Source organism: Rhipicephalus sanguineus, chromosome 4 (assembly GCF_013339695.2).
Source record: "Rhipicephalus sanguineus isolate Rsan-2018 chromosome 4, BIME_Rsan_1.4, whole genome shotgun sequence".
NCBI classification, from domain to species: Eukaryota; Metazoa; Arthropoda; class Arachnida; order Ixodida; family Ixodidae; genus Rhipicephalus; species Rhipicephalus sanguineus.
Genome location: NC_051179.1, coordinates 53,721,369 through 53,865,073, shown reverse-complemented (window position 1 = coordinate 53,865,073; position 143,705 = coordinate 53,721,369). Strand labels below are relative to the sequence as shown.

At 47.8% G+C, this 143,705-nt stretch overlaps 3 protein-coding genes and 1 non-coding gene across 5 annotated transcripts; 2 read left to right on the top strand and 2 right to left on the bottom strand.

Moving 5' to 3' along the window:
* Positions 1-39,286: 39,286 nt before the first annotated feature.
* Positions 39,287-39,360, bottom strand: Trnat-cgu (transfer RNA threonine (anticodon CGU)). The gene has a single exon. It is a non-coding gene; the product is annotated as a tRNA-Thr (tRNA).
* Positions 39,361-40,762: 1,402 nt separating this feature from the next.
* Positions 40,763-68,165, top strand: LOC119390004 (ankyrin repeat domain-containing protein 27). The gene is made up of 17 exons (XM_037657505.2): positions 40,763-41,202; positions 41,488-41,593; positions 41,932-41,968; positions 42,080-42,153; positions 43,442-43,497; positions 44,707-44,775; positions 44,887-44,942; positions 46,652-46,808; positions 49,556-49,632; positions 54,535-54,700; positions 54,947-55,018; positions 57,519-57,585; positions 59,404-59,542; positions 62,326-62,419; positions 63,600-63,807; positions 65,070-65,115; positions 65,560-68,165. The coding sequence occupies exons 1-17, from the start codon at positions 41,155-41,157 to the stop codon at positions 65,612-65,614; spliced, it is 1,527 nt and encodes a 508-aa protein (XP_037513433.1). The 5' UTR covers positions 40,763-41,154; the 3' UTR covers positions 65,615-68,165.
* Positions 68,166-69,110: 945 nt separating this feature from the next.
* On the bottom strand, positions 69,111-72,980 carry LOC119390003 (nuclear speckle splicing regulatory protein 1). The gene is made up of 6 exons (XM_037657504.2): positions 72,946-72,980; positions 72,486-72,567; positions 72,185-72,250; positions 71,657-71,779; positions 70,963-71,170; positions 69,111-70,251 (listed from the first exon to the last, which is right to left on the bottom strand). The coding sequence occupies exons 1-6, from the start codon at positions 72,960-72,962 to the stop codon at positions 69,536-69,538; spliced, it is 1,212 nt and encodes a 403-aa protein (XP_037513432.1). The 5' UTR covers positions 72,963-72,980; the 3' UTR covers positions 69,111-69,535.
* A 196-nt stretch (positions 72,981-73,176) lies between these two features.
* On the top strand, positions 73,177-142,153 carry LOC119390002 (telomerase-binding protein EST1A). Of its 2 annotated transcripts, none has more exons than XM_037657502.2 (19): positions 73,177-73,301; positions 74,745-76,632; positions 77,957-78,076; positions 79,327-79,516; positions 81,440-81,702; positions 82,086-82,164; positions 82,631-82,741; positions 88,230-88,421; positions 97,391-97,452; positions 98,955-99,100; positions 99,997-100,288; positions 100,889-100,986; positions 101,616-101,719; positions 102,452-102,622; positions 105,344-105,556; positions 125,407-125,560; positions 140,249-140,460; positions 140,993-141,074; positions 141,998-142,153. In XM_037657502.2, exons 1-19 carry the CDS (start codon positions 73,199-73,201, stop codon positions 142,126-142,128), a joined length of 4,611 nt encoding a protein of 1,536 aa, XP_037513430.1. In that variant the 5' UTR covers positions 73,177-73,198; the 3' UTR covers positions 142,129-142,153. The 2 variants fall into 2 exon arrangements, with proteins under 2 accessions (XP_037513430.1, XP_037513431.1); XM_037657503.2 differs by having other exon boundaries at positions 73,181-73,301; positions 105,401-105,556.
* Positions 142,154-143,705: the final 1,552 nt, after the last annotated feature.

Below are 143,705 nucleotides of genomic sequence, written 5' to 3'. Positions count from 1 at the left end.
CGTGCACAGAAGCGACTCGTGTCTGTATATAGCGTACGCTGCAGCCAAACCGGTCGCAAAGGTCGTGTTTTGTGCTGTAATAAGGGCTTGCGCGATGCCTCGCCTTCTTATTTCTTTCTTGGCCCACCATCCGTATGATACAAGGAAGTTCTCGACATTTTCTGTACGTGGTGCCAGACAGGCGTGTTTACCTCGACCGTCCTTCAATAACGGTGGAAAGGCGGTGAGCGTCCCCTGGCCGCCGTACACGTTGGATAAAACATGTGGCAATTAAGATGATTTCTATTAATATACCATTATTGTTGATGTACTCTTGTTCGTGTGCGCGTGCAGACGCGTCAGTGATCGTAGAGTTGATGTGTATGCAATTGCCACTGTTGAAATCGCTACAACAAGCTCCTTAGGGCGACGCCGTGATTGTTGTTCGGAACACAGCAGCACTTACAGTGAAGTTTTTCATGGGCAGATTTCAGCAACACCTACACTACTGTGACGGCTACAGAAAAACAACAAAAGATGCGGAAAGTTTGCACTAAGTTGCGCAGAGCTTGGCACAGAGAATCTGGTTGATCCTCAGCTCGTCCTGCTGCAGCACGGAAATCACAACTCCGGCGGCGGCGGCTTGGCTATTTTTAGCACAGGTGGCACGCCGCTCTGGCGGTTGCTATGGCAAAGGCACAGCAGGGATTTTTTGTTAACGGACGTCTTAGTGCCAGCTTTAACAGCTTCGCTGGTAAAATCGTAAGACCTGCGATGAACACGCAACACAGTCACGGCAGCGTCACCGCAGATCAAGCCCCGATAGGACGAGTCCGACAGCAAACAAGCTTCGCAATGGACGCAAAAATAAACACGAAGCAATGATGAGGCGCTACCCACAACGGCCTGTCTTTGGTACCCGACTTTACGAATGTAAAGGTGGAAAGTAAAGCGTTCTTGGAATGCAACATGACGGGTCTTGGGCCACCGTTATATATCGTCAAAAACCTGCATGGCCATAACGTTGCACATTAAATAATGAAATGGTAGGTCCGACTGAGCGAAGATATGCGGCTGACTTGGCGCCCTCCTTAGATGATTAGAAGAGGCGGCCGCCCTCTTCGCATCCCCTCCCCCTATACACACACCTATGCTCGCGCACTCTAAAAGTGTTAATAACAGCAAACCGGATGGTATAAATTGGTTTATCTTCACATACATTACCTTTCTTTTAACTCTATCTGAAGCCCTTAGCAGCGCTGTTGCAAAGCGCAAGTTTGTTGTTGAACTTACGCCTTCAACAAAACACTGCACGTGGCCTATCACTATTAGTTCACGGACTCGCCAACATGGCGACGCAGTTGCAGGTCAGGGACGGACCCGAGCGTGATGTTTCGAAGTGCAACTTGATTCCACGTGCTTGCTTGGGGCAACATTCCCGCAGATTAGAGCGCTTCTTGCCAGCACGCTATGTCGATAATATGTACGCCGAGCGGTAATTATTGTCAATTGCTTATACTACGGTTTTCTAATAGACTCGCCGGTAAATCGGCAGGGTCCACGTGTTCGCCAAGACCTATGGCTTCTGTAAGCGAGAAAGTCATTAATTATATGCACTTGTAAAGGCAAAGGAAAACTAACTTCGGATGAATTGACAGCGTAACTTTTCTTTTCTCACGTTATACATAATTGCAAATGTGCACCTATAAATTCCACAATGTAAAAATTGAGAACTCTTAGGCGGTTTAATCATAACAATCCTTCTTATAACTTATAACTGTATACTGTTAACTTCCTCATGCTTCCTCAGTTATGCTGTTGAGACTAGTATCCGAAACTGCGGCACAATAGATATCTGTGGGCCAACACGAGCAATAGTGGTTGTATGACGAAAGCATATTACACAATTCTTCGCCACTTAGCGTCTTTTATATTAGCTTAGATCTCTTTTTTTTATTCTGCGCCCTTTATCATGTGTATAAATGTAGTCCTGTAGTAGAGGCGTTGTATCGCAGCACTTATTCGCCTTCCTACAACAGTGCGCCGAATTAACAGCTGTGCTGTAAAATGTGCAATGGTCTTGAGCGTAATTGCACTGGTGAGAACTCTGCTCAACAGTTAAAACTTTGATAAGTAATCGTGTCTCGGTCAGCGCTTTTTTGTCTTTTAGCCTAGCTAGTACAATGCATGCTTCATTATTTGTACGAGAAGCACGCTGACATGTGTATTGTACTGAAATTTACGTCGTTGTCAAAAACTGACGGGGTCCCTTATGCATTCACCTAAGACGACTCGAAGGCGAAAGCGATCTTCTTTTGCTTCTCAGTCGATGTATTAATCCTGCCCCGCGAGCCTTCGAAAGCTTTGTGCACCTAGCCTGGTTTTGTACTGCCTCCTTAATCGGCCCAACTTTGACCTAGCTACGATATCATGTGTTGACGGCATGACCGCATCATCTGACGTTAAGTCATGTGACGGCACGCCATAGCTCGTGACGTCACGATGACGTCACACGTTTTCGCGATCTGTGGCGCCACATGGTGACGTCATCGTGCGATTATTTTTTTGCATCATTCGGGCTGTACCCGACGCCGCGGGACGCCGACGGTCAATTCTCGCGTTTACTGAAGCATTTAAGGCTTTCGCCTTAATAATTTCACAGCGCCGAAGAACAAGGACACGGAAGAAGAGCAGACAATACGAGCGCTGAAGAAGTTATTCCACCGCATCTTACAAACTCGCCCAAGCTTCCGTGCTTCTAAATAAATGTAATGCTTAAATCAACAAATTGGGTCACATTATATACGCTCTGAAGGAGCCCGTCTTGACTTCCTGCCTTTGTGACATTGAGACGGTTCAGTCGTAGAGCGCCTCGCAAACCTAACTAGGACGTACAGGGCGCCTTGGTGCTTATCTTACTGCGCAAATGTATGTGGGAAACAGGCGGATGTTATGACAGCGTAATCTGTACCGAGAAGTCCCGTAATTGGAGTCTTGTGCAGACTGGATATCCGGTCCTGTTACGATATGCTGAAGCGAAGAGGAGCCGAATGAAAGAAAGAAAGAAAGAAAGAAAGAAAGAAAGAAAGAAAGAAAGAAAGAAAGAAAGAAAGAAAGAAAGAAAGAAAGAAAGAAAGAAAGAAAGAAAGAAAGAAAGAAAGAAAGAAAGAAAGAAAGAAAGAAAGAAATGTAATATTTTTATTACGTGTTGCAAGCGTCCATGAGCTCCAAGAAGGAAAAGCACGCATAAAAAATGCATTCGTCTACAAGATGCTGTGATAAACATGACGCTAAGACCAAAACAAAAAACAAAAAAACGGGGTTGCAATCTATATCTGCTTGGTAAAGCTAAGCTTGACGGTTCCGCTTTTATATTCTTATCATTAATATTACTTATTGTGCGTGGAAAAAAGCTGAAAAATGAAAAGGGCTAGTTCTAGCAAAATACGGAATTCGAATTGTGGCGCTGTATGTTCCTTAGCGAGTGGGTGGGTGGATGGATGGATGGATGGATGGATGGACGGACGGACGGACGGACGGATAGACTTTATTTTGGTCTCTCGGAACGCACTCTAGCACGTTGCGGGCCGCTCCCACGTCGGAATAGAAAGACCAAGTCTCTCTGCTGCGTCGCGGGCCCGTTGGACTCCCCATCAACTGTTCTTCAAGACCGGAGCCAGGGGCGTAGACAAGGGGGGGGGTTCAACCCCCCCCCCGAAATTTTTCAGTTTTGCTTGCGTATATATATACGCACACATACAAACGCACGCACGAACATACATAAAGTATGGTTTAACCCCCCTCCCCCCCTCCCCGAAAAAATTTCTGGCTACGCCCCTGACCGGAGCTGGTAATAACAGCATCCCATTTGGACGGCGTGATGACTTCGCCGCCGCGTAACGCGGGGCACTGTCAGAGCATGTTCTAGGTTGGTTATATCCTCGCATAATGAACATGCATTACTTGGCTTTATTTCTGGATAAACCTTCTGCTATAGCGCGGTGTTAGGGTGCGCCCCGATCTCAACTAGCCTGAGTGTCAGAGCCTATGGTCTGCTTAATTTTCTGTGTGGTGGAAGGTACCGTCTCCGCCACAAGTAAAAATGTTTCGTGAGTTCGTTATACGAGGTGGGAGGGTCCCGATTCTCCAAAACCTCAGCGCCGCGCCCCCCGGTAGCTACGCGGTCTACTAGACCTCGCGCAGCTATGTAGGCCGACTCATTGAGATTGGGCGGAGTTCCCTCGATCCTTCTCATGTGAGCTGGGAACCAAACGAGCGTGTGTGACTGGATGTTCTTGTCCCGAAGGATCCGCAAGGCCGGTTCCGAGATTGTGCCCTTGGCAAATGCTCAGACCGCCGACCTGTAGTCGCTGTAAATCGTGGGCATCCTGTTGTCCAGCAAGGCCAACGCAATCGCCGCTTGCTCCGCTATTTCGGTCGCTGTTGTCCGGACCGTCGTCGAGTTTGTGATTCTCCCCTCGTGGCTAATGCTGACTGCCGCGTACGCCTGCCCCTCGGGATACCGGGCCGTGTAGACGAAGCACTAGTCCCACGCCTGATCGTGAGCCCTTTCTAAAAGAACCTTTGCTCTGGCCCGTCTCCTACCCTCGTTATGCTCGGGGTGGACGTTTCGCGGGATGGGAACAAAGGTGACTCGTCCTCGCTGTTCACGAGGAATTCTGCAGAAGCGAGACTCGATTTCCGTCGGTGGAATCTCCAACGCCCGCAGGATGCTCGTACCGGAACGCGTAATGGACAGCATGGCGAATTGCGCCCTCTGCTCTGCCTCCGCAATTTCTTCCAGCGTGTTGTTCATGCCGAGACGAAATAGTCTCTCCGAGCTTGTGTACATGGGGAGCCCGAGAGCTCTCTTGACGACCTTCCTGATTAACGTGTTGAGCTTGTCACGCTCCGACTTCTGCCAGTTGTGCTGCAGCGTAAGTAAAGTGGCACATCACAAAGGCGTGCACCAGCCTTGCGAGGTTGTCCTCCACAAGTCCCTGTTGCCGGTTGGCAACCCTCCTTATAAGTCTGATGGCATTGTCCGTTTTCCTGGCGAATCTCGTTACCGTCAGGTTATTGGAGCCGTTCGATTCGATCGTCATACCCAGAACCCGGAGGGAGTCCACCCTGGGGATGAAGCAGCCCTCATATATCCTAATAACGATGCTGAAGTCCTCTACTGGCTTCCAACCTTTCGGTTTGGGGCCCCTGCGCTCGGGCCTGTACAGCAGGAGTTCTGATTTCCGCGACGAGCATCGAAGGCAAGTCGGTTTTAGCGAGTGGACTCGATAGAAAATTAGAGAATGGTCTCAATGACGTCACGTGCGTCACCTGGAAATAAGAGACAAATATATTTCGGAGTCTATGGCTATAGCGTAAGTCTAACAAAGAAAATTTAATGATTTCTTCGCTGACCACAGTTCGAGTGTTTTTTTAGCAGTAATAAGCTCAGTCAGCGGGTCAGTAAACTTAAACTTAGAGTGAATAAATCTGGCTAGCTTTGTTTGGATTGCTTCGATATTTAAAAAATATATATTTTTTGAAGTCTTCGTAAGAGGAGCACACATGACACAAAAAATATATTTGGCATCTTGCATATCGTGAAATAACTTTGAAATTCAAGGGTTTACGGGGAACTCATAAGTTCTTGATTTCGAATACTAAACTTACATATTGAGAAAAAACAAATATTGGCGTTATGCAGCTCCTAAGAAAGATCCCCATCCGTCCTTATGCCGATATATTTGTAGTTGCTGACACGTTTTGGTACTCTCGAAAGCAGTTTATACATAAAATCGAATGATGCTTGTGTGACATATAACGCGGTAAACAGATATTTCCGTGTATGCAAATGAGCTGAATGCATTACCTCATTTCAATCAATTTAATATCAAAACCCGAGCTCCAGTTGTTCTTTATCACGAAACAGCACATCCACATATTCACGAAACAGTAAACCACCGTGAATAGTTTCGCTTGTTTTTCGGATTTACTACCGTAAAATACCGAGCTAGCGCACCCCCCCCCCCCTGCCTCTTACGATGAAAGATAACCCGGCAAAATTTGGAGGGGAGGCCCTTGCTCGGTCGCGGACCAAAATTCAAGATGACGGTGAAGGATCCTCTAAGAAGAATGCACGCCTGTGCTTCTAATGAAATGCTTTATTGAATACGCATGCATTTACTGTTTTTACTGAAGCAGAGGGAATCCTCGTGTGAAATTTCATGTGTTATGACAAGGGGAAAGACGCTCTCCAAATCTTCCGACAATCTGTAAGAACTCAGAATGCAACCCCGAGGCACTACACCGTAAATGACCGCTTGCGCCATTGCTCGGTCATTGGCGCATATTTCAAATCTCCTGAAAAGGGGAAGGGGGCGCTTGCTCGGGATTTTACGTAGGTTATAAGTATCCTTTATATACCGGGTGTACCAGCTACCTTTAGCCAAGGGCTAAAAAATACAATATTAGAGGCAGGCGAGTGAAATTAGTTGCGAATTGCCCACAGTCACCTTGCGCTCTACGGACAATTTTTTGTTAAGTAATTAATTAATTTGTTAATTAGGATTATTTAACTAAATTGCTAAATATTGACCTTAGGTAAGAAATGCGACTTGCAAAGTTCGAGAGCGTCTTCAGAAACCCCCCATTGCAATATATGCGATAAAGAAAGTCTCACGTATACCATTTTTTCTAAGCTGTAAAGAAATCCCACGAAATAAAAAAAACGACGTAGCGCATTCGCGCGCAGCGAACCTGCTGCTCTCAGCCGTGGTTTGAGCGAATGAAATCAGCTGCGGCAGCGACTCGCCGGCTACGTTGCAGCGGTAGGCCGATAATAAGGTGACGGTGGTTTCTTGGCCCGCGCTCGCTACAACTTGCACCTTCACGCGCGCCAACTTGCTGGCAACGGTCCAAGAAACCACCACCATTTTGCGACTTATCCGCCTTCCGCTGCCGGCGAGTCGTGGCCGCAGCTAATTCCGTTCGCTCAAACCTCGCCTGAGAGCAGCGTGATCGTAGCGCACGAATGCGCTCTAGTCGAGTACAACTTTAGAAGACAGAAGAGGCCCCGCCAAGATGACCGAATCGCAGCAGCCAATTGCCTCCGCGACTAAAGAAATAGTCCCGCTGCATGTTAGGCATGATCTCCGTCGGCGGGGTCATCGGCCGTCCGGCTCATGACGTCACCTGAAGTGCGCGCCTATTGGTGGAGGCTCGTGTGCATCCGCCTTTGAGGGGAAAATGCCGCTGCCTTCTAAAGTTGTACCCGACTATAGTCACGTGTTTTTTTTTTTTTATTTCGCGGGCTTTCCTTACAGCTTGGAAAAATGGTATACGTGAGACTTTCTTTATCGCAAATAATGCAATGTTGGTTTCTGAAGAAGCTCTCGAACTTTGCAAGTCCCATTTCTTGCCTAAAGTCAATATTCTGCAATTTAGTAAAATAATCCTAATTAACAACTTAATTAATTAATTACAAAACAAGGACTTTTCGGTAGTGCGCAAGGTGACTGTCAGCAATTTGCAACTCATTTCACTCACCTGCCTCTAATATTGCATTTTTTAACCCTCAGCTAAAAACAGCTGGGACACATATATAGTCAGAAAAGCATGCCCAAGAACTCTGCCCCGGAGCGCGCCTTATGTGACAGGAAGACAGCGCGAACTTTTCTCATTCACTCCTATGCAATCGGATCCATGCAATCTTATCCACACGCCCCTGATCTGTGTTATTAGTAAGTTAACCAGATTAATTTCTTCGAGCTTTAGAATGGGCTTTTCTTGAAAAACGCGTAGTCGGATGCCTTGCTAAGTCTAATTAAGCAGCATCGATTTAACCTCTATTATCCAGAATTTCCGCAAATGTGTGAGTTAAAGGTTTATCTTATTGCGTTAAGGTTCACTAACATCTCCTAATACCCCTGTCACACGGCAAATCTGACGTCATTTACAACGAATGACATTAGGTGAACTTAACGTCATTTTACTTGCCTGCTCTCACACGACGAAAACAAATCTCATTTTAAAATGGCGACCATGAGCTTAGCCAGGGCCTCCTGAGCCGTGACTTTGGAAAAAACAATATATCAAAACTTGCATGTAACAGGCGTGTATCCTCGAAACTAATTTTTGTCACTAAAAAACTGCTTCAAGAATACAGCTAGGGGCAGCCGTTTTACACAATTTGCCAAAGCTGCGCGACACAAGCGAAGTCAAGCTCCTAGTCAAGCCAAGAGCCAATCGAAAATCAACATGGCCGACGACATGATGGAGCGTCCGCTGCGTAAATGAGGCGGTGGCAGCTACTTCGTGTAGTCACCACCTTGAGCACCAAAACGCGTGCAATCGGACGATCGACACCCGCGATCCAGGCAACAACGACAACAGAGCTCAAACGAAACATGGCCGGCATCAAGCCCGTCCAGCCGCTGTAGTTGAGACTACCTTTTTTAGAAACATTAGCGCGTATTATTACGTCATCATAACCAACAGTTATAGTCTAGATAGTAAAAAATAAGCTATTTACTAATTACAAAAGTTACATATACACAGGTCAATAGCGATCTCCTTGAAAGGTCCCTGGCGTTCAGACTACGCATGCGGTCCGAAGTCGAATGCGAATGCGTTTCTTGAACTCATACGCTGGAAAATGTCATTTTCATCGAATGACACTACTTTCCAAACCGTGTGACAGCAAACAAATGACATTGCAAACCAATGACATTCACTGTAAATTACATTAGATTTGCCGTGTGACAGGGGTATAAATTGATGCCGAGAGTTAGATGATACAATTTTGCTGAAGAAATTCTACAGTATACGATTAGCGATTAAATGATCACGTTCTCTTCAAGTTGGCAATGTCAGTGTAGTACGATGGCTATTGTCGAACAATGACTGGTTGCCTTTCCAGTCATTGTTCGACTCCTTGCTCCCTCTATGGGCAGTTCTGCAGCTAACAGGCAATATACACTTCAAACAAAGCTATAAAAAATTAGCAGCAACTTCTGCACAGCAGCGAAGAAATACACTATACCTGGCGACAACTTTCTGTGGCAGCACAGCCAAAGCTACGTGGGCGGAGCTTCTGCACATGTGTTACTACGCCAAGTAGTTCGTTCGCTGGCGATTTCGGTTTCGGTTTCGCAAGCGCATCCAACATGCGCGTTTTCATATGAATACGCACGGCTTATGATGTTATTTGGGAATTTATGCAGATAGTTTATAAACAGATGTAACCGAAATCGACCACAAGCCTTGATATACTTATGGATGCAGCACAAATACCTGGAATCATTGCTCAGCTTTTCTGCAAATCAAATTATATATCGCTAATGTGCTAGCGGTTGAAGTCCGCGTGTAAAGCGAGTACCATTTAGTATTGTTTACATTTCTTTTTTGGGAAAGCGATAAAATATGTCGTATTGGGAATGAACGCAGGAATAAGCTTTATTGAAGCGGTCGGTTTTACTTTTCAAAGAAAAAAAAAGGGCATGGCCCAGCAGTAACTGCGCAATTGTAAATCTTACGCAAAGGCCACAGGTCATTTCCTGAATTTCGCTGCATACAGGGTCGATATCGTCGTTTTCCTACATTTGGAGACGCAATAACTTTCTGGAGACGCTCCGGTTATTTTGTCAGGGGACGCGAAGGCATCGAGAGGCAGCAGATACCTTGGCCACCACCGGTCAGGAGCGGGCGTCTCACGTTTGTAATTACGAGCGGGTGAAACGCGTTCCTTGCTCCCGTAGTCAAGAATGCTTTTCTGCAGATTGAAAATCGCGCTTTCAGTCGCATAATAGACGTGAACGCGTCTTTTGTCGAGGCGAAGCTGTGCACGGGTGATTTGATCACCGTAAATCGCTCTCATCGCAAAGCGCCGAAAACACCTCCCGCAGTAGACGCTGACGGTCACGGTGTTACTGTACGCAATGTACAGCGTTATTGTATCAGCAATAGCAGGCAACCGAAATATCGACCATGTATGCAACGCAATTTGTGAAATGGGCCACTTATTTTACGTACTGTTTCCACTCGCAGTTTTGCTTTCAAGCGGCTGTTCTTGCTGAAGACTTGCAGGTCGCCGGCGTCACCGTAAAGGTAGCTATCGCGATCAGAGACCCACTTGCGCTGGTGGTATCACTTGCACACTTCTTTCTCGGTGATTGTATGGGTAAATCAACAAAATATTTCACAACGCACCGCTGTCTTCGTTTCTTTTCGGTCGATGAACACAGTTCACCTAACGAACAGGCGCTTATGCTGACTTACAAGCTTCGATGTGCACCTGTTGCAACCAGGCGACGCCATCCTTGTTTAGTGGAGTCCGAAAACGTGAAATCGACGCCAGAAAACCTGAAAACTCGAAAGAGCAAAAATCGCAAATCCTTTACGGGATAATCATTCTTGCTCTCAGTGCAAGCAATCTTGAACGTAATACCTATTTCTTTTGTTTTTATGTTTTCTTATGTGCTACGTACTCTGTAAAAGCTAGCGTTCGCGGACTACATGCAGAATCGTAGTAAAAAGGTGCGTGATTCGGTTGCGTAGCCGTGGCTGTGCTGCCACAGAAAGTTGTCGCCGGGTATAGGGACTACGATGTGATTTTTTTTATTTAATAACATCATAAAACAGCACCACGGAGAGTCATAAAAAACAAAAATAAGACGTTGAAATATAGCAGCAATAATTTTTGACATTATTGACATTGTTTCCATTAACTCAAACCTGTGACACATGAGTTTTGCTGTCACCTGGGCAGCTCCACGAATCATTATGTGCTCATGCTGAGAGAGCGGTACTTCTCAGCAAAAATGTTCCGATTAGCGTAATTCCCACAAAGAGCGGTCAGAATAAAAATTGTATCAAAATGTTCACGTGATTTCTAGCTATGGAAAGTACGTCTGTATTAAGAAAAAAAAAAGGGTGAAGTTGTTTGAGCTATAGCAAATTAGTATAGAAATTATGTAATCGGTAAATACACTGTTGGAATATCTACCCCTGGGACTTCATCTCGGCGTATCAAAAATGCAACGGCAGGCTCTCCGTGAAGTTTTACACGTTTTAATCGGTGCTTTGAGGCACTTATATACCGCGTAACAAATGGGATACCGTGAGCGTTACAGGGTTGGAATTGAAATTCTTTCATAACAGCGCACATAATAACCACCTAGTGACGCAAGCTGGGGATAGTGAAATGAGACGAACATGATGCGATTGATTAATAAATGCGCAAGGTTTATTTTATTGCGCTTGTAGCGGCGTGTGCATGCGCGTGAGCAACCGTGTTACCGTATCGTATTTGCTGTCTGTGTCTTTACATCGTTTTATATTTCCATGTGGCTTAATAAGCAATACTTGTGTCTTCGTTTTAGCGACTTGTAGGTTACGAAGAAAGAAAGCGTTAAGAACTGCTGTGCGCATAACAACTGAAACACTAAATGGCACCTTTTAATTCTTGGGGCAGCTTCACTGCAAAGTAAGTGTGCACGCAGCAATGCCCTCGATACAGGGGGGGGGGGGGATATGAAAACACCGCATAAAACACGTGTGTGTGATTAGGAATGAAATCGGGTATGATCTACTGAGGGGTCAAAAGAAATATACGTATACATTGCGACTTGATTTATTGGCTCGTCGAAGCTCTGACACAATGAAACGAGTGCCGTGATCGTGGTGGGGTTTTTCGCGAGCGGCATCTGAAAAGCGTCGTCCTCGATGCCCTTCAGGATGCGCTTGATTTTATTCTTCTCAGTCAAGACGGAGTTGACATGGTTGCAGATCCTCAATGTATATGGTTGTCGATCCATCGTGGCTGCACATCCTCGATGTATTCCGCGAAGTTTTCGTCTGGTTGCTTCGCACGATGACGCAGGCGCTGCTCTGCACGAAGCCTGCGAGCCGTATAACAATTATAAGTCTGGCGCGATTAGGGTTGCTGGAAAAACGTTTTTTCGGTGACTGTGAAGCTGGTGGTATTGGCGGTGATCTTACAAAAAAAAAAAAACCACCGCCATGGAAAAAACACGCGACGCGCTCACCCAAAAAACCATTCTCGTCCACAGTTGGGGCGCACCGAAGAAATGATAAATAGAACGAAATAAATTTCAATTCCGCAGCTGGGGTTTGAACACAGGTCCCCGCCACCCGAAAGCGAGTGCCTTGAACACTAGGCCACGCGCCCATGCTTGCCCACTGTGAACTGAACTGAAGCACACCAATGCGTTCTACCGACGATGCAAAAAATGCAATTGGGAAGCAGTACACTTGCTATGGGCGCTTCGTTGAAATATTATGCGTTGGCACGCAAAAAAAGCTGTCTGCTGGACAACGCGCAAGGTCGATATCAGGAATTGCACATTTTAGGAAAATTCCCACTTCGAAAAAATTCAATTCCTAACAAGCGCTCCCATGATCGCGTGATGATCCCTCCGTTGTGCCGTTCTAGAGGCTGACGAACGCTGGAAAGAACATAAAAGACGCCATGCCGTTTCAGCCGGAAAACAGCGTTCCAGGGACGACCGATATACCTAGAAAGAAAGAAAGAAAGAAAGAAAGAAAGAAAGAAAGAAAGAAAGAAAGAAAGAAAGAAAGAAAGAAAGAAAGAAAGAAAGAAAGAAAGAAAGAAAGAAAGAAAGAAAGAAAGAAAGAAAGAACAGTAGAAGGTCAGGCACGCCCACGCCAAGCTTCGCTTGCCCCCGTTTGCCCAATAGGGGAAGGGCTCCTGGATTTTGCAGCTACTCTAGGCGCGCTTAATTTTGCTCGCTATGGTTGACTCTGGCATAACCACCGCAATGGCTTAGCGACTTGGATGTTCAAGCACTGGTTACGGCCCTGACTAAGCCCTGACTACACTCCTCAATATAGGATATCGGGACTTCTACACGCGCATTTGCCTTCGACTGCCTTTTTTTTTTCCCTCGTAGCGAATGAACAATGCGAATGAAGTGCTCTATTTCCATGTGCAGAAGTTCGAGTCATATACAGGTGCACGTAAGGCGCAATCGCGCGGCTGCAATCCGTATCTTGCTTTAAAGGGGCCCTGCAACCCTTTTCCAAGTAGCCATGGAATGGCTTCTCTAAAGGAACTTATTGCCTCACGAATCGACCGCCGCAAAAATTTTTTAAATCCGTCAAGTACGAGAGGAGTTAGAGAGATTTGGCGCACGCTGTAATTGCTTCCTCCCTTCTCTCGTCCCGACGAACGCGCTGGAAGCTAAGCAGGGAGGGATGCCACGGGGGAAAGAAGTTACGCCACGCGCGCGTCATGACCTTGAGTACTTTTAAGTGCGAATGCACTTTATAAGCGACCCTGAATCCGCCGTCCCATAGCAACGGCGCGAGGAAAGGAGAGGAGCGTCTGTAGCAACGGCGCAGCGACGTCACAGCCCACGTGACTGCGCGCGCTCCGCCTCCTCACCGCGGTTTGCGCGGGCGCGCGCCGGCTCCGCACCGCTCTTCTAGGTGCCATTGGGTGCAGTGCTTCGCCGCTCCTTCTCTCGCCGTTCGCTCTCTCTCCTCCCTGCGCCCCACTCTCCCGTCCGCTGGCTGGGCGCCTCTCGAAATGTGTGCTCGAGACGCCGCTGTGAAACGCCAACGGCGACCACAAGGCTGAGATTATGGCCGTCAGGTACAATGACAACACAAACAGGTGCTGATGAATGTGTAAATAAATGGTTACGGTACAAATCCTCGTCTCGTCATTAATTTACGCCATTAAAATTACTGCGCCGTGTACTCTCGGCGCAAGAAATGCATTCGCATTTCCCCACGATTCCCTTCGGGGAGGTGGCGGCATTTTTTCTTTTCTTTTTCTTTTACTTCGTTCAGTGTGATCTCGAGCGTGCGCGCGGGCACGTGACGGCCTCCCGCTGCGGCCACAGTAACTATGCGCACGGTGCTCATATCAGCCAATGGCCTGAAGTTGGGGTATGTAGCGCAGTAATTTGGCTATACGGCATCATTTGTAGAGAGAATAGTGAGCGATTTCTCGCTGAGCTTGAGAAATAATTGCAAATTCCAGGCCGCGTGCTGTACTATAATGTTTGGCTCGCGTGTTCTCAGTAGCCTCGACTACCGATCGGCAGCGTTTTCAGACTATGCCGAAAAAGTTTTGAAGGGCCCCTTTATGGGCCCTATGGTTGAGACTATCACCAATGGGAGATATAGCAATGATATTCTTTTCTGTGCGCTGATTGGCTGGTTGAGGAAAGGTGGGTAAGCAGTCGCTTCAGTAATTGAGCAGGCGGGATTCTACGTCGCGCTAAGCGACACTGTCGCCGAAAGTTTCGGAATACGGCCCCAGAGCATGTCTGTGCCATCGGCAGTACAGGCGCAGCCGAACCTTCTTTAGCGCGGTGTTCAAAGACGTGCGCAAGCATAGGCGCGCACAGCCGAGCAGCTTCGGTCGGCAAACAAAAGCGCGCCATTGCTGTCGGAGGTGAAAATCTGGACTACTGAACGGCGAAAGTAAATAAGAGAAAATCATCGGTGGCCAAGAGGCCGCGAAATAAATGCTTTAGAAAGCATCGACGTACACGACGATATCTTATTTTATTTCGCCTTCATGAGTAATTATCGGTACTACAATGGTGCAGCAGGTAAAACAAAATCGGGCTTAATGCGGTGTCGAGGGTTTGTTTTACCCGCGACGCGGGTAGCATTGGTTTTTGCAGAATAACTTGAGAGTTGCCCGCTTTGCGGGCTGGGGCGCATCCCATAGGACCTCAATAAAGCTGCTTCAGTCACTCACTCAACCAATCAATCACTCGCACAGTACACTGTGCATGAGGTCCCAAATACAGTGCTAGCTCTAGCCAGGAAACTAGACGTAAAAGGTCTAGTTTCCTGTCTATAGGTAGCACTTTAATCAGGACGTTAACTGTGTACAAATGGCCCTCTTAATCGTTCACCTTTTGTTCTAAACACGTGGACGACTACTGCTTCTTATTACCGTGTTTAAAAGGGACCTTAGCGTTTTTTAGATCGGCGCACCCCCTTGAGGCGCGAGGCGGAAGCACCGTCTCGATTACCGCTGGAAGCGGACGCCATAGCTCGCGTGCGGCGTTTCTCGAGCCTGGTCGCTGTTCTCGTCATTCTGTGGTACCGTTTCATAATGATGAGTCGGTTTAAGCTGCACGCAAATAACTGCACCGCAATTTCGACTCGGGCAATGAGCACAGCTTCGCCTTCTTTCAGACGCCGCTTTCCGTCGCCGACATAGAAGAAGACAGTTGTGATAGATAAGGGGTTCAGTGCTGTAATCGTGTCGCGAAGTGGCTGCTACGGGTTACAAAAATAATAATAATAAATGTGCCAGCGGCAGCGAGCTTTCAGCTAAGCGCAGAAGAACGGCTCGGTGCGATAATCTAGTTGGGCGCCAGGTTGTAAGTTGCGTAGCGCCCCCTATAGACACAGTCCTATGACCAGAGGGAGCTGCGTTGCTCGCAGTGGCCCGTCTCAAATTAGCTGACATTGGCCGCTAGGGGCACGCTGAAAGACGCGCGCGCGTGTCCCCCTCTAGCCCGGCCACACATGCAGAGAGGAGACGCGCGCATCGCGTTTCATTTTGTCCGGGCCCGTCTCAATATTGCTCTTTTTTTATCCGCTAGGCTGTGCGTTCTGGCGCTGCAGTCACACTGGAAAACTCCACTTCATGGTGCACGAGAATAGAGACAGCTTCATACAGCCACAGCCGCTATAAAGAAAAGGCTGTACGTTGTATGTACCGGCCGTGGTAGTACTCGGAATTATTTACCATTTACACCCCCCAACGGGTTCGTCTCCATGGGCAATAAACGCGTGGGCAAAAAAAAAAAAACAGCGTCGTGCTCGGACGCTCCGTTTCAAGGGTACAAATTCGAAATTTAATAGACGTTCAACAACATTCGCATTCACACACCGACTTTCGAACGTCTCCTGGACGAAGGGGAGATGTATACGAAGACGAGGTCGAGAGGCTGATAAACGTCGACGACTTGGATGAGCAATGCGTCATGGCTGTGGACGCGGCCGAGTCAAGACGGATGTAACATACGATGTAACATGCATGGCCGGTCTGCAAAATCAGACGCACTTCTTGGCCATCGCTCCCGGTGAAGGTCATACACCAATCTCACTTTTGTACGATACTAATGCGGAAGACCATTCAAGCGACGTTGCAATGAGTAATCGTTCTGGGTGTCGTTTACAGCCTCGCTGCCCAACCACCTTCACAGCGTGGATTGGAGCCATGATTTCTTTACAGTGATGCTGTACGTGGTGACCCGTCCGTGCATATTTTCGTGTCCGTAAGAATCGACAGTAACCCGTCTCACGAATACAAGCGCAGGGCGCCTCTCTCCACCCAATTTACGCATGCAAGACGAAATGGTTCTGCTCAGTTCTTGTAAATGCTTGGATATATATATATATATATATATATATATATATATATATATATATATATATATATATATATATATATATATATAATATATATATGTACAGGTGTGCATCGGCGCCAGCGAGAGTGAAGACGATGACGTTCGTGTGTTGCGCGCTCGGTCTGTCTCTGTGCTGAAGCTGTCTTGTATTCGTGACCCTTTTGCCAGGCGCTGTGCCGAAACTCTTCAGAAGAACGCGCCTGTTGCATTTGGTGGAGGTGCTGGGTAGTTCTCCCCCTCGTCCTAGTGTCCGTGTATAGAGTAACTCTACCTGGTCCTCGAGCTTCTCAACCGCATTTTACCATTGGCCCCCGCAATGACCGAGGACGCCGTTCCCTCTCCATCCCCACCGACACCGACGTCGGTCGAGTTAGTAGTCGAGTGCTGGGGTGTTTCGTCAACGTGACCCTCCGATCTTCAGCGGCACTGACGAAATGGACGTCGAAGACTGGCTGGTAGAGTATGAGCGCGTTAGCGGTCCCAACAAATGGGATGACTGTGGAAAGTTGACGCACGTCAGCTTTTACCTGACTGATGTAGCCAAGATATGGTACTGCAACCATGAAGCCGATTTCACGAGCTGGTCGGCTTTTAAAGAAACACTCACTTCGGTCTTCGGTCGGCCAGGCGTGCAAGAGCTTAGCACCGAACACCGCCTGCGTGGCAGAGCCCCTCAAAAATGGTGTGACCTTCACAAGCTATATTGAGGATTTCATTGACCTCTGTAAGCGGGTGAATGCGTCCATGGCGGAGTCTGACAAAATAGGGCACACGCTGATAGGCATACATGACGATGCATTCCATATTCTGGTAGCCAAGTGCCCTCAGGCAGTAACACAAGTCACTGAACTATATGCCAAAGCTTTCATGAGCTGCGTAAAGAGCGCCTTTCTACCCGTCTCGCTGGCATTCCCACAGCGGTACTCTCAGGCTTGGAAGCCATAGCACTGGCGTTGAATATTCCGCCTTGCTGCCTCAAATTAAGTGGTACGTTCCTGAGGAAGGGGCTCGCCAGCTTCCCTTGTGGCATCTGTCACCGAGAGCCCCACGGCACTGGGTCACTCGCTCCGCCGTGTCATTCAGACTCAAGTTCCTGAAGCTCTCCCACCTCCTGTTCCATCAACGCCAGTTTCGGCGCCTCTCACTTATGCTGAAGCCGTTACCCGTTCATATGCTTGACCGACACCAGCACCATCCGGCTCAGTCACCAACTTTTACTCGTCGCCAAGCCCTGTTCGCCCGGTACGCCCGGTACGCCCTGTTCACGCACCACCCTTCTCGCCTCCCGGACCTTCTCACAACCCCTGGCGTACTCCAGACAACAGGCCCATCTGCTATGCCTGCGGTGTTCCTTGCCATGTTGCGCGCCACTGTCGTCGCCGCGGTTTGTATTCGCATGATGAAGCCCCCAACCTCGGCTATATGCCACAACAACCAGCACACCGTTTCCCTGCCGACTCACCGGACACACTTATTCACACCGTGCCCCTTTCACCTCACGTCGATCTCCTTCTCCTCAGCGCCGCTCCATTTCTCCCATGCTCCGCCGTTCCAACTCTGCTCAGGAGGAAAACTAAGAGCCACAGTTCCTGCAGAGGCAATAGAACTGCGCCTTCGTCGAAAACTTCAAGGCCTCATCTTTCTCCCCCTAACGAAATCGTAGTTTTTATAGACGGTGTCGTGACCAACGCTCATGTCGACACAGGAGCTGCCGTTTGTGTTATAAGTGAACTACTGTGCCGCGAACTGAAGAAATTGACGATACCGGTTTCCGACCTCCTATTACGGACGGTGAGCTCACAAGCATGTTGAGCCTTCGCCCGCATGCACAGCACCTGTCTTCATCAACGACGCATTTTATATTGCAGAATTTGTTGTCTACTCGCATGCGTCACATGACGTCATCCTCGGCTGGGACTTCCTTTCTATCCCCTTTCGGTACCGCTGTCGTAGATGCTTCATGCCCGTCGCCTATATTGGTTGTCGCGTCTGACGTCGTCATTTCTCCGTTTTCTGCCGCTTTAGTGTCCGTTTCCTGTGACTCTGTCTGTGATTCCAGTGCCCTGTTTACAGCGTCTGAAGACTGCGCGTTGACGAAACCTTGTACTCCTTTTTGCAGTCGTTACACTTGCAGATGGTGCCGGTGCAGTCTACGCGTGCAATCCATTCCCCTGCTCACCAACTCTGTTACACGGCGAATGTATCGGGCATCTGGACACTTTTGATGTCATCTTCCCGTTGGACGCACCCTACGACATGTCACCATTGACGATAAATGCCGTCACTTCCACCGCCGCACCCGCCTCTGACCAAGATGCCTTCTTGCGTAGCATCGATAACGCGCTTATGCAAGCCCAGCGCACAAAGGTTGTTCAACTGCTTGAACGCTTTCGTGGTTCATTCGACGTCGGCCAATCATCTTTGGGGCACACGTCTGCGGTTACTCGTCGTATCGACACTGGTCACCACGCTCCACTGCGACAGCGTCCCTTCCGAGTATATCGCAGGCCGAACGTCGCGTTATTAGCCATCACGTAGATGATATGCTGCAACGCGGAGTGATTCATTTAACAGTCCCTGGGCTTCTCCTGTCGTGCTGGTGCGAAAGAAGGATGGTTCGAACAGATTTTGCGTTGACTACCACCGGCTAAACAACATTACGCGAAAGGATGTTTATCCCCTACCACGAATCGATGATGCCCTGGATTGCCTTCAAGGAGTAGAATATTTCACTTCCCTGGATCTGCGCTCAGGCTACTGGCAAGGGCCGATGGCTGAAGCTGACCGTCCAAAAACAGCTGTTGTCACCCCTGACGGTTTATAATTCAATGTAATGCCTTTCGGCCACCATATATCATGTGAAATATACATATACTTATTTCACATGTGTTGTGAAAGCGCAATGGGAAGGAGACGAATAGTTAGGACTCCCGATGAGCAACGTGAATACGAAGGTATAGTGCATTTAATCGTCTTACTCTCATTTCACGTAGTGTATTGCTCAGTTTCGTGTAGGTGCCTGCGCGGGCGTGCGTGTGTGTGCGCGTGCGTGCGTGCCTGCGTGTGCATGCGACGGCCCACCGCAAGCTGTGTCGTCCAACCATCCGAAATCCATCGTGCTTGCTAAACAAACGCTATTCGCATTTAAAAAGTCGAAGGTCATCGACAGACAAAGCTGTCTCGCGGCGAGCTATTGGTATACCGTTTCATTGAAAATACAAAAACCAAAACGCGCAGCAAGCTTCCGACAGTGCTAAACCCAACGAAACTCTGTCCTTTAACAAAAAAAAAATTGACAGTCTCGCTGTTAGAGACACCCTTGCGCAACCTGCGCGTATCCAGGCGACCGTGTTTACTACCAGCCTAGTTAGTGGGAGCGTGTTCCCCTTGGCTAACGTCCAAAAGTTGTTACTGGTAGTTCGTTAGCGCATATATGCAGGCTTGGCTGCTGTGTGTTCTTGCTTGCTAATTGCACGCGCGCTGCCGTCACGCAGTGCGCGCGGTTTCATTGTTTAGAAACCGCGGAAGCGAGACGCGCGTTGGTTGCTGCACCGTTGCAGGCAGGCGCGCAAGCGTGCGTCTCACGGCACGGTCTGTTTCAGACGTTTTCTCCCCAAGCACGTGCTCGTTGACGCGTAGGCCCACACGAAGTGCGTGCACGTAGTAGAGCATTCCATTGTTTTGTTTTCATGATGGAAAGGAAGAAAGGGAATTTCTTTTGACCGTACTTCGTACATGTGACTTGGGCTGCTGACATCGGTACGGCGGCAAGCAGGGTGAGCGAGAGCGAGAGAGAGGCAGGAAACAAATACGTGGAAAAGGAACATCAGAAAAGAAAAATGAAATGAAGAAATTGGAGCCATTCAACTCTGTGGAGGTGGTGGGTGACCAGCGGAGGTGAAGGGCGCACTGGCGGTCTTCATCAGCGCGCTGTTCCTCGGGCGTTCTCAGAATGCGCGGTCGACCCGTACATGCCACGCAAGACCGCGCCAACGCAGTGCCTATATAGACTCGACTGGCGTGGCTAAACACGGTGTAGCGCTCCACTGAATCTTTCTGCACCTCACGTGGTGTTGCACTGCTTCCGAGATCGGCCCAACTCTGACCGATCGACGACGTCTATTGATGACGTCATCACGTGAAGTCATCTAGAGAATCGTTGCGTGACGTCACGATGACGCCATAAGTTTTGATGACCTGTGGCGTCGTAACGACGTCACACGGTGGAGTCCTCGTGTGAAGTCATCGCTCGCTCGAAGGAGGTCTGGTGGGTTTTCATGTTGTGGACGGACGCCGCAAAATGAAGCAGGTGTGCCATTTACAGCTCCGCTATAACAACATTCGGTATTGATATCTCAGAATGCGTCAACGTTTCGCCTGTATATAGTTTCCAACAATGCAGAAGTTGCAATGCACTGTCCATGCTCAACCACGTCACTTGATTGTGCCAGCAAACCTGCGTGGACCATACACAACACTACTACACAACAGGGAAAAGAGACTCGCTGTCTTGCGCCCACCAACGAAACCAACTGAGCTCGTTCCGGCAAGTAGAACTCGCAGGTCAGCCGAAGCCCGTCGAAGGACCCTGTGGAATTTATTTTAATAAAGCAATTTTCTTTTTCTGTGTCGCTCTTGTTTGCAATGTCGGTATTTCAACCGTTTCAATTACGGAATGGACAATGCACTGTTAGATTCGGGAAGATCGGAAAGTCACTGTTCACCAACTCGGATATTACATTTATCATAGTTTTCAAACATATTACATCATTTGGCTGATTGCACCATGCAGGCTGCGCCGATCTGGAGCTCGGTCATGACAATACGCATGTGTGTTTTGAGGAGCCCTCGGTTCGTGAAAAAAAAAAAAAAAAAAACGTGCTCACTCATATGTGATCCTACAGCACTCTATTTTTTGCGTAACGGCTGATGTCGTGCCCAGCAACAGCAATACGTCGCTCATGTTATGGATACACTTATATGATCATGCATTTACACATAACTGTGCAGAGGCCAGTTCGTTATTTTAATGAACATATACAATGTAAATATACATCTAGCTACGAAAGAAGAGACATTGTTCGAGTGGCTCGTTTCTTTGTTAGACACAACTAATGAAACCAACAAACAATTAAGCTAAGGAAAGCATACGGGCCATTATTTGTTGTTTTTTAACTGTAGTGTATATGCTTTTTACCTAAATCGAAAGGATTTAAATTGGACTAAAAATCGCCCTTTTCGTCGGTGGGATCCAGATAGAAATTTAAACGCCCTTATTTTGTTCGATTCACTCCCGCAGCTTTCGTTGCCGAACTATTTCGTAATATTCCAATACTTCTGGGAACAAACAAACTCAGAATCCTTTTTTCGTAATATGGATGCATTCTAAGTAAAAAGAAAAAAAAAAGGATATCGATCGAACTAACGCTGCAGATTGCGCACCGATGACCTCCAACGCTGCACACAGCATTCCGACGCTTTCCGCCGCATGTGAAGCCTACATGCAGAGCCCAGCTGTCACAGGACGCCCTGATCTTCGTCTGTGAGGCTTATCTAAAGAAATAAAGCGATGGAAAGGTTTAAAATTGAAAGTAAACAAAACGCGGGGCTGCAGTTTGGTTTCGCAGGCGTCATTTAGTTGCGCTGCCTCAGAACAGAGGCTGCATTACCGGAGTCAGCATAGCATACCTGAACAGACTCGTGCGCGTGAGGAATCGTTCCACTATATCGGGTATAATGTCACGATTCTATTCCTCCTGAGTATAATTTCTTTCTTATCATCCGCATGTTTGTGTTAGCGTAGGCCGATTGTCGTTCGAACCACCGACGAAGCACAGAAAGCGGGAAAAAAGTTGGACGGGAATTGTTACATTGTCATTAGAGTGGTCCTGCCTAAGCAATATTGAGTGCTTGGGGATACGCTTCAGTTTATTAAATGCGAAGCATTTCTTCGCGAACCTCTGGCACTTTGAGCGTTTCTATCTACGTATCTATCTATCTATCTATCTATCTAGCCGCCTGCGTCTAGGTGCTCTCATGGTGGCCTCCTTAACTTGGTGTAGACCAAAATTTGCATGGGAGGGTAAGAGGAGCTGACGAATATGACTGCCGCGTCATGACATGAATAACGTTACAATCTTGTTGCGTACGTCGTCAAACCCTTTCCACTAGACACGTGTGGCACATACCCGTTTAGCACGGGCCGCGGTGTACGGGTATGCGCCACAGGTGATTGACAGTTTATATCTACCCAGGAACGGCGAGAACAGACATTGATAACTTAAATGCAAGAGCGTTAAGGAAAACCAACGTCGGCAGCGTTGACTCAACGAATGGAAAGAATGAAAATTAGGATCTCGGCAGGAATCGAACCCAAGCATTCTGCGTGGCAATCAGGTATTCTACCACTGAGCCACGCCAGGTCTATAAACTGGTTTCAAAAAACAGCCTACGCAGGCGAAATGTCGGTGCAACGTCAATTGCGGTTGTGGTGCTGGCTATCTAATTTTACGAAAAAGCAATGAACACTACATGATACTCCTACGATGTGTACTACTACGATACAGGCGTCATATGAGATTAACGTCTGTAGTTCCAGTGTTGGCTCCGCTTTTATAGCAGTCTAATAAATAATACGTTTGTATTCCTATGATTGAGCAAGCTATATTGAAGCATTGCTCGACCCCGGAGGAATACTGTAACGAAAGTTACATATGATATCCACATCACCGCACCGTAAAGTCACTTCGTCCACCAGAACGACGCAGTGTCCTCTTAGTTTCTTACGAGGTTGCGCGATGGCCTCATGCTGACCGAGGATGATGCCAGATTGATTGACAGCCGCTTTGTAGGCTAGGCTACGTAAGCCACATACACCCAGGTAGTCTACGAATACGACAAGCGCCATCCAGTGATGTTGGTCTACGTAGCACTATCCAGGCCTACCAGCCTCGACGGCCAATACCTCACCAACGCGACGGGTGGCTTCAGCTTCTGACATGTCGCCGGCTCTGTCGACAGACAAGTCTTGACGAAATGATCGAGGCATCCACGAATTCCAACAGCTCTACTATACGACATACTTCGCTACACATGGGCCCCCCGTCACCACGATCACGACCGGATCCTATAATAAGTCATGACCAGCTGCTGGTACTCACTGATCACGGTGGTGATGTCCTTGTTCAAGAACTGTCAAGAACTTCTTGCACACATGCACACGGGTTCGTGGAACGTGCGTGCGTTCTCGAGACACGTATAAACACTACATATCAGCTTACCGCTTCTGGTGTTGGCAATACCAACATTGCCATTGCATCATTACCCAACCGTAAACAACTGGTTATATAACACATATGCGGCTCTTCAACATATATATGTGTGCGTATAAAATATATACAAATCTTTAGCGTCATTTTGTAACGTGGCGCTCAGTAAAAAAAGTTACGCCACAGTCACCTACCCGCCGCATGCTTCGCATAACATCGACTCCAAAGGTACGTGGAATCGCCGATTTTTTTTTTTTTCAGAAGAAGTGTAAGCAAACGGAAAATAATAGGCCTCATGCGGTGCTACCATGAGAAAAACTCGTCTGTGTGTATTATCGCGCAAACAAAATTATGATCGTGGTAGTTCCATTTAGAGTTCAATACGTACTGTAGTAATCAGTAATTTATTTGAGGAAACGGAAAAGTATACAAAATGAGGTAAGGAAAATGAAAACCACTGCTGATGGCCGCACAGTATTGTAACCGTCTAGCGAGGTTCCTGTCCCCGGTGCGGAGGGAGTCCTACATTATACCACATTACCTGGGGCTGCTTAAGGCATCCCCCACACCTGACACTCACAGAAATGACACCAACACACACGTTGGAGCAGTGGGAGGCGCGACTGTCCAGCTCTGACCTGGCCGACCAGCAAGCGCTGATCGACCAGGTTGAACGGGCGGCCCCTGAGGCCAGTGAGGCCCTCAACTAAGGCTCCTTCCATTCAAATAACTCATGTTTCATTAAAGCTTTTCTGTTATGTTATGTTATGTTATGTTATGTTATGTTATGTTATGTTATGTTATGTTATGTTATGTTATGTTATGTTATGTTATGTTATGTTATGTTATGTTATGTTATGTTATGTGGCTCGAGCAGTTGACGCCTGAACGGCGGTCATCAGTGAATGAGGGAGGAGTAAATGACAGGGAGAGAGGGAGAGAGTATAGAGTAGGACTGTTTGCGTATATGTACTCAAGATTTAAATACGAACACGCGCGCCTTTATTATTGCTCTCTTTTTCCTTCTAAGGGATGGTTGGGAGGACGGAGACGACTAGGCTTTAGCAGATGGCGTGAACGTAAGGACTCACTTTCAGCATACGTCGTATCCTTTATAATCATCATTGTCATCACTGGCATAGCCAAGGTCCAGAAATTTTTCAATTTTGCTTGTGTATACATACACGCACACTTACAAACACACACACCTCTGAACATGCATAACAATAGCGCAGCCAGAAAGTTTTCGGGGGGGGGGGCGGTTTTTAACCAACCATACTTTATGTATGTTCTTGCGCACGTTTGTTTGTGTGCGTATATATATGCGCACGCAAAATTATAAAATTTCAGGAAGGAGCCCCCCCCTCCCTCCTGGCTACGCCAGTGATGCATAAATAGCGGCTGAATCCCCTCCCCCCCCGCATTCTGTCCAACCCCGGTGATGTATAATCGCTTTAATCCAGAACAATATTCGGCAAAATGTAAATTTTGTCAAGAGCAACATCACATTATTTGGGCATGCCCACAGGCGCCCCGACAGGGCCGAAAAATCCAGAAGGACCTTGCTGCTCAGCACGGCCCATGGAGACCAACTCATGGCCGTCCAGCAGGCCGAAGATGCCGCCAGAGCCCAAGGTCTCCTGGCCGCCATGTAGGCGGGGTTGCCCCCCCCCCCCCGCAAATCTGCCGGCAACAAAAATGAAAGTTATCTCTCTCTTTCTCTCTCTCTCTCTATATGCCCTGATTGTCATCATCATCAGTCTATTTCTACGTCCACTGCAGTACGAAGACATCACTCTCCCAATGACCTCCAATTCATTTTGCAATGCGCAAGCCGAGTCCTTCTTATGCCTGCGATCACCCCACCTTGCTATTCGCCGTCCTCGGCGGCGCTTCCCATCCCTTGGTATCCGTTCCTCTAACTTTCCATCGTAAGCGTCCATCGTAGCTCAGTGCGTCTCGCGTATAACTGATAACAAACGTGCACGTGAACGCAGACGCAAGGAAACCGTCCGAATTCGTGATCGCAAACTAATTTGTATCAGACGCTAATTTGTGTGCGATGTTCGATATATATACCTCAGACAAAACATCGTGAATGCGTATCACAATGTCGCTTTTCTTCCGCCATTTCGCCTCAGATTTGACTGTGGCACGAAGCCCACAAGCTTATTTTTTGTCACCTCGACTGAAGTGCTCAAGTTTGCCAATCAAGCTCTATCGAATTTACCATTCGGAAAAGGAGAAACGACTCGAGTGCTTCAGCGGAAAATGATTCCTTTATTCCTTTTGCCTCAGATGTTCAAATCTTCCGAATTACAGTAAGATTTGCGTCTTCATATCAAATATGGTCACATCACACACTTTTAACGCATGAGAAAGGGGGCTGCCAGAGACTTCCTACACATATACTTCCATATCACGACAGTCATTGGACGTGTTCGTATATGTATAGTGCAGCGAGCACGTCTTGCTCGCACATCGCGCCATTCGTTTTCGTGCCACTGCAGCGCATATAAATCGAATCAAAAGTGACCGTGTAGTCTGCGCGCGAGGTCGAAGGTGCGCGGGCAGTTTTCGGCGGCTGCCCGCTCAACGAACGACCCGTGCTCGGCCGGGATGTTGCGGGTGCGACTGTGGAACGTGTGCACCAGGTAGCTACGGGCGAACGACGCGCTGACGTTCGGACCCGCGGCTGCGTCGAAGAGCAGGTGTGCCGTGGTGTGGTTCAGGGGCAGCAGGCGGCTGCGAGGCAACAGAGTCACTCCGCGACAGCGCCGCGTGTTGTCCAGCGCCTGCTCCACCGCGGTTGCGTTGCACCATCGTAGCAGGACACTGCGCACAGCCCTGAAATAGATAGATAGATAGATAGATAGATAGATAGATAGATAGATAGATAGATAGATAGATAGATAGATAGATAGATAGATAGATAGATAGATAGATAGATAGATAGATAGATAGATAGATAGATAGATAGATAGATAGATAGACAGACAGACAGACAGACAGACAGACAGACAGACAGACAGACAGACAGACAGACAGACAGACAGACAGACAGACAGACAGATAGATAGATAGATAGATAGATAGATAGATAGATAGATAGATAGATAGATAGATAGATAGATAGATAGATAGATAGATAGATAGATAGATAGATAGATAGATAGATAGATAGATAGATAGATAGATAGATAGATGCTTTTACCGCCCTTTTCGCTCGTATTGAGGTTTCTCATGCCCACGTATTAAAAGAAAATGCGGAGGGACATGCCGGCACGTGCACGGCGAATTGTACAACAAACGTCAAATCTGTTACACGCATAAGAAAGGAAATCCACAACAAGCATAACAATCCATAACAATTAAATCCGCGCATTCTACGCGCTCAGCTAGACAAAAACGATAGTTAACACGGCTGGGTATGAAGGCCTCCTTCACTATAGTCGGTTACAAGCTAAGATAAAATGTAAGCTCCGCCCAAAACCGCGGTGCTCCTGTCAGTCACCTGTGAAAAACAGTCGCCCTAGCTCGATTCCGCTCGAGCCGTATGTACCTTTTCTCGGCTAATGTAAATACGACGCATATTGAGAGTTAAAGGTTCGTCGTTACTACCAAAAACATTACGTTTGGCTGAGCAGCGATGTAATAATCCGTGACTAAAGTTACTAGGACGTTCAAGTTTGCTATCTGAAACCATGGCAGCTACACAAACGTGCGTTTGTATGGAGAAAGTTAACTATCTGAAACTCCCGAGAAGTGCTTGACGTCACGAAAATGAGCACGCGCTATAGGATATTCACGTTTTATATGTGCCTTTTGTTTGCCATGCAACGTAAATATGTATATCCATCTTTTTGGGACAAATTTGTGTGTGTGTGTGTATGTCTGTGAAACATCGCTTGTACGTGTTGCCTCCTCGTCATTTCATGTTTTGTTTCCATGTAACTGAAGTTTATTTTGTAATTCTCGTAAACGTAATGTTACGTTGAATTGTTATTGATGTTAACCGTCTGTGACAATAAATTTTTCTAAACACACATGCAAATTCTCTGTGCGATGGGTGGCAATGGATGTGGGCGTAGCTGACATTTTTTCTTGCGTCGTAACCGATTGTAGAGATCATGCATGGACCAGGGACACAGCTATCGGTAGACAAGCCGATTGATCTTCAAACGGGGGATCTCAACAAGTGTGTCGCCGAGGCTCGAAATGCGACGCCTCCTCCGAGCCGGACTAAAACGAGCGTCGCGGTGATAAGTGGCCGCACCAAGCCTTGAGCCACGCGCGAGATTATAAGGCTGCGACCGACAACAGCTCGCGATCGTGTAAACAACGCCGTTCATGCCTGCAGCCGCGGCAATAAATTGCGAGGACGGTGCGAACAGGATCAGGATTTCTTTCCCGTCGTCGAACTTATATCTAGACATTCTCATTCCTGAATCACCTAACATTGCGGCGACTCATAAATAACTACTCGCGCCATCCAGAACGTTTCAGAAACCAGCCTAGTCGACTGCTGCTCACTGTCACTGCAGGCATAGGCGTGCGCACGGGGAGTCGCAAAGTCTGCCCAATACATTGAATTAATAGGGTGGGGGGCGCCGCGATACCCCCTTCCCCCCCGAAGGGAAACCCTGCGCACGCCTATGACTGCAGGGGCAAAGAAAAAAATGCGGCTTAACTATACCGCGAAATCCGAGGAAGTGCTTAGAACGGGCAACACAGCGATTCCTTTGGCAATTTCGCGCTTGCCGAGGCGGTGGCACCCTCTCTTGTGCGTCGCGGGTATCAGCCGAATCTTTCAGAAGCGTTTTTCGCGATGTTAGGTATTGGCCGCGAGGTCGAGCAGAGTCGGCACCTAGCGGCGAGTGGACGAAACCCCGTGGTGTGGATGGCTCCTTGCGTCATCTGCTAGCCACATCGTGCTTGCATGGGTGCGTACGTCTTGCACGTACTCAGATTACAACTTATTCCGTTGTGCAGCGCAGTATCAAATGCTTGTACATATGCCTACACGATATACATAAGCATTTAGCCTAACGAGACTTGTATGCACTCTAATAAGTGAGTGCATGCACGTGTCGGTATGGCGCTAGGTCTAACCACGTACCGTCCATTCGTCAAAATCATTTCAATGTGGGTACCACTTTGTTTTTCAAGCAAATCCCATAGTGCATTTGTCGTCGTCTTAAACGAAAAAAAGTACTAAATGTCGAGGTGTTAATGCAGAATTTTAACGACACCATCTCGTGAAGTGTTGGCGATTTGGAAATCCTTGTGATACCGCAAAGCATGAAATAGCGTCTGCAGAGGCCGGTTAGCGGCAAAAAAGACATGAAGCCATGCATTTCTATAGCAGTACGCGCATTCATGCGAACAGAAAAGCAGAGCGCACAAAGTTCTACTTCATCTAATTAAACAGAAATACAGGCTCTTTTTTTTTTTTGCAGCCGCTAGAGCAAGAAGTAAATACTTAATTGACTCAGTCGCGCAACACAGTTTATATTGTGTTATAGGCAAAATACAATTTAAACACGTGCAAATAAAGCAAGATAAAACATCGAGCACAGTGCAAAACACAAATGTGACCGAAGGCCAGTACCCCATCGATCGGCAGATTGCGCGTCTCTCACACGTAATAGGAACGTTAGGCGGGTTTCGTGCATTAATGTGGCAATGGAGAGCACATACATCACCATTAGGCTGCAGTCAACACGCTTTATTCGGCGACAATCGACTCAAACCGCATACGGCGAAGCGCCGCTGCGTAAATTTGTATACGCGCCGCCGACCGCATATCCACACAAATGCGGCGACGGTGCTTCCACCTATAGCCCGATCTCGCGGCGAATACTATTACGATTCTTCTTGGTTATTTCTGTAACTTACATTATTTTAGACCTTGTTAGTTTGTTTTGCACTGGTTTTTGAGGATTGCTAGGCTTGTTTTGGACCTGTATTGACCCCTGCGTGACTATGCGACATGAGACAGTGGATGGACGACAAGCTGGGCCTCTAAATGACTACGCACTTAAAACGAAGCTGCCATAATCAGATCTGAACAGCGTTGATGCATGGATTACGATTCACCATGTTAATATGCACCGAGTATACAGTATGCATCCTATATGGCCTCAGGCCTGAGGCTATGTGTCTTTAGGCACTACGCGGTCATCCCCAAAGTAATCTGAGCATTCCGTATCACATTTCTCAAGGGGATACTTCCTGCGAGTCTAAGTGTCTTTCTGATATTTTCACCCGCCTTGTAAGCCTTTCGAAACCAGATATGGTACTACGAAAGAGATTAATGTTGCAGAGCTTTTTCGCGTAGCGTTATCTTGAGAGCACCGCGCGGAAACATTGTTTTGAGCCTGTAGATTCCGCGTCTTCGACAGATGATTGCAACATACGTCCCAGCAGCCTTATGCATTGTTGCCCGCTATTTGTGGGCCTATTCTGTTCACCACACAGTTCGTCCTTTTGTTGCAGACAAAAGTCATTGGGAATTAAGGAACGAAGTTCAGTCAGTGGGAACAAAGGAACAAAGTAAGAACTAACAGCGTCCCTTATGCATTCGCCTAAGACGACTCGAAGGCGAAAGCCATCTTGTTGTTTGTCTTATCTGTCGATTGTATTGATCCCCCCCCCCCCGCCATTCCGAAAGCTTTCTCTGCCTCTAGCGTGGTGCAGGCCTCCAGAATCGGAGGCATTGCAAGTTCTCTGCACTTCACGTTGTTTTGCACTACCCGCGTGATCGGCCCATATGTCATGTGACGACTATGTCATGTGACGACATCATCATGGGACGTAATAGTCACGTCACGGTGACGTCACAAATTCGGGTGATCTGTGACGTCATGATGACGTCATCACCTGATGATGATTTTTTGCATCACTCTGTTGATGCCGACGGTGAATTTTCACGTTTTACGAGGCGTCTAAGGCTTTTGCCTTAATAACGCGCTTGCCTGGGTCCGTTGTAACCCCAGTCCTTCGGATAGTAGTTCCAGACGAAGCTCTCGAGGCACTCTTGGATGAACGGGTGGCGCGCAGTGAAGGCGAAGAAGTTGTTAGTGACCGTGTCGTCCGCGGAACAGGCCACTACGGCGTTGCCTAGGTCTTCCAGGCTCCTCAGGAAGATGACGTCGAAGTCGACGTACACGCCGCCGTGCTTGAGTAGCAGACCCAGCCTGAGGCCATCGGACAAATGCACCGTCTCGTACGGGCTGCGCTTGTAGGCACCCTCGCGAAGCCACAGGTCAAGGATGGTGTCCTGCGGTAGCGAAGTTTGAAGCTGAAGCAGTGCTGCCTTGAATAAGGATTGCAGGATTAAGGCCTCTGTCAGTAATCTCCAATTTGCCCTATCTTGCGCGAATTCATTCTAAGTAAGAAGTAAACAAGCAAACGTATACAGTAACACAATGCTAAAAAAGAACAAGAGCGAATGCAAGCACCAAGCCTCACAGTGCGATCTCATAAACTGTGCACCCCACTTGCGCCATTTACGTAACATTTAGCAGTCGTTAATCGACTGAGTTCGAGCCAGCACTGTAGCGTGAAACACCGTTAGAGCGATCAACGAATGCTTTCACTTACGAGAACTTCTTGTTGGGCACGTTGGCAACTCTTCATATTATATAAGTTCTTTATGCGTCTTCTCTTGTGGTGTATGCGTATAGCGCCTAAAGCAGCTATAATTTGAATGCTGTCAAGGGCGTCCGCAGAACTTTTTCCAGGGGGGTGCATCAGCAGAGGGTGGGGGAGGGGGAGGGGGCATACAGCATAGCTAGCTTTTGTTTCATTGCCGTGACATGACCGGCAAGATTAGTCCATAGCAGTATGTAACGTGCAAAGCTGGCTGGTAATCCTGAATGATGTTTCACGCGGATATGCGGGACTGGAGTGTGCTAATCAAGCTGTGTAGCTTACTGCTACTGCATAGAAAATTATTATCCAGAATTCCAAGGGGGGGCAGCTGCCCCCCCTTGCACCCCCCTCCGGACGCCCATGAATGCTGTCACACAGACTGAATATGTGTCCTCTAGATACTCGCCTTAAAATGGCTCTTGTAGTCCAGGTAGGCCAAGCGCACGTTACCGAAGGTACGAAGAAGCCTCGCGAACGGGCAGAAAGGCGACAGGAATCTCGTAGAGGCTTGCATGTAGTGGACCGACCAGAGAGGATGCAGCCGAGACGCGGACTCAATGGCACACGCTGTCCGTGCTCCGACACTTCGGACCTTGGCCGTTTCCAGAAAGAACATCCGTCGTCGAGCGCCGTCGCCTCCTTCAGTAAGGAAGGTCGCGTCTTCCAAGACTGCTCGCGAAGGAGGCATGTCCCATTTCATTACAGCATTTATTAAGGTGAAAGCTCCATATTTCTCATGAGTTAAACAATCTGGCGTCTGGCGGTGGCGTTATGAGCACGAATGGGACCATGTGATGACGTCATCATATGACGTCACCACAATGCAATCGTCTGAGAACGTCAAAGCAATTTAATGAGTGTATCGATCGTGAGAGCATACGCTTTTCTGCGTATTCTACTTCGCGTTGGTGCAAGGAACTGTCAACTTTCTTTCAAGCGAAACTTGTTATGAGTTGAGGCCTGACCACACCTGGACCACACGTACGCGTTGCAGCGTGTGAGCGCGTGTATTTTTGACGCGTCGCCGCGCCCTCTGCCTATGGAGAGAGAGGGCGCGCAGCTTCGCATTGCGCGTATGCCGCGCCCTTTCTTCCCATAGGGAGAGGGCACGGCGCCGCGTCAAAATGTCACGCGCTGACACGCTGCAACGCGTACGTGTGGCCAGGCCTTTACAGATTTCGGCGGCGGCGGCGTCGTACGCGAAAAACCCGGCGCCATGGCGAGTGTACACAAATGCGGCCCTCGAAGTTGCGCCGGTCGCATGCGTATCTGTATACGTGCCGTTTTCCAATTATTGATGCTTTCTCGATCGTGGGCTTTTCGGCGATCAACCGTTTCTCATACTATATAGAAATCTGAACATTTATTGAGGTGGCTTGTCATTTCGCGTTGTCACATTTCATTGTTGCCTGGATACCAACGCATGACCGTCGTTTGTTGCCTGTAGAAATTGAAGCGTTGCTCTGCTAAGCACGTGGACGACGGCCCAATTCCAAGCATGGAGGAAAGTAACAGTTAGGAGGAAGCATTGCGCAATGCGAAAGAAAAAAAGAAACAGAAAGAAAGAAAGAAAGAAAGAAAGAAAGAAAGAAAGAAAGAAAGAAAGAAAGAAAGAAAGAAAGAAAGAAAGAAAGAAAGAAAGAAAGAAAGAAAGAAAGAAAGAAAGAAAGAAAGAAAGAAAGAAAGAAAGAAAGGCAGTATGTTAGGCATGCACACCCCAAGCGTCGCTTGCCTCGATTTTAGATTTTCCCGATAGGGCAAGGGCGCCTGCTTTTTTTTCTTTTTTGTCGTGCAGCACGTAACGACGCAGATTAACTCGTATATTTATTAAGTGTCAATGACTCGCGAGCAACCGTTATTACACGTATTTATGTTTTTGTCTAGGCGAGTGCTTTCATGCCTGCCGGTAATTATTTGCCTGACAAGAGATGCTCATAAATGCGACACAGTAGCATGTCCGGTGGACGTTGTTATCATAAGGCCAGGAGATTGACCGATTCTGAAGGCAGCGGCGCCCGGCGTGATTGGTGAAGAACGCTTGAATATATCCTCTGACACTCGATGCTTCATCCACAACCAGACGTAAACAGTGTAAAGTGCGACCAAAATACATTAGAGTCCTCTCCAGCAGTGTTTCTGAGCATTTTGCTGCCACAGGTAAAATCAAATTACATTACCCGTCCGCATTTGGTCTGCTACCAAATTTAGGTGCACCGTCTCAAAGCCCTTTAATACGTTGGTATTATATAGAGTCCTTTGATAGTTTGGTAAAACGGTCTAACGCTTTGGTATTTTCAGTCTGATCAAAGTCATTTAATACTGCGGTATTAAGTGATGGTCAAAAAATTATAGTCGTATAATTGTAATGGGTTGAAGCTATGTATATCACATATGTTTTCGGTTTTGTTCGTTGTTTGTTGGACAATCTGCGGGGAAAACCGTGTGAAAAATCCTTGTGAACCCCGTGTTTATGTGGGAATCGGTGTAGAAAGCATTCTGGGGCGTTTGGGAAATATTAACCAAAAAGTTACGCAAGCTCAACGCAGATCGATGTCATACATGTTTGCACAAATAGATGCAACTGCAACATAACGTTCATTCAAGTTAACGTGATCGCGGAAATGGTACATAACAATGGCAAAACAGAATCCTCAATCTGCTTGAAATCGCTGCAAAGAAAGCGCTCTTCGCATTAGCAGTACGTTTTTTTTTCTGCGTCAATCAAGTAATCAACGTTGTTTGTGTCCCGTTGGCTAAACGTGTCCCTTGAGTAAGGTTATAAGTGAATAACCTTGAAAAAAGTCAGGAGCCCTTGCCCTATGGAAAAAATGGGGTAGGCGAGGCTTGGCGTGTGCGTTCCTGTCGTACCCCTTCTTGTCACAATGTTGGTAGCTAACACGCAGCGCCCTCGCGCGGCGCTGTTGCTTTGCGTGTTGGGGCGTCACGCCTGGAGACTGGAAGATGGGGACGCGGGAAAAATAAAGAGTCAGTTCGTTTTGGGCTCCCGTAGTGCCATGTCTCATTCTGCTATCGAGGTCCTGATGGCCTCCTATTATAGCTAGTCTCCGGCTGTCTTCCGGCCATCTGTACTTGTATCAACTCTTTCTTTCTTTCTTTCTTTCTTTCTTTCTTTCTTTCTTTCTTTCTTTCTCATTGTGCAGTGCTCCTTCCCAACCGTTTTCTTCTTCTATGCCGAGAATTGGACCTTCATCCACGTGCTTAAGCACAACACTTCAGTTGCTACAATACAACAACGACGGTCATGCGTTCGTTTCTAGGCAACAATGAACTGTGGCAACGTGAAATGGCAAGTGACCACGACAAAAGATCAGATTGCCAAATCAGAAACGTCTGATCGCCGACAAGCGCATGATCGAGAGAGCATCAGTTGTGGGGAAACGGCGCATGCAAGTGTGCACGTGACCGCCTCGCCCTCGATCGAGGGCCACGCATTTCTGTGCACTCGCCGTTTTTCGCGTACAGCGCCGCCACCGCCACTGAAAAAACTGAAAAGTTGGTCGAGTATGTTTCATTCCACGATGTAATATGGTAATGAAAGCGCAAAGACTCGTCCTGTCTGGCTGTGTCTGCTTTACCTTCATTTTGTGTGTGTGTGTGTGTGTGTGTGTGTGTGTGTGTGTGTGTGTGTGTGTGTGTGTGTGTGTGTGTGTGTGTGTGTGTGTGTGTGTGTGTGTGTGTGTGCGTGCGTGCGTGCGTGCGTGCGTGCGTGCGTGCGCGCATGGGCGTCGGCAGGATTTTGTCTTGGGGAGTGCAAACCCGCGTTGCATCGCGGCTGGGGGAGGGGGGGGGGGCGCTGGTGTAGCTTGGGTCGGGGGGCAAGTATGCTGGTGTGGCTCGAGTGGGGCAAGTGCCTCTTTTGCAGCCCCCTGCCGACGCCCATGTGTGTGCGTGCGCGTTTGTGTTTGTGTGTGCCTCAATGCCGTCATGTGAGGCTACAGCCAGCAATTTAAAAACAAACAAACAAAAGAACCCCTCTGCCTTTCTATGGCAGAAATGGGTACTCCCGATAGGGCACGGAAACGTTTGAAACTACACCTGTCAAACCGTACCCGACTGAAAAACAATAGGTCATTTTCTATGCAAAGATCCGGTATACGAAAGAGATGCTGTACGTGAACGCAAGCTGTAGCACGGAAAACTTACGCATGCTGCTCCAGTTCACGTTGACTAGAATAACCATGAAAGACGTGCACACGCAACAAAGAGCAAACAAGGCACGCCTCGACAGCGCTGCAGCTGCCTTCATCGTTTTCTTCGTTGTTCAGACGCAGAGAGGAAAACTATTTGCGTTCAAGATGACCGCAACAACGTTAGCTCTTAAAAACGTATATATGTTTTTTTTTTCTTCGTAGGTAAGCCTGCTGCAAAATGAAATAGAAAGATATTTGCGGCATTAGCATTCAGGCGACGACACCACAATACATTGTGGACACAGTAAGAAAGCGTGTGCAGTCTTTAGTCTTTATGTAACGCTGTCATGAACGCGTGCATCAAGCATTATCCCGCTGCACCAAGGAGGATGCTCCGCACAATAGGCACTTTTAGAATAGCGTACGCTAAGCTATGCGTTAGCGTTTGTCGCCACCGCAACGAACGCTATCAAGAGATGGCACGAGGACACAGCGCTAACGGCTAAATATCTATTGCACGTGGTCACAGCATACATACCAATGTCCAAGAAGGAATTTTCGTGGGCTTGTTTCTTTTGCTTGACACAACCTTAAAGGGCCCCTCACCAGGCCACATAGCAAATTCTAGTTAGACGCTGGAAGTTGTTGTGTGCCGAATGAAGAGCAGTATTCCGCAAGAATTTTTCAAATCGGTTCATTACGAGCTGAGAAAAATAATAATTTGTAGCGGCGCGAAACCATGATGCGAGGAGGCGAGTTTCAAACCCTTGCCACTCGCCGCGTGTAGCTTTAGCAAGCCAAATCCCTTCCCTGCCCTCGTCACTTGACACATACGCATGAACACGTCATGCGCATGCATGGTCACGTGCGCATGACGTGCCCGAGCCAGCCCGAGCACGCGAGCGGCGTTGCACGGCCGCTACCATTGTTTTTATGTAGCGGCCGTGGGCGTTTTGTCGGCGTTCTTTGTGGTGCACTGCCTGTTTCTGCGGGACGGGCATGAAAGTTGAGACATTTGTACGGGCACGAGAGTGGCGGTATCACGATCCAGCAGGGCCGTACCCAGGAATTTTTTTCGGGGGGGGTTCGCGTGTAGAACGGCTGCCATTTTTTAAGATTTATACTGGCTTATTTTCGTGAATAAAACAAGTACATCGCTTACTTGTAATAATTCGATGGTACTTTTCAATTATTTGTACCCAAATAAAGAAATTGGTATGTCAACCTCAAATTCTGGTTAAAGCAAGAAATAAGTTTGGACAATAGCACCACCAAAGCTGGGGACACCGCGACCAACGGCTCCTGATGAAGTAACACAATGTAACCGCGGTACAAAAACGGTATGTATGTGTTACAAGCTGCCACTCTAGCGTCACCAGCGCAAAGTCGGCGACGGGAATGGCAGCAGGTTAGGTCGTTCCGTACGTTAGCAGAGACAGTAAAGAGATCAGAGACGTGTGAGGGGAGGCGAACCAGAATGTGTAGGTGCCATGCCACTCACCTTCCTTGGGCATTGCCCAGTGGTAAAGGCGTCACTTTGCCCAGCGTTGAACGTAGAACAAAGGTCACTTGGAGTTGCACTGCGGCCACCATCATTTCCCGGCGGCGCATGGGTGTCCTGCTTGTGTTCGTTCTCAGGTGATTCATATAAACCGGTGCATTCTCCTGAGTCGCTACAGAAGTTCGGACGCGCTTGGCTTTCCACCAGTGCTGAGGAGGGCGAAGTTTTATCCTTCGAAGGAGGCGGTTCTTCTCCGTCCGCTTCATCGGTTCGAACTTTCTTGAAGTAAGACGCAAGACTCCTTTGCTTCGTTGTTGCAGAGTGTCTTTTCATTTTGCTGCCGCAATCCTGTGCACGCACACAGAAGTGGCCAGTGGCTCCAAAAAGACGTTTGCGACTGCTTCGACTGCCTGGCGTGAACGGCGGGCGATGTTTTCTTCCTCTCTTATCCACTTTGCAGTGGCTAGAATGTAGAAGTGTGATGAACGCGCCGGCTCCCGCGTGGCGCATGTGTTTTCTGAACGCCGCTACAGCTGGTGTGCATGCAGGCCCATTATTGTACTCCAGCTGCAGCAAACTGGGTTAACGCTACTTAAAGACCTTTTCACAGAAGACTCCACGGGCACTGCATACTCCCCTTAATATACGTGAACCCCCAAGAATGCACTGCCGAAACATTTGCACTCCCCTGGTACAGTCCAGAAAGGAGGTGTTGCTCCGTTCCTGTGAAAAAGTCACCTTTTCACAGACGGCTCCCTGGGCGCCTGCATAATTCTCTCTGGGCTGCGCTAATTAAATAGCCGTGACCCCCCAAAAATGCACTTTGTAGGCTGTGACGTCAGCCTCTCTACTCCCGCGCGCAGCCCAGCTTGGCGGCGTTTTTTCTCTCCTGTGAAAGTTGACCGCTGGTGCCGGATTGTGTGCCGGCTGTATCCTCGCTTTGTGCGCTTTGTAGGGAGGCGCATATACCTTCTGTGTACAGAAGAGGTAGATGTCCTTGCGTGTGGTTAAAGTTGTTCGAAGTTGCTCGGATATGCCAGTCTTTCAGTAGATGTCATCTTCGATGATTCGTTTCGGTGGCGAGGACTACAGTTTGAGAAAAGTTTACCCTGCAGCCTGCGTCCTCGGAATGCGCCGCTGAGTTTTTCCGCTTAGGGGTTTCGTTCCCTGGCAAATTTGCGCACGTCGTGTTGGTGTTGCCGTTGCTGTCGAACTGTTTACCTTCACAGAAGGAGACGCGCTTTTCGTAGGAACCCAAAGCCGACACGTGCGGTCCACACAGACGGATAACTTCTCCAGCGGCAATGCACAAGGAAAGCATCTGGAATCAATAAAGGAGCTGCTACGGGGTGAAAGACGAAAAAAAAAAAAAAAAAGACTCGAAGGAACGCGAGGGCGAAGTGCAAAGCTGTACAAATAGGGCAGGTGCGCGTGCGGGGGAGGGAGCGCTGAGGTGTTCTGGTAAAAGGGTAGGTTTGAAGAAAGGAAGAAGAGGGAAGCAATGCCAGGAAAGTTGCAGTGTAACTTTGGCAGCTGGTGGTCGCTGTGAAGGCGTGTAAATATTTTAGTATCACCCGAAAAGTTAAAGCATCAAAAAAATTTCGGGGGGGGGTCAGAACCCCCTCAACCCCCCCCCCCTAGTTACGGGCCTGCGATCCAGTGCCGCATTAACGTTTACTTGGACGCGGTAGAATAAATGAGCATAATGAGTGCTCGAGCGCGCCGGAACATTACTTTCGTTTCCAGGGCTGGCGTCTGCTCGATGCGCTCCGCGGGGACACGAACGCATGGGAAAGGGAGGCACATTAGCCCCGCATCTCGCTGCAATGCACGAAAAAAAAAAATGATAAAGACGCACACATTCCCTTTGTGTGTCTCATTATTTCTCTCAAGTTTTATTAATCTATTCAAGCAACAAATTACACAAACTACACATGTCGTGTCAAATAATTATCGCAGTGTCATGTGCTACTGTTGGCGACGTCAGAGCACAGTAGTCTACGTAGAGGAGCGACGTCACAGCACTACTATCTACGTAGGGCCATTTTCTCATGTACGTTATCCCCTCATTCTCTAAAGCGCGCGCCCGCGAGAGGAAGGGCAAGCAGCGTTCACCTTAAATTTGACCCATTTCCGCGGCGCGTAGCGTTGCAAATTTTGGAAGACGTGATCGTGAACGCCCAGTGTATACAGCTGTACAGGATCTACATCTACATAAGGAACGTTAATTGTACTGTTTTTAATGTATCGCAATAATTGTGATATAGATGTGAAGAAAGTAAAGTGGACGAAAAGACAACTTGCCGCTGGCAGGGACCGAACCTGCGACCTTCGGATTACGCACCCGATGCTCTTACCAACTGAGCTACAGCGGCGGTCGTCCCCTCGTTCACTTATCGGGTATTCATGTGCATGCAAACCCTGGGAGTGTGACAGTGAAGAAACGATAGACCACGTTCTTTGTCGCTGCCCTCGCTACAGCTCGCACAGACTGTCGCTAGCTGCTGTGTTGGCCCGCCTTGACGACAGACCCCTGTCGGAACAGTCAGTGCTGGAATGCCGACCCGAACTGTCTGCACAGCGAAAATCATTTAAGGCTTTACTGAACTTTTTGCGTGCCAGTGGCCTATTGAATAGGCTTTAGTACTGCCGATCTACAGCTTCCTTTTGTTTATATCTTTTTTTTTATCGCGCGCCTGCTCTTCTCTCCGCTGTCCTTTCCATCTTTCTTTCCCTTTCCCCCTCCCCTTAGTGTAGGGTAGCAAACCGGATGCTACAATTCTGGTTAACCTCCCTGCCTTTCTCTCGTTTTATTATCTCTCTCTCTCTTGTTAGCGCCGCTCTTAGCCATGACGGCGAGTGTGGAACACTCTTTTTTGCCACATGGCGTAACGTAGTACGTGAACCTTTTAACGAGTGGACAGCTGACCAATAAGCCCCCGTTAAAAGGTTCACGTGACACGACCAAAATAAGACATCTAATTCAAGAACCGTGTTTTCTTCGAAAGAACGTTCGGGTTTAATTTCGCATTACATGACTGAAAGAGTGATTCGTTCGGCAGTCGGTGAATTCTCAGGACTCAGCGCAGCACCAAGGCAAGAATAAAGAAGCAAACACTTTCATATTTCGGCAAGGTCCATGATACCCACCCCTCAATAACCACAGAAAAAGCTGGTCCACCCACATTCTTCTCTAGTGCTATTTTAGAGCTTCCACCTCTGCCTGTCTGTCTATATTGCGCTGCCTTTGTTCGTTATTAAGTCGAAAGCCTTAGGTGCCCTAATCAAACGCGAAAATTGACCGTCGGCGCCCGCGTCGCGGCAACACGAGTGATGCAAAAAATCATCATCACGCGTGAAGTCATGATGACGTCACAGATCGCGAAAACATTTGTGGCGTCATTATGGCGTCATCAAGTCGTCGCACCACGTGATGTCACATGATGAATACAATTGACTTAGAAGGAAAACAAGACGGCTTTCGCCTTCGAGTCGTCTTAGGCGAATGCAAAAGGGGCCCTGTAAGTTCTTTGCTCGTCAAGGTGGCAGCACTCGTGTAAACTTTTCTCCGTAAACGTGAAGCTGCGCTACTTTTTATTTTTACATAATGCGCATAAATGCGGGATTTAGTGTACCATTCTGATGTGGTTTTGGCAGGTTTTGGTAGTTGTTAGGTCTTCGTATGAGATCTAAAAACGTTGGTATAAGGTGCTTTGATTCGGAATGTTTACTAGCGCCGCCTGCAGGCAAACAGCGGCGACAGGACGCTCGTTGACGTCAACTGGTCCACATGCTCCGCTAGCGATGCGATCCGGAACAGATGTTTGCGCTCACGGAATGTCTGTAGTTTCGTCCGTTTCGTCCGCTCACTGGCTTTGTTGTACGTGCACCGCGTTCCTGGCTATTCGAGGAGACGGAAGGAGCGCGCCTGCTCTGCGAGTCGATCCATCAAATAAGCCCTGTGTCACCTGCGTTCATCGAGCCGGGCGGGTGAATGTGTAACGTTATCAACGCGCGTCGCCCAACGCCTTGAGTCACGCCGCTTCCGACGTCAGACCACGGGCTTTCGTTTTACGAGCAGCTGACGTAGAGTATCGTTACGGCGGGATCTAACTCACTTTGAAGAGCTTCGAACTCTCCAGAAAGCCGTACCAACGCCACAAAGAAGGATGTCCGGGGACGAACTGGAGTGCAACCCCTTTTACAAGCTGTTGCAGGTAAATGTGTTCCCGTTTGTTTTCGGGTTGTGAAAGCTTTGTTCTTCGCTAATGACGTCGGTCACTCGTAACTTTGTGTCAATTTGTTGTCATTTTATCTCGCGTTGGCGGCCGATGCCGCGATCCTGTTTTGAAACGTTGTTCCGTGTTTGGGTCAATGCGCCTTACGCATTTTCCCGTATTAGGTCTTTGCCAGTGTGATACTATCAATAAAGGTTGGGGATTTCACTTGCTTATGCAACCCGTCACCTACGTGTATGTTTTTTTCGTTTGTTTTCTTCCTAGACGACGTACCGATCTAAATACGAAGAGGCTCAAGCGAATTGTTGGCTCGTATGCGTACCCCACTCTTCGTCGCTAAAAGGAGTGAAAATAAACTCAAGATTCGTTGGTGAGTTGTATTAAGAACATAGAAATCAAATCGCACATCACCTGCATGTTACGGTAACAGTCGTGAGTTTAGCTATCTGTGTTCTTGTTCAGTGCTTATGTAGAGCGAAGTGAAATATCTATGCAGAACATGTATTGTTTTTATTCGGGTGGATAATAGTGTTATGCGCAATTTTCATGTGTTGAATTGAGTAAACAGCTTCTTACTCTCATGATAATGGATACTTGTTGACATATGCGCCCAGTAAAGCTTTCAAACTATAAGGTAATTCACATAAACCTCTTTCCAGTCACTTTGATCGGTTTGTAATTCTTTCTGGCATTACATATTCTCACTAGATGCCCACATCCTGAGGCCGTCACCACTTTTCAAGGGGTGAGGAGAAATTCACGTTCTTTTTACATTTTGTCTCATCTAAGACGCAGCAACAAATGCATCAATATATTTATCAGCTGGCAAGCTACATCAGCTGTTGTCCAATTGCAGGCAGTACACATCCTCTGGAAACAATTTGCAAAAGAGTGTTGAAGTCGATGGGGCAGAAATCAAAGCCGTTTCAGGTACGTATGCATCTTTGACGTTTGCCGTCTTGCAAATCAGAACCGTGAAACTGCAGAATTTTTGTGAAAAGCAAAAATGATTGCCAACCATCTGTCAGTAAAATGAATCTACAAATGAAGACCATAGGGGTTTCGTAAAAAGTAAAGTTTTTTAGCTTAAAAGAAAGAGCTCTGATGTTCTGTGCCGAAACCATGATGTGATTATGAGACCCATTATAAGTGGGAGGGCTCTGGATTAATTTTGACCGTGTGGGATTCCTTAACGTGCACCTAAATCTAAGACAGGTGTCCTTGCATTTTGCCCCCATTGAAATGCAGCCGATGTGGCCAGGAATCGAACCCGCACCCTTATGTTTAGCAGCGCAACTTAGCTGTTCATCCTCAACGGCGAGTTCACGGTTAAAAAGAATTCCCTGTAACCAGGGTAAATTTTTCATCAACTCCAATGCTTTATTTATGAGAAATCCGTATGGCATCTTGAGTTTTGCGCAACTGTGAGGTGGGCTACAATGTTTTGACATCGTATCTGTGGTATCACACGATGGCTTAATTACTTGAAGTGTGACAGTAAAGTACTTTCAGTCTGACAGTGATTCTACCTAGGTTGAATAGCTCTCATACTCATTAGAAATTGTTGTACAAAGTTCTGTAACTCCTACATGTTTTAGAAAAGTTGCATTATATTTGGTTTTTTTTCTTACAAGAGATGTACTGGCATAAACGTTAGCTGTAGGTGAATGACAATTGGGCTTGAGGTTGTCTTGCTAGCTCCTCGCGGCGTTATGAGATTTGGACAGCATCTTCTCGGTAACAGCTAATAATTTATTGATAAACATAGAATTATGGTGCCTTCCTAAGGAAGAAGACAGTTGTTACAGTGATTTTTTCAGAACTACTGCATGAAAAACTTCTGCAGCGAAACTGTTTCAATATCTACAACATCATATTAATGCTCTGGTGTGCCAGTTCCAGTGCGAAATTCGAGAGGACAAATATTATCTTTTACAACATCTACTAACCACTATCCTTTATCTGTCATGTAAATGACCCTTGAAAAAAAGGTATTTTGCCATATTAAGTATGCTTTTCGTTGTTTAGCAGCCTTTTAATGAAGCCAGTGTGTTTTTCAGCAGTTAACAACACAATACAAGTTATGAATATTTGCCTTGAATGTGTAACGCAGATTCATTGCACATGGCACGAACGCAGTGAATCTCAATATGCTCATGCAAGTAAATTTACTTTTTTTTGCACCTACACCCAAAAGTTGTGTTTTCTTGCCCTCTAGGTTTTCCTAATGAATTCACGGTGAAGATTCTTGGCGAAGAGCTTTGCTACAACAGGGTATGGAATATTTCATTAGAGCGTGTTCAGCACATTGCAATGTTCACAGTACATTCAAGCTTTACCTGAAGCCCTTGTTTTTCTTAGCGCATAACATTTTAAGGGCTCTTGTGACTAGATTACTAGCACATGTTGTGATAAGGGTGCCTAGTTTCTACTTGCTATAGGAAGATGTGTGCTTGCAGCTTTTGCTGAGTTGTTTGCGAAGTGGTTTAGTTGTTTCATATGTTCAAGCTCTTAAGGTAAAGTCATGTTTTAATGTATATTCTTTCACATGGTCATTATTATTTGTGTGTATACTTAAAAGAATCAGAATAGTTAAATTATATGCTCAGTATTCGATCTTTAACCTTCATTTTTTTTTTTACCATTGAACGATAACATGTGCATGCATGTATATCGAGTCACAAGTTCGTTGGTTTTGGTATTTGGGCACGGTGTGCTTATTGCAACTGCAGTAGAAAGAACATTCCACATAAGGCAAAACAGTTCATAGTTAAGATTGATGACCTTGTTGTCCTGTCAGCGGACAAGACAATGCTTCCACAAAAGCATGTTTCTTCGGTGAGTCAACCTTGCCACTATGTTCTTTAAGCAGGAGAATGAGCGTCTCGCTTGTATCGCGGGAAAGGCATGCGAATAATGTACAAACAGAAGTGGAATTCCTCGGACGAACCAATACTTAGTCACGAGATTGGGACTGTTTTCGAAATTCCCTTCGCATGCCAGCTGGCATTAATGGATTGCTCGGCTGTGTGTGTTTGGTAAATATCGGAGGTACTGTGAGAAATTCACTTGAAAAATGCTTTAAGAGCAGTCGTGCTGAATTCATTATTCTGGAACTGAAGCACATTCTTTGAACAGTAGTCACACCTGTAACCTGCTATTCCTGCTAAGAAAAAAACAAAAGAAGAAAAAGAAAATGGTTGCTGTTAACCACAGCCGATTTGTTCAAACATAGACTTGCTTATCGCAGTATACCTTGCAGTGTCACTGCCCTTTGATCTACGAGGTGATTGGGCCATGCGAGATATTGCAAATCGTCGTTAGCATTTGGAAATGTCGGTGTTGTTTGTGGCTAAAGCTGCTACTGGAACATGATGCATGTCATGTGACAATTTGAGATTGAAATCCTCACGTGCCTCCTTCACCACGAAGGGCTTAAAATGCGCTGAAGTGTAGCATAGCCGCTTTATAACCTCATTGCAGAAGTACAAGCAGTACAGAGTTCTGACTATAAGCAAGCCTTTTGAAGGTGCGTTGGCCGATTCGGGCATGGTAAGTGCATTGGTTATTTCGTATACTCACTTAAACACAAAAAAGAACTTCTTTATATCTATATACTCTACATATATTCTCACCTGTTTTTTTTTTTTTTTCTTTTTTCAGGAAACCAACGGTTCTCTCACGCCAGCAGATTTGGAGAAGTGTCTGTCGTACAAAGAGTGAGTTTACTTCCAGCATCTATTTGAGTCTATGTGTGATGTTGACTAATTATAGGCAGAACCTTTGCTCCTTCACTTGCCTGTGAGGTATGGGACACTTATACTTAACATGTAAGAGGTGTTTGTGCTTCTTACTGATCAGGGTGTCCAGCAAACCTCAGTGTGGGCTTGTTTGTTTGCCGGACTAATGATTGAATAAATGCTGTGTCTAGCATGCCAACCAGATGGAACGATAACAGTTGCTAGAGTTCCACCTGTTTGTGGTGTACATAAACGTGCCCTAATAGATGCCGTTTTCGTTTGTGTTTTTCGAATCTCGTGCTTTTTAAACTGTTCTTGTTCTTTTGAAGTAAGGTACAGTATTGAAATTTCTGCCTTTGTTCATACCTTTTAGTTTGGTAATTCTTTTTTCAAATGCTTAAAGGGGTACTGACACGAAAATTTTCAGTTGTCGTTTTTTTGCGTCAAATGAAAGGCGAAACCCTCAAGAGCCTAGAAAGGGTAGTGCTAAGCACGAATGCACCCTGAAAAAGTAATTACAGTACGTTTATAAAAGCTAGTTTCGGTTCCTACTGTACCCTCACATCACAACACGGAATGAGCTTCCCGCCACGTGCTTGCACATTATATAGTGACATTTCCACGGCCGCTCCGCACCGTGGCTCCGTTGATGACGCACAAGCGGCCATCTTGGAAGTTTTGGTACCTGACGTCATCACAACTAGCCAGACTGCTGCGTGAAGTCACCAGGATTATTACTGCAGCCTGACATCAAGCTAGTGTCAATGTCGGTAGGTGCACCTTGGAAAAATTGACTTTAATATCAAAATAAAATATCTTATCAGCATTTGCTGAACTTCACACTTGCTCAGAGCCATCTCTGCATGCAGGAGATTTGTACGGCAGAGCAAACTCGCCTTCGAAAAAAGGTGTCAGTACCCCTTTAAGGGTCTGCAGCGAACACACTAGTGCTCGTTGGTGAATACCCTGTCCCTGGCAGTAGTAACACGGAGAAAATAATCATTGCTGAATGTGCAGCGCGAATCAGACGTTATTGTTAGCATGCTGGACAGTACATTAGCAATCATTATCCTTCGGTCTGTACAGAATGCTAGACGCAGCAGTAAGCAGATAGCGGAAAAAAAAAACATGAAAAACAAGACAGGGGTATAAGGCACAAAAGAGCCATACACATTGATGTCCATGCAGGTGTTTTTATAGCACTTTGTAATCCGATGTTTCATGGGCTGAGTTGATAATGGAGTCCTGCGGAGGTAGTGAACAGCAGAATTCGTGATAAATGCAAAGCCCAGACATATTGCGTCTTACTTGTAGGTTAAATGGGTAGACTTTGGTCTTTTAAGTGTGTTACTGTGACATGTAGTAAGTGGAAAAACATAGATCTTGGCAGCTTGATGCTAAGCGTGTTTGAACATTTGAGCTTGGTTCTTCTGATCAAGGTCCCGTGCAGCTCTAGCACATTGTAATATTTGCCTGATGAGCATTATACAGACTAGCAGCTTTGCTCGGGGAGGAGTGAGAGTCAACAAGCGCAGTTAGCTCTCGTTAGCAATGCTGATTAATTGTGATAACTAGTAGTTCAGGTCTTGAGGGAGGGCTTGTCGACTTGATGCATCAAGTGCGTCAAGATGGTATGGAAGGCTGTCACTCGGTCACCTGGCGCGTCCATCGCTGCTATTCCTTTACAGGTCCTTGACGTACCTTCGGAGTTTGCCCGAGCCTTCTTCACTTCTGAAGGAGCTGGATAGGAAGCTGGAGAACTTCTGTGGCACGTACATGATCCTGCCTGCCTACTTGCATGACACAGCGCAGAAGCTGAAAGACATAGTCCTCTGGGCAGTGGATGTGAGTGCCACTTTTAAAACCTTGAGACCTTAAAGGCCAACTCCGGCGATTTTTCGAGGTCCATGGATCTCAATAAAATTCGCTGAGTACGTTCCTTTTCACGTTCCCGTTATATATGCCAAATTACAAGCTGGAGACATACGCAGATTCATTGCAAATGAATTTTATTGATTGCCCCGACTCTCCCCACCTCGCTTCCCAAAATTATTGGCAACATTGGGTGCGTGACGTCATTTTTGTTAAGCGGAAGTGACGGAACCGAGGGGCTAGAGCGTCTGCTATCCGCAAGGCAACAATCGCGAGTGTTTGGCGAGCGCTTCGTTGGCTGGGCGTGTGAATTTCAGTTCCTTGTGGTAATGCGTGCGATGGGTGGCAAGTGGTGTCGCGTTGTGGGCTGCACACGATTCCCCGTTTGCAGTCACGATACACTCGCACCTAACGATTACCCTGCGTCTCTATATTAGAGTGTTTTAGCTAGCAATGCCGGTTTACCGCACGGAAAGTACGGTAATACCGTACCGGCTAAAGAATCTACATGCGTGAACACCACGGAAACACTTCCCGTAGCATATACAGGGTGCACCGTGACCGGGCCTATCGGTATACGGTGAGCTGCGCATCGTGCGAAACAACGTAACCTAATGGTGCGAAAGGTGGCTCATACTTGGCTTACATTAAATTCCTTCGGCCGTACCAACGCGATGTTGAACGCCGCTATTGCCAAACTTATGCACTCTTCCCATAGCAATATTAAGAAGCTTTAGTTAGTCCGCGAACTTCTCAGCGATAGCATTTTACCCAATCACGGCCGCACAGACTTGAGCTCCCTGGACAGGTGGTGCCATCTGGCGGTGGAATGTGCAACCAGGCAAGCAAAGAGCTGAACAGGTGTGTTCCACTTCATCGAAGAGGAATGACCATTACAGTTGGCCTCCAAATGCGTCGGAATCACAGCTGTCATTTTCCGACAGCTCAGCTTGTGCACGTGACACGGTCAGTCACACACAAGATTTTCGACGGAGTCACCTTTCAAATGAGCGTCTGCTCTTCGCCGCTTTCGCAGCTTTCATACTACGCGCTGGCGGGACCGGCATGCCTTGCATGATTTCCGGTTTTGTAACCACTTATACGTCACGCGAAGACAGTATGCTCGGTTGGGTATCGGTTTCGGTGTTGCGCTTTTTTGCTTATTTAAAATTATTCTCCAATTTGCCGAGTGTTTCTGCTATCGGACCCGTGACAGGAGCGTCTCAGGAGTATAAAAGCACCATTACTTTGACATGGCCAAAAAATCGCCGGAGTTGGCCTTTAAACATGTGCTAGATACAAATCTTAAAACTGGGCTAGGTTGGTGTATGGCTGTTCACAATAGCCGGTGGCTGGCAGTTTTGTGCTTGTCATTTATAGCTGTGCCTGCTGCTAGTGCTTGTCAGTCATAAATGAACTTTTTGCCAAAGAAACTAGCAGAAATTTAATGCGCTTTCAGTGCTTACAAACTGCAGTGTGTGCAATGTTTTATTGCGATAGCAATTATACGGACAGTCTCGGCTGGATTTTGCCGTCGCCGTCGCCGCCGTCATGCACCGTATATGTATAAGTATGTATATATATATAAAAGCCCCAAAGAAAAATAATTCAGAAAAATGCTTCCGAAGCGCGGAATCGAACCAGGGACCTCTTGCTCCGCAGCGAGTGGCGCTATCCGCTACGCCACGAAACACAGATCCTCCACGTAGCTAACGGCGAGCCTTATATACACACCCTTTACCGCTGGACGGACTCAGAGACGGCCGGCGCTTATAAGCGTTTCTTCATTACCAGCGAGATGGCGCTAAGAGCGCGACGGGTGCATTTAAAAGTCGTCGGCGAGCTCGCTCGCTTCTTCTTGTATTTGCGGAGAGAGAACCTTGGCCTTCCGCTGTCTGCTCGCGCGGTTTTCTCGTGGTGAGGGCAAGAGGGATGTTTCAACCTTTCACTGTGATGTCCGCACTCATGTTACGGAGCGTACGAAAGTCACTTGAGCTCAAGAGACGCCGCTAAACGAACAAACAGAGGATGAGCGCGAACTATCAACGTGTCACAGCTCGACACTTGAAGCACGCTAGTTTCCTTCGCTGCTTCGGCCGCCTTTGCAACAGGAGCGCTGTTCAAACTGAGAGTATCCATTGGCGAGCCTCACTTCGTATAGCATTAATTTTTACTGCAATATTGCACATTGGACTTTATTTAAAAAATGTCTTGCCAGCTTCGTATAAGGCGTAGGGTAGGCAGGACATAAAACTAAGATAGGCACTTATGCCATTTATTGTAAAGGCATTTGAGCGCCTTCGGAAAGGAAAGCTAGTATATACTACATACTGGGTAGACAAAAAAGGCAAAAAGATGTGATCCGTGATGGAAACAAATCAACGATTAATAAAAGTAGACATTCCAATGAGAGTAAACAAATGGTAATAAATACAAGAATATGAAAGGAAAGCATGAACATCAGAGGTGCAACAAAACAGTGTATTAAAGCATAAAAGCGAAAAAAAGAACTAGTTCATGAGCTGGTAGATTTTATGTGGAAGTATTTTGGTGATAATGAAATCAGATGGAGCGTGTTATAACCTGATGGTGCCGGGAGGTGAAAATCGATTCAGTATGTTTGTGCCAGGTGCATTGCACGACATATAAAAAGGTAACTTCTGTTACAGCACTAATTTTCTGCCTTTTTTTTTTGACACTCATCTCATCTTCCTTTCCAGGCATTCCAGAAATTACAGACACCACCTGTACCAAGTTATGGTGCAGCCTTTCAGAGGTTGTCTTTGGCTGCAGAAAGGTGCTGTAACACTTTCATTTTATCACTTTAAATATTGCTTTGAGTGTCAATAAATGTAGAGCACATACATTAGTGACATCAGGTAGTTTTCGTTTTTGTCACATAGGCAAACCCACTTCTTTTAATAAATGTAATTTCTGTGACTTCGGTCTATTCGTCGCAAAAATAACTAGACTCTATCAACTTTCTACTGTGGTGATTCAATCTGATACTGGCAGGTGAACATCAGGGCACCATTATAGGTGCTAAATTTTTTAACCGTATTTTGTTTTTACACGTTTCCTAAATGTACAACACCAGGCGCTATGATACAGTATACTGCATTTTCATGGTGGCCTGAGGCAAGCCTGATGCTGAAAGACTTGTCTTTGAAGCAAATACTACGGGTTCGATTGCGTGACTTTTACTCACTGTTATTGAAATCTATGCTTATACAGGCATCTCTGCACAGGCAATTTCATTCCAATAAGGACCTGTCTCTTAACATTCGTGATTATATTGTAACAATTTTTAGGGGCTATGTTTGCTCATGTTTGTGGTTGTCTTTATTGCTCACTCACTCGCGCACACAATCAATCAATCAATCAATCAATCAATCAATCAATCAATCAATCAATCAATCAATCAATCAATCAGTCAGTCAATCGATCAGTCAATCAATCAAATTTTTTTGCATTCATTACAGCATCAGCAACATAACAAAAGCAAAGGACAGAAATATACTGCTATGTAGCAGCTTGTCATGGTTCTTGCCAGTCATGGGCACGTTACCAGTAAAAAGTAACAGTGTTACAGTTACAGTTACCCAAGCCAAAAAAGGAACTCTGTTACAGTTACAGTTACGGAGTTTCCAAAAGTAACCTGTTACAGGGAAAAAGTAACGTAGTTACTTTTCCGTTACTGTAAAAAATAAGAAATCGGTCACAAAACAAATGCTAGAATTTACTTAATAAAAACGTACGAAGGCATGCGGGTAGTAAAAACTGCACGTGGTAAAACCCTAAGGCGAAGGAAACATAAAAGAGGGACCAACACGAGCAATCGTTGTGTACACTTCATTTTGTCGCAGCAATAAAAGTTCTAGCATACTAGAACTGGAAAACGTGGTTGATGCACTGGAACGACGGCAGTATCCTAGGACGCCTATTAGCGATACCCAGAAATGCATGTGAAGAGAAATAGGAGGTGCGTCACGAGTGAAACCGACTTCAATTCTGCCTATTCTTTATGTTCAAGATATATCAGAACCTGTTCGGAGAGCTTTGCGTCCGCTGGGCATGCAAACCGTTTGTAAGCCCCGTTACACCTTGGGACGTGTGTTGGCGAAACCCAAAGACCACACACCTGCGGACGATCAGAGCGGGATCATCTACAAGTACAATGTGGGGATTGCGCCGCGACGTACATCGCCAAAACAGGCAGGAAAAACGGGATGTTGCTAAAGCAACCCATGCAACGCCTTCTGAGAAAGACGGGGCTTGTTCGGCACTGCTGGAAGACAGCGCATAGCTTTGACCTAAGCAATGGGACGACGCTGGCTAGCGGGCGAAGGTGGGGGGGGAAGAAAATTCCTGGAATTGTAGTTCGCTAGCCGCGACGCATCAGCTTGCAACAACCTGAGTACGCCACCTGCATATATAGAGGCGAAACGTCCACGTCATTTTGTTAGTAATTGTCGTGTTAAGCCGGAGTAAACATTTTACAATCAATTCCAAAGAGCTGGAAGTGCAACAAAAGTTCATTGCACGAAGAGGTTTAAAAAAATGCTTAGCTATTAGTTCACTGCATTGCTGACTCTCAGCCGCTTCACGCGCTGCTGCTTTCTAGCCGCCTGTTAAACACGACTAGCTCGAAGCCACGGTAGTGATGCAGAACTATCGGACAATTGACTATTGATAGTATCGATAGTTTCTTTGAAACTATCGATAGTGTAAACAAACTATCGATAGTGCTACTATCGACAAACTATCGATAGTGCAAGCGGTAGTATCATCGTTAATATTACTATAGCGATATTACTGCCACGCGTGTTCATTGCTTTGTTTTGACGTATTCGAGTTTCACCCACAAAGACTGTTAGCAACGTTTGACGCAGACCGCGCCGTAATCTTTGAGAAGCTTCACAATTGCTTGAGATCATTCTGTTAGGATTACGCGCCGGACAAGAATAGTCAAGTTTATTCGAGAGCTTACGCGAGCACCAGCATAACGCTGGAAGGTTTGATGACTGATGTATAAAAGACAACGCGTTCCATCGATGATCAGATTACTCAACGGCTGACGACTGCTCCCGCCGCTATCAGTGCGCAGCATGTATCGCTTGTATTTTGAGTTTTGATTTTCTGGGCACAAGCTCGCCCAAATAAAGATTTCCTTATTTCCCAGTCTTGCTGCAGCATTTTTCACCGTCACAACCACGTGACAATACTATCGATAGTGGTGTGAATAATGATGCGGTTGTTGGCCGGCTATATTGCCAAAATAGTTGCGACAGCCTACTACCAGCTTCGCATAATTTATGAGCATTTTTTGGCAGAGAAATTATTTCAGCAGTGAAAATGGCGGAAAATATCCATCAATAAATTCGTATCCGAAAGCAACCAGTTACACTTAACAATTAACTTCATGATATTTTTCTTATTTTGAAATCCTAAAATGCAATATCAATTTGAAGCCGCGCAGTCCCACCAAATGTAACGTCTTCCTATCCGCTACAGCTGAACAGTTTGACTTTATGATCATGTGTCTGCAAAGCACTCTGGTTAAGAACACAAGCATGTCAACTTTCTTGCCCTTCAGCCTGCTCCTCCGGCTCCACTATGTGCCACGCGCGCAGGGAACCAAGTTTATTGTGCAGTGAGTCCGCGCTGTTGATTTTATACTATCGGTAGTACCATCGATTTTTTTACTATCGATAGCGCTATCGATAGTATTTTTCACCATCGATAGTTCGATAGTGAGTCAGCTATCGATAGTATCGATAGTACCATCGATAGTTCTGCATCACTAAGCCACGGACGAAGGAGACTACAAACTAGGCGTCCTAATACTCCACCGGTACACGAAGAGCAGTGCTAGAACCTCGAGTGAAAAAAAAAGAAGATATATGTGCCGAAAAAAAAATGGACGTGAATTTACTAACTTGTTTAGTTGCAACATGACTGATTTACAACATCTAGTTTACAAGTAAACTTTAAGTTGCGTTAAAAACCGACCACCGACATCAGTCTTCTGCAGGGAATTTAATCCTCTTAGCGACCTCCTCTCCTAAACTGCGAGGGGAGCCTTATTGTGGAAAGTTGAATGGTGGAGAGTATATGGTGAAATCGTTTAACTTCGGTTTTTAACGTGTGCTGCTATGCATAATTTTTTTATAAAAACAGAAGCAACTGTAACGATATTTCCCGTTACAGTTACCGTGTAAAAAAGTAACAGTGTTACAGTTACAAGTTCCTCTAGCTTAAAAGTAACTAGTTAAAGTTACAAGTTACTGGAAAAACGAACTAGTTACCGGTAACGCATTACTAGTAACTAGTTACTGCCCAAGACTGGTTCTTGCCCCTATCCTTGTCAGCCAAAACAAAATACGTAGCATAAGCATATAGTATATACAGTAGAACCCCGCTGATACGTTTTTGAAGGGACCGTAGGAAATAAACGTAAGAGACGGGAAACGTAAGAGCCGAAAAACAGGAAAAACGCCAAAATATTTAGTGGTACAGAATTTTATTTCAGTGCTTACGAGCAGCACGAAAATTGGCGCGCTCAGCCGCGATCTAGTCGATGGATAGAAACGCGGAGCTGGGGACGGCCTCATCCACAGAAATGTAATCAACGTATGTGATTTTTTTAACACCAGCAGCTGTAGGCATGAAAGAACTAAGCACACGCAATCGCGACCAGCGCAGCGAGTCCGACCGCGAACCGCGCGCACGACCATGCGAGCTCCAACCAGCTCGAACTCCTCCCGTCCTCCGACAAAAAACGATGATGATGAGTCTACGCCAACGCGATGGCAGACGTGAATGCCAATCTCGAAGGCCTTGCTTTCGCAAGCAATTACGTCATAGACGCCATGTTTGTGCAATACAAATCTCAAAGGCTATGCTTTTGTCAATAGTAAATGCCAATCTCGAAGGCCTTGCTTTCGCGAGCAACTACGTCATAGACGCCATGTTTGCAATATGAATCTCGAAGGCCACGCTTTTGTGTGCATCAATTGAAGGATCTTGTTGCTTGCGCCTCTCATGCGGCTAATATTACGGTCAAACCAGGCCAAGCTGCGTGAAAATGCACCATGGCCGCTCTCTTCGGTAGTCACTCGGTCGGCTCCGAGCGCACTTCGCGACGTATCATACGGGAACGGTCCGACAGTTACGACGTAACAGCGGGGTTTCCAATACATTGTATCCTATGGGAGCTATGCCGGGACCGGCGCAAAACGACGTAACAGCCGGGAAAACGCAGCAGTGAGGAACGTAACAGCGGGGTTCTACTGTATTTAGTTTTTGCATATACCACTTTGGCATAACTAAAGAACGCCTATCAGGCAGGGCGACTTGATGCCCTCTTGCTAACTTCTGTACATGTGTCTTGTGGCAAATCTCTCAAGAACAAAAAAAAAAAAAGAAGAATGGATGGCAGATGAACCAAGCCAATAACACTATTTTGTACTATGTCGTCCTCTGTAACCCTGTGTTTTCTATCGCAATGTTTTAAAAAAAACCATAAATTCTTGCCATCTTCCTCAGCTATCAGTCTTGCGCAAGGCTGTTATTGGCAAAACATCTTACAGAACCATTTCGTTAATGAGCTTGTAGGCGTGAATGATATATTTAGCACTATCATAAATTCTGAAAGAGAATGACAAAATCTCCTATTTTGCCTTATACTTGCTTGCAGCTATGTCATGGGAGTGGTCCATCAGAAAGTTTTTGCTGCTGTGAAGCAGTTCTGTAGGCAGGAGGACGCTGTGCTCGTCGAGAAACTCCGGCAGCTCCACTTGGCTGGCCTGAGCCCCGACCAACTCGGTGTCCGAGAATCATTCTGCTGCCCGCTGCCTCGTTCGGTAAGTCCTTCAAATTGATAGTTCGATGATAATTTATCTGGTCGGTAGGAGAAAGTTTTTGAAACCATTTCATTTATAGTCGGCGTTTCTCTGTTTTCTTTCCTTCATTCAGTAAGTCCTTCTGTTGATTACAACCGTAAGGAGCCCCTCCGAATAGTTTAGCATACTCACATTTGTTATCTCTTTCTAATCAATGAAGCCACCGGCCTGTATGGTTATCTGTCTATATCTCGACCTTCCTTCCAGGTTGTGGAACTTGCATCGCTCGACTCAAAGACGACGCCTTTGGAAAAGCTTTGGTGCCTAAAGACCACCCTGGTAATAAGTTTTTCCATGCCACTAATATGCTGTTGTGATATGTTTTGTAATAGATCAGGCATGACTTCGGATGACATGTATAATACTGTTAAATTTAAAATTAAATTCCGGGATTTTCGCATGTAAAGGCCTAGATATGATTATGAGGCATGCGTTAGTGGGGGACTCCGAATTACAGTAAAATAGCATTTGAACGAACATCAGTTAAACGAACTATATATATATAGTTCTACGAAATTTTTTAAAATTCTCCGCGGAAGTGCCATTGAACCCAATGCTAACTCACCTCAGTTTAACGAAACTTAGTGCATTTCAGTTTTACGAACGTTTTCCGTGACACCACCCAATGCCCCCAGAGTTATGTTGATCATTTCATCAAGTACAACCGCTCTTTTTGTAGTGTAGTTTTACTGTGGCCTTCGCGATCAGCTCCGCCAACGGCATGCCACCGGAGCTAATAGCGGAGGCCACAGTAACTGCAGCGACAGTTGCAGCCTTAGACCTACAACCGCATGATGGTTATCATGGGTGCCAAACGGAAGCGCATGTCTCTAGACAAATGACTGAATATTTTGCACAGAAGCGCTGATGCGCTTCAAGATACAGTAGAACCCCGCTGATACGTTTTTGAAGGGACCGTAGGAAATAAACGTAAGAGACGGGAAACGTAAGAGCCAAAAAACAGGAAAAACGGCAAAATATTTAGTGGTACAGAATTTTATTTAAATTCTTACGAGCAGCACGAAAATTGGCGCGCTCAGCCGCGATCTAGTCGATGGATAGAAACGCGGAGCTTAGGACGGCCTCATCCACAGAAATGTAATCAACGTATGTGATTTTTTTAACACCAACAGCTGTAGGCATGAAAGAACTAAGCACACGCAATCACGACCGGCGCGGCGAGTCCGACCGCGAACCGCACGCACGACCACGCGAGCTCCAACCAGCTCCAACCAGCTCGAACTCCTCCCGCTCTCCGGCAAATAACGATGATGATGAGTCTACGCCAACGCGATGGCAGAAGTGAATGCCTATCTCGAAGGCCTTGCTTTCGCAAGCAATTACGTCATACACGCCATGTTTGTGCAATACAAATCTCAAAGGCTATGCTTTTGTCAATAGTAAATGCCAATCTCGAAGGCCTTGCTTTCGCGAGCAGTTACGTCATAGACGCCATCTTTGCAATTTGAATCTCGAAGGCCATGCTTTTGTTTGCATCAATTGAAAGATTCTGTTGCTTGCGCCTCTCATGCGGCTAATATTACGGTCAAACGAGGCCAAGCTGCGTGAAAATGCACCATGGCGGCTCTCTTTGGTATTCACTCGGTCGGCTCCGAGCGCACTTCGCGACGTATCATACGGGAACGGTCCGACAGTTACGACGTAACAGCGGGGTTTCCAATACATTGTATCCTATGGGAGCTATGCCGGGACCGGCGGAAAACGACGTAACAGCCGGGAAAACGCAGCAGTGAGGAACGTAACAGCGGGGTTCTACTGTACTGAAGTCCTTTTCTACCTAACAGAGTGTTGTGCCGGAGAAAGTTCATGAGAGCTTGGGCAACTCAACTCGTGACCACTGCAGTCTTAAGCGCACAAGTGCAACAAAAGACTATTGCATTCTTCTCAAGACCCTCAATAAGCATAAATTCACATGCGAATGAGCAGCATGAGAGATAAATGGGTTGGAATTACATGCAAACACATTATGTTTCCTTCACTTTGTGAATAACACGCTACAACCTAGCTGTTTCAGTTCAGCGAACTTCCATTTTAATAAACTTTTTCCTGAGGTCCCTTCAAGTTCGTTCCAGTGAAGTTACACTGTAGTTATGACCATATGGGGTTATTTAATGTGTCTAGCAAATGCCTAAAGTAACAAGTAATTTGTGCTGTTACATGCACTATTAACTTACATTCTTTAGCTTGCAAGATATCAATCTCAGATGGCTAAAACATTTGCACAGTTGAAGCCCATTTTTTATATTATCTGGCTGTGTGATGAAATTTTAGAAAGAAGAGCTCTTGTAGGTACAATTGGGAGCTATAAATAGTCTGAACACCATGGTATTGTTACAAGATTTTAAAGTTTCCTTTGGCACAACCATGCATCGAGATATTGTCAGTGGTCAAAATAGCACACTTATGCTGGACGACTTGATTTCAGCCTACATGGCTAGACTAGGGGAAAAAAAAAAAACACCATTTTCACGATATCTCTGGTCTTTCTTGGGACTTTTACCTTCGACTGTACGCAAATAGCAAACAACAAAATGTGATCGTATTTTCCTCCCTGGTTACACCGCCTGTGTGGGAAATGAGAGTAACCTAGATGAAAATTCGAAATTGCTTCAAGCTGCCTGCTTAAAATAAAAGTGAAATCAAGAGGTGCACAAGGTGTTTCAAGACTTGAGAACAACGTGGTAAATTCGAAAAACTGAAGGTTTTTAGTAATGTGTGGAACCTTCTGTGCATAATCATTCGTATTTCTTTTTTGCAGAAAATGCTGTCGGAAGAAATTTACGACTCCACTGCGTATAGCTGCGCCCGTCTGAAAAATCCTAATGGTACGAGATTTTGTAAAATTCTCAAGGCAACTGCATTAGAATTTGCGTGATATGTTCCCGTTTCATTTTCTCCGCTCAAGCTGTGAACTCCCGGCCCCGTTTAGACCTTGTAGAGCTGTGTACACTGGATTACTGTGTGTTAAGTTTCCATTTGTTTTTGCTACACACCTTAAAACTGCAGCAGCATATCGCTGACATGTTTGGTGGCAGCGTTTACTCTGACACCAGACATCACTTCTGTCAGGTGACGAGCAAAAACTTGATCAAGGACTAGTTGGTTCATAATTAGAGCAGGGGATGAAACAGTGCAACGAGAACAAGGACAACAAACAATGCTTGTCCTGTGGTATGTATTCATTCCTTTGGTGTCCTTGTTCTTGTCGCGCTGTTTCGGCATCTGCTCCAGTTGTGAGACGATGATTAGCTAAGCCTGCAGACTGCATTCCCATTGCTCTAGTGGGGTGTCGCAGGGGATGCTACTTCTTGAAAGAGTGAATGTATTACCAAAAGTGATTAAGCGAGAAAGCAACTCCACTGACTTGGTTCGATGTACTGATAAACCTGGAACACTTGTCAGAACATATGTCCACAAATGAGGAGACTCTACCCATAGTTAACGTGGTGACAACAAATTGTGAAATTTGTAAATTATGTCATGAAGTGGTCGTCGAATGCGTTTGTGAAAGCGTGCATGGGTTCTCCCTCAGCTGTTGGATTGCCATTACGCATTGTACAATCTCGAACGCATGGATGCCTGACAAATTTTCTCGTTGCATGTTTTTCAATAACAATGACAATATGAGATATTGTGTTAGCATCTCTTAGGGTTCACATATTAGTGGTCATTGCAGTACAGTGTGGTAATACTATCCATGGCTAGAAAGCGGGAATGATTGAATTGGCTCATGGCGTGTGCTGGTTTTTCTATTCGTGTACGGTTGGCCAAAGTTACAATCGAGGCTGTGCGCAACCAGTCACGTGCGTGTAGTGTGCAATTCCTACACTATTTCACGTTTAGGTTTTGCGTTGTACAGTCGGTGCATGTCATGACTTTCTGTGTTGCTGACATGTCGCCGCAGAGTTACGAGCAACTGTTGGATTCTGTTAGTTTGTTCTTGAAATGCAAAAATAGTTCAGATGATTCATGTTAATAATAATAGCTGTTGGGGTTTTACGTCCCAAAACCACGATATACTAATCATGAGGGATGCCGTAGTGGAGGGCTCCGGAAAATTTGACCGTCTGATGTTGTTTAATGTGCACCTAATTCTAAGTACATGGGCCTCTAGCATTCCGCCTCCATTGAAATGAGGTCACTGCGGCAGGGATTTGATCTCGCGACCTTTGGGTCAGCAGTCGAGCGCTCTGATTCATGTTTGAATTGAAAGAGAGCTGTTCTACATGTGTGGACGCCTGTGAGACGAGTTGAGTAGCTTGCACTTCATTTATGCATTTCTTAGAAAGGTTCATCTTTAGAATGTTAACAGACTGCAAGCTGCTTGACTTGTCTAACTAATATTGGATACAAAAATTGTCGAAGTTGAAAGTCAGACGAAATCACATGTGATTGTGGGGAATTGCAAATGAAAAAGATATATTGCATCAGTCCCACTTCTTTATAGCAGAGGCTGTTTGAATCGCATCACATGTCACCGTCATGAGGTATAATTTTTCACCTGACGCTTCTAGCTGCCGCGTTCATGAGTGTCAGGGTGTGTTAAATGTACTGTTATTATCATTTAGAAAATAAAAACGATCTGAGTGACTCCTTACGCTTGTGCAAACCTTTTCTCATGCAAAATTTTTTGTCCAATACAGAACAACTCCACCTGACATCTGACGATCTGATTCCAATCCTGGCCTGTTTAATTGTCAGATGCAAGCTGCCCTATCTGGAAAGCGACCTTTACTACATTCAAAACTTCAGCTGGAACCTCCCTGAGAAAGACATGCTCGGGTAATTTTGTGTCATTTTCTGCACCTTACAATGATGATGGAGAGTGTTATTCAAATTTGAGTGCTTTGACTAATGCAGTTTTTGTGCGAAAGCTTGTATAGGTCATAAGAATGTTTGGCTTAAATTTAGCTACACAGTACATTAAGGGGATTCTGAACACCAAATTTGTTTGAAAACAGATTAAGTATTCTTTCACAACTCTCTTCCTTAACGTTATGGCAGTGGGTTATTTATTAAGCTATTAATTATTGCATGCAATATTACTGGCAATTTACGTACTGTTGTGCAATTTTCTTGTCCACTTTCTTGGGCATTAACATATGGTAAATGCAGTTGAAACTCGATTTAATGAAGTGATTGGTGTGCTTGAATGATTTCACTAAGTTGGGAAGTTTGTAAAATCGAGGAAGGGGATTTTTTGGTCTTTCGAAGCCTAAAACTTTAACGCAGTGTCGCCCGAAAGCTACTGCAGCATTATATTTGCTACTACTAGATGCCTGCGCGTGTTAAAGTCCGCGAAGGCTGCCCGAGCATGAATTCCTCCCATGTCTGGGTGTTGCAGGCGAGATAGACGGTCACGTGAAGCTGCGACAAGCTGCCGACATTCAGAGACAGGGAGAATTGAATGCACTTAATGTGCCAGCAGGCAAAGCAAGAAAGTTCCAAGGAGACGATCAGTGCCATATCTGTCGCATAAACCGTTAAATAACAAAAGCAACCACCATGTTCTTGTGGGAGTATTTGCAGGGACAACAAACCACTATTGCCCAGCGCCATTTGGTATGTAAAAGCGCTACCGACTGCGGCGTGCAGCCTCGTCAAGATAAAACTTGTGTCGCGACTAGGATGGCTAGATGTTTTAATGCGATAGCGTTACAGCGCACGTCCGAAGAAAAGCCACCTGTGTAAAATTTGGGAAGAAATCAATGCATTTTTGCTCATTTATTTCCGGAAAAACTACGTTAAATCGAGTTCAGCGCCATGAAAGCTTCGTTAATTCGAATTGATGACAACACTGAACCCTATGGGTACCTGCCTGGGAATCGAAATTTCTTCGTTAGATCATGAAATTTGTAAAATTGGGTTTCGTTTGATTGAGTTCTAGCTGTACATATAACCCTGGGGAGTGTTAGCCAGCGCCACCACTCACACAGACATGATTTGTAGTGCTGACTAACACTTCCATGGTTACGTCTAGTATACACCTGTTAATGCTCTAGAAAGTGTATGGTATAATGGTGCCGTGGTAACTCACGTGATAAGAGCAACCTCTTTGTAATGCAAAGACTAGGGCTCATTTGCACATGCAGGGAATTCTTTCCTTCCACATTAGCTTTCCTTTACTTCATCATTTCTTTAATTCACGTAAGTAACACGCGATTCCTCCCACGCTTTCTTTGGTTTTTGTTGTCTGCATATGAATGTGATTACCAGTAAATGAGCCCCTCAGTTCCTCTTCTTCTCACTCACATATTTTCCTCGCATTGTTTCTGATGTGCCCATTTCAATTTTGCTCACAAAATCCTGCACTAACGTTTCTCTGTAGCTAAACTATCACTGCAAATATGTTACGAATGTGTTTTCCATCACAAAAAATTTTCCTGCAGCTTATATTCAAGTTGTTCAGCCTGTAGCTGTTGTGTTAAAATTAGAGCTGTGCGAATAGCAATATATTTTGAGTGCGAAGCGAATTTGAATATTGAAGTGTGAGTGTGAATCGAATCGAATATTTTTCAAATATTTCTAGAATATTTTTCTAATACTTCGAAGCGAAATTGCAGAGAAAAAGGTTAGAGAGGATTCCTAAGCATATTCTTATGAGATAGCAACATGAAAGTGTTTCTTTTCGCTAGGTGGATGAAGCATTGGCGGAGTGGTGTTTCATAGTTGTCTTATCAAGAATGAGGCAATGTAGAGGCCGAATTCTATTTATGTACATGATTTGGTGCAACCAAAGTGTTGCCGACAACACTTTACAAGTGATAGGCAAAGATGCCATTTCTTCAGCCTCTCCTCCTCTTTCAACTTCTGTGGAAGCCCAACTGAGGTGGCGGACAAGGGTGTGCTCCCTTCAAATCCGGAGTTCCAAATCTGCCTAGTAGACGTCGATATATAAGAACATCTGAAATTTTGGATGCTAAAAAGCTTCGGCTTCCGATTTTTCGGACTTGCTGCCCAAATTTCAGGTCCAAAACAGCATTAATTGAGCCCCCACCTCTGCCACATCTTTTATCTCCATGTTGGAAGCAGCGTTTTCTTGAGTTAATTAATTTGCGACCGTAGCAGAGCTTGAAAAGCAGCTTTGCTGCAATACCGGGGTGTGATGAGGTGAAGCATATTGAAAATCTAGGAACCACTTCCAGTCGGATGTTGACTGTGTGTTGGCAAAGTTCAACCGTAACGGAGCTTGAAGGGCAGCTTTGCCGCAATACGAGAGCGTAACGAGGTGAAGCACATTGAAAATTTGAAGGGGTCAATTTCAATCGGATGCTGACTGTATTTGTTTTTGGGAAGTTCAAATAGTTTGAATAGTAAAATACCAGTGCGAATCAAATCTAATAGCAAACACTATTCGAAAAATATTCGAAATTTCGAATATCCGCACACCCCTAGTTAGAATTGCTAACCATTTCAATGCTGCTGCAAGCATTCAATTCACTATAAGGCTTTTAGCATTGATGTGGTAAACCTCATAGTCTATGTCCTTAAAAAATAAGGGCCTTTCTTATGGACTGTCGTTTTAAGCTTCTGTTTCGATAAGTATTTTTGTGTATTTCGCTCAGGTACACCCTGGTTACCTTCCAAGCTGCTAAGGAGTTTCTAAGGTTGCAGGATACTTCACACCTGAAGCCATCACACACTCCCTTGAGGCGAGAGGTATGAAACTTGCCGTGTCTACTATTCTAGCTAAGCACACGCTCCAATTTTTCTGGTCAGGCACTTGCAAAATGTACTGATTCTTTCATGTGGCAACTGCTCAACTGATATGTATAGATTAAAATTTGTCGTATCTAAATGAAGAGGTTGTATCCTGCCATTTGTTTGAGTTGATCGACTTAAGGTATCGAAAAAGAGAGAGAGCTGAACATTGTTAAATGCAAGCAATTATGTGACAATGTTCGTTCAGTTCAGTTCTGAAGAGGGCGATTTGGATTTTATTTTTCCTTAGTACCTCACAGACCCAATTACATTTTACTTTTGGTTATTTAAAGATGTATATAATCAGAGGTACAGATATCTTAGTGACCACCATAGTGCAACTGTACCGCTTTAGTACCACTTTGTTTAAGTACCTCAATAGTAACACTTTAGGTGTGCCACTTTGTATTATTTCATAATGCGAACTCAAATGGTGATACCATTTAGATAGTTGCATGTCATTGGTAAAGTTACCCCTCTAACTTGTTTAATTTGTTTTGGCCGTCAGTTTATCATGCTGTAGGCCTATTCTGTATTGTTACTGGAACTGAACACACATACATTAGAGACACTTAAAACTCAGTAAAAATAAAGAAAAAATTGTAACCGTATGTATCATTTAAGTGCACATACTGCAGGCCATATGTCGTAGAAGGGCTCAAAATAAAATAAGAAAAAACAGTAAAGAAGAACAAGCCTAGAAAAGCTATACATTTAGAATGACATAACATGTTATGTGTTGTTACTTACTGCTTGAACTTAGATTTTAAAAAAGGAAGTGATTTACTTTGCCTTCGTGAACACCTACATTGTAATATTGATGCCAGTTAATGCAGTTTCAGTTGTCATCACGCCACTCTTGCGTCACCTAAGCATCGTTATCATTATTGGAAACATTTCGGCGTGCACACAATAGACGAAAACAAAAGGCGAGAAGACAAACGGGGTGCGCCCGTTTGTCTTCTCGCCTTTCGTTTTCGTCTATTGTGTGCGCGCCAAAATGTTTCCAATAATGTCCTCAAACCAACTCGCCCAGCTCTCTATACTATTACATTACATCGTTATCATGTATGCAGTGAAAGTGCATTAAGATTAACATCTGCGAGAAGTTGACATAGCATTAAATGTTTTGTTCCAGATAACACCGACAGAATTGATGCACGTCACTGCCAGGCTTCAGATATCGGAGAAGAAAAAGAAGAATGATAGCAGCAGTAGCAGTGGAGATGAAGTCGCAAAGAACACAGCAACGGCACCAAAAAGTCGTCCCATCGACAGGCAGCTGGAGCAGGCAGCCAAACTTATCGAGGCGTCCACTTCAGAGTTCCACCAAAGGGAAACTGAAGGTACAGTTCAGTGTCCTCATTGTGTGTTAAAGAGACCCAGATCATTTTATTCAGAGCTCGCCGCTAATGTGTCTTTCATAGATCCAGTATTACTTTAGGACGTTCAGTCAGTCAATTGGTAAATCAATCAATCAATCATGCTTTGTTTTGTTTGGCCTTCATGTATAGCCTTTCAGTGTTAAAAAGCAAAGACTTCTGGCAAGCACTTCTGCTTGCTTTTTTTCTGAGACAAGCTAGTTTGCCTTTAGGCAGCAACCATTTCAAAATGCACTTCCAGCACATTTTGGCACGTAGTTGCACAACATGTCACAGTTTGACTATTTGCGCCAACCATATTGACTTCAGGTTTGGAACACATTTCACAGGATGTATATTGGCCATAGCTTAAGTGCTGTGCTTCGCTGCTGTTACTGTGCAACCCTTGTGCAGTAAAAAATTGGGTGTGGTAGCTGTGGGTACCACTTCACAAAAATTGTGTTGGAAATGCATTCTGTGTAGTCAGTCGCCATTCCGTCTTTGGTTCATTAGCACACTCATTATCAGCCTATTATAAGTGCATTGCAGAACTATGCCTCTCCTGGGGCCCCTAACTGCCCCTGATTTGCATCAGTTGAACCTGCACATGCTATCCTGAAAGCTTCCTAAATTTATTACGTGAGCTAATGTATGGCCATTCTACATAGAGTCTGTTAAAAAATTTTACTAGAGGCATCACTGGAGCTAGAGATTCAAACCTGGTGGCTCAGGCAGTGTGAGAACGATGGGCAGCGCACGGACTTGCCTGAATGTCATCCTCCTGGCTTCAGATTGCTTTGTCACTCAGTTAATTGATCGTTTTTCAGCAAGATATTGTGCTGTGAATGCAATAAGTAACAATGATTATGCATGTGCACGGACACCAGTTGGCTTCCTGTGTTTAGAAAACTTTCTCTCAAGTGCATGGAAATTTCTCAAGATCAAGCATATCATAAAATTCCATGAGTATCCTTGAAGCCAAATCTGCAAAGATTAGGCAAATCGGTGTTCTAACATTAATTCTCATGGCAGCGTTATTCACATGTGCCGAGGAAACTTAAAAACGCCTGTAAAAATTGTCCTTTAAAATCAGCCATAAAACCATACCGCTAAACATGCCCTCCTTGACATTCTTAAATTCGTACCACAGTGTACTAAAGCTTTTCTAGAGTAAAAGCTCATCTGTTACGCAGCGGTGTGACTGCACCTGAAAACAAGTTTGGTTTCTTTTTCTTGACTCTGCGCAGAGCTTCAAGAACTGTTCAAAAATGGCGATGAAAAGGCCACCATTGGGTACGTACTGCGTTCTAACTTTGCACTCTTATATCCCACACCGCAGTGGTCAGCGTTTATGATGCACGAAGTCACGGGTTCAGTTATAGTACTTAATTGCAGCAGTTTCACCTTGATGGCAATAAAAAGCAAAAATCCTTGCTTGCTTGGATTCAGCTGCACTATAATAACTGCAACTGAATTAAAGTGCAGATTAAAGGATGTTTTACTCCATTTGGATTGCACGCTTTCCTGGATAGTACGTTTTCTCCCGCATGATTTTAAAATAAACATACGAACGAGGTTCTACTTTATACACTTCGTGATTGATATTTTTCTCCCTTATTTTTAGCGGTGGTCTGTAGCACTATAAATATTTTGCATTGCAAGCAAAATTATAGAGAAAAAAGCAAGTTGTACACTGGCACATAATTTTTTTTTTCTCTCTCTTCTTGCTCCATGCAGGGACTTCCTATCGGGCCTTCAGGACTCAATCGGTGTTACCTATGGAAAGCTCTAAAATCATATTTTTAGGTCACCACTGGCTTGACTCTATGTTATACAATATTGCTTACTTTACAAACATTTTGGGGTCGCAACACTTGGCATGTTCATGTTGAGCTGCAGCATTTACCTGCAATGTGCAAACATCCCCCTGTTTAAATGTACAAATAATTTTTTATTTACACTGAACATTATACGGCATATATGTTTTTTTATTGATTAACTGTATCACCACGACTACTGCTGCACTATGCTCAAGAACGGCTCAAGTGCAAGACGAACTTCTGGAACGTACGTGTTGAAATGGCGTCGGAAATATGTGCTGAAGAGAAGTGTCGGAAACAAAAGGCTGCTTGTTTATGGCTCATCTGATTGTGAGCCTACATGTACAGTATGGGCACTATTTGTTCGCTGTGCATTGTGATAAGAATTTTGCCCGGAGCTACTTTAAACGATGTTGTTGAGCTGCCGTCCTTACTCGCGACATTGTGAACTAAGTTGATGCTGTCACTTTGTGAAGTTAAAAGCACACTGTTGGTAAATAACGTCCTGCTTTCAGTTTTCATTTTTTTCACTCTGAGAATGCATACCCTTTAGAAACGAGTTGGCATGCTGTAGAACTAACGGTACACCATATCAATTTCAGCTTCGTGTGTGCACTGTGACAAAATATCACAACAAACGGCTTTTCGTGCTGATAAGATAAAATTGTTTGTCGAATGCATTCAGACCTTGCTGTATCACAGTTGTTAGGAGCACTCGTACACAGGAATGCATCAGATTGTATGTTGAAGCTGTGTTTTAGTGGCATGCTCTGATGCCATTAAAGTGCAGCAATGTGTATTTCATTAGGATGCTTTGCTTGTTGCATGCATTTGGACATGGTGATGTGAAAAGAAAAAAAATAAAGGCTGTTGCTGACTCCGACGCTGTGTGGAAATGCACATGCGTCCATGTTGCATACCATTTTGCGAGACAGCATGCAGTGATACTTATGTCTTTCTTTTTTTTTCTGTTGATGCTGCATGAAAGAATATGACCACAGTTGTACGTCATTATGGCAATGCTGTTACTGGGAAAGTTGAAGCTAGAGATTGTACATAGTTGATTGATCAGTCCAAAGTCAGAATGTTTATATATGCCCGCTGTTCTAATCGTGCAACATTTACAAGCATATTTTGAAGAGTTGTGTTGCAGGTTGAGAAAAAGCAACAGTCAGGCGTTTTGTCTATGGAGCACAGTGTTGTGATATTGAGCCTGTGATGGAAGGTTGCTCGCATTGCAAGCCGAAGCAAAAAGACTCGTGCACAAGTTTTGACTCTGGTTTCATTGTACTTATACTTGCGAAAGAAATACCAAATGATTATGTCTGTGTAAACTTCATGAATGGTGAGTTAAAATATGACAATATAAACTGATAAAATTTATGGCGCTGTAATGATTACACTGTTGCATAGAGTAATTGCGTGTGGTTCAGGAAGCTGGTGCTAACTTTCCTTAAATACTATTTCTTACTGCGATTAGTTTTGATGCTTTCCTTCATCTTATACGTGGAGGTTATGCTACATACTTGTTACATGTGTAATGAAATTGCAATGTAAAATGCTGGTGTGAAAAATTAACGCTTTGATTGTCATCTCACGTGCACTGTTGAACATTAACTGTGTATCCAGTGGTTCCTCTTGACATGGTGTTCATCAATAGGGAAGCGTGTTTTGATAATCTGGATGCATGAGCAGTTGAAACAGCGGAATGTTCCGATAAAAAGAAAGATTGGAATAGTCTTGCGGAACACTTCTTGATTTTTCAGTATAAAATCGTTAAGGCACTTTGGGGAAGCAAATTGCAGTAGTGATACCTCATCTATAAGAGCTTGGACGTAGCGTTAAATTTTAAAATGTCGCTGTAATTGTGGTTCCTGTTAGTCCATTGTTTCATAGACTCTTGCGGAAAAATTCCTAGGAATCCTGAAGCTAGAGTGAATAAGTGCGAAGGCAGTGGTCTGGAAGTTCACCATCCACGCAATCGCTGCGTCCTGAAAAGTGCCAACAGAACTACTCTTTCGTGGCATTGAGGATGAATTAGGCACAAGTGCATTTACAGTAATGAAAATCAGGTCTGGAATGTCTTGCAGTTTAAAGGCAAATTTTTGTCCGTATTTTCAGTTGATTTAGACATCTGCACCCTCCCTTCCGATTGCAGTTACCCCTTTTCTCATTCGTTGTGGGCTTCAATGTAAATGTTAAATAAAAGAAAATGGTTCCAGCAGTTGCCGAGATAATACATGCGTTTAATGGTTATTGTGTTAGCTCGATGTGTCTTTTTGCTTATGCTTACATGTGAAAGTGCCAGAACAAGTGAAAAACAACATGCCTTGTAGCTCCATGTAATTAATGAATGAATGAGGGCATTTGTGAGCAACCCTGCTTTAATAAGCGTGGTCTGTATGCAGAAATGTAGATGAATAATTCACACATATCTTGTAGACATGGCTGCAGTCATGTAGCGTGCACAACTTTTCTGAAGTGTACTGTTCAGTGTGCCGAATAAACCAAATTATATTGTAACTGAATGTGGTGCTTGTTTCTGCATACCATTTCTGCATTTGCTAGCATTTGATCTCTGCTGTAATGAGCACTGTTAATTCACTATCTCTGCACATGGTCGGCGTGGTCTCGGAGGCCACACAATGCATCCTGTGGCCTCCGAGATTTGCCAGCACAAGCTTGCTTGCTGTGTAGTTGGGACAACATTGCGAAGGAAAGATGAAGTGATATTTTGCCTTTGACTACACAAAATTGTGAATTCCCTCACACATGCAGTGCAATAATATCTGGCTTGCACGTTTGCATTAGCCTTGACTATAGATTGGCACCGTTTTCTATGTTCAGAAAGTGCTGAAGGGCCCATTTAAAGGGACACTAAAGAGCAAAACGATTTTTCTCATATTAGTAAAGTACTCTTTCACGATAACAAAAACGCCACACTATCTACGAGAAGACGTTTAGTAAGCGAGAAAACGCGCAAAAACAAAATGCGGGTGGCGACGCCACCTTGAAGTTTCTGCACCATTCGCCGTGACATCGCACGTTTTGACGGCACCTACTAGGGACTACGTAGTTCCTAACTGAAAAAAAAAATGAAGTACATTGTCCTCTGAGGGGGCCATAGACTCAACATACCAAGTTTGGGGCAATTTTGTTGAGGCAATGGCACCAAAATACGATAAATACACTTTGAAATCCGAGACGTCACGCAGGGAGATTTCGGCGCGAAATTTAAAAATGAAACTTTGAACTTTATTTTCTCCTCTATTAATAAACCTATGATGGCAAAATTAACGACATTAGAGTTCTCAGAGCACAATTTATCGATCTAAACCAATTCATTGTTTCTCTTTAGTGTCCCTTTCATGCCCTCTTTACTCTAGTTGTACAGAGTACCAAACAGAGCTTGCCTGAAGGAGCTTGACAAATTCAGCTTCAAAAGGTTATTTAAGGTATTGAAGAATGATTTACTTTATGGTAAGACTGTACAGCTTTATCTGTTGCTGTTCATGTGCTGACTTCGCCGCAATGCATGTACTGTCCATCACCACACTTGAGAGCACTTTGGATGGCAGATAACATTATAGCTATTCAACACATCGGCACATAATTAATGCACATATTTGGCACCTGCGTGAATGCTGATGCCAACGTTTTCGAAGCCTTGTAGGCGTAATTGTTCCCAAGGACACAGGCCTTAAAAAGCAACTGATGAGTCGTCACTGATGCAGGAGTTCGTCGTGGAGAGCAATTTTTCATCTCGCTGAAGCTTGCAGGAATATGATAGACGCTCGTTTCCATGAGCTGCGAGCAAGTTAACGCCACTGCAGGAATGGGTCTTTCAACACTCTGGCCAACTCTGTCAACACGAACAGGGAACTGGCAGTATGCTATTGCACGCTACCATGTGCCCTCTTGTAGGCATCCATCTCTGCTTTACGCTCAAAGTACCGTGCCACTGCCACATCAAACTTGTCCCCAACGGTCCTCTTACGGAACAGGGCCATCCAGTCTTTTGCAATGACCTTTGTGGCAGGTTCCTCGGTAGTGTCTTTTTTGTCGCCTTCACTCGCTTCCGAACGATCATCCTTTGACCGCTTGCTGCTCGGTGCTGAAGTCTTCTCCTTGTCTTTCTGTGGAGCAGCCTGGTTTTCATCTTCATCAGAAGAATCTTCAGAGTCAACCTCAAAGTCGCTATCGGCATCTATGTCTCTGTCGATGTTCTTGCTCGTAGAAGGCTCGTTTCGCGGTGGAGAGCCCTCTTCCTCAGATGGATCACTGATCCTCCTTGTTCTGTAAGCCCTCTTGTTCTTCCTGGAAGCATCCTCGCTGTGATCTTCACCAGCTGCTTGTGTGCTGTGTTCACCGTCTCCACTGTCACTGTCACGATGGCTAGATGACGACGGTGCTCTACGGTCCTCCCGTGAAGAACGGCGAGCCTGAGAAGGCTCTTCGGTGCTCTTGGAAGTTTTGGGCTTCTCTTCTTTCTTTGGCAAGTCTATGGGCTTGTCCGTGTTTTGCGGTATTCTCTCCTCCCCAACTTCTTGCTTCAGCAGATGGCGGTAGAAGCCGCTCAGGTCTTTCTGTTTTGTGACGTCCATCATTTCTGCGCAATTACGGAGAAAAAAAAACGTAGAACCAAGCTATATTCATTGTCACTCTTCAATCTCAAGAATCGATCCTTCTAATGCAAACGGGACAACATAGTGACCGTTCCAGAAACTCGTCCATGTCTGTCGTATTGGGAAGTGCGAGATTAAGGTAGAATATGTGCCCATTCAATGAAGCAAATGTTAGTGAAGTGGTAGATGAGCTTCAATAAGTTTGCATTTATCAGAGTGCCAAGGCATTGCCCTCCATTTCTGTATTAGTCCCACTGGTTAGCATTTTTCCCCATGGGTTCGCTTATTTTCAACCCTCTGGAAAGTAACGACTTCACCTTTCTTATCATGAATATTGTGGCAGTAGCGGTGTTGCTTTAGGCATTTAACTTTTAAAAGTCATTTTCAAGGCTCCAGGGCAAAAGCTTTGGAGAGACAAACATCCGAAATGATTTGCAAATACTGCACAAGAATAATGGTGCAGCACATTGTCATCTCGGCATTTATGTTATTGGAAAAAGACCAGCCTAGCTTCTCGAGTGTTTGTTGAATCTGTTTTTATTCATCCTTCTGTGATAGGGAGTTCACAGTGCGCTTTGCTATTTCCCACAGGAGCACATTAGCACCAAACACTATCTATATGTCAAACACTTGCCCTGTCTGTTACTGGTGTTTTTTTTTTCACACAAAGAAGAGTACGAAAGACGTCTACTCACGGTCCATCTGCTCGCGCCGCATTTCTCGCTCTTCTTCCTCCTGCATTTCCTGCATCTTGCGCTTGTAGGCTGACGTCACGTACGCCTCCTTGTCGCCAAAGGCCTCGCCCTCGGTCTCTCGTTCCTTCTGAATCTTTCGCTGTGTCCTGCGGTCGCCTTCTCGCTTGCGCAGCTCGGCCGACTTTAGCAGTTGCTCGATGTACCGAGGCTGCACAAGGAACAACAGGGGTAACGTAAGTTCTCTGCTGTGATGTCGTCTAATGCCACAATACACTGGAGCCATGCGCGGAATTGCTTTACCTGAGAGCACAGAATATTGTATACGTGGAGACGGACACAACAGCTCTCTGTTAATGAGTAACAGAGATACGTTGTTCAGTATTTACGCCAACTGAGGCAGGTGTTTTACACAGTCCAAATTTCACAGCAGTTGGTAGCTCATGTTATATGATCTTTCGTAAACATAAAACACAGTCCCATTTTCAAAACCGTGATGCAGTGACTAGTGTAATAAACACAAGCAACACTGAACTTTGAAGAAAACAGTGCTAGAAATGGGATGACGATAAAAGTATACAAATATAGAGCTGTAATGTACCAACCAATCCTATTCGATATGCTACTAACAACACAGGCCAGTTAAACGGGAATGAGATGAGAACATAGCACAACTTAAAAAAAAAATTACTTGTACCTTTCGATCCTTTGTGACTTCCTGCTTCTTTTCCTCCTTGTTCTTCTTCAAGTCGTCGTATACTTCATCATATTCAAACACAGACGGGTCCTCTTCCATTGCTTTACGTAGGGTAAGCTGCGTCTGTAAGCAAAACAAAGTGTGCTACTTGAAGGATCAGGTACTAGCACGTCCTTTCCCTGCGTGTTCTTGAGATGATCATTACGTGTAGCATCGAAATCACAGTTGCAAGGACAACCCTTTTTTATGTCGCACAAACGAATGATCTGGTACGGACCGGGAAAATTGATACAGGCGCATTAGTCGATTTGAGCATTAGTCGATTTGATAGCGCATGTATTGCTTAACACGTGTACCTGTTACCTGCACCATGTGTTTCTTACCAAATCACACTTCAAGACCCAAACGTTGATTTGTCCAGCAGTGTCCACTAAAGGTATTTCGGCTCATAAGATACCAGCTAACCATTCTGCTGTTCACAAAGTGGTGTTACATTCATTAAAGTGCATAGGACAAAAGGAAATGTACCTGAATTTTCTTGAGGTTGCGTATGGACTCTTTTCGCATGGTTTTTTCGATGGTCGCCTTGTCGTGCTGCAAGAGAGAGACGGAAGAATTGCGTCGCCACATCAGCATCGCTTGGAGCAGATATCATACGCCATCGTAATCATTTAGCCGCCAGGAATGTTATGCTATAGTGCTTCTACGGCTCGCGTTGTAACTGGTCTTGTGGCATTGCGCGGCAGACAAGCGCGTTCACTAAACACTACCAACACTACTATCTGTGACTGCGCACGATGAGCGCGATATTGCGGCCACGACGACTCACCTCATCGTCGCTGTCATCTCCGAAGACAGACGTCGCGGAAAGAACAGGTTTGTCATTCTTCTTCGGCAAGATGAGCCCGTACCTAGAATACAGGAAAACAATCCGTTCAGCCATCCACTGTTTTTTTAACATGCGAATACATCAGGAGTGCTAATCGAAAACGTTTCAGTGAAACCATAAATCAGGCTTTTTTCTCTAGATAGACAAACGCTTTGTTTTCACAAGTAAAATGTTCAAGCAATTATATCCCGGTTTGATCGGTGAAACCGATGCGAAGTGTGGAAGCGAACGCTTCATTATTCGTCGTTTCGTTTACGTATTTGCCTCAGATTGAGCCTGCGCAGGGCGTCATCTTCAACGTTTGGTAGCACGCAGCAACTATCATTGTGTTTTAAATCAGAAAATTCCTAAATTTAAGCGCACTGAGCGAAATTTGACGCTCAACGAAAAATAAACGTACTTCTTGGGAGCCGCCATTTTTGTTTTCTCTGTGGAAGCCGCCATATTGCTTGTTTTCTTTTTTTTCGCAGCTTCCGAAATAGTATTTTCAAAAAACAAATGTCACTAATTTAAATAAAGTGTATTATGCCAACAAGCGTAATTTATTAGGCAGGAGATATTAGGCCGTGAGTCGTGCAACTTTTTTCGCATTTTTTGTTGTCTCGGATGAAGGTGAACGAACACCAGGTGTCGGAAATCTCCAATCAAGAGAAATGGCGGACAGACCGTCTAGAACGCATAGAAACGTTCAGAAGGCATCTCACTCTGAGCGAACCTGTGCATCCAAGCGACAGGCGATGGAGCATAATCGTGCAGGTATGTTGAACATTCGAGAGCGGCCCTAGTGCGCGCTCCTAGGCGCAAAGCAAACGCGCTACGTCTTGCTGCGTTTTTTTGTTGGTAAACACTGCGTGCCTTGGATACGCAGTAAACAGTTTTGTGCTATATTTCGCCATGGACGGCGTCCGAGGCAAGGTTAATGCTTTTTGCGAATCGGTTACATCAGCGTGTTTCCGCGCGAGTGCACGATTTTTATGCGTAGCGTCCCTCTGCGTGCGGTGAGCGTGTTTCCTTCGGTTCTCACTGTTCTGCGACTTTTTGGTGCGTTGAACTTGCCGCGGCGTGATGCCACCGTTTTTCAGAGATCGCGCATCGTGCGGTCTTCGCTCGGCGCATTTTTGTGATTTCCTTTGTGTTGGGAGCAATGTGTGTTGCAACACGTAACCTCGTGCGCGTGCCTTACGAATATCGATGTGCGATTTCTGCGTTGCGATCCGTAACAAAGGTGCGTTCTAAAGCGACGCCAGCTCGGGAGCGCCGCATCACAACAACAAGAAGTCGAAAAATTTTCACCACGTGGATTCTTAACGCGCATCCATGATTGCACTTCGTGAGTCATCAGACTTTACTGCCGCGCTTTTTTAAGTCATTTTTGCAAGTGTCCCGAAATGCGTTATTGACCAGGTTTCTACGAATTCTGCTCGTTGAAGATGAGTCAAGGGGGAGAAAATAATTTGATGCGCGCAGCACCTTCTCTGCAGGAAGCACCCTTGCTCACCATTGTAGTCTGTGATGTTCACGCGCGCATTTGACGTCGGACTGTTATGACAGCATGCTTGCCCATTTTCCTTTTCTTTATCTGTACTAGAATAGTTCATTTATGCATAGTGCACGTACCTTTTTGTGTGTCCGATCATTGCATTCACAGTACAATACCAGCTTAAAACAGATTAAAGTCTGCTGACAATTTCAAGTGAGCACATAGTGTGTGCATTGCTGTTTAAAAAGAATGAATCTCCTTATATACTTATGCTGCGCCTATACACATCAGATATTTATATGGTAGTGTCACATAGGGCACTTTGCAGAGAAAAGCAGCTGCCTAATGAAATGTGTGGAGTGAGACTTCTAGTACCTGCTACTTGAACAGCAGGAGAATCGATTTAGAGGTCTGTTTTTGTTCGGTTCAACGAATATGTAGCCGAGGAAAGCATAGGGGGCATTTATTTGTTCGCCACACATGTGATCCGGAGGTTGTAGGTTTGGACCCACTGGCAGCAAGTTGTTTTTCATACTTTTATTTTCCTTTGAAATGACTGCACTTCAATTAAAAACTGCAAGTAATGCCACCTGTGGTTTCCTAGGCCCTGTATGGTACTGCTACTTGAGCAGCTTCTACAGTGTCAGTAAGTGGAGTGCAGATATGAAACTCGCAGTATGCATAGTCTTCCTCATTACACTCCATTGACTTATGTGCAGATCCTGCCCGTGAAAAAGATGGCAAACGAGAAAGCAGGAGGTCCAAGCCCGAGATGGCCCTCTACCGTCCAGGCATGGGCTTACTACAGAAGAAAGCCGATCAGTCTGGAACGCCTGATGCCAAAGGGCAAAACCCCGTGCCAGGCTTGAAGGACCTTTCTCTGAAAGATGGCGTCAATGGGAAGTGGTCAGGCAACCGTGCCAAGCGACCCGACCAGCCCGTCTACACGCCACGGCAAGTCAAACCTTCAGCTGACCGGCCCACTGCTCTGCATGAAGGGCGACCCAAGGCAGCTGTGGTGGACTCCAAGGGGCCGCCGTGTTCTACGAAACCTTTTCCCATGGAGGGCACAAAGCCTGCGACCGAGAAGAATGCCGAGGTCAGTGTAGAGAAGCTGCAGCAGCATCCTCGCCCTGAATCGGCACTGCAGAATGGTCACCAGGAGCGTCGAGCAGAGACGAAAGCGACAGAGAACAGTGTGGAGCATCCCAAAGAGATCTCAAAAGCCCTCGAGGTGATTGGGCCGCCAGCATTGAAGCAGCAAGCAGTCGTTGGTGAGCGCTATGGTCCTGGTGGTGACACGAGTGCTCCGAAGCCCGTGGATTTAAGGTCTGACCGGAACTTTGCGAGGACTGGTCGACGGGGCAGGGGCAGTGGCAGGAGAAGTGGCCCTTTTCCTGACACTCGTGTTCAAGAGAACTGGGACATCAGCGACGGCCCAGGAACTCTCAGTAAGCCTCAGCAAGGAGTGCCTGCCCGTACACCTGGCCAGCCAGTGCAGACTACGTCCCCTGATCGTAGGAACAGCTTTTCCGAAGGGCCCCGACACAGTGGCTCTGACGATGCCGATGAGACTGAGCACGACGTCCGTCGGCGAGGGATGAAGAAGAAAATCAAAAAGAGGCGAAACAAGCCAAGGGACGACCAGCCAGTCGCAAACACTGCTGTCAATGGGTTGTCGGTGAGCGGTCATCACTCGGACGGCAATGCAACAACGGAGGAAGACTGGAGCGGGGAACTCATCGTGGAGTCGTCTGTGCACCCAAGGATCTACAGCCAGGAGCAGGTGTCGGGAAACAACGGCACGAAAAGGCGGGAGAGAAATGACAGCTACCAGAGCTCGTCCCCCGAGCCCTGTCGCTTCGGCGGGCGCAAGTTCATCAACAGGCATCGCCGCGAGTCGTTTTCCGAAGAGGAGAAAGACAAGGGCCCGACTCGAAGCCGAAATGGACCTCTTCCGGCCCCCATCATCAAGGACTGGAGTGCGGCCGTGGCCGAGGAAGAAGAGCGCCAGAGGCACTCCCTCAGCAGGACTGTAGACAACGTGAGAAACGATTCCAGTGATACTTCCAGCTACCGTTCCACCTTTATGGAAGTACATCGCAAGAACCGCAAAAACGATGCCTCATCCCAAAAGGCCTCTCCTCCTAAAGCGCACGAGTCCCAGCTGCCTCCCCGCTTCCAGAAGCGTAACCGGCCTGCGACCCCCGAGAACACAGTCTCGTCGGCAGCCAAAGGTGGGCTCATCCGACTTCCTTGCGACGTGAGCCTAAATGGCTCCGGCCCAGCGGAGCACCAGTGTGACGAGAGGAGTGTGGTGGTGGCTCCCATGTGCGGTATGGGCCAGGAAAAGCCTCTGATCGCAGTGAAGCCACAGCCTCACGTGCCGGTAGATTCTATCTACAGCAGGACAATGCCGATGGCACTGCAGCCTGGTTTCTCCCACCATTATGAACCAGCCCCGCCCTCTGTTATGTCGCCACCGGTGGTGTCAGCGGCATATCCAACTGTGCCCGGTGTGCCGTTTTCGTGCCATCACCCCAGCCACGGTTTGCCTACAGTGTACCATGGTGACCAAGTCATCGCACCGGAGTCGTATGGTCGGAGGTAAGTGAAAAAGCTTTTCATTTGTGCCTCAGTGAAATTTTGAACATTGTGTATCGTTCTCATAATTTAACAGGTTGCTTTCGAGCACTCTTGCAGTGCGGCTTGTGTACAGCCGATTGAAAGTAAGCTCTAGCAATACATAGGGGGGGGGGGAAGCTATTCCCTAGCTGCTTTCACTTTTGAGAGTGCTCTGCAATGTTGCAAATGGAGTTGGAGAGAGGAGGCAACCAGCCGAATGTATTACTTGAAGCACTCGTGGACAGCACTTTTGAGCATCTTCTGTGCAATAGACAGTTGCAGCACAAGATGCTGAGCTTACACCAGCAAGATGCTGAGCTTACACCAGCCTAGTGTTTGTGCCATAACATTGCTAAGTAAGGCGTTTATTTTTTGCATGTCAGCAACAGCCATATTTCAGATTGGCTAGTATTCAATTATTTGCGGCAAAGTGCGTCATGGGAATTTGCTGCATTTTGTTTTTGCAATGTGCGGACGCGCAGTTTCTCTGCACTGCAACAGGGTCTCCCAGTGGTTTTCTCTTGAGGATCAGTTACCTGTTTAACGATTTTGTTTTTTGTTACTATTTACACCCCTTTTTACACAACATTGACTTCATGTATACTGCACAATAGCCTATTTTGATTATGCACTAGAAACTCACCCACCCACCCAGCCAACCAAACAAGCAACCAGTGGCGTTGCATTTATGTATCAGTGCTGCCACTGGTAGTCATAACCACTACCAGTTGACACTTTGTACAATGTTTCCAATTATAAATTTTGTTCTGTAATAAAAAAAAAAATGATAACGCCGCATTGAAGCTCCCATACGAGCTCTCTGTTATATCAGTTGATTTAGCCAGCTTCTGCTCAAGACTACAAAGTCGTTTGTAGATGATCACTACACTTAATTCTAAAGTCACTAAAGACTTCACATATGAAGCTTTAACAACGCTTTCTGTGCAGAAGGGCCAAAAAGATGGGCTGAAAAAAATGAAAATGTTTCAGAATCTGTTACGTCACATTCAATAAGCTAACTCTTCTATGTAGGTGCGGAAATCAAATTAATGAGAACTCCATCGTCAGCACCCAGTCATAACTTAATATCTCTGCATCCTGCGGAACTCCAGCAGACTCGCAGTAGGCCAATCCTAATGTTGATATTTGTCATATACTTGGGTAATACAGAGACCATGTGATAAAACCCACACAGCTATATACACTTCAAGGGCTCAATTTTTTTTTTGCTTTGACTGCATGATAATTGTCATTGTTTTATGACCATCTGAAATGCTTTTAACCCTGTCTTCGTTGCTTGATGCAGCCGGATAAAGCCGCTCGTGGAGAAGAACCTGCACGATGCTGCCCTCCTGGAGCGAGAGCTGATGAATTACCTTTCCAAAGGCATCCAGAACATCGACACCAAAGCCATGGGCCACTGCAGGTGAGTTAATTTGGCGTAGATGTCACACTATGGCAAGCCGAGAAGAAATACGACAGTCTTTTGCGAGGCACGGGAATTTACTCTATGCTTGATAGCTCTTGGAGGACTGTCCACTCTTTTGCGTTAGTCTACATTCGGTTTCACTGCACAATGTGCACTTGGTGGGAGGAGTCGTGTTACAGCTATGCAACAACAAAGGGAGATCGTGCAGGTATTTAATTTTTTTCATTAGCAATGTACTTCTTCTAAATTAGACTTACAGTTTATGAATGTTGCTTTATTGCTTGATTGTTCAGTATTCTTATTTTATTCCGATAGCTTCAACGGTTCGACATGTTACAGAAGGTAGCACTCGGGGGGTGTGAATATCTCGTTCAAATAGACAGCTTACATGAGCGATCTTTAAGAATATGTCATCTGTAATAATTTGTTTCTTGGGTTGTGCTATAATGGCTCCAAGTCGGAGGCCAGCCACCAGTCTACGTTTATGGCTGTGGCAAGAGAAGCAGATATTGCAGTGCCGCAATGAATCTGGTCCGGGAGCTGTCACTAAGAACATCCAGCCACAACCGCGCTCGAATTCAGTTGCTGTTGTTTAAGCGAGGTCATGAGCTCACAAGGTCATCCCGAAGACCTCTTGCAACAAAGAGTGTGAGAAGTCGCCCATACAGTTTCATCATCTTTGATGTAGCAGTTTTCATAGGCATACATTGTTGAAAGATTTCATTTTTGAAAGGGCACTAAAGAGAAAATTGATTTCAGTTGTATTAATAGATTACCCTTTTGCAATGTGAAAAGCACCTCTTTTGCCCTGAGAAGATGCTTGAAAAGCTCGGTAAATGCACCAAAATACAGGTGGCGTGGGCACTTTCATGTTTCCACACCACCTCGCCATGATGCCAAAGGTTTTTGTAGCGTCTGGTAGGGCCTATGTTACTTCTTTTATCTTAAAAATGAACTACATTGTGTTCTAAGGGTGCTAGAAAGTTAACATGGCAAGTTTTAGGAAATTTTATCCAAACCAATGTGGCCAAAATATGAAAAAGGACCAAAATTCTGCTACACTATGCTGACATTCAGGTGGTGGAGTTTGGCATGACGTTCAGAAACGAAGCTTCGACTTTAATTCTTTTTCTATTAATGAACTTATGATAGCGAATCAACAACTTGGGGTCCTAAAAGAATAATTTATCAGTCTGAAAGCGATTTAGTGTGCAGATGTAAAGAATCCGAATCTGCTTCTGTTTCAGATGGAAGCTACAGCTTCGGTATGAGAACGTGATCCTGGCTGACCCGAGGTACTGCGCTGAGAGGAACGTGGAGAATGCACTCTGGAAGTCGGCCTTCTACCAAGGCATCGAGGCATTCCGTCGCATCATGGAAGAGTGCCCCGACTTTCAAGAGGAGGCCAAGATGCAACTTCTCAACTTAGTTGACGAGGTGAGACAATTGCAGCACTAATGAATGCATGAGATGTAGAGTGAGCTGCACTTTGACAGCAGTTAGTTCTTAAGCATTAATTACAATGTTTTCGGGTTCTTTGTTCATGTATTATTAGCACTGTCTTGGGGAAGACATTCAATTTCCGCAGCTTGCAGGGCGGATGCAATGCTATTATGCCTGTACAGTAAAAGCTCGTTAATTCGGATTTCACGGGACTGGAAAAAATGTCCGAATTAACCGAATGCCGAATTAACGAATGAACAGGAAAAACAACATTAAAATCAAGTTGGAGAAGCATACCTTTATTTGCTGAAGTATTTTGTAATGGTCGTCTGCGTTTTCACGCAGAGTCCGGCTTACATTACAATTTTTCTTAACTTTTCCAAATGGCCATCAGCACGCAAACTGTCGGAAGTGCTCAGCCTACTACGCCCTCTAATATCAAAAGCGCCTCCGAGACTTCCTGTGAGGTGAGATGAGGTCGCGACATCATTAATAATTTCTTGATCGGGCAGGAGACCAGTCGTGGCGACACAATCATCAATCGCGATGTAGTCCGGAAGGGTCATATCTGTGGGAAGGACAGCATCGAAGGTCGGGCAGTCACCGTCGGTGGACTCGGCTGACACCTCGTCGATGCCACCGTCGGCTACTGCCGCATGCTCGGGCCTCACTGTAAACACGGTCACAACGGGAAAACACAAGAACTCCGCAAGAAGAGACTGTGCCGACACAACACAAGGGAAAATGGCGGTCGGAGGCGCAGTGGAGCGAAGAAAGAAGACGCCGACGTTCGGTGACGCCGCGATCGCCCCCACGAGTTGATGACGATGGCGATGTCACTCAAGTTTCGGTTTCGCCCCAGTGGTGCCAGCGCTGCTTTACCACACATTTGTGTAGCGGCAGCCGTCAGAATTTGTCCGAATTAAGCGGTGCGGAGCCCAATTCTGACGAATTAACGAAGGTTTGGTCCCATAGATTAACATGCACTTTGGCCGGGACCAATAGAGGCGTCCGAATTATCCGAATTTCCGAATTAACGGGTGTCGAATTAACGAGCTTTTACTGTAATTGTAGGTACGTTTTACTGTTGAACTTATACGTAAAGAGCTAACAGATATAATGTGCCAATAGACACATCAAGCTGATGTCATCGAATAATGAATACATGAATTTAGCAAATGCTAGATGTGAGAAGGCTAGACTAGATATAAAAGGGTTGTGGCAGATGCAACTTCTTTAAAAATTAGCTTCGATTCATCGCATTGGTTTAGGACAAGCTAATCCTATTACCCTGCAACCATCACTTGTGCCCCAATTGTCGGCTATACTAGCAGATGCTAGTTAAATCTTAACAGTGAAAAAAGCACGGGCTGGAAAAACGATAGACAAAGTGTTGAAGCGCTAATTTTCTTTGTCGTGATTCTTGCGCTGTTAAGATTTAACAATAGCACTCATTACCCGCTCGCCCAAAAAATTAACTCTCTTAAGTTAGCAGATGTACGTTCCGTACAGTAAAACCGCTGGTGATACAATCATGGCTAGTATTAATTTCGATGTGATACGAATTCATAATTTTCTCTGACTGAAGTGCATTGCTTTCAATATGGAAAAAAATCGGCTGTTCCGAATACATTTCCACATCGCTGCGAATCATACTAACAAGTGAGCAACAGCGGTGATGGCGGTGTAGCAGGCGTAGCGACTGGTGCAACGCGATTTGGGCAGGATCCATAGTTGCCGAGCAATTGGCTACGTCATGAGGCTGCGTAATCTCTCATTGGTCCCCTCTGTCAAGCGGACCGAACCATTCTCATCATGCGTAAAGGGAGGAAGCGCGTGGGAGACAGCCAGAGAGGCATGCATAACCCCCAATTTAATTTTTTAGTTCTTTAAACCTTGGTTAATTTCCTTCTCCAGGGCACCATCTTCTACGAGAACCTGCTGGACAAGTTCCAGGAGACGTACGGCTTCAGCTTGAGCCAGTTCCTCGAGCCCGACCTCTGTGCTTCCCTGAGTGCCAGTTCCTCTTCGTCGGCTGGTGGTGTCGCCGGAGGCAGGGCCGTTCCGGACTCTGTCCGCCTAGTGCTCATCTCGGTGCAGAAGATATACATCTGCCTTGGGGACCTGGCTCGGTACAGAGAGCAAGCCATGGGTACCACCAACTATGGCAAAGCCCGAAGGTAAGCACCACTCTTTATAGACTGTCCAAAGTCCATTTCACTGTCTCAGATTTGTTGATGCAGGTGGCACAAACAGCTGACATGCTGCTGCTGCAGTCGTGAAACATTGTGAAACTGTCAACCAATTTTTATGCGTATTATTTATTTTTATTAGTGCAAGGCAAAGCTTACCGAGTACCTGGTCATGTTGTGGTAACGTAAAAATTATCGTGGGACGTATTATATAAAAGTATATAAAAGTACTTGCAACCATGCTTAAGTACATCAATGCTGGCATATGATAAGCAAGAGTGACAGCGATCGTACGTTTTCTCATTTTGCTGTTGCGTTTGTTGTGTACCTTGTAAAAGTTTGTTTTTTTTCCTCACCATTTCTCTGTGCAGCTGGTACCTGAAGGCTCAGCAGATAGCACCCAAGAATGGCCGTCCATACAACCAGCTTGCGATTCTGGCACTCTATGCGGTAGGTCCACAGGTTACCTACTTCAAACTTTAACTGTCCCCGGGCCAGTTTGTGTTTGTACATTTTCGGGGGAATGCATTCAGTGAAATTTCGTTTCGCCTGATTGTTACCCATGTCCCTACAGCATTAAATTGTTGGCTGCCTATAGCACACAGTTCATTGCCTTTCTCTACCTGTATTACTAGATAGACATGTAAAGCATAAGCAAACTCCATATGTGACATTGATTTTGGTTAATCTATTTCTTCGCTCGATTTGAGCTCTCCTGCGACTAAGCTGGCAGTAGTACACTATGAAGGTTAATTAACATGTTTTAAAGGTTAATACGTCTCACCCTGTGGATATGTATAAAGAAAAAGTGTTTCATCTCAGAGATGTGCAGGGTACATCCCATAAGGTTTAGCCATACCTGTGGTGTCTGTGCCCAGTATTTAATTCTTTTTTTTTCTTTTGCTGTCACGTTCAGAGGCGGAAGCTCGATGCAGTCTACTACTACATGCGAAGCCTAGCAGCAAGCAATCCTTTCCTGACAGCGAGAGAGAGTCTTCTGGCCCTCTTCGACGATGCTAGGAAAAAGGTATGTTATCTCAAATTATCTGCCATTGAAGAAGGATGTGGTTATACAGTCGAACACGGATATATCGAACTCGAAGGGGATCGCGAATTAGTTCGATATATGAAAAATTTTATATAAAAAAAAATGCAGGCCCCGAGACCTTACCAGTGGCGGACGACCACCTACAATTGGCGCATTCAAGAATTGACAACTATTTCTGCACACAAGATGCAACAGAACGTTTTATTTGCATGAAAAAAAAATTGCTTATCTTGGCCTGCTTCTTCGTATTCGAAATGAAGTTGAAGACGCTGGCCTCGATCTTATCGAGGCTGTCCAGGTGCGACAGCCCGGTTCCCTCCATGTCGCCGCAACAACGGCAAATCAAGCCGAACGCTGCCGCCTCTTCAGCGGGGGAGTACGCGCGTGTAGTCGCCGCCTCGTCCGGACGATCTTCCTTGTCACTTGAGCTGTCGGCCTGGGCATCCTGGGTCCCTGCGACCGCAGCTACAATGTCCTCGTCAGCGAGGCTCGCAACAGCCAGAACATTGCAGTCCACTTCCAAATTGTCCGCAGACACTTAGGGTGGAACGGCAGCCAGGAAGAGAGAACCAGGCATAGAGGGCCTTTTCTACTTTCCCGTGGGCAGGAGCGCGCACACGACAGGCTCCCGACGTTTGCTGCTCCGCCGCCTTTGCCTTGATATCCGCCTTGTTCTTCAACAAGGTGCTCATAGTGCTCCGTGGTATCCCGATATCGTCCGCCACTGTCGAACTTTTTTCGCCCGCCTCAACACGCTGTATGGCTTTCAACTTGTTGCGCTTCTTGATGCTAGCCATTGCTACACGAGAAGTCGAAAATTCTAGCAGTCCGCAGTGCCTCTGCACAGCATGCACGCAAAAGAGGAATGCAGTGGTATGAGAAAACTCACGGAAGTGGACTCTGCCAACAAAGCGCTCGCGATCAGTCGTGATGGCGGCGATGGCTCTCCGGGCTACCCGGCTACCTGCGAGGGCAGCAGCGATGTACGAAAGGCGCGAGCTATGGTTGGCTGAGCAATTATGAAAGGCACGGGCTGTGGTTGGCTGATCAAAACTCACAAAACAGTAACAAAAAAGAAAGAAAAGTGAAAGGAGGAGGCCGCCGGCTCTTCGTTCCTGCTCTCTGAGCCGACGATAACGCAGAGAAAGCATAAGAAAGAGAGAGAGAGAGTAAAAAAGAAAAAAAAAAGCCGTTCCGCAAGTTGGAGAACGCGCCCAACAGGAGTACAGTCTGAGCCCTCTCGCCCTCACGTTTTGCGAGCATTTTGGGTGTCGGCGGAGGCGTGGTGCCACGAAGGTTGCGGGGAGCAGCGAGTGCCGAAGAGCAACTTCCAGCTCGCGCGCCGTTCGATATATCCGATGGTGGGTAAAAATACCGTTCGATATAAACGTGCAAATTTCTATACTTTTACAAAGGATTTTCAAGGGGATAATTTACGAGTTCAATATAGCCAAAAATTTGATATATGTGGGTTCAATATATCCGTGTTCGACTGTATATTTGTGCTTGTGAGTGGCATGTTACATATCTGAGAAGCTTCCTTTGCAACTGTTCTCTTATGAGCTGCATTTTCTAGCAATATCATAGGCATTAGTGACTGTGATCCATGGCCATAGAAAACGTGCCATTTGAATTGTGTACCTAGATGAATGAAAATCAAACATGCTGTTGTTTTAAGTTGAGGTTCTGACAAAATCTCATCTGGTCAGGAAGAATCATTGGCGAAAACTGGAATAGATGCCATTGCTTGTGAAAGAAGCACCCATGTTAGTGCCGTTTTCTTAAACAACGCTGAAAGTTCAGGCGGGTTACAAAAATCAGTGGCGTTGTATAACGGCGACAGTTGTTCGCCGCGTTTGGGTGCATGAGAAATCAGAAATTCAATGAAGAAAGCTTTGTCTTTGGTAGTGGGTTGTTTCCTTTGCTCATACAGTCGAACACGGATATATCGAACTCGAAGGGGATCGCAAATTAGTTCGATAAAAAAATACAGGCACCGAGACCTTACCAGCGGCGGACGATCCCCTACAATCGGCGCATGCAAGAATTGACAACTAATTCCGCCCACACGATGCAACAGAACGTTTTATTTGCATGAAAAAAATTGCTTATCCTGGCCTGCTTCTTCGTCTTTGAAGAAGCAAGTTGAAGGCGCTGGCCTCGATCTTATCGAGGCTGTCCAGGTGCGACAGCCCGGTTCCCTCCATGTCGCCGCAACAACGGCGAATCAAACAGAACGCTGCCGCTATTTCAGCGGCAGAGTATGCGCGTGTAGCCGCCGCCTCGTCTGGGCGATCTTCCTCGTCACTTCCTGGGCATACTGGGTTTCTACGTCCGGGCGATCTTCCTGGGAACCCTGGGTCCATGCGACCACAGCTACAATGTCCTCGTCAGCGAGGCTCGCAACAGCCTGAACAATGCAGTCAGCTTCCACGAAATCGTCGCAGACACTTCGGGTGGAACGGCAGCCGGGAAGAGGGACGCCAGCTCGCGAAGCGCGTCGTCTATGTGCTCGTCATTTGCCGACGATGTTGTAGCGTTGCTTAAATTGATGAAGCCACCCAGTGTTGTCGGCGAAATCATCTTCACCGAGTGCGGCGGCAAACCATTTGGCCTTAGCTATCAGCATTGGGCCATCCAAAGGAATGTTCTTCGCGCGCAGTTCTGAACCAGGCATAGAGGGCCTTTTCTACTTTCCCGTGGGCAGGAGCATGCACACGACAGGCTCCCGACGTTCGCTGCTCTGCTGCCTTTCCTTGATATCCATCCGCCTTGTTCTTCAACAAGGTGCTCATAGTGCTCCGTGGTATCCCGATGTCCGCCACCATCGAACTTTTTTCACCCCCTGAACACACTGTATGGCTTTCAACTTCGTCACAAAGTCAAGGTTCTTGTGCTTCTTGATGCTGGCCATTGCTACACGAGAAGTCTAAAATTCAAGCAGTCCGCAGCGCCTTTGCACAGCACACACGCAAAAGAGGAATGCGGTGGTATGCGAAAACTCACGGAAGTGGACTCCGCCATCAAATCGTTCGCGACATAGAGTCTCTTACACTAGCGCCAGGTTCCCTTGAGTGGCGCTTGAACTACCATGGGAATGATGGGAAGTACAGGCTTCGGATTTGCTTCGGATGGATTAGGTTCTTGAGATTCGTGATGCCCCCTTGCCGAGTGTAAAACAAAGCGATGTGAAGTTATTTCCAATTCAAACTTGCTTCATCCTTTTGTATGTAAAACTTATTGCAAAAAGTTTGCGTGACCGTGAGACTGAACTGAAACATAGACAAATTCAACCATCAGGGTATGCATTGCTCTGCATTAGTGTTCCAGATTTGGCATTACAATATAATGAATTTTCTTTACAACACTTAAAACAAACGTGATTGTCTTTCCCTCGAAAGTACGCATTATCTCTTTATGGAAATAACAGTACCGTATTGAGTGAACAATACTTACCGTATCGGTCTTATGCGATGCCAGTACGTCTTCTTAGCTTCGCCGTCGTTTGCAGTCGATTTGAAAGAGTTTTGACAATTAGCGCTTATCACAAAACGTGTACTCTATGCAATTTTCTGCACTGGCATGGGACGCTACATCTATGCGCCGCGGTGAGTGCACGACGTTTTGCTAAAACTGTCATATACAACCTGCAAAGCTGCAACATCGCAGCAAACCAAGAGATCTAGCGGTCTTCAGCCTCTCTGAACAACAAAGGCACTGCTTGAGTGCTTTGCAACGCACCCCACTACCCAGGCCTCGAGAACGAAACTGAAACTGCAGAAAAAGATCCGTAGACAGTTCGCCAGTTAACGCCATCCAATCCGAAGCCTGTACTTCCCATCATTCCCATGGTGGTTGAACGATCGCAGCGCCAGTTTCCTCTCTAGGTTATTGTATGAAACTCTATGGTTCGCGATCAGTCGCGATGGCGGCGATGGTTATCAGGCTACCTGGCTACCTGCGAGGGCAGCAGCGATGTACGAAAGGCGCGAGCTGTGGTTGGCTGAGCAATTACAAGAGGCGCGAGCTGTGGTTGGCTGATCAAAACTCACAAAACAGCAACAAAAAGGAAAGAAACGGCGAAAGGAGAAGGCCGCCGGCTTCTTCGTTCCTGCTTTAAAGAAAAGGCGGAAGGAGGAGGCCGCCTTCTCCTTCGTTCCTGCTCTCCGAGCCGACAGTGACGCGGAGAAAGCATAAGAACGAGAAAGAGAGAGGACAAAAGATGAAAAAAAAAGCCGTTCTGCAAGTTGGAGAACGCGCCCAACAGGAGTACAGTCCGAGGCCTCTTGCCCTCACGTTTTTCTAGCGTTTCGGGTGTTGGCGGAGGCGCAGTACCGCGAAGGTCGCGGGGCGCAGCGGGTGCCAAAGCGCACCTTCCAGCTCGCGCGGCGTTCGATATATCCGATGGCGGGTAAAAATACCGTTCAATATAATTGTGCGAGTTTCTATACTTTTACAAAGGATTTGCAAGAGGATAATTTACGAGTTCAATATAGCCGAAAATTCGATATATGTCGGTTCGATATATCCGTGTTCGACTGTAATTCACTGAACTCTGAGCAAACATGTCTCGCAGTGAGACCTGATTTAGAGTGTGGCCTCAGGATCACCAATAGAGACAAGGGTGCTTCCAAGAACCAAAAGTGGAATATAGGGGTTTGCTATGTTAGGTTAGGTTAGGTTCTTGCACATGTGTCGCCTGTCAGTATGAAATTCTTTTATTCCTTAGCTGCTGTGCCTGTCTTTGGCTATCCTTGAAATCGGTACAGTGAAATCGGTAAATTGAAATTCATGGGACCAGAAAAATTTTTCGTACAAACAGAATGTCGGATTATTGAGGGTATCAATGAAAAAATCGACAAATGCCTGCTACATCAAAACACACTTATTTACTGACCGAATTCACAGATATTGTTCTTATTTAGTGTAAAAAACAGTGTAAAACCTGCAATTCATGTCACCTGCCTTTTCCTTCACGGTGCAGCTGCCGTGCGGGATCCGTCTTCATACGAGATGTGCTTTGGGGGTTCTTTTGTTGCTTCTTTAGCTAATGACCTGGAGACCTTAGTGGAACACTCGCTGCACTACTACTGCACACTGACTTATATCATGTGAGGGTGTTCCTTTAGTACGTGTGTCTGGTATAACGAATTTTCGGATATAACGAAGTTATTTTCGTGGCAGATGTGACTTTGTTATAATGAGGTTTGAGTGTATGTTTGCTTTCGTGAGATTTTATGTGGTTACCTGTGGACAGATTGGCCTCTTACAGGCAACAGCATTCCTGACGATGCAGGCTCGCTTTTTGAGTGCAGTACCACGTATTTTTATTGTCGTCCGTTCACAGCATGTCCAGTGCTAGACAAGTGAAGTCTCCCGGACCGAAAATTATCTTGTATATTGATTGCTTGAAAATTCTGCATCTGCTGCCAGCGCAGTAATCTTGTAAAATGGTGCTTCCTTCCAGTACGACCATCTAGAGCGCAGGAGGCTGGAGGAAGAAGGCGCCAGCCAACAGCCGAGTCTGGAGAGCCCATGCGACGAAGAGCGGACGGAGATCTGGATCAGGCCAGACGGGACCACTTCTCACTGGAGCAGCCGACAGGGGGACCAAGCGTCGCGCGAGGTCGAGCAGCTGTCGCAGCTTTCTACAATTGATGTGAGTAGCAGGAGGGAATGACATACCACCTGCAAACTTTCCCGGATTTTTCATGTGGTTGGTGAATTAGGGCATGTACACTCAAACTTCGATATAACGAACACGGATATAACGAATTATTGGTTATAACGAAGTAAATGAAGAATAGTCTTGTCATAGCTACAGTGTTATAAATAAACGTTTATAACGAATTTTCGGATATAACGAAGTTATTTTCGTGGCAGATGTGACTGTTATAATGAGGTGTGAGTGTACAGTCGAACACGGATATACAGTAAAACCTCGTTAATTCGAAGGCCTCGGGACCGAGAAAAATATCCCAATTAAGCGGGATTCCCAATTATCCGAAACAACGCGAAATCAAAGAAATCAGCCAGAAAACGTGATGTACGGAAGTCACACCTTTATTGTGGCAAGTCAGCCTACTTGGAGAAAAATTCCTCCATGCGCGACTGACGCATTCGGTAGTTCCCAGCACTGAAAGTCATATTTTCCAGCCTGTCAATGAGGCGCAGCATCTCAGCCTTGTCGCCGTTGCACTCGACGAAGCTGCACACAACACTCAAGGCATCGATGACATCCGCCAAAGGGGGTGCTCGGGAGGGCTCGTCATCGCTGTCAACATTATAGGCCGAATCGGTCGATGTCGGCGTAACACGTCTGCACTGTGCACTCGACATTTGCGTACTCGGAGAATCCGATTGGAGTGCACTCCTCGTCCGCGTGCAAAGCCTCATATCGAGCGCAGAGAGTCTCCCCTTCTTCATCAAACGGGCAAGTGACAGCGGTGACAGCAAACTCAGCGGAGGTTGCCTCTTCTTTCACAAAACCGGCGTGCTCAAAACACCGTCGAATAACGGTGGCCTCCACCTGCCTCCATGAAGACACTCAAGCGGAGACAGGAGACAAATGGAGCAGTCGCACCGAATCGCACAATGCTCGCCAGCCAACATCCAAATGGCACAAAGACTCCACAAAACATTCACTTCGCTAGAGTGGCTAACATCGCTGTTGAGATGATGATGATCATGATCGCAACCGCACGCATCGCCGCCTGGCATTTGCTAAAACATGGCGTCTACGACGTATTTCCGGTAAAAAAAAACATGGCCTTCGAGATCCGTACATCAAAAAAAAAAATGCATGTGTAGCGAAGCTTATTGGAACTCTGAAGTGGGTCGTCCTCTCCGGCCCCTTCTAGTGGGTTGCCCTCTTCAGACAGAGTGCAGCTCGCGCAGAGTCTGCCCCCGCCTTGACTGTCGCTGTCGAGTATCGTCGCCGCTAATAAACCTCTTTATAATTTGGTGGAGAGTGCTGAGCCTTCACAACAACTTCGGCCCTCATTCGATGCCCCTGGCTCTTCGATCCCGTACCCTACCGCCTACCATGCCTCAAGACGCCTCCCAGCAAACGACCCCGCCCGCACCGACATGTCCCGGTGTCCCTCGTATTCGCGACCCTCCCGTCTTCACTGGCGCCGATGGTACCGACGTGGAGGACTGGCTCGCCATTTACGAGCGCGTGAGTGTCCCCAATAAATGGGACGAGGCCGGAAAATTGACTAACCTGGTTTTCTACGTCGCGGGTGTGGCGGGCCTGTGGTACAACAACCACGCATCCGATTTTACGACGTGGTCCGACTTCAAGACCGCCATTATCAACGTGTTTGGCCGCCCTGCCGTTCGTAAGCTGCAGGCCGAACAACGCTTACGTGAACGCGCTCAGCAGGCCGGTGAATCATTCACCAGTTACATTGAAGACGTCCTCGATTTCTGTAAGAAAGCCGACGCCACCATGTCCGATTCTGACAAGATCCGGCACATCATGAAAGGCATCGATGACGACGCCTTCACCATGCTGCTCGCCAAGAACCCCAGCACAGTGGCCAAAGCTATGAGGAGCTGCGCCGGCAGCGATCGATGACCCGTCGCTCTCCATCACGCGACGCTGAGCTCGCTGGCTTGTCGACCATACCCGACCACTCCGTGTTGCTCGCAGAGATCAAGACCTTCGTGCGCGAGGAAATCGCGCGCCAGTTCTCTCTGCTGGACTTTGCTCGCCCTAGGTACGCTCAACAGCCGTCGACCACCCTTCTGCCTCCCCTCCGTCGAGCTATTGAGCAGGAAATCGCGGAGGTCATGCCCGAGTACCACCAGCACCATCCGGTTCCTGCACCTTTGAGTTACGCCGAAGTTGTCGCAAGACCGCCCCCATCAATCGCTACGGCTGCCCCACACATTTACGCTGAAGCCTCCGCTCGACCTCACTCTTTCGAAGCGGATGTACCGGTAGCCTACGCCGACGTCACGCACAGGCCACGACTGCAGCCCACCATGCAGTCCTATCAGTTGCCGCCCCGTCAATCCCGTCCTGCACCATGGACGGGCCGTGCCCCAGGGAACCGATGGCGCACACCTGACAACCGCCCCATATGCTTCGCATGCGGTTACGCCGGCCACGTGGCGCGCTATTGCAATCGCGTGCAGCCACCTAGAGACGTGTCGCCTGCCACCATCCAATCGAACCGCCCGTATTATGACCCACCTACGCCTCCGTCGCCGACGTCTCGCCCAGCTGCACCTACCCGCCGTTCACCGTCACCACGACGCCGCTCGCTGTCACCGATGCGGCCACCTTCGGTCCCACGCGACCAGGAAAACTAGTCGTCGCAGTCCACGAGGCAAGGGCTGCGACGCTATCGAACTGCGAAAGCCCTCAGCGAAGCCCATCGAACGTGATAGACGTTTTTGTGGACGGTGTTCGCGCATCTGCGCTTATCGATACTGGAGCCGCCGTATCCGTTATGGACGCTAAACTAAGCCGCCTGCTACGAAAAGTGACGACGCCACTTTCCGGGCTCTCCCTCCGTACAGCCAGCGCCCAATGTATTCACCCGACGGCAGTATGCACAGCCCGTGTCATCATTCAGGACGCTCTGTACGCCGTCGAATTCATCATAATTTCTTCATGCTCTCACGACGTCATCCTGGGATGGGATTTTCTTGCCCGCCACGACGCCGTCATTCATTGCGCACCAGCCGAATTAGAGCTCTCACCATTCTCACATTTGGCGCCGGCAGACAGTTCATCCGCTGCGACCAAGGTATTCGTCAAAGACGACATCACACTTCCTGCAAATTCGTCAACGGCTGTGCCCGTCTATTGCACCGGTCTCCGCGCCGCCGTTGCACTTCTTTCTCCATGTGACCGCGTTTTCACTAGAAAAGGCTTGCTGGTGCCATTTGCGACCGTGGAAATCACTCAGGGCGAAACGGATATTTTTGTGACCAACCCATCCCCGTTCATGGTTACGTTGGTGCGAGGGGAATGTCTCGGCAGAGCGGAACCCCTCGAAGACGCACAAGTTATGGACGCACCGGGTGACACGCACTGCGCCAGCTCCCGTACGCTCAGTGCTGTTTCCACATCTGATTCGTCATCCGCTGATGTATTTCGTTCCTCGATTGCTGACAACCTTACGTCGGTCGAGCGCTCCCAGCTTCTATGCCTGTTGGAAGATTTTCGTTCTTCGTTCGATGTCGCGCAAACTTCTCTCGGCCGCACGTCTGCTGTCACCCATTGCATCGACACTGGCGCCCAACCACCACTGCGGCAACGTCCATATCGCGTATCTCCAGCAGAGCGTCGTGTAATTAACGAGCAAGTTGACGACATGCTTCGCTGCGACGTTATTCGACCCTCAAACAGTCCGTGGGCGTCTCCTGTCGTTCTTGTTGCGAAGAAGGACGGCTCTGTGCGGTTCTGTGTGGACTACCGACGACTCAATAAGATCACCCATAAGGACGTTTATCCCCTACCTCGAATAGACGACGCCATTGACAGCCTGCAAGGAGCAGAATTCTTTTCATCGCTCGATTTGCGCTCAGGGTACTGGCAAGTCCCCATGGCTGATGACGCTCGACCGAAGACAGCGTTTGTCACACCCGACGGCTTGTACGAATTCAACGTCATGCCGTTTGGGCTGTGTAATGCACCCGCGACCTTTGAGCGCATGATGGATACTGTTCTGCGCAACTTGAAATGGCACACGTGTCTGTGCTACCTCGACGACGTCGTCGTTTTCGCCCCGGACTTCTCCACGCATCTTCAATGCCTGCGACTTGTTTTGACGCGTTTGAGCGACGCCGGGCTACAACTCAACCTAAAGAAGTGCCGATTTGCAGCACGGCAGCTGACAATACTAGGCTACGTCGTGTCCAAGGACGGAATTCTCCCCGACCCGGCCAAGCTTCGGGCCGTGACAGAGTACCCCAAACCTACGTCCGTCAAAGAACTGCGTAGTTTTGTAGGACTATGCTCCTACTTTCGTCGCTTCATACGAAACTTCGCGACTATCATATCGCCGCTGACAAAGCTCCTTGGCAGCAACGGGCCTCTCAATACGTGGTCGTCAGAGTGCGACGCCGCTTTCGCGAAGCTCCGTCGTTTGTTGACGTCTCCTCCGATACTATGCCACTACGACCCTACGGACCCCACAGAGGTACACACGGACGCCAGCGGTGTTGGCCTCGGCGCTGTCCTTGCTCAGCGCAAACCTGGGTTCCCGGAATATGTCGTGGCATATGCAAGTCGCACGCTTACTAAAGCCGAAACCAATTACACCGTCACGGAGAAAGAATGCCTGGCAATCATCTGGGCCCTTACGAAGTTCCGACCTTATTTGTATGGTCGCCCATTTGATGTCGTCACCGACCATCATGCGCTGTGCTGGTTGTCGTCATTGAAAGATCCCTCAGGCCGTCTCGCCCGTTGGGCACTCCGCCTGCAAGACTACGACATCCGCGTACTGTACCGCAACGGACGCCAGCATGCTGACGCCGACGCCCTGTCGCGCTCTCCCTTGCCTGACGACAATGCCCACAGCTCAGTGTCTCCCCTTGCCGTTTCTTCCATCGACATTCAGACAATCGCTACCGAACAGCGCAAGGATCGCTGGATTGCCTCACTGATAGACTTGCTGACTGATCCATCGGCAACACCATCCACTCGCGCGTTGCGTCGTCAAGCGCACCATTTCGCCGTTCGCGACGACCTCCTCCACCGACGCAATTACGGCGACGGCCGCCAGTGGCTACTAGTGATACCCCAAAGTCTGCGTTCTGACATATAGAATCGTTCCACGCTGATCCGCAGTGTGCGCATTCTGGGGTATCGAAAACTTACCACCGCATCCGCCAACGGTACTTTTGGCGAGGGATGTACCGCTACGTGCAGAAGTTCGTTCGCTCCTGCATCGATTGTCAGCGCCGCAAAACTTCAACGCACCTGTCGCCGGCAGGTCTGCAACCTCTACCTTGCCCTGACCGGCCATTTGGGCGTGTTGGCATCGATTTGTATGGACCACTTCCTCTGACGTCGGCTGGTAACCGCTGGGCCATCGTCGCTGTAGACCACCTCACGCGATACGCCGAAACTGCCGCCCTCCCAGCGGCTACAGCGCGCGATGTAGCCTCCTTCCTGCTCCACCGATTCATGCTACGTCACGGTCCACCCCAGGAGCTGCTCAGCGATCGAGGCCGTGTCTTCTTGTCGGAAGTCGTTGAAGCCATTCTAAAAGAGTGCAACGTTGTTCACCGCAAAACTACTGCTTACCACCCGCAGACGAATGGCCTAACCGAACGATTTAACCGAACGCTCGGCGACATGCTCTCCATGTACGTAGCCGCCGATCACACCAACTGGGATGCCATTCTGCCGTTCGTTACCTACGCCTACAATACCGCCGCTCAGAGCACCACTGGTTTTTCTCCCTTTTTCTTATTGTATGGCAGGCACCCCTCGCACACAATCGACACAATCCTTCCATACAAGCCGGATCGGTCTGAGTGTGCGCCGATTTCTGCTACCGCCCGACTTGCTGAAGAATGTCGCGACCTTGCCAAGACCTTCACTACGCAGGACCAAGAGCGGCAGAGGAGCATTAGCGGTGACAGAATCACTTCTGAGCCGACGTTCCTCCCTGGAGCGCTCGTATGGCTCTCGATCCCTACCACTGCACCTGGCCTCTCTTCAAAACTACTGCCCAAATACGAAGGCCCCTACCGTGTTGTTGAACGCACATCCCCTGTAAACTACCTGATCGAACCAATCGATCCATCCTCGGACATGCGCCGTCGGGGGCGCGACATTGTAAACGTGGAGCGCCTCAAGGTGTACCATGATCCGCTCATTGTGACAAGTTGTTAGGTCGCCAGGCGGCTCCCTTTTCGCACCCGGAGTAATTGTAGCGAAGCTTATTAGAACTCTGAAGTGGGTCGTCCTCTCCGGCCCCTTCTAGTGGGTTGCCCTCTTCAGACAGAGTGCAGCTCGCGCAGAGTCGGCCCCCGCCTTGACTGTCGCTGTCGAGTATCGTCGCCGCTAATAAACCTCTTTATACATGTTTTAGTTACAGCCTCCGAGATTCGCAACACCCTTTGCATATCTTGGAAGTCGCGGCCAAGTGTGCCAATTAACCGGGTGGTACAGCAGCCAGTAAGAGGGACGACAACTCGCGAAACGCGTCGTCTCTGCGCTCGTCGCAGGAGCGCGCACACGACATGCTCCTGACGTTCGCTGCTCTGCCGCCTTTGCCTTGATATCTGCCTTGTTCTTCAACAAGGTGCTAAGCGTGCTCCGTGATATCCCGATGTCGTCCGCCACCGCCGAACTTTTTTCACCCGCCTGAACACGCTGTATGGCTTTCAACTTCGTCGCAAAGTCAAGGTTCTTGCACTTCTTGACGCTGGCCATTGCTACACGAGAAGTCGAAAATTCAAGCAGTCCGCAGCGCCTCTGCACAGCACGCACGCAAAAGAGGAATGCGGTGGTATGCGACAACTCACGGAAGTGGACTCCGCCAATAAAGCGCTCGCGATCAGTCGCGATGGCGGCGATCTGTGAGGGCACCTGTGAGGGCAGCAGTGATGTATGAAAGGCGCGAGCTGTGGTTGGCTGAGCAAATACGAAAGGCGCGTGCTGGGGTTGGCTGATCAAAATTCACAAAACGGCAACAAAAAAAAAAAGGAGGAAGCCGCCGGCTCCTTCCTTCCTGCTCTAAAAAAAGAAAAAGCGAAAGGAGGAGGCCGCCGGCTACTTCGTTCCTGCTCTCTGAGCCGACGGTAACGTGGAGAAAGCATGAGAAAGAGAGAGAGAAAAAAAAAAGAAAAAAAAAACCATTCCGCAAGTTGGAGAATGCGCCCAACAGGAAGTCTGAGCCCTCTCGCCCTCGCATTTTTCGAGCGTATTGGGTGTTGGCAGAGCGCGGTGCCGCGAAGGTCGCGGGGCACAAGCAAGTGCCAAAGCGCGCCTTCCAGCTCGCGCGGTGTTCGATATATCCGATGGCGGGTAAAAATACCGTTCGATATAAACGTGCAAATTTCTGCACTTATACAGAGGATTTTCAGGGGGATAATTTACGAGTTCGATATATCCGTGTTCGACTGTGTTATGGTTTTACGAATATTTCATCAGCATTCACGGAATTGTTCGTGAAAAAGGTTCCCTCATTGGTCTGCGAACCTTCTGTTGGAGTTCTGATGGAAAGAGGATTCAAGAGTGGCTTTTCCTTTGAGCAAGTTTATGCCGAGTAGTTTTTGAAGCATGCGCTATGGCCAATATAAGAGCTGTCAAAAAAGTTGCTAGTCTTAATACAATGTTTTTTACAATGCTGACGGATTTTTCGGGCTCCAAAAATTCGGACTTGATGGATATTTTGGACTTCATAAATGCACCTTTGAGGTTCCCGTAGCACAAATACACTTTGGTGACTAACTTTTTGGATGAAATTATGGCGAAAAGTTCAATTTTTCGGACTAAATTGCTCATTTCGAGCCGTACTGCTCGATTGTGAAAGCTGCCCTGTGGAATTTTTCGCTGGCTTGGTCAAGTTTAGCTTCCAGTGGCCAGTTGTGGAGCCTCCAAGGTTGGGAGTGCTTGAATATTCCCGATTCGGAATCCATGCCCGCTCTTCCTGACTGACAAAATGCTCTGGGACCTTTTCTTTTTCAGTGAGCCTTACCAGCATCATTACTACGTAGATTTCTTTTTTTTATGAGTTTGCTGTTCCGGTTGTCATTCCGCACGTGGTTGTGTTGGTGGTGGGTCAGGTGCATTTTTGAGATGTTGTGCGCGTTGCATGTTCTCTGCCGTTGCAGTTGCTCAGCGCTTACGATGCTTGGCTGCTGACCTGAAACGTGTGGGTTCGATCGCGGCGGCAACAGTCGCATTTCAACGGGATCAAAATGCTGGAGACTCGTGTACTGTGCGGTGCCAGTACGGGCTGAGCAACGCCAGCCCTCCACTACCGTGTCATTAAATCCCGCCAATGAACCAAGATGTTGCGTGCGTCTTTTTTTGTGTCCGGGTTCAAATTTTTGTGGGCTTGGTGCCATGTTGCGACCTCCTGTGCCACCCGCAGCGGTCGGTGGTAGCGATCGCCAACGCGCTGACGACGTCACTGTACCCCAAATACAACCAAATATGCTCGTCTGCAGACATAGCATGAAGCAGGGCATTATAATTTTTTCAAGCAGCTCTAATCTGAGTAAAATTAATTTTCACGTCTTAACGGCTTTTTCGGACTATTTTACGATCCCCGTCAGGTGTTTTTCCGCGCTGTTGAAATTTTCTTGACGAACTACCAACTCTCCCAAACGCTCACGTTAATAGGTCCGAAAATTGAGTCGGCGACTGTATGCACTTGCCATTCAAAGTTGGGTCGCATGTTCTCGGTACACTGGAGGCTTGCATGTGTTGTAGGACAAACCGGTAGGATGGTTGGTCTAGGCGTAGACCACCATCCAGTTCACTGTGGTTGTGGAGTCGTTCAAGGAATGCGCACTACAGAGGACAGTATGTTGTAGTCTGAGAGAGGACACTAGGTGGGAATAGATTCCCATTCTGTTAAGATTTTCTGTTTACCCTGAATAAATTTTACATACTCTTATATTTATACTTTCATGCTTTTGCAGCTCAATAAACGGTACGTCTTGAGTTTCCTGCACGTCCACGGCAAGCTCTTCACCAAGGTTGGGTAAGTGCAAACTGCTCATGTCGTAAATGCATGCAAGTTGCTTGATGAAAAAGACATTTTTTCTTAAGGGGAGACCGTGCTTCAGATACATATTTCTTTATTTTTTAGCAGATCTTTATGAAACTTTTGCGGCTTATGTATTTTTATGTCTTGATTTCAAATATGCAGTTATTTTTCTAGTACAATTTGCTGTTTTTGAAATATCAAATATTTCACATGTATTGTTAGGAGCCAGATTTATTTATAAATAATGAGAGTTATAAAGCAAATCAGCATATCACAATAACCTGGAATGAATGCTGTATGCAGTAGAACAAGAATGGATGTTGTAAACCCATTTGAACAAAAGTTATAGTACGTTGAATCTTCCCAGCTTGATCCCAGTTGGACCTAGCTTGACATCGCTAACTTACAAATGTTCAATGTACCATAACATTTGTTCAAATGTGTTTAGAACATTCATTCTTGTTTTACTGCATACAGTATTCATTCCAGGTTATTGTGATCCACTGATTTGCTTTATAACTCTTACAGTTTGGAAATAAATCTTGCTCCTAACAATCCAAGAAATATTTAATATTTAAAAAACTACATATTGTATTAGAACAATAACTGCATGTTTGAAGTTGGCACATAAAAATACATAAGCTGTGAAAGTTTCACAACGATGTGCTCAAAAACAAAGAACATGTTTCTGAAACAGGGTCTCCCCTTAATTATCGGGGTGCACTTATCTTCTCTGGGTACTAGCTGATTCAGTGGTGGCACCATTCATCGTTCAAATGAAGATGTGCTTACTGTGCATCCTTGGCACTTTTGCACATGGTTTAGAGCCAAGTCCGCATTTTACATGTCATATAGTACAAGTAAACTATGCTTTTGCATGGTATTTTGCAAGCAAGGAAAGAGAAAATGAAAAAAAAAGTAACTGGAGAGAATTGCCCACGCCACCATTGCTAGGGCAGGCTGCGTTGCAGGAAAGGTAGCTTTAAAGAGAGACTAAAGAGAAAAACGAATTTTCTCATATTAGTAAATTAATCTTTTACAATTCCGACATGACCACACTTGCTGTCAGAAGACGCTTGGTAAGCGGGTAAACGCGCAAAAAGAAAATGCATTTGGTGATGCCACCTTGAAATTCCCACACCAAACGTCGTGCCGTCATAGATTTTGATGGCATCTACTAGGTTCTACGATACCCACAGTTCTGGCTGTGTGTGCTCTGGCTGTGCGTGTGCTTCTGGAGCATGCTGCTCTTGGCCAGCGCTCGACGATTTTGGTACCCAAGTTCGTATCTCCCGTTGCAACAGGTAAAAGTGTTAGGAAATTTTGGCCTGTTGGACACAATGGAATTTGGATGAAGAATTTTACGAATTCGTACCAGACTGAAATTTATATCAGCCGGGTTCGTATCACCGAGATTCTAGTGTAATGTGACTGCGATGCCGCCTTTTCGCTGGGTAACATTATTTTGCAATTTTTTGGTATTTTTCTACGTGCAGTATGGAAACGTTCTCCGAGACTGCTCGTCGGATGCTGATGGAATTTCGGTGCCTACTCCAAAGGACACCGGCTGCTGTCACCAATAGCCGGCATCTGCAGCTCCTCGCAATCAACATGTTTACCGTAGCGAACACATGTTTAAAAGGTGCGGTGTGTTGTTGAATATTTTATTGTTGTGCATGCACTCTCACTTATTGAAAAAGTTGTCTTTTAATTGACCAAGATGTGTTTGTTTGACTAATATAAAGCTGCTATTATTTGGATTCAGAGCACCTGCTGAACACTGCTAGTGTCACATTCATATGGTATGAACCAGTACTGCCTCGAAGCCTCGTGTGTTGCATTTTAAACTGCACTCATTGCTTAGCTTATTTGCAGAACTTTCTTTGGCAGCCCTATTGTAATGGGTGTTTTGTCTCTGACGACTGTATGCTATGTCAAATTTAAACGTTTATTTTCACCACGGGATAAAAGTGATCTGATAAGGCCTCTGTTCCGGCACTACAAGTGCTGACATATGGTCGACGGCATATTGTCATTCTATTATTACATATGAATTCCCGAGCCCTTCCCCCTCTTATCCCCCAAGAAAGACGAAAGTTTTTGCAACACTATTTGCTGTACGAAGCGATGGTGTGGAGTACCTGCGTGTTTTGTTTGTTGCTGGCTTTTACGCTTTCAAACATACTTCTAAATGCTTCAAAAATAATCCTTGCACATCTCTTCTGCTGGTCTCATTGCCATATTGTATTTGGTCTGGTATTTCTTGGCAAGTTTTGGAAATTTACTACTCGGCCGTGTGCTAAGAGAGTTTCTCATGTCTGGGCCAGCAACCTTTATGCTTCTTGCGACTCTCTTTTTTTTCTCCCTATTGGCCAAGTAGCCGATCCCACCTACCCTCTGAGCTGTAAGCTTGCAGTGTTTGCACATAGATTGCTTTTTTTATGTATCGTTACTTGTAACCACCTCTTTGCTTAGCCCTCATATCCAATCCGTCCATGTCCATTGTGCCTAACACATTTTCCAATGCACATGTTTCAGATCGCAACATGGAGCCAGACTGCCGGTCACTGCTCCAGGAGCAGAGCCTGCAGGTGGCACTCGCCCATGTGGCCATTGTTATGGAACGGGCCACGCAGCTGCTGCAGCAGAGCTCGTCCTCCCCATCGTCCTCAACTTCGTCCTCGCCTGGCGGACCCTCCTTCTCGTCGCGCGTCTCCCTTTCAGACGAGCTGGCTGAGCTGCTGCCCACCCTGAAGCTGTGGACTGACTGGATGTCCTGCCAGAAACGGCTCTGGATTCCCCCACCTACACCCTGTGACTACAACACCAGGTACGTGCTTCTTTACTGGTGAATCAGCTCTGCAGAAGACAGCAAGGAGAAGGAATTCTCATCCCCTTGTCCACAGTGACGAAGCTATAAAGGAAGTAAGGTAGACAAATGGGCAAGTTGAAATCGATGCATACTTGGAAAATCAGCTCGAGCACGAAGGAGTCACAAGACGAAGTGATGAGCTTTGCAGATCTGCACTATTCAGTTTAAACCAGTTACTCTAACATGAACATTGTTGTGAACCCGTCTGTTTGCTTGCGGAAAAAGTGACAGTAGCACTAGTTCCGAGATATTTTAGTAAGATCTGTCACGAGATAAACTTGTTATTCCATACATTTGTGTACCACAGTATGTAAGGAAGGTTTTCAAGCAGATGGTACTGAGTTGACGTACCTTGAGCACTGGCAATTTTCTCAACTGCATGCTCAAATTTTAGCAAGTGCCTACCGGTTTCTCTGTTTCCAGTAAGTTTGACGATTTTGTCTCGTCTCCTTTGCATTTATCGACGGGAGAAGCCTCTTGTAACTATTGGTGTGTTTGTGCTGGCAGCTAAATGCAATGGCTTTTTTTTTTTCCTTTCTTTTCTTTTCGTGATATTAGTGTGAAAGGCAATGTCTGGACAACGCTGGCAGACCTTTTGACAGTCCTGTGGAGGTTGAACCTGGGTGACATCAAGTTCTTCAAGGAGCCCGCAGAAGGTGAGCAGCTCTCTGGCTTATCATATATAGCTGTGTGTAGGTCAACTCTTGCAGGAAGTGAAAAGGTTTATTCAGTTAGCCGTGCACACTGACATTACGCTTACTGGCAGAAACGAGAACGAAAGAAGGCATTTCGGCTAACCCTAACATGTTTGCATCTCGGTTATCCTCGACTGTACAAAACTGCAATTTGGCCTAGTTGGAACCAATTCATTCTTCACTTACTTGCGCAAACACACAGGGACAAGAAGAGACTTACGAGGACAAGTGCGCTTGTCCTCGTAAGTCTCTTCTTGTCCCTGTGTGTTTGCGCGAATAAGTGAAGAATGACTTGACTGTACAACTGTAAACATTTGAGACTTGTTTTCACTAACCTACACAGCAGTAACTGTCTAAAGGTTTTATGCCAACCAGAGCTAAGCAATAAAAAAATTTTCCTATTTGCAGAATAAAGTGCACGTCTAGAAATTCCAGGGTGACAATTTGAGAAATGGCCTTGTGTAGGTTGGGATCAAAACCGCGAGAAACTAATGCACAGGTCGTCACATTGCAAAACGCAATTTGGTTTTCGCTGCCGTCGCTGGTCTGGAAGTCAGCCTTGAGCCTTTTGCCTCTTCTCTGCTTTGCAGATCGTGAGCTGGTGACATTACCTGAAGATGCCACCCTGGCCAGCTTTGTGCCCCTACTGGGAGCTCCCCAGGAAGCTTTCTACGTACAAGTGCCATGTGACCGGGTGAGTTACATTGTTGTCACTCAAAGTAATCCCGACTCCATGTAGGAGCACATTGTCAGACTTTTTATTGTGGAAAACATTGCCGCTACAGCAAGAACTGCAGTAGTGAGATCCCGGGGCGACAAAGTTCGCACTGCTGCAAAGTATTTGCATACCCGGCAAATGGCCTCGGTATTTGATGCATTTTGTATCTCTTGACAACGGAACATGGGTAAACTTTTGACCTGTCATCCTTAGAGATGAGTTAGGAGCAGCAGCTTTGAAATGATAAGAGGGCAAGTCAGAATGGGGTGATTCTGCAGTGGAAAGGTATTAAAACAAGACCCCCCTGATCCTTTTTATATATTTTTTTGTGCTTTGATATGTGTGGTTATAATAAAAGGATGATAAATAGCGCAAAAGCATGAGAAGGAACTAGGGCAGAAATAGTGCCAGTTTCCAACTGTCCTTATCACCTAAAAATCTTCTAAAGAGGTGATTTGTGCTGTCACGTGACGTTGCTCAAAATGCATATTCATCATTGTTTTCTTGAATAAAAGTTTTTGGAAGGTGGTGCTCTTTCTGTCGTTGTTCCCTCACACTCTTTACTATTCGCTTTCCTTTACTATGATGTACCAACAGGCCATCGAAATACATTGTTTTCAAAATGAAAGATTTAGGATCCCAAATTGTATCGGCTGCCTTGCTGTCTTCCATGCCGTATTTTCTAAGTTTTGTGTCCTACTGGCGCAGGAGCGAGCTCGCAACTGCCTCCGAATCAACCGGATCCAGTTCTTCGGGGACTACCTGTGTGGCATCTCGCCGCCCTACCTGGAGTTCAATGTGGAACGCAAGCGCTTTGTCTCTCTCATCGCTGTCTCCGACACGGAGTCTGACTCGGAGAAGGAACTGACCTACGATTCTGTAAGTGCTCCAAGCACTGATGTAAAGCGTTTCCTGCGTGCATCCTTCTTTGGTGGCCCAAAACCATTTTCATGTTGGTAGACTATATTTTTTGCAAAATATGTGCTTCCAACCTGCTGATTACCCGCAACATGTGTTTTGTGGCTATCAACCCCTCTGTCAAAGGGCAGGAATTCACAAAGAATTCAACTTGCTGAAAAACTGAACTGTTGTAAGCCGTTGAAGAGCGAAGAACAGCATTTTGTGTCCTAGTATAACGGGAACAAAATTGTTGATGTTGTAGAGAACAGTGGCGAGCACTTCATCAAATATCATCCAGTAACGCCTCACCCGGTATTGAAAGCTCATTATTTTAGCACAAAGGTTTGAATCACCTTAAAATGCGCTTATTTTACTTGCAGCCTGGTCAATTGCCTTGTTTGATAAACTGTGTTTTGAAGGATACTGAACTTGTTCCATGTTAGCTCTGTTGTAAGTAAGAAATAAAATAGAGAAAACATCATTATTTATGACTTTGTGCAAGCACTAATTAACTCTAGCTGCTCTTAATTACTCTGGTCTGCTCAAGGTATGTTTACTATTTATGGTGTGTTTTATCCTCTGTCATTTTCCTTGGCGGTTCTTTCTTTCTGGCGGCTGTCACACGACAATGAATTTATCGTTACGTGGTGCCTGGTATGTTAAACATTTGAAAGAGTGGTACCACAAGGGGCAAAGTTTTATGAATGGTGAGGTTTTTAGGATAATTGAGTTGAAGCCCTGTCAAGCTGGTCTACAGAGATTTGTAACTCCCGCTGCTCATGCTGCATATCAAACGTGTATATGAATCGTGAAATAAACTTTTAACAGCACATGATGTGTCACTGTGGGGCGTAGCTTGGATTGCGTGTGATTGAACACCTCTGGCGCAACAGTCAAGCCTCAATGTAACGAAGTCTGCGATGTTATGAACTACATTTTCATTTCCTAATCTTGGCTCCATTAAAGCCAAGTTTTTTTTGTGTTTCTTTTTCTCACGATTTGGCAAACTATCTTTGTTTGTGTTGCATTTTCAATTGAATGAAATCCTTGCTCATTGCATATGTGCATCTGGTCCCTCTATGAGGAACATAAGATGGGTAAACATTGGTTAAGAGAGAATTTCTCTCTTGCTAGCGACCTCTCATGTGGAAGAGTTTTCTGGTGGGCAGCGGAAACACCATCGTGTTAGCTGAATGGAACTCACCTCTGTGTTGTCGCTCTTTGTTGTGTAATAAAGTTTATTGCGATCCTCATCGCGCAGTACGATTGACGCCGGACTGTGACGCAAAAGATCTGAGCTTTTAGTTCGGGGTCCGGCCAATCAATGGTGATGACTTATGTACAATGCCTGCATGTATAAGCAGGAGAAATGGCAGCAAAATGCACCGTCAAGTGAACAGAATGAAACGCGCTGCTGTGCTGTCCCTTTTTCTCACATAAATGTTAATTGTGCACCTGAACTTGTGGTGTGGCTGATGCCATGTTGTGCTGTATAGGTCTGCTGAATTTAGGTTACAAGAGTTGGCGGACCAATGGTTGTGAAATTGGCACAATGCCTATTCAGATTAGCGTTGAAAGTGCACAGAGACCTGATGGCGACCACCGACAAACGCGCGATTTGGTTATCGAAGGCCAACATTCTTGTTGAGGTTATTTTTGTTACTACAAAATGCCTGGCAGTGTGTGCATTGTAGCACGATTATAAAGCATACTGCACTGCCATTTGCTGCTGTCTGCTTGTGTGGGACCGCTCGAAGTACGTGTTGCCTGCAGATATTAAAGCAGCATTGCAGTCTCTGCATTAGCCAAACAAAATGCGTGCTACAGCCACGCGAGATCAGGAAAGATACAGGCACCTGGAAACCTCACTGTGCAGACGCTCCCGACAAATGTGCGCTTCTAGACGTGATGCAAGCGCAGTAGGCAACACACTGCACACGAATAGCTCGGACAGATCAGCTCCACGTGGTAGCTGTTGTGGCGTATCAGTGAAGAGGCACAATTTATCTCTGAAAAGCAGATTGCTGTACAGATCCATCAACGCGCTATTGGGGAAAGCCGAATGAGTCGTCCACTCAGTCACCATGTTCCCTATTGTATTGCTCCCGTGTTCTATCGCATGATTGTTTGAGAGAGTCGGAATTTTCTTTGCGTTCCATCTCGGCTCACACGGCGAGAATTCAATCTATTTCGCTGTCCTCTTATGCAGCTACCATGCTACGGTATGCTTACTAGAGGTGTAGTGCCATTCTAGAAATCTGTGTGGTTATCACTTAGTGCTGAAACATAGGTACCTTCTAGCGATATTCGCAACGTGACAAAGTATATTGCTGCAAGTATGACTTCAGTATATTTGAGGTTTGACTGTATCGCTACTTTTCTGATGTGTAAAATGCAGTGCTGTAGTCATTTTTCATACCATTACTCACAATACCACGGAAGCAAATCCAACGTTTCATTTTTTTAGCAATAATCGTAGTGCCACACTTTGGCGTCACGTCCATTGCACAAAGTGCATCAAATTGGCTCACTGTGATGCAGCCACCAAACGAGCTTTATACTCGGAGCGTGGGAGTAGTTGTTCCGTGCTCCTGACCATCGCAGTTGTGTAGGAGCTGTACAGAATATCGATTCGCACACCCTGTACAGGGATTCGCAAATGCAGAAACAGAAGCCCAATGTCCCATGCTTGTTGTGTAGGGATTTGGGGGAGTGGAAAACACTGGCTCGACAAGCGCGTGCCTGGCGCCGTTGCAGTCTGAAGACGAGCTGGAACTGGGTGACTCACTGGATGACCAGGAGGCACCGCTCAAGTCCGGAGAGGAGGAGAGCGAGATCCAGAGGTTGTGGACCAAGAAGGAGCAGCTGCGGAAGGCGAAGGAGCAGCACGAACGCCAGCATGCCTGCGTCCAAGTGAGTCGGAGTCTCTCTGATGGTTGCACTTTGACGACGCCGAATTAACTTATGCAGGACCTCAGTACAGTCGAACTCGCATATATTGGACCCACCTATAACGACCTATTGTATGCATAGAACAGTTTTAAAGCCCCTTGAAGATATCTTCAATAAATAAAATATTTTATATGTCGAATCACCTATATATAGAACTCTTTTGTTATCCCCATAAGGTTCGATATATGCAGATTTTACTGTATAACGAAGTAGCACATGGTGGGAAGAAAGATTCACTGACGATTATGATACTTCTTCATGTGAAATTTGAGTGCCGCTTTATAAGCATTTACATTTTGCAATGTATTGTTGGGCACAGCAGATAGTCAGTCTCATGCGGCGTGTTGTAAATGAAGTGAATGGCAGTGTAACAGGGAGAGAAACATCGCAAAATTCTGACAGGACACAAGACAAAGAAGGCACGACAACAGTGCTGACCATGAGTTTTGGCAGGATTTTGTCTTGGGGCCTGCAAACCCGTGTGGCATCGCATCTGGGGGAGGGGGAGTGCACTGGTGTAGCTTGGTTAGGGGCACGTGCTGGTGTGACTTGAGGTCGGCAAGTGCCCCTTTGCACACCCCTGCCGATGCCGATGGCGATGACTTACAACTGATCTTATTTTTCTACATGTGGGCACGTATACACTATGACAGTCGAACAATAGACAGAAAAAATTGGAAACACCTAACATGATTGGTGTCCCATCTCTCGTCAACATGTATTACTGCTGAGCGCCTGAAGCACATGCTGTATATATCACCTACAGTTCAAAAAACCGAAGTGAATCACAAGCACAGTGACCGCTTTGCTAACCTATACATTGCGGGGGTGAGTGCATAGACGCAATTCACTGCAGCCACTGCTGGCAGGCGTCTGACATGACGCGTGCCACTCTGGCGCCATCTGTAGTCTTGTGCGGCATTCTGCTTTCCCCTTTCGTCAAACCCTCCGTGTTTGCTTTCTTCTTTTGCTGTGTTAGTAGCCGGCGAAAGGAAAGGCAACCATGCAGCGCGGAGAAGCCGGCACTAAGGCACATATAAACACATTGGTGATGGCAGCGCCAGCGCATCAACGCTGTTTAGCGATTTATTCGATAACCAACATTCGAACGATTGCTTCTGAACATAAGTGGACTTGACTTTTGCTTTCTTTTCTTTTAGAGCGAAAATCGCGTGATAACACCCTTCTTTTATGCATTCAACTCGTTTAAACTGTTGACTAGCATGTTCTTCGACAGATGGCGCCACTAGCCTGTGCGCGACGAAACTGCCTAGAGCAGGCACCGTATCCGAGTTTATGATCAAGTGGTCCTCGGTTGTTCCCGATTAAAGGGGCCCTGCAACACTTTTCCAACTAACCATCGAATGGCCTCACTAAAGGAGCTCATTGCCTCGCGAATCGACCGCCGCAAAAATGTTTAGAATCCGTCAAGTACGAGCACAGTTAGAGAGATTTGTCGCACGCTGCAATTGCTTTCTCTCTTCTCTCGTCCCGACGAACGCGCTGGAAGCTAAGCAGGAAAGGATGTCACGGGGGAAAGAAGTCACGTCACGCACGCGTCATGACCTTGAGCACTTTTTCTTTATTTACTTATTTATTTTTATTTTATTTATTTTTATTTTTTGAGCGCGCGGCTAACCTTCAGTGAGATCGGAAGCGAGCGCGTGACCATGTGGCGGCCTCCCACGGCGGACGCACTAACTATGCAGCCAACAATGCTCAAATCAGCCAATGGCCGAGAATTTGGGTACATGGCGCGGTCATTTGAGTATATGACATTTGTAAAGAGAAGAGGAAGCGATTTCTAGCCGACTTTGAAATTTAATGGACCTTTTCCAGGTAGGTAGCGTGCGCATGCGCGCCGGCGTCTACGAGGCACACGCCATGGTTTTTGGTGGCTAAAACGCGACGACAGGTGCGGACCAAGCGACATATGGTGTCACTAACTTGCAAAATTTTCCCCCAAAGAAAGGCGCGAATGCTGTCCTCTGAGATTGTCTACCGGCGCTCGTTGGACAATTTGGAGGCCAAGGGCCACCAGTTTCGATTTCAGCGATCTCCACTGGAGGTGCTGTTCGAACTCGGAAAAGGCCCATTGTAAAATATAGGCCTCGTGCTGCGCCATAATGTTTGGCTCACGTGTTCTCAGGAGCCTCGACTGCCGATCGGCAGCTTTTTCTGCTGGGCACTTGCTGGGGGGCCAGCAAGTGCCCCCCCCCCGCCCCCGAAAAAAAATGTTGCAGTGGCTTAGCTCGGCTATGCCAGGATAACGTAGCGTTAGCAAAGGTTCAGCTAATTATTCTTAGCTTTCCTGATGTCTAGGATTAACTTGATTATCATGCTTACTGCTGCTCCGATGACACACACACGGCATACATATTATATGACACATGTATATTTTGCCAGGCAACTGCTTCGGTTTCCGGTGAATTAAGCTTCTTCGCTCTTCTGCGCCGTTGAGCAGCATTTGCGCTCTCCTTCTCCATGGCTATACCACACTGCCAAACGCCAGTCAGAGGCGCTATCAAGCTGCTCCCGCACAGTGTCAGACGGCGACTGCACAGCGAAGGCGAATAGCTGCGCGCGCGCCGGCGCCAATTCGTCTGCCAAGGCTACGACGTCACTCCTCTGGAAAGCACAGACCAGGGAACGCGTCACTTCTCTCGAATGCGCAGACTAGCAGCGGCAAGTCGTGCGCGGCGGTGGCGGAGAGCGCGCGAGATGCCGGCTCCGGTGAGCCAGCTGTGTGACATCAATGATCCTCGCGCATGCGCAGCACGGCTCATGAGGATCCACGCGAAATCGGCTCCGGCTAGGCAAGTGTAGCTAACGCTACAAAAATCCTGGCTACGGGCCTGGCGTGTAGAACACAGTAGGGGATGCCGGGGAAGCGCAGGTCGGCCATGTTCGCTCATGTCGCGACGAGCCTGCCTCCTGTGAACGTGACGTGCGGCCAAGGGCGTCCGCAGAACTTATTGCAGGGGGGGGGGGGCATCCGCAAGGAGTGGGGGGGCGCTCCAGCACTGAGAGCTTTTCTTTCACTGCCGTAACATAACCGGCAAGATTAGTAAATAATGTGTAACGTGCAAAATTGGCTGGCAATGTAGAAGGCCGGGACCTGAGTATGCTAATCAAGCTGTGTAGCTTATTGCTACTGCATAGAAAATTATTATCCGAAATTCCAGGGGAAGGGGGGGGGACAGCCGCCCCTCTTGCACCCTCGGGCTCCGGACGCTCATGCGTGTGACTTTCCCTCAAAAGCATGGTCGCGTCTGCGCGCAAGAGGGCAAACCATGTGCGCAACTGTGAATACAAATCTGCAAGCAGCCAATGACTAGAGCCCTCCTGAAGGCTTCTATAGTCGGATGCAACTTAAAGGGGCCCTGCAACACCTTTCTTGGTTATATTGGAATAGTCTCATTATTGACGTATGACTCTTCACGAATCATATGCCGCAAAAATTTTTCGAATCCGTCAAGTCTAAGTGGTGTTACCAAATTATAGAGATCACGTTCCGCAGCTTTCTCCCTCAACTCAACGCCGCGAGCGCGCGGAGAGCTAGGCAGCGACTCGAGGGAGGGAGCGCAGACGAGCGAGGCTCCGCTCAAGAGCGCCGGCGGAAATTTTTTCTTCATTTTTTTTCTCTCTGACGTCTGGGCGCAACCACGTGGTCTGTGCCGCCACTTCCGGTCGGCTTGCGTCGTTCTCGTCGAGCGGAGCCGATGTGTATCGCGCGTGCTTGAAAACTGCGCGTCGGTTTGGTAATGTTGGATGCGCACCTCGAACGCCGTAGTGTTTTCATCGCTCTGCCAACCATGGAAGCAAACCTGTGCGCTCGTTTGGAACGAATGACAGCTGAGATCGGTTCGGCCCATACTCCGATACACTGCCTCGTAAGACGGCACTGGCAGACGACCCCGAAGCGCCGCCATTACCGGACGCCAGCATTGTTATCGGAGACATGCTGCACGGCTGCCTCGGTCGGTCGTGAGAACGTGCCGACAATGCAGTTCCCAGCTGACGAGGCAACACTCGAACGGGTGCCACTCTCAACGGCAACCGGCGATGGTCAAAAGCACAGAAATATTCACGTTTTCGGCACTGCGCATGGCGAAGAAAACGGAACCACGCAACTACGAGCAGACGAGCTGTCGGTGAGACCGGAAGTGCTAATAGTAATGTTTGTTCGGTGTTTTTAACGCGATAACAGAATATAAACAAACATACATATTATCTATTTATTGAACTCAAAATTAACAACGAAAGTAATAATGAGGGTGTTATCGTGATTATAACATCAGCCAATGGTGGAACTGCCGACAATCGCGTCATATTTTGCGGACTAATACATCATTTGTCGAGAGAAGAGGGAGCGATTTTCAGCTGACTTTGAGAATTTATTGTAAATTCCAGGCCGTGCGCATCGCTATAATATTTGGCTCGCGTGTTCTCGGGAGCCTCGACTACCGATCGGCAGCGCTTTTTGAGCATGCTGGAAAAGTGTTGCAGGGCCCCTTTAAGAAGTCCGGAGAGGCCCCGCCCAGGCGACCGAAGCGCGGCAGCTGATCGCCTACGCGACTAAAGAAATAGTCCCGATCATGCACGCGGCAATGTTCACCAAAGGCAGGGTCACCGACCGTCCGGCTCATGACGTCAGTCTTGATTGCGCGCCCGTTGGTGCAGGCTTCTGCGCATCCGTACGCGGAGGTGGAGGGGGGTTGCTTCCCCCCCCCCCCTTTTTTTTTGCTTCTAAGGGGGGCGCCAAGCCTGCCCCATACATTTACGTAGTCAGACTTGTCTCATCATTTTTTAAAGGGTAAGGTTATGGCCACACGTTTCTGACGATAATGGTGGCTGAGGGCACTTGGTGTTGTATACTTCAAGAACTGTTTACTACTCACCTTTACACCCGGGGAAGCACATTTTCATTTTTGCCTCCATTTGGGAAGCTTGCTTTCTATAGTTGCACCGTAGTCGACACCCCCCCCCCCTTTCCCTGTACGGAGCGGAATTCGAGGGGGACATTGGGCCACCCTGGTTTGGCACGGGCTCGCTTGCATGTTCCGCAAACTCTTGCGGCAGACCCCGCCTTTCTCTGAGGACGTTGAGGGTTTCTCGCATTGGCCTAGAACTACGATCAAAGTTTCGGAACGTATCCGCCGAAGCATGTTTGTGCGTGCGCACAGCTAGACCTAAATAATTGGAGGCGACCCTAGTCCATGACTTAGGTGTCTGGTAGTGGAACTCGCACGCTGTCGTTTCGTGTGCCCTGGTGTATTCCTTGGGTCAACTTTTGTGTTTCGTCGTGCTGCCGAAGCGGATCTCGGAAGCCACGTAGAAAGAAGCGCGCGGTTGAGATCTGCTCCGCCAAGGGCCGCAATGATCCCAGCGGCTCACAAGAAAACATTCTCTCTTCCAATGAACTCATTCAATTGATATTAATTATCCTGACAGACAATTTGACCCTCGTTGTAATTGAACTTATGCTCCTGTACCTTATGTATCCTATATAACTGTTAACTTGATCCGGAAACATCGAATTCGTACAAGTTTTTTTTTTTTTTTTACAAGGCTTTTCTGAATATTCTGGAAGAGAAACAAGAGTGTCACTCGGTGCCGCTAATAATTTCGGCTGTCGAACCTTTCTCAAGCGTCTTCGTGTCACCGACCTCGCCTTGAGTAGCCCTGGGCGCCTTGGAAACCGCGGCGCGGTCAGGACGCAAGTTAATCCCGCAACCGAGTGGCCCTGCTCGCATGCTTTGTCGCTCGTTAGGTCGCGTGTCTCCTACTCTCTCACGGTGCGCGGGAGAAAAAAAAAAAGCGTTTTAATCGCCAGCCGTCGTTGTGATGTGACCCCGTGTACGCGCGCCCAGCTCCTCGGAAGGGTGTGGCCCGTAGCCTTCCGCTTTCGACTACGGAGTATACGACCGGACATGCATGCGGCAGTTAGGGGCGCTTCGAAAGACGTTCCCCGGCGGCAGCGGCAGCTCTCGTTGGCGATATCATTAGCGTACTTCGTCGTCGGTCAGCCCAGCCCCTGTCTATCCTAGTGTTCGTTCGCCACGCTAAGAGCGAGAACGCCGACGCCGCCGCTTTCGTTGGGGTCAGGTCTTTCCCAAACGAAAACGGCGGGCGCGCGCGGCGAGACGTCGAGGTATAGTGAAGCCTCGTATAAAACTGGAGCGTGCGTGTGTGTGCCAACCTCCTGGCTGGAACCAGCCTTCCCCCGGTTGTGTGTGACGTAACGGCGGCCGCGCCGATGATGTCTTGACCACGGAATAACGGCCTTTATATACACAAGCCGTCCTTGGCCTTGCAGCGATCGAAGCTGCCCGTCCCACTCTTCACTGCCGCGGCAAGCGCCGCGCCTCTCTTTTTACGTATGCGCTGCGCGGTTCGTCTTCCGATTTCCGTACGCGGAAATGCGAGGCGAGCGAGCAAGGTCACCGGCGCGCGCTCTTTCTTTTTTTTTTTTCTTACTCGCAAAACCGCGATCTCGTCGTCGTGTGTGGTGTCTGTCCTCCAGTGCGGAGTCCACGCGCGCGCGCATGCATGTGCGTACCGCGTATCGCTTTTTATTGCCCGCAGCCTCGCCGAGATCTCGGCTGACCGCGGTCAAAACAAGAAAAAGATCAAACTTTCCTGGTCCGGTCGCATCCCTCCGTCCATTGTTGCTTGCGCGTGCAGGTCGATTGGCTTCGCCAGTGCTATCGCTGTGTATGTGCCGCGAAGCCGCGGAAAACTTATTTAGCGCGGGAATAAACTAAGCATACAAACGCCGCGATGGTCTATAAACTGCGCGCTTTACGATACTCGGGAACGAGAGGCACCAAGTTCACTGTTATACTGGCGGCTCGGGGTCACTGCGGTAACGGTGCTGCAGCCGCGGGATTATACGTGCGGCTGACTGGACGACTCTATCTAACTGGGCTTGTCGGCGTGCTCGATGCGAGTCTATCGTGATTCGTTGCGCGTTACCGCCGCCCTGAAGCAGCAAGCTGCACTTCTCTTCGAACAAACAACCACTCCCACGTGCCTAACCTAACCATCTTGTTGCGCTTGCATTGCACACGTTTTGATCGACGTAGGCATATCCCTTGAGTATCGCGTGCGCTCGTCACTACCCCTTTTATGTATTGTCGTTTTCCTTTTGACGTCTTCTTTCTCGCAAACGCGAAGGCGCTCCGGCTTTATCGCTAACGTTGAAGATCTCCGTGGCAGAGGACGCTGCACAGGGCCGACCACATAAGGTGAACTCCTTATTAGTATTCAAGCCGGTAAAAGTAGAGCGTTTATTCTACTTAACGAGTAAAATGTTCGTTATATGACGTCTAATCATGGTGTCGATAAACGATAATTTTTCTAATTACGTACTAAACATCAGCTTCTATGATGTATTGAATACTAACGAGGTGTTCACCTTAGATATGGACGACCCTGTACACTATAGATAGCTTGCACGTGACGTCATGGACGCAGCTTCTGAACGTACTGGTACTGCACGATGGCGGCTTTGATGACAAACAAGTTGCGGTTGACCTGCCTCAATGTGATAACGACGTGGCAGGAACGCCTGTGTGCGTGAATAACGAAAGAACCTGCATGTGGTGTTTTGATAACATTAATGTGACAGCGCAAACGTCGCGTCCCCCCATGCTGGTGCTCCAGCACGGCAGTTTCAGTGACGTCAGTGCAGGCCATCGTGGTGTATGCTGCGGTAATGCTCGCTCCAGAACACGAAGAGGTAGTGCAGTTTGCTGTTATATAGCGAATGGTCATTGTTCGCGGAATGATGCGTGTTTGTATGTCTTAGAGTCCTGTAGTCCTCATTGCCCTTTCCTCCGGTTCGTCATAAGGGCAGCGAGCGCGTTACAAGGAACAGTCACGCCTAATGCGCTTCCTAGTGCGTAATTCCCCTAACTATATGTTCCGATCGGATTGTATATATAGTAAAGATGCTGCGGCCGACGCTGATAGCCAGCCGCTCATCATATCCAACGTCCACGCATTCTTTTCGACGATTTGCTGACGGAAAGGAGAAGCGCAACTCGTCGCCCGGCCGGTCGATCCGGAACGATGATCCGGCATGGCTCCGTTTCCGGCTTCGCTCGTGGCCGACAGGCAGACTGACTGACTGACAGACTCGCAAAGCGCTCAGGGCGTCGTATGTGTTTATAAGCGCGCGCACCCGCCCTTGTTTCCGCCAGTCCTTCGGGCGCCCGGTGATCACGGTAGCGATTCCCCCCGTCCAGTCATGCCGCGCGGCTACGCAATGCAACGATGACGAATGGTTCTTTGGCCCGTAACGTCTCCGTCTTGGGTCTGGTGTGCGCGCGCTCTCGCCTGTTGCGTAGAGAAGCGTTGAGGAGTGTAAATGGCCGCGACCGACACTTTGCACGTCCGTCTGTCGAGGGCGCGAACACGTGGAGGTAGACGGGCACTGAGGGCGGCGGTAACGGGCGCGGCCGGACGCCTCGGCAGCGCCCTGTGTAGTCTTCGACGTTTAGTGTGCCCTACTCTCGTGTCTGCTTCTTCGTTTCGGTCTCTGTTTTGTTACTTTTTCCAGCTTGCCCTTGAAGCAACAATTGTGGTGTTTTTCGTAAACGTCTGCGCGCAGTCCGCGCCCTCCCTTCCCTGTTGTGCTCACTTCGAGCTGTCGTCTCTCATTGCTTGCTTCAAAGAATGAACTATATAAGCACAAATTCTTCCGATGCGGAAGATCATTCGTCTCGTGGGCAGTGCGCTGTCCCCTTGGGTATGTGAAGGGGGTGGTGGGAGGGGGGTTCCGGATTGGTCCGAAGACCCAGATGAACGACCGCGATCCCCGCGCCGCCTGGTGCGGGTTACGCATTCCATCTCATGCAGTCATGGCGGCACGGCCGGACTTCACTCGCCCTCTCTTGGGTCCAGTACCGCTGCGGTTATGGGTGCGCGCGATGTTTTCTTTGTTTTATTAGCATTCCGCCTTTTCTTTTGCTTCTTTTTTCTGTTTTTATGCCAATATCGTGCATGGTGCACAAATTGTGCGCTCCGCAAATGAAAGCAAAAAAAAAAAAGGCGCGCGTGGCGGTAGATTGCTCGCTTGCTGGCGCGCACTCGTCGAAATTGGATGTTTTGCTTAAATTGACGGCAGCGTTCGCTCTTGTTCTTCGTATGATTATACCAGCCGTATTCCTCCATCTTTCATCTTTTTTTTTCCCCTGAGCATAGGGAGGGTGTGGAGGTCGTGTATAGATAGATGGTCAGAAAACTTAGGGGAACAGAAACCGGACGCTTGTTGGCGGTTGCCGCGCTCCTCTCGCCGTGTCTGCTACCGACGTGCGATCCATTTTTCATTCTTCGGGCGAATTAGGCGACCCCGCGCCGTTCGTTGTTTAAGAATCTTGCTTACTGCCCGCTCTGCCTGTACTTGTTGGACGTGCGTAATAACGCAGCTACTGTCCTGTTGAGGATTATGTTGTCTCCCTCTGCAACAACTGCTGATTGCTACCACGTGCTAAGTGTAATTCTTTCCCGTTTGAGGCGCCGAAAGAAGGCCGTTACGGCGTGTCTCTTTTCTCTTCGTAATTTCACGCGCGTGAAGCGGGGCGTTTGAAGAGAAAGTGCAGTTCCGCGCCCTCCAGTGCGGGTGAAAGTGCGCTCCAGTTAAAATTGCTGCTTTCGTTTTTCGTTTACGCCTCGTGCGTTGTTACGTGCGTATTGTGTGAAGTGAGCAGGCGCACGTGCACATTCTTGCGCGTAAGGTTAAGCCCTCTCTGTGGCGACTTGAGCCGCGTGGTTTGCGCAAGGGTGGAGGAAATGAACTGCGCAGCTTCTGGACGGCACGACATGCTGCAAAGCACGAAGCACCCTGGAAAGGTTGTTCTTGAAGGTCGTTAGGGTGCTCCTTTTTCCCCAGTGTGCTTATCTTTTGTCGCTGCGCTTGTATAATTGTTAACTGTATTCTCGTGGCAAGCTAGTGGAGTATATGTGTGTGTTGTGGAAGAGGGGGAGGCGTTCTTGTGGGCCGTCCCAGTGCAAATTGCCGCAATTTGAACGCCGTGATCGATTGCGCGGCACTAGCAGGTGGCGTGGAAGTATCTTATGAGTTGCGCGGTGTTTGTTGGTTTCCCGGACTGAGTAGCTGTTGCGAAGCCAGACGGGCGACTAGCTAGGGATAGATTATGTGCTTCAATGTGCCAGACGCGCAGAGCGAGCGCTTGAGAAACGTAGAACCGTTATGGTAATGGACACGCTTTTCCGCGGTGCCTTGAAGTGATAACGACGGTATGTGGGCTATTTCTTTCTTTCTTTGTGACCACTTTCTCGTCCTCTTTTTCCTTCTTTCTGTCGTTGTTTCAAGTATACTCATGTTGTTTAGGGCTAGATGGTCAGATGAGTGAAGCAGGTAACGCGATAAGAAGGCATTAGTTATCAGTTCCTGTGATAATCGTCTCTATGTGTCGCGCAGGTCTGTAGGATATTTTAAGTACGGGGCATGGTCCTTGAGCGACATTTTTTTTTTCAGTCGATCTACCTGCATTGTAGATCTAATCAACAAACAGTGGTCAAACGGGCACGACGTCTGTTTGCTGATCTTATTATCTGATAATGTAATTCTTCTAGGATAGGCCTCATGGATAAGTGCTAAATTATCATGGACGGCATTGAACGTATGTGGTACACGCAGTATATCGCGGCTACGAAATTGATAGGAGCGATGGCTTGTGGTGTATGGATAGCTCGAAGTGGAGATGCATAGGTCAGTCTAAAATAAATCACCCTGTGCCCTGGTACGGCGTAACTCTCCGTGCCTCGTTATAAACGGTATTAGGTAAGTTAAAACGTTCTTGCCTTATACGTGTCTGTTCTTGCCGAACAAACTTAAGGTACGGACTGATTGTTAACTATCATACATCGCCCTCTTTGACGCTTTGCAGCAGTCGCTGAACAGAATATGGCCGGTCACAGCAGCTCCGTTTGCATCCTGATGAACGTTCTTCGCCGCAAGATGGCGAGACGAATGCGGCTGTTCGCGTAAACGTCTCTGATTAACTGGTACACTCACTGCCGATGTTTTAAAGGGAAACTGTGCTACGTGAAGAAAACCTACTACATATTCTTCCCAGTATTCTGGAGTAGCCGCTAGTAATATTTCTAGTTAGTTGGGACACCCTCTATATTCACTCACACCTCCCACAACTGTAAGAGTCCTGTCGTTTCTGGGAATCGCCAAAAGTGGAAAAGGCAAAGTAGCTCGTGCTTTGTTTTTGTTCTCTTTTTCTTTATTTTTCGCTCGCATTCCCGTCCTTATATGGCCCCGATCGCAAGAAGGGAAGCGGGGTATTTGCAAAGCCATGACCGTGGTCACGTCGTGTCGGCCGCACCTGCGTCACAACCTGTGTCAACAACCGTAAATCAAAACTCGGTGTCGTCTCCACTTTCTCAATCACCCGCCCTTCCCGCAAGCCACACAACCCTAGCTAGGCGCCACCGTCGTTGTACCAAACCACCGGCTGAGCGAGAGGATCGCCGCGTCCCCTTCGAGCGGCGCGCGTTTCGCACGGCGGCGGTGGCTTTCGTACACACCGCATCTTTTCGCATTCTGTCCGTGCCCGCTCGCCGTGGAAGCGGCTCTCGCGGCGGGGTATAGGTAGGCTCCTAATGTTTCTTTTATCGGAACTCTGCCCGGGCGCCTGTGTCCCACTGGGCTGGTGACAAATGTCTCGGCTAGCTATGGACGGCGTGCTGCCCTTAACTGTGCGCACGGATGCCTTCCTTTCGATATTTTTCCCGTATCCATTTTGTACACTCGCGCGTCGGTAAGGCGCGCATGGTTTTCGAGGAAGAGAGCGAGCATATTTTGACGGTCTAGTACAAGAAGAGTAAACACGAAACGTTCGGATTGTTACGCCGCCAGCAATGAGAAAAAGTTATCTGACAGAAAAAGAAAGAGAGTATGTATCAACTCGGGAGCTCGTTCCGTGGGCGCATGTTCGGATGTAGCCAACAGCAGCAGGGGTTTATGTGTGTGTGTGTGTGTGTGCGCGCGCGCCGAACGTAATGGTCGGGCGCACGCAGCTGCCGCTCTCGGTCTGTCGTGATCTCCGCATCCATTAATCATATCGCTCCGTGTGTGTGTACATTGGGCTTATATGCTAAATATGTCAGCGGGTTCGACCTTTGCGTTGCTGGCCGACCGGCCGTCCGTCTCTTGGGACCCTATCCAGCAAGTCTGGGCACGTGGGAGGGAGGGGGGTGAGGGATTGGGTGGGGGGGGGGGGGGTTGAAGAACGCGAACCAGTGGGGTGCGTGGCAGGGGGGGGGGGGGGTAGGTGGAGGAGTCGCGATCCAGCCACCACCGTGTCTCACGAGGCCAACGCACTCCGGGATTTCGCGTGGTGTGTATCTGTATGTGATCGGCGCCCTCTGTCGGTGGTTTGATCACGTCCTGTTGGACATGTGCGATACGACGATACACGTGGTGTTGTGTTGGGTGCCGGGTTGCGGAATGCTCTGGCGTGACCTGTTGTACTGTAGCGCGATAACCCGCGTAGGGCTAGCAGAAAGACTGACGCAGCGTCCACACTTCGAACGGCAGGAAGTTCTCTCGTGTGCGTGTTTGCCCGCATACCTTCTTTTATCATCAGTCCACCCTTTGTCGATCAATAGGCCGAAAGGGACGCTTGCGTAGACTGCTCTTCGAAGTCTTTTAAGCCGGTCGTGCAGTAATGTTAGGCGCTAGATACACTTGGTTCGTGTAAGTCGACGAAATATTATCAAATAGAGAGATGCACTGTTTTTTTATTATTTTAGTATTATCGCGCAAGCGGACCCTGCGGTGCAACCCAAATAATGTTAATACAGGCCCGTTGCGTGGATAGAATCCAGGAGTGGCCGATATTTCAAAGCACCACGTGTTCATAGGGGAAGTTTGGGTGGACTGCCATAGCTGTTGGCCTAAACCATGGTGGCTCTAGCTAGGGACGCGCTTGTGCAAAACGCGTTAAATATATCGAGACTTTCTGTTCTGATTCTTTTCCCCCTGTTGTCCCCGTCAGTATAATCGCGCCGAACGTTCTCTTGCGCGTGCGTTTTTTTATTTTAATGAAAGTGAGCTGTCTACATATGGCTTTTGTACGATTTGTTCACAACGTGTGGGGGGGGGGGGGGGGGGATAGATAGCAGTTGCTTTTCACACGATGATTCGGATGAACAAAGCGCCACAGAAGCCCCTCGACGATACTGTCCGACGCACTTCGATGCTTGGTACCGGCTGTCAGGTGTCTTCCTTTTTTTTTTCTTTTTTTTTTTCCGCTGGCTGTATGTGGCTACGTTCTGGCGGATCGCGTCCGCGGACAAGAGGACGCATAGGACAACAATTTCCGGCGCCACACAGCGGCGGCACTTCACACCAATCGTTGTGCCCCTTTGCCTCGTAACGTAGCTATCGCGCTAGCGCTGTTGTCAGCAGCTGCCCTTTGGACTCGCTATGGGACGGACGCGTGTCGTTCGCTCCGAAGAAGAACTAGATTTAAAGGAGCGCCAACGTGCACAGATGCGCGAAAACGACGTGAAGCCGCAGCCGCTGGCTACGCTGGCTTCCACCTTTGCAGTAGTTGAAGGGCTCTCATTTTCTTTCTTTCTTCTTAAATCGTGTACATTGGAAGCCTGAAGAGGGCAGTATTTGAAAAACGTGGATTGTTATCTTTGCTTTTCTATCCTGCTCTATTTCACGTCCTTTCGGAAGCAGTTTACGTAGCTCTTCGGCCATCCTTTTCTTTCGTAAACCTTATACACTGCGCACGCACACGCGTTTCGTTGTTGCGTCCGCGGTTCGCTCCTCTTTCCCACCTTGCCCTCGAGCGTGATGCGGTTAATTGCCTCCTCTCGTCGTCATCGGTGGAACGCGTGGTTAGCGAGATCACGAGGGCGTGACGGCCGTCCGTGAAAGCAAGCTGTCTGCGTGCCGCCCGCCACTGCGCTTGTTGTACTTACACTCGTTAAAGTTATTGTTATACTGGTCTAGAGGTGGCGGGCATGTTCGGGGCGCCGAAAACGGATGCTCGTGATTGTTACGGTCGTCGCGCTGGAAAAGGAAGAAGCTCGCAGTTCCATGGCCCCGCGAGTGAGTGGCCTCCGCGGGATTCCTGGAAGCGCGTCCAAGGACGGTCACTGCGCTGTCGTGTCGTTTCCCCGGCCTTTTTGTTTTCCCACTCCCGGTCAGTTTGGATGCGATTCGTCCAGGGTGTCGATTGCTGCGTTGCAGAGGTGTGCCGCTTATCTATAACTCTTACGCATATGCATAACTTTTATGTACAGTCGAACCCGCATATATCGAGCTCACAAAAAAAGAAGGGGGGGGGGGGATTGGTTTGATATATCGTATAATTCGACAGGCACATAGCCAGGATTTTTTTTCGGGGTGGGGGGGGGGGTGGGGGCAAGGCCTAATTATTCGAAAAAAAGTCTTTTCATGGTAAAAAGAAAAAAAGTTGCCCGGGAATATAAAAGGCTGGACGAATTTCGGGGGGGGGGGCGGGCCCCCCGGCCTCCCCCCCCTTGCCTACGTGCCTGTAATTCGATATAAAACATTGAAAGAATTTACCGCGTTTTCGGTGCGCAAGTTGGCTACACGGCACTGTTTCGAGATAATGCAAGGAAGGCAGCTTCACGGCAATACACGGGGATAATTTTTTTAAAGACGTTTTTGTTTTCTATTTTTCCGTAGTTTGTACTATGGGGTGCGGGTTATATGCAGGCGTTTCGCACTGCTCGATATTCGATATAGCAAGTGTTCCGGTTATTTTTGTTTGATCTAGCCGTAAATTTTGTCGTGCACTGTCCTTAGAGCATTCCGAAAATAGTTCGATATAGCCGGGTTTGACTGTATAACGAACTTGAGATATCCAAAGAATGCAGAAGTTCAGGAGAAGACGGAGGCTTGAAGCGATGAATATTCTTGAACGTGGGGTGCCTCTGTAGCCAACGTTTCGACAAGTAGTCTTGTCTTATTCAAGACCTGGGCTCTAGCGACGCCCCCTGTCCAAGAATATTTCATGAACCTGAAACAGGTGCATTAAGGTAGTTGGTATATATTGTTGTATGCTGTATGAATGAGCATTTTAAGCCTGCGTATGAAGTGTAGTCTAGGTGCGCGCCGGGACTCCACCCCCCACCTCTCCATTCCGACGGCACCCCTGGAACTTCTTATAGCGCGGCGTCTAATATCATCGCGACCAAGCGTCCTTGCACAGGTCTATGCCCCGCATGTGTATACCGCTGCACGGCCGCCTGCCCTGTGGACCATCGCAGTATTCAATTACTGGAGAGCGCTTCGGATCATGGGCCGCCGGGAGAGGCTGATGATTTATAAGCGTCTGCTGCTTTGCAGTTCTGTCATTGGCATCCGAACACATCACCCCGCGGGACGCGCTCCTTCGCGTGTTCTATCTCGCCTTCGAATCAATCGGCCAAATTGCGCGCATTAGTCGGGATGGGCGCCGGGAGTCGCTTTCTGTACCCGGCTTTGCTGCCGCTTCAACTGCAGCTCCGCGCTTGTGTTTGCCGATGCGAGCTTGTGCCGATATTTTTTTTTTTTTTCGTGTCTTGATGAGTTCTTCACGAAACGGGCGCGGGTCACTCGCCTTGCGCGCACAGGCACCTGTGTGCGTGCATGTGTGTGCCTTAGTCATTGGTTATGTTGTATCGTGAGTTCGCGTGTGTGTTGTTGCACTGCGTTTGCCTCCCTCCTCCCGGTTCTTCCCGTTTCGCGACTCCTCTGTGAGACCAGAGCGTTCCTCACGCTGAGCCCGAGGCAGCGGCGGTATCAGCAGCAGCAAGCGCGTCGGGCGTGCCGACCCCGCAGCACAGGGTGCGCGTTTTCGGTATTCCGTTGCCGTATGTGATTCCGGGCTTGCCTTCTTCATCACTGCACACAGATGTCGATGTTCAGATGCAGCATACGCTTCACCGGCGCCGCTGCCTCTCTAGATGTCTCTCTTATATGCATATGCCTCTACCGCTGCTACCCTTGCCTCTCTGTTAGCTTTTTTTTTTCTTTCTTTCTTTCGCGTGCGTCTGATGCCGACTAATTCCAACAGAAAAAGAAAGGGAGTTGGTGGGGAGGGGAGGTATGGCTAGGACGTGTTCCTGGATTGAGTTAATTGGTCGGCTCGAGGTGATTTATACGAACGGTCCGCGCCACGTAAGCGGCTTTAACGTGTATCTTAAGCCAACGCTGTCGTCTCTTTCTCTCTCCCTCTACTTCTTTTCTCAGCCGCCTTCAGGCATCGCAATAGATTAGGTAATGTTTGGGAAGTTGTTTATATCATCTTACAGCGAGCCGAGAAAGCAGCAGCAAGGGAAGTCGCTAATGGATCGTCTGTGAATCGAGCGGCACATGATCCTATATATATTCTGTGGCACGCATCGGCATGCTTTCGACGCTTTGGCTTTGCCGCGAGCTCGGTCCAACTATGGCGTGCTCAGCTTACTAGTCCTCGCCGTGCACCGTCTGCACCCCCTCCCCCACCCCTAACCTCTTCTCCTCCCACTCGAGACTGTGTATGCCCCCTTCGGGTCGGCGGATGATTTCGTTCGCGCAGGCATGCTTCACGGGAACGTTGACCCGCAGCTGTACGATGAGAACCGCTGAGGCGCCGTATCATTGCTCGCAGTGCTGCGTGCATAGTGAACGATGACGTGTCACTCCGTGCTAAAGTGCTTGCTTGGTCCGCTCAGAGGAGTTCAATGTTCCTCGAAACACGCCACCTTGTAGTGTGGAATGTGCGCTTGTTTTTCTATTTATCTAGTTAAACGCTTCATTTAGGGTTCGTGTAATGTAACCCAGAGGTCGGTAGCGTGTGCGCAGGCGGTGTCATTAATATCAAGTTTTAATTATGAAAGCGGCGGGGGTAACTATCACGGAGGTGGAGACTTTTCCGCGTGTGTATACCTTGTCAAGCGTGAGATCATGCGAACCTGCGGGCGCCTCCTGTGATGTTGTTGATCAGGATTTTCGCTGAACACGCGTAGGCGTCTCGTCGTGGCACCTAGCTGTTGGCGTTGAGGTAATCGGGGAATTGTTTGCTATTGACGCAGGGCGGATACTGGAAGTTTAGAATGCTGTCGGAGTTTGTAGAGGATTTCTTCTTTACCGACACTACACAGTTCCGTTGGTTCACTGTCCGGTGCATCTCTGCGTGTACTTCTGAAGCGTAGGAGGAGAGGGGCGAGTGCAGAGCTCTCTCTTCGGCTTTAGTTGCCTGCCAGAGCTTTACGCTGTCCAGGCCCTCAAAGTGTATATATAGCCGCGGGCTCTCCTCAAGTGGACTTTCCCAGGCCTCCCAGGAAGCACTTTCACCGGAGTGCTCGCTTGCTTATAAAACGCGCCTCCTGCGGCGGCGTGTCCGGCTTATGTCCAGACCGGTGCACCTGTCAAGCTTAGTTTGCGCGAATCGCGTTGTCGCAAACACGCGCGCGGCGGCATTCGCGGGAGGAGGTGTATCGAATAAAATCGATGGGTGTTGGTGGGGGGAAGAGAGGTATCGTGGGCGAGCCTCATTCTGTACGTGAGGACGCTAGCGTTAGAAGACCGGGGGGGGGGGGGGGGGTCGAAATGGGGTGTCCGCGTTCCAATCGGCGTCCGTCGCTTCCCCGCGAATTAACTCGGCTGCCCAGCGTGAATGCACGTGCCGCTTCTGCGTTACACTGCCGCTGTTGCTGCTGTGCTCCCCCCGAAATCTCGCGCGAGCAGGCACCACCACACTCCTGGGGACGGACGGCGGGGGTGTGTGTGTGCGCGCGCGCGCCCAAATAAGTGTTGAGTCACGATCAGGTGACTGAGTCACTGCTCCGTCCGTCTCCTGGTCCCTCTGTCTGTCTCCCAGGGTGTGCGTTCCAGACTGACCCTCCGCCGAATTCTGCCGGGGGAGGGGGGGGGGGTCATTGCGGGGTTGGCAAGCTCCCGCAGTGTCCGGCTCGCGTTGACAGGGTCCGCCATGCCAAATGACGCGTCGGTTGGTCCAGATGCGCGCGCTCTTTTCCTCCTTGTCCGGTCGGTGCGCGGCCGCTGGAGGGCGGGCTGTTTCCAAATAAATGTGACTCAGAGTGGCACGCCGGGTTCGGAGAGCTCCCCTTTTTGTATTATAAAGGGGAAGAAGCCGACACCGGAGGGGGGCTTAGGGATAGATTGGACCCTTTGGCGAGAGATGCTTCTCCTCTGACTGGACGCTGGTCGCCCGCTGTCGGGATAGCGCGCGGTCACTGGGGAGACGGATGGCATTTCCCTCCCGCGGTCCTCAATTCGAATCGAGGGAACGGGGTCTGCTGCGCTTCCGGCGGCTGTCGCACTCAGTTGCGCGCTCAGCGTCGCCGGCCTGTTGCTGCTGCATGAGCCGCGTTTCGAAGCCTTCCTTTGTTTGCCGCCGCGCGCGCGTTTGTTGACGTCCAGGGCGTGACGTCCGGTGTTGCGCGGGTTGTGCGCGAGCACGCGATATCTCTACCCGTGCTGCCTGCCTTGCAAGTTAATGACCCTTGGTCACGTGTGTATGCTATAGTGTTGTATAAGGTTGCCAGTGTTTGCACTGGAGACCCGATGACGCTTGACTGCATCGGCGTTTGTCTTAGTTAAGGACTCCCCGCTGATGTACGTTGCTGCAGATTCAGAGTCTGGTGAGAGCAATCAACCGTCATTGCGGACCCGAAGAGATAACACCGCCATTAGAGGGCGGCAGAGGAGCGTATTGTCGTGCGTTACCTTATCTACGAAGTCATCGCTTTCATCTAAGTAGAATTAATGCGGAGCGCCTTTGAGCAATGAATGTCGTGCCCGCTGACGTGTAGAGTACAGTTACCTTAGTATCTTCTCTGTATACGTGACAGCCCTTCGCGTGACATCGCGTACTTACAAAACTTCGTTGCTCATTTTCGTGGTGGTGGTCATTATATGGGCGCAGAAGCGTAATCAATGGTTCGCAAGCAGAGATAGCGTGGATGGTATAGGCGAAAGTGTTGCTGTCGACCTTTTGTGAACGCTTCGCGTAGAGGGAAAATGTCTTTGTTAAATTGTACTGCCCATCCAGTCTAGTATTTTGCGCTGCTTCGATAGGTGGAGTTAATGTCTTATTTTCGATACGATGGCTATTCGGCCCGGCACAAGGGATGGGAAGAAAGTACGTCTGAAGTGGAGGTTATGAACATCATTATCTTACAACAGGTGCAATCCTTGGCAGAATCCGCGGGAGAGATTCCACGGCTTCGAGGTGGTCCTCTAGGGCTTACGTAACTCGTCATATAAAAGGATGCATTTGCCTAAGGTGACACGAAGGCGAAAGCCATTTTATTCTTATTTTTTCTTCTCAGCCGATTGTAGTGACACCCTCCACCGAAAGCTTCCTGCACTCAGTTTTTTTTTTTTTTTTGCACTGCCTCCGGGATTTGACGCATTGGAAGCTTTCGGCACCTCTCGGGGTTTTGCAGTGCCTCCAGGCAGGATCGGCCCACCTGTCCATTGACCAAGCGGCGATGTCGTATGATGACGTCACATTTTGGCGACCTGTAACGTCATGATGACTTCATATGGCGACGTCATCGCATTATGGTATTTCTTTGCGTGGTTTATCTTGGATTAACTGTGCGCGCAACACGACACTCACGCTCATCGTACAGGTGTAGCGACGGGGACATTTGCTGAACTGGCAACTCAGGCGTTTAATAATGGAATTCATATCGCGTCGACCTACCTCTCGGTGGAACGAGATGTTGAACATGTACTGTACGATGCCTTTGAAGTGAGCCGTGACGGTGTCGATCGCTCGCGTATATTGCAGGCGGTTCTACAGGAGCACCGGAGCAAGCAGGCGGCCATGCTTGAGATCAGGCCCCGGTTTCTCATTCCGGACACCAACTGCTTCATCGACCACCTGCCGCTCGTCCAGAAGCTGGTCGCCGACGGACACTTCAACGTCTACGTGCCCATCGTCGGTGAGTGGCGGCCTCGTATGTCTGACCGCGATTGCGCGCTTCTGAGTTGGCGCGGATCGCCAGGCGCTGCTCGTGACCAGCTCTGCTCTCTCCCCGAGTAGTTTCGGAAAGTGCGTCGGTTGTTTCAAGCAGGTTTCATTTCTGTGGCCAATTCTGTGTAAAGTAGAAGGTCACAGTGTTATATCTCTCTAATAAATTGTTGACACACACTGCAATCCCTAGACTAGCCCGGCTAGTAGCTATCTTCGCGAGTAATCGTGGAAAGTGCATTGGTTGTTTCAAACAGGGTTCATCTCGGAGGTAATTTCTGCTTAAAGTAAGTGGTTCTAGCGTGACAGCTCTGCAATTTATTTATTATCACATACTGCAATCCCTAGAGAACCCAGGGAGGGTAGGCAAGAAAAGAAAAATACAGAAGACAAGGAAAATACAACATTGCGGCATGGTAGGCGCAAGCGAGGAACATGGATGTATCGGATAGGGTACTCATTCTTAGTGTTTCGTGCATCTTTTAGTTTGTTCGATTGAAGTGAGTTGGGTGGTAACTACGCTGTGTAATCGCCAGAGTACTATGATCGCTGTTGATTCTGTTGGGGAGGAAAGTATGGTAAACGCAAGATTTTTGGATGATTGCGGTCAATCACGAAGCGATTCGGTTTCGAAAGAATCACGATCATTCGGGTTGAAACTCGGAGGCACAGCGCGGCAAACCTTCAGCCGAGGCCTTTCTCTTCTTGGAATAGCTCGGCAGCAAGGCAGGATTATCAATTAGAATGAAATACCTGAAATACTCATTCGTCGGTTACGGTCCTGATTTCACGCGAGGTTCGGAAGTGCGTGCTGTGAATGGTCGTTTAGTTAGACAGAATGCTGCGTGTTTTCTTCCAGGATACAAGCTAGAATGCGGAGGGCATTTCTTCTTCTTCTTCTTTTTTTTTTTTTTTTTTTTTTTTTGAATATACCAAGTGCCTGCCTCTTGTGCGGGGGGTTTGTCGAGCGTACTGTAGCGCTGTGCGCTCTGCACTGCCTGCCTCCCTTCCCGTGCATATGACTGACGCATATTCCCCGTGAATGTAAACACAGCAGCTCACCTTACGTATTCACGCGTATTCGCCGAGGTATTCTTCCAACCGCTGCGGCCGCGGATCGGATCATCCATAATCTCAAATTTCCACTGCACTACCGTGGGATCTACCTCTCTCCCACTCTGCCGACATACTCTCACAGCCCGCATCTTATCGTCGCTTCACGAAAAGTGCTGGCCTAAGTGAATCATTGTCGAAGATGTTCGCGAAATATTACCCCTCACGGTGGCCGCACCCGTCTGACCGCAGCGTCGCTGTCAATACAAACCTGCAACACAAACCGCCTTTGCCGCTGTTCAGGAAGACTGATTATCCAGCGCGCGTCTCACCTCTTCCTTCGATCCTCGCTCACTCGCTGTCTACACTTTCACGAAAAGAAGTAAATATATTAAGTGACCGCTCGCGGCTAACCCCTTCCACGCCCTTAGATCGGGTCGGTCGGTCCGGCGGCCGGCCATGCCAATGCGTCTTCGCGTTGCTGCAGGTTACTGCACCGCGTGGTTGTGTACACTGCATACTTGCGTACAACGTCCGAACAGCTCGCTCACACTGCGCATGCGCCGCACGCGAGCTAAACGTTTAGTCATGACTCCGCACCTGCTCGCCTTATACGACGGGCCAATTGTGTATCGACAGCGTCGGCGCTCGCACCGCAGCCGGCCGAGTGATGAATGGCTTTCTCCCTGGCACGTGGAGCCCGGCGGCTGTAACGCGCGCGGGGGTTTTCGGCGAAAATGAGATCGTTGTCACTTTCACTGCGCTCGCTGCGTACGCGAGCTTTCTTATCCTGCCATCACGCGTCGTCGTCGCCGCCTCGGCGCAATCAAGAGCGGGCTAACGAGTAGCCCCGAGCGGGCGTCTCCAGTAGCCGGCCCCTTCCGCTCCACGGCTCTCGCTCTCTCACATGCGTCCTCGTCGAAAAAGGGTTGTTATACTTTCGCCTCGACATTTAGCCGTCACCGTTATCCGGCGCGGTCGGCCTACCTCGTTTGGGTGGAAACAGTTTTTCAAGCTTTCACGAGCGGACGAGCGCATTTTAGTGCGACGCTTTTCCTTCGTTTCCCTGTCATCCATTGGCGTAGGCAGAAGCTTTTTCCGCCGCGGGGGGGGGGGGGGGGGGGGGGCACACGGGGCACGGGCCCGGCGTGCCCCCTCCCCCCCCCCCCTCACCCGGCTACGCCACTGCTGTCATCGCGTGTTCACTAGCTCAATCAAATGTATCCAACACACAATTAGACCAAGCTAAGCATATGGGACATTAATTGTTGTCTTTAACTGCAGTGTTGTAATTGTTACGTAAATTGAAATGAATTAAAGTGTACGGAAAACACCCTTTTCGTCGTATGACGTAAATTGAACAAAAGAAAAATGACCCTTTTCCGTCGGAAGGATCCGAACCCACAACCGTCGGATTAAGCTTCTTCCCACGCTCTCCCAATGGACCTTTGCTAAAAGTAGACGACGGAAGGCGCTTCCCCGTCCACTTCGTTGGGACGCGTAATTCTAATGCTGTGGGTTCGGATCCCACCGACGAAAAAGGGTCATTTTTCTTTTGTTCAATTTACGTCATAATTACTAGACTGTTGTTAAATACACCAATTAATGTCCCATAATTTTTCCCTGGCCTAATTGTCTGTTGGAGTCATTTGGCTGCCTTTAGTCCCTTCAACGTAGGCCAAAAAAAAAAAAAAATGTCTGAATAAACTGAACTGAATTGAATTGTGTTTAAAGAAGGACCGAGCCCCTCATAAAAATCCCCCTTATTTCGTTCGTTCACTAGCTCAGTAATATACGGGTTTGGGCGAATTGGTTCATACTTAGTTGAAACGAACCGTGATTCAGGCGAGGACAAAAGAGGCAGGAACGGTGCTCGTGAGTGCTTCTACGTATCGTGTCCATATCTTAGTCGCGCTGCGTTTTAACCGAATTCACTAGATTGATGCTTAGCCTGTCCCACACGAGACATCCCGTGGAAGTCGACTCGTTTAGGGCTGTAGCACCGCCCGTGCCGCCCTTTAGTACTGCCCCTTATACCCCCTGTCACACGGCCACCATCGAACTCCGTTTATCTCCGTTTCACATTGAACTCCTTAATGGAGCTTAACCAGAATGAAGTTGTGGCCGTGCTACACGGCTTGGTGCAAGCTTTCGACGGTTGCCGCATGGGGCAGAAACAGCGCTGCTGCGCTTGTCGAAACGTCCAATTTTTTGCCCTTGCAGTCGCCTTTAAAGCAACAAAAACGTGTTTTTGTGTCTTGATGAAGTGCTCGGAATCACCATTGCTGTCACAGTGCTTGTGCGTGCGCCTCACACGTGCAGAAACAAATATGGCGTGACGCTTCACAGCGGCGGCTTGGCGAGGCGTTGGTGTGGAGAGTACAAGCGCTGATGTCCGAAAAAATACAACTAAAACTTACACTGCGGGGCGTGAAATGCTACGCAAAAAAAGAGCATAGTTTTTAAAATTATAATTCAGCTCATTATGACGATTTTGCTAGTGCGGTTTTCAGCGTAGCAGTAGCTGGCTGGGAACGAGAGTACTCCATCGAGCCGAAATGGTCATTACCGAACTCCCTCCGCCAAAAGCTCCATTTAACTTCCTCAGCGAAATGGTGACCGTGTGACATGAACCCCATCTCCCTCGAGGAAAAGACGAGGGAGTTAAACGGAGTTCACGGGTGCCCGTGTGACAGGGGTATTAGTCTCTCAGAGTAGGCGCCGATCCCGTGAGCCGGAAACCTGGAACACGAAATTAACGGCCCTAGCTATTTTTCGGGCCAACGACGCTCGCTTTTTTTCATTACAAAGGTCCCGAAGGTCGCGGAATCGAATCCCGGCCGCGGCGGCTGCATTTTCGATGGAGGCGAAATTGCTTGAGGCCCGCGTACTTAGATTTAGGTGTACGTTAAAGAACTCCTGGCGGTCGAAATTTCCTGAGCCCTCCACTACGGCGTCCCTCATAATCATATCGTGATTTTGGGACGTTAAAACCCAACAATTGTTATTAATTATTGCATCACAGAGCTAGCCGATTCGTTCGCTTGCTTTGCACATTGGGAAACCCCGGGTGGTCAGAATTAATCCGGTGTTCCCCACAACACCGTGCCGCATAATCAAAGCGTGGGTTCGGCACGTAAAACGTGTTTGTATCGGACACTGCATGTCTTGAAAGAGCGGACGGCATTTCACCTCCTGTACGCCTTATATGCGAGCTCGTTTGGCGTTTCTGGACTGATAAATCGTACTGGACCTTCGGGTGCATACACCTCCGCGGTGGACGAGATGAATTAACAGATTGTCGGGAATGGGCTCGGCAGTTCAAATGCGGCGCTTCAAGTACGCCCCGTTCGATCTTCCTCGTAGTTTTCAGTACTAGCAGTTTAGCGACCCGGCAATCTTGCGCGTAGCGATTAGTTATGTTATCGTTTCAATTCTTGCCTCTGTATGTAGTCTGCCTCCGGTGCGATGCGCGACCTATTCCGTTCGCCAGGCCAAAGAAATGTGCTGTCCTTCTTGACAGAAAGATGCATAAGACGTCTGCTGGTCCGAAAAAAAAAAAAAAGAGATTTATTTCCGGGGCACGGTGGCTCCCAAGGCGCGCGATTCCTGGAAGTGCTCTTGGTTAGCTTTCCAAGACAACGTTGGCACACTTCTTTCCTATATGCGTAAATACTTTTGTGTGTGTGTGTGGGTGGGTGTGGTATGTATAGAAGAAGAGCAGCCGCAGCACGGTTAATGTGCATTCCGATCGCGTGGCCGCCAATTACGCTTGTAGGCATTTTTTTTGCGAGCTTGCGAAGGCACCCGCCGTTCCGTAGAGATTAGTAGTCCGCGTAACTATTACACACTACTGCTCTCGAGACCTGGTGGAAGAGGCCGTTCACCTGCAGGCGCAGCGTAATATATAACCCTCGCACTTCTGCCGAGTAAATTCCCGGAAATTACCCTTCCCCCTTTCTTATTCTTTTTTTTTAATTAGCGCCGTAACTCACTCTAGCCTTCTTCTTCCGTCGCGTCGATAAATTTCATTTCGACTGGCATGCGGCGGCGCGCAGTTTCTCGTAATGAGGTTGCCCAGCTTGTGGTTTTGCGCGCTCCTGGTTTGTGCAAGAGCGGCTCGGGGCAATTAATGATGCCATCTTTTGCCGTTGTCAACTCGAGCTTTTTCTTTCGTTCAATTTTATCGGAAGTCTCGGTCGGTGTGTACGTTTATCGCGCCGAAGTTGCTGCGCGGCATCGGCACGGAAAGAATCTGGCGTTTAATCGCTTCCCAATTTGGTGCAATCTGTGCGGACCGCCCGTTTTTAGAGGGAGGGATGGGGACGGGGGGGGGGGGGGGTGTCTAGTTGTCTGCCTCGCTACGCGACCTGTTGCGGCGTCTCCCCCCCCCTTCCGCTCCCCCGCCCCCTTTTCTTTATCTGCGGCATTCGAAGATTAACGACATAGCAACAACAACAACAGTTGTTGTGTTGTTGCTGCTGATAACTCCTCCCTCCCGCCCCCTCATATGAAGTAATCATAATAAAGAGAAAAAGATCGTGCTACAGAGGAGCGTGCGCACGCACGCACGCACGCACGCACGCACGCACGCACGCACGCACACACACACACACACACACACACACACACACACACACACACACACACACTGAATATCGCCGAAGGAGTGTCACGACTAACGACACCTTTGGCGGCTCCCGTAATGGCTATCTGTCCCGCAGCGCTGCGCCTCCTCCCCTCACGGCCGAGCTTCGTGAAGTGTAACAGCCCGATGGAATTCGCCAGTTACGAGAAGTACGCAGATAGAAAGGGAATTTCGCCGATTGCGCCCGCACTCACGACGGTGTTTCTTGTGTGTGTGTGTTTCGGCATCTAAGGATTCGTGTCCTCCTAAGCTCGCTCTTCTTTTTCTTCACCTCCCGTGTGTCTTTCCATCTTTGTTTCTTCTCCGTTTTGCTCCTTTACGCTTGTCTCGCACACACACACACACACACCGTTGGCGAGAATGATGAAGAACAAAAGAAGGTGGTCGTATTATGGGGGCGCTGCATGGCTGGAGAAATCTTTGAAGGGGTGAGGTTTATCACGCCCGGGTGAAGACGAAAAGGCAGATAGGGGAGGGGGAAAGGGGGATGATACACGTTTTCGAATATCCGCCCGCGGGTTTTATGGTCCCTTTGGCTTAGAGTGCGCCCTCATACATCATTTTGCTTCTTCTTCTTTTTCCTCGGACTCTTTCGAGCATCGCCATTCCCGCACGGATGTGATGGAAGCGTAGTAGTAAAGCGTCGCTGCGTGCAGCTACCGGAACCATTAAAACAAAGCCCGCGCGGCTGCCGCTTCACTTTCAAGCGGCGGTGCACCGTTGCTGCGTGGCCTCTCTCACCTTCTCATATCACCCCTCCCTCCCTTCTGTAGCTTGTCCTTTTGTGATAACTTGGTAGTGCGGGCCGATAATGACGGAGAAACCCGTTCGTGGCTCCTTTCGACTTCGTTTGATGATTGCTTGATGGCGCGCGAAGTTGTACTTTTTTTTTTTTTTTGCTCGGAATGGCTTTCGATAGAGACTGCGACGGGGCGCGGATAGGAGACGCTGCCACCTCGTCCGCTGTGCGAGGTGGCAGCGACGACGACTCGGGAGGCGTTATAGTTCGTGGGATCGACGACCGCTTATCGTTCCCCCGGACTCCGGCATGTCGGAGATGCAGACGAATAACGCGCTGATTAGCCGCGAGTATAGGAACCCAATAAACGCGAGCCTCCGGCTAAAACTGGATCTACTCTGATAGACGGAACCGTTGCTTATAACACGTATTTTGAACTGTTATTCTATATACCTGTGATTTTTTTTCACGCGGAAGCGACAGGCACTGGCAAGCCTTTGGCTTCGAACTTTGAATATATGCTTGCCTATTTTGATTAGGGAGGGGGTAGGAGTGATTGAGCTTTTGCCCTGCAGGACAAAGAAACATACTAAAGAAAAACAATTGATTAAAAGTAACGGCGATCCTTACAGCCCCGTTCATGCAGCTGTTCTTTGACGATAACATAATGTCTGCCGCATGTGACTGATTCACAAGACGGATGAGATATGTAAATAGGGATCTGGTTCTGTTCGAATAGATTATCTTAGCAGAAAATAAACGGCCGTGCTATCGCGTCTTTGCTTCTCGTTGCCGGTCAACACAGGGTGAACCTGGCAGTGTTCCCAGGTCATACTTTTGGAACATTTGCTCCACTATCATAGTGGACGCCGATATAGATGACGCTGTCATAGATAGCAGAGCTTGACATACTGCAATCACTGCTCTTCTCTTTTCTGCTTACAATTTCTTTTCCCGAAGGCGAATCATGCGGCCCTTCACAAACGCTTTGTAGGCATATCTTTCAGCTATACAGTGTGCTCGACTATGGTGTACAGATTACAGCTTGTCGAACGGTCGTCACGCTGTATCAACTTCAAAAAAAAAGAAATTATATCCCGGGATTTTTCGTGCCAAGACCACGATGTGATATTGCAAGGCATGCCGCAGTGGTGGACTCTGGTTTAATTTCGGCCACCCGGGTTTCTTTAACGTGCACTTCAAACTAAGTACACCGGAGTCTCTCGCGCATTTCGCTCCCACCGAAATGCGGCCGCCGTGGTCGGGAATCGAACCCGCGTCGTCGGACTTAGCAGTCCGTCATATTAGCGGCTAAGCTATCACAACGGGCCGCAGTATTGACATGGAAAGTGGCCGTGCTCATCTCTCTATCTTTCTGGATACCTTTCGCGTAGTGCTGAAGTGGCGTCATTTTGTCTCGTGTAAGTTGCTGTCGCACAGTTGAAAGTTGAAATCCCGTTAAGCTAAACTCGCTGCAGCAGAATCGCGAGTTGGGCTAGTTGGCGGCTAGTCGTGGAATGACTTGCAGTGCAGCTCAGTTAGAAAGCATGTTGTAGGTTGTGCCCGTCCCTTCTACTGACCGTTTTCTAACTGCGTTGCGCTTTAAGTTATTCCGTGCTGAACCTAACCTTTCCCACATTTTCTTGTAGAATACGAGAAACGAAATGAACCAAACCACATTCAACTGGGGGAGGGTTGTCTCCGACTTTCACCTTGGCAGTGAAATCGAGGCCGTTACCACGGAACACCCGATACGTAGCGGCGGGCTCACACACACACCCCAAGCGAGAAGTGAACGGCCGTGCATCGGCCATTATTATTGCGCCCGGCCGAGGAATAGCCGCCGTTCCTATGTGGTGCGGTGGTAGCTGCTGCTGCTTCTGTAGGGGCGGCGGCGGCGGCGCTAGCAGTGGACAGCGGCCATTCACACCGGAAGCGTTAAACGCGCGGTAGGGGGGAGGAAGGCAGGTAGGCCCCACCGCTTTTGTTCGCCTGGAGCGCGCGAACTAGCCGGGCGCTAGGGAAGAAAGTCGCCCCCCCCCCCCCCTCACACCGGGCCCCGCTTATAGTTCGGCGCAGCTAGCGCCGTAGTAATCTTTGTGACGACCAGCGAAGCACGTCGACTGCTGGTAGGGCAGGGCAGGCAGCGCGTTTTGCGACCGATACTAAAGTCGTAATTCGTAAAACGCTGATAGAAAGGCGTGGTGTCGTGGCTGGCACTTTCGCCCTTTGGAATAGGTAAAGGAGATCTACGTTTCGTAATCTTAGCAGTCTGCGCTCCGCGGTGGTCGTTGGAAGTTAACTACATTTGACTGTAAGCGGCTTTTACGAGTCTCGTTTGCGTCCTAACGGGCATTATTAGCGCCGAGCGAATGCGAGGTAAGGGCGTTCTTGATTGCTACGTCCTTTACGCCGTAATACCAGGAAGTCCGCGGCTATCGGACACGTCGCCGAAATATCTTTCGAATTTGTCCTCGCTGCTTTTTCATAACGTCAAGTTCTTCTGGTTGGCCTTGTGTTTAGGGTAAGTAAAAAAGAAAGAAGGAAAGTCGATGTGTGTTTTTTTTTCTTTTTTGCGCGAGATCCACTTATTGCCTCTTCTTTCGGTCCAGTTGAATGCGGCGCGTCTTACTCGTTGTGATGATTCAGCGTCTGCCTGATGGTCGTGGGTTCGATTTCCGGAAGCGCAGTATCTGCGTAGGCGCTCTTGCACTCGCAGGTTCGTGAAGACACTGGCAGGTTCGTGAAGCTTGGTGTGGCCTCCGGCGTGGAGTGTGATTATACTTGTATGAATTCTGTGAGACACGTGATGATGGTCTAGGATGACTAAAGAAAGATATGGAACGGATGAGCTTCGCCTGCAGTGAGCAGTCTGCGAGCACGCACTATCGTAATTGTCGAGATGGCGGACGCAGCCATGACGCTGCATGGATTCCGTTGGAGAGAGAACTACCCTGCAATTAATACCTGTGCGCGCTAAAGAAGTGTTCTCTCTCCCAATGCCGTTAATGTCTGTGCCGGTGTCTGTAGCGGAGTAGTAAGCACGAAGGATTGTGAAGCAAACTGTCACGCATATCGTAGCGTCATCGCTTACCCGTGTGGCTTTGCCGTTTGTTTGCGTACGCATCTGTTCTTTTTGCTTCCGCTTCTGAGATTGATATCTCGTTGTAAAATTAAGCGCCTGCATTCTATAAGTGTAAATGTACGACCGCAATCTCGTACGACTGGTACATCCAGCGCCTGACGACAATGAAGTGCGTCAAAACGGCCGTCCAGTGAAGTCTAGGTGGCCTTTGTGCTGTTTCAAAAGACAGGGTTCACTTGCGTAAACGCTTTGAAGTAGGTCTAGATTTATCGCGTGAGGTACTTACCGCAAGAGTTTAGTGAAATAGTTTGAAAATCCCGCTGCACAAGTTGGTTGCTATTTCAGTTAGAAGCGGAGAAAGTGCACATTCTTTAGAAGACCATAGAAGTTCCAGAACTCGGGAACTGCGCAAGTGTTGCGCGCCAGCTGAATAACGCCACGCGGGTCGGCAAACTTCCTAAGCGTCCATGGAACCATCCACTAGCGCCAGCTAGGTGGCTTTGTTGACGTCCTCACTGCAAAGGACCGCAAGCGTTACGTAAGCTCTTTCAACGCCAGTTCTTCCTCCTCGCGTTGTGAGCTGGAATTCCGCCCTACTCGCGTGTTTGCTCTCCATTTCACACTGTCGTTCGTATTCGTCTTTCAGGCCTCTTTAACGCGACACGCCTGCCATTTCTTCCCTTTCGACCGGTCGTTGCGCGGTCCCTTTATAGCTCAGCAGTGCCGAAAGTCGTGCTAAGCGCGATTTCTTCTGTAACGCCCGCGCGCGGCGAGTTGCTACACAATGGCGCACGCAACTTGCGCGAACGGACCACACAAAAGGCTGTGCACCGGTGACGACGACCCTGAGTAGCCATGATACGTGGTGATGTGTCGCCCGCCGCCGCTTCGGCGCGATCATGGTCATCTCGCGGGCGGACGCCGCGCGTCGTTTAAAGGATAATACGGCGTTTATAATTGTTTATACCTCGCAACGTGATGACCGTTCGCTCACTCGCTCTTTGTTGGAGCAACGTTTTTTCGGCGGCCCGGGTCTCCTTGTCGGGGGGGGGGGGGGGGGGGGGGAATGTTCGCTCAGAGAACCTTCAGCGAGTGGTAGGCATACGAGGGAACGCCCTTCCTAGCGGGTTTCTCTTCCTGCATCACGCGTCGTGTGTGCTGTGGTGGGTGCGCGCGTGTGGTGTGTCACGCGATCCAGCCGTCTGTCTTTAGCCGCGTTCTTTCTAGAGTGGCATCTTCCATTCTCACTTTGCTCGGCGACTCTCTCTCTCTCTCTCTTTGCTGCCGGTGCGTTTTGTGCCTCCTTTGTTTTTATGTGTCTCCTTTTTGTTTACTCTCCACGTGTCTTCTGAGCAGACTGCGCGTACGATCGCCGCCGATCACCACCGCCATCGCCGCAACCAGGAACCGTCCAGGCAACAACAAAAAAACCTTGGTGCCCCCGACTACCAAAAACGGAACCCCTCCCGCTATTCCCTCCAATTCTCCAGTCCTATTCCGCTGCCCCACCCCGAACCTGTCGCACTTTACTCCGTCTCCTTCTCCTTTTTTTTTTCATTTGGTTGCACGCTCTCGTACTGTCTTCCTCGAGAAACGGACAAAAAAGAAAATATATATGGGAATCAAGAAGCGCTAAGCACTGGTGCGTTTTCTTTCGCACCATCGGGACCCCGAGCGCGTGTGGTGTGATGGTGATGGATGAGGAGACCGCATGCAGCGAGGTCCGCACACACTACATGCGATAGCGTGCTGCTGCACCTCCACCACTGCGCTCCATTTCCGATTGGAACCGATTGAAATTTGCTCGTCCCCGCAACCTCTCTTCCGTTTTTCCTGGGCTTCCATTTCGCAGCTATTACGTATACACGAGGAAGCTTCTCTCGACTAAACGGGAATCTCTCTCTCTCTCTGAACCAGGCTCGTTCTCCCGTAGCGCCTAGCTTGGGTGTTGGCGGGAGGGGGGACCCCTGAGCTGCGAAGGGCGCCGGGGCTATAGGCGTGTCGATACCGTGTCCTCCGCTGCTGCGTTGCGGTTATAGCACGCAGGCTACGCGGTCCGCTCCCACCTTGGTTGGCACGCCAAGATGCGTATAACTGCCACACAAGGGCGCGCTTTGCGCGATGTCGCGAAGACCCTCCTGCAGAGAGGTGGTACAGATACCGCCACCTTTTCTTTCCGCCGCCACTGCTGTACGCACGCCACGTTGAAGAAGAAGAGGCGGCATTGGCCGCGCTGCTCTTCTTATTCTTCTAGCTCGCGTAATGGGACGAGATCAGAAAGGGGAGGTGGCCCCGTACTTCCGCGTGCCTGCATTATACGGGCCGTTGTTGATGCCGCTCCGGCTGCTGCCCTTACGTTGGTTCTCCTTTTGTCTCTTCCCCTTGAACGCGTATACATGCGGCGCCTTGCTTGACTGAAGGGAGGCTTTGTTCGTTCGGACTGGCAGGCTACCGCTCGGACCTACTGTTTTTGTACGAACGTGAGCTGCTGCATGCGGCGTGTAGTGGTGGACAGCGCGCGTGCCAAATTAAAGCGGCCTTGTTCTTCTTCCGCTTGCGAATTAGCTTCAGCCCGAGAAACGTGCGGCGGGCGTCACATCGTCGCACCTTCTTCTGACACTGCATCTCTCTCCACCCTCCCCCCTTGTTGCTCTGTTGTGCATTCGGAAAGGTGTGCGCGCGCAATTAAGGACGGTCCCCCGTCGAAGCCTGGAAGGTCAGGGCCATGGTCCGGTTCTCGTCTCCCGTTGTGTGCGGCCGGAAGAGTCTCGTGTCACCTGGATACCGCGCACCCGTTGTTGTACCTTTGTTTTTTTTTTGTGTGTGTGTGTGTTTCTTTAACGTTATCGTGCTTTGAAAGACGACTTTACATACTCCCTTTAAAAGCTGCACCGGTGCTTAAGATTAGCGTATGACCGAGCTACAAAAGCGCCACCCGTATTTTCCTTTCTTTCTTTCTTTTTTTATTGTCTAGCAGTTTAATACGAAATTGGCAAACGTGTACGGTGTCGGGGCGTATTCGAACGTGGGGTCTCGGGAACAAGAACTTGCTTCAATCGTGATGCTTTCACCTTGTGGCGAGCGTCGATGTGGGAAAACTTGCCAACTTACCGTGGGCGTTCCAACTTCGCCGTCGCTTATGTGCATGTACGTTGCAAAGAAACTGCGTTTAAATTACTTCTCCAGAACATAACGCGTACTTAAGTGTGCAGTCTCGCATATTTTTCATTCTCTATTTTCGCTTTGTTTCGGATGTCTGGTGCAGCTTTGTGCCCTGACATTGGAACGCGGATCCTTTGAGAACGGACTGGTGGGCTTGCGGTTGCGGTAAGAAAGTTGGTTGCGTGAGCTTTCTCTAGACCGTTTTATCCCGCAACATGTTCACGTAGTACACATACTACGAAGGTAAATATCCTCGATGTATCGGTTTCGTTGATCACGCCATGCCTGTTCGGCACCGGGCACCCGTGAAAGTTCTCTAGCGCCCTTTCTAACCCCCACTCTTTTGTGCGTGCCGCCGTTCGCGCTTCTTCTCACGAGAAGGGCGAGACGTCGCCGTCCGCTCTATACATCTCGAAATTCACACGGCCGGCGGCTCCGCATAGAGGATCCCGCAGCCGTGCTCCTTATAAGCGGCGCGGCCGACCAAGGGCAATGGCATCCGTCGCGATTCGCTTTCTTCTCTCGGGCCTCTGCCGTTGGAGCGAAGCGGCGGCGGGGGTTTTATTCATTGGGCGTGTGTGTGTGCGCGTGTGTGCGCGTGCGCAGACTAGCACGATGTGGGCGAGTCAGTGAACGCGCTGGTTCTTATTGGCGCGCCGCTTTACGACGGCACATACACACTCTGCAAGCGGCTAACGAAGCACGGTGCCTCACGTTCGCCGCTCTCTTTTCTCACTGTCCGCCTCGTTGTTTTCTCCGGTGCGCGCGCGCCGTTTGTTCTACGCGCTTCTCTGCGAGGCGGTGGCCTGTGGTGGCTTCTTATTGCGCCGCCGCTGTTCTTCTCGCGCAGGCACAAATTAAATGAAGCCGCGAGCGAGCCGCTTGTTATTCGCCACGGGGTGTCGGAAAAAGGATGGGACCGGGAATGGCGGGCGTTACGATTCACGGAACCTGGCGGCGGGCCGCCTCTCGTTTGCCCGTTCGCGATGACCCCTTGCGGCAATGAGAAGAGCCACTCGCGGCGGCTCCCGTCGGCTAGCCCTTCCAACCCTCTCCCTCCTTGTCTTCTGAAACCGCACCACGGCCTGTCATGTGTTACGTGGCTGCTTGTTAGTTCTGCAGCGAGGCTACTCTTTGCTAAACGTGAACTGCCCTTAGCTAAGCGTGAGCTCTCTCACGCGCTTCGCACGAGTTGACCGACCGCTATCTGTGAAGACGTCTTTGTACGTGCGCGAGGGTCGGGCTTTACCGCCCACGTTTCGCGTTCTGCGGGTCAGGCCCAACTTAGCGTGCTGTGATGCTGGTGCGGCGGTGGTCGCGGGTACCACGGTGCTACCGAAGTTAAAAACGTTGTAGCTTTAATGCGTCCACATAAGGAGAAGTGGGGAACGGGGGGGGGGGGGGGTATTACTTGTGGGTGGCCTACCGTATTTACTCGTGTTTTACAAGCACTGTTGGCTAATGTTGGCTGTCACGGTAATTGAAGGCAATCACGAGTAATTAATGGTAATGATGACGCATTTCTCATGCACTTTCTGCTATATCGCTGAGTTTTATATGTTCAACTTCGTGTTGTTTGGAAAGTGCTGTTGTGGCTCAGTGGCACAGGAAGGTGGGCTGAATCCATGCCTAGTTTAAGATATGGCCACTAGGACCTTGTCCTTTCACCAGTGTCCTTTATTGGTTTCCACATACACTCACTCGTTTCGATTCACTGTCGTTTTCATTTATTTGTGCATTTCCGTTTGTTACTCATCATCAGTCTACACTATCTGAAACAAGGCTTTTTAGTGTTTTGATATTTTGTAGTGGTTGGTCATTAATAATTTAGAGCAAGTCTTCTTAGCAAGTGCAGTTCCCAAGCTTAGGTATCACATTTATTGCTCGATTTATTGTGGAAAAAAAAAGACAAAAGAAAAGAAAACTTTCAAGTTCCTGATTTCACTCACACTTGTTACGTGTCTGTTTGCAGTATTGAACGAGCTGCACGGGCTTGCACGAGGGGGGTCCCGTCCAGGACCCTGTCCCGACCACTGTGAGAAGGTGGGCTCGAGTGCCAGAGCTGCTCTCACTTACCTGGAGGAGAGGTTTGGCCAGCGTGAGCCGAAGCTGCGAGCGATTACCATCAGGGGCTCCATTCTGGACACCATCGGCTTCCGCAGCGAGGATCTGGGCGACTACAAGGTACGCCACAACCACTTCTGGCTTATCTCTAGTCCTCCGCGGGATGTCACTTGATACTCTCTTTTCCCAGTTGACCTTTAGTTCACCAGATATGTTTAATTTGTTTCAATGTAACTGAGCCAGCTCTCCTAGCTGTTTCAACTCTCTGGCTTACAGTCTTTTGCTACTGTATGCAAATTAAATAGGTTCAACTCCTGACCTTGGAAAAGCACTGGCATTAGGGAGGCCTAGCTGTGCCATGCATAGAATATGTACTTAGCCATACAGTGAAACGTTTCTTTCTAGTAGAATGAAGCGCAGGGGAGGCGGTGTTGTGACATTGTGAACGTAGCAATCCAAAAAGCCCGCTCTCATTTCCGATAAGCATGCAGCTTAAGAACACTTCGTTCACATAGTGTCGTGTGCACTTGAATGTTTCATCCTAGAGTTGTTCGGTGTGGCGTTCCTCAATATCCACAGTGCAGCTGTAGGATGTGAAAGTTCACCCTAATAACTAATGGTGGTATATGTTTGTCATACTTCTTTTGCCCAGGGGACCAATGATGACCAAATTCTGACGTGCTGCCTGCTGCTTTGCAGCGATCGTACGGAGCATGCACTTCCAAGGGAGCCTGGTAAGTGTTTTTTGTAATTTATGAAGTGGTTAATACATTTCCGGCTGTTGTGGCGAGGCTGGGATTGATCGAGATCATTGGAACTTCGTTTGCATTTGCTCTGAATAAACAAGGGCCAGCACATACGATACCCTGAGTGCATGGCATTTACTGGAATAGACTGTGAGATGACGAGTTGGTACTATTTGGAAAGTGTTTAATACCATTTAGACGGAATACGGTGTTTATAGTATTGGCAACAAAGTGTTGGCAAGGTTTATAGTATTGGCAACATTCAACTAGCGTGAAGGTCTTGGTACTTGATTGAGGAACTTCGCAAAGCAGTGCTTGTGCTTCTAAGCATAGTGATAATTCTGCGGACAGTAGGATTTTTGCGACGTCAGTGTGAAGAATTGGACCTTTCAGTGGTTTCTTCGGCAGCCCAGTCGGCGCATCATATGCCTTGTAGTAGTTGCAAAAGAAGGGGTATTGTTTGAGTGGCTCGTTTCTTTGTTAGACACAACTAATGAAACCAACAGACATTTAAGCCAAGGAAAGCATAGGGAACATTATTTGTTCTTTCTCTTTAACTGTAGTGTAATGATTTTGACTTAAATTAAAAGGAATTAAACTGTACTGTTCTGTTTGATGTCATGCATGATCTAGATGCTGCAGGTTCAATCGCGGCAACAACAGCCACATTCTCATGGAGCAAAATAAATGCTCATGTACTGTTATGCATTTTTGGACGCACATTAAAGACCACTGGGGCAGTCAAGGTTAAGCCATACTCATGTCTCATAATTGTAAACATGCCTCATGATCGGTTTGTGGTTCAGGCAAATAAAAAAAACTGAATTGACAGTAAATACTTACATTTACTTACAATTAGTAGCAAAAACTGTGTTGCGCTTACCCGGGACTTTTTTTTTTTTTCATAACAGACGCACCAGTGAAACTGTACCGCGAAACAGTGCTGATCACCGAGGACCGGAACCTGTGCGTGAAAGCCCTGACACACAACGTGCCCGTTCGGGACCTGCCAGCCTTCCTCCGTTGGGCCAACATTTCGTGAGGGCAGCGTACGAAAGAAAGGGAAAGCCTCTCTCCACAACAACGCATGCGAGCGACGCAGTGAGGACTGCGCAGGAACCACCTGAAGGATATCGTTACCTCCGAACCACTCTGGACGACAGCCTTTGGGCACGAACAACCCTTCCTTCCAGCTCTGCAAGCACAGGTCTGTCAGGATGGCCAGCCGAACCATAAGGCACATCTTCGCTGAGTGAAACCTAGGAATACGGGGGGTACACCCACTTTTGCCTCCACTAGGGTGCCCCTCTCTTTGAGGAGATGATGCAACAACTGTTATAACGTTTTGAAAGAGGGGTGGGGTAGAGGAGTGAGTTTTTCTCGGCTGTTTCAACGAGGCACACACGAGATACCTTACAAGCTCGTACTAGTTGCCGCAGAAAGGTAACTTTTTTTTTCGTACTTTTTTCTCTGAAGTTTGTTGGAATGCATCTCCTCAATCAATCACCGCCAGCTAGGATGAAAAAAATAAGGGAGTGTGCTAAAAAAATCGAGCCACAGACTGTCACCGCGTTAACAGAGCACTGCGGAAAAGAGTTTTTGATCGTTGATAGACTAGCTGTGTCGAGTAATAAAGAATGCAAAGGAACAGGAACGATTGTTTGCTACGTCGCCTAGCTGCGCCTAGTTCTTATGCAACAGTTGAAGAACAGCTGCTGGAAGCGCCTTAAGACGTCTCCTCAACAGACGTGGAAGCGCCTAAGACGTCTCCTCAACACTTGACAAGCACATGCCAACACTCCCAGGAGCGGCGCCACAATCATTGCAAAAAAAGTAAGAGTATACAACATGCAGAGACAAGGAAGATTGTGTGTGTGTAAAAGCGAATGGGAAATGAGCCACCTAATTGAATGCAATTGTATATTTTTGCCACAGGTGAATGATGATCTGAGCTGGCTGCACAGCAGAAGAACCATGTTTCTATGTTTTAACAAGCACAGTACTACACATTGTGCAGTAGTGCCACTGCAATGCACCGCAATCGTTACCTTCAGAAAGCAGTTGGTTGGTCGTGGCAACAGTATGGCCACTCACAGGTGCGAATGCTTCGTCGAAAATACACCTTTTCATCTTTCTCTCTCGCTCTTAGATCATGACGGGAAACCGTAAACACCTCCACTTCTTTGAGCCGTTTCTTAAGATTTCAGATATACATTTGTCGGGAGGCGACATAGTGCAAACTGTAGCATATCTATGAGCAATGCAACATAGCCGTAGACTGCATTGAACACAATAGCCACCTCGTTTTTCTTGTTTTCTTGGGTAATGTAAGTACAGTATTCATAGCTGGGCGTGTTGGGGCATGTTGAGTAAAGAAGAGCACGAAATGGGACGCGGACAAAGAAAGGGGACGAGACACAGCGCTTTTTTGCATCCCGTTTCTTCGTTCATGTTTCAATTTGTGCACCTTTACTCAACGTAATTACATTTAACAATGCAGGTTTTTATTTCTCGACTATAAACTCCAGAGGCTGCCCGCACGTAGCGTTTTGCCTGTTGGTAAACTTACCAGCCGTTGTTTCTCGGATCTTCTCTCAGCTGAAAGCAATGTCACAGTAA

Excerpts from the sequence above, each read along its gene's own strand:
- LOC119390004 (XM_037657505.2), top strand. The coding sequence starts at position 41,155 with ATGTCCGGGGACGAACTGGAGTGCAACCCCTTTTACAAGCTGTTGCAG. Across the intron at positions 44,943-46,651 it reads AAGTGTCTGTCGTACAAAGA|GTCCTTGACGTACCTTCGGA; the intron begins GTGAGTTTACTT and ends ATTCCTTTACAG. Across the intron at positions 59,543-62,325 it reads CCTGAGAAAGACATGCTCGG|GTACACCCTGGTTACCTTCC; the intron begins GTAATTTTGTGT and ends TATTTCGCTCAG.
- LOC119390003 (XM_037657504.2), bottom strand. Across the intron at positions 71,780-72,184 it reads GCAACCTCAAGAAAATTCAG|ACGCAGCTTACCCTACGTAA; the intron begins GTACATTTCCTT and ends TTTTGCTTACAG. Across the intron at positions 71,171-71,656 it reads AAGTCACAAAGGATCGAAAG|CCTCGGTACATCGAGCAACT; the intron begins GTACAAGTAATT and ends TTCCTTGTGCAG.
- LOC119390002 (XM_037657502.2), top strand. The coding sequence starts at position 73,199 with ATGGCGGACAGACCGTCTAGAACGCATAGAAACGTTCAGAAGGCATCT. Across the intron at positions 76,633-77,956 it reads CCGGAGTCGTATGGTCGGAG|CCGGATAAAGCCGCTCGTGG; the intron begins GTAAGTGAAAAA and ends TGCTTGATGCAG. Across the intron at positions 79,517-81,439 it reads TTCTCAACTTAGTTGACGAG|GGCACCATCTTCTACGAGAA; the intron begins GTGAGACAATTG and ends TTCCTTCTCCAG.